Source organism: Brassica rapa, chromosome A04 (genome assembly GCF_000309985.2).
Source record: "Brassica rapa cultivar Chiifu-401-42 chromosome A04, CAAS_Brap_v3.01, whole genome shotgun sequence".
In the NCBI taxonomy this organism is placed as follows: Eukaryota; Viridiplantae; Streptophyta; class Magnoliopsida; order Brassicales; family Brassicaceae; genus Brassica; species Brassica rapa.
The window spans coordinates 4677769-4791916 of NC_024798.2; the positions used below are offsets into that span (position 1 = coordinate 4677769).

At 34.3% G+C, this 114148-nt stretch overlaps 8 protein-coding genes, 1 long non-coding RNA gene and 1 other non-coding gene across 14 annotated transcripts; 5 read left to right on the forward strand and 5 right to left on the reverse strand.

The window, feature by feature from the left end:
- The first annotated feature begins 20 nt into the window (after positions 1-20).
- On the forward strand, positions 21-10599 carry LOC103863459. Of its 2 annotated transcripts, none has more exons than XM_009141200.3 (2): positions 21-8410; positions 8516-9514. In XM_009141200.3, the coding sequence occupies exons 1-2, from the start codon at positions 8356-8358 to the stop codon at positions 9424-9426; spliced, it is 966 nt and encodes a 321-aa protein (XP_009139448.1). In that variant the 5' UTR covers positions 21-8355; the 3' UTR covers positions 9427-9514. The 2 variants fall into 2 exon arrangements, with proteins under 2 accessions (XP_009139448.1, XP_033145932.1); XM_033290041.1 differs by having other exon boundaries at positions 739-8410; positions 8746-10599.
- Positions 10600-18665: 8066 nt separating this feature from the next.
- Positions 18666-21734, forward strand: LOC103863461 (protein SMAX1-LIKE 3). Its single transcript, XM_009141202.3, has 3 exons — positions 18666-19777; positions 20103-20307; positions 20411-21734. Exons 1-3 carry the CDS (start codon positions 18666-18668, stop codon positions 21482-21484), a joined length of 2391 nt encoding a protein of 796 aa, XP_009139450.1. The 3' UTR covers positions 21485-21734.
- Positions 21735-42124: 20390 nt separating this feature from the next.
- On the reverse strand, positions 42125-45271 carry LOC103863462 (NDR1/HIN1-like protein 12). Its single transcript, XM_009141203.3, has 2 exons — positions 44506-45271; positions 42125-42486 (listed from the first exon to the last, which is right to left on the reverse strand). Exon 1 carries the CDS (start codon positions 45142-45144, stop codon positions 44518-44520), a length of 627 nt encoding a protein of 208 aa, XP_009139451.2. The 5' UTR covers positions 45145-45271; the 3' UTR covers positions 42125-42486; positions 44506-44517.
- Positions 45272-51032: 5761 nt separating this feature from the next.
- On the forward strand, positions 51033-52646 carry LOC103863527. The gene is made up of 2 exons (XM_033290362.1): positions 51033-51552; positions 51640-52646. The coding sequence occupies exons 1-2, from the start codon at positions 51033-51035 to the stop codon at positions 52644-52646; spliced, it is 1527 nt and encodes a 508-aa protein (XP_033146253.1).
- A 5812-nt stretch (positions 52647-58458) lies between these two features.
- LOC103849250 (kinesin-like protein KIN-12F) lies at positions 58459-64721 on the reverse strand. Its single transcript, XM_009126059.3, has 2 exons — positions 63612-64721; positions 58459-63512 (listed from the first exon to the last, which is right to left on the reverse strand). Exons 1-2 carry the CDS (start codon positions 64152-64154, stop codon positions 63258-63260), a joined length of 798 nt encoding a protein of 265 aa, XP_009124307.3. The 5' UTR covers positions 64155-64721; the 3' UTR covers positions 58459-63257.
- Positions 64722-66462: 1741 nt separating this feature from the next.
- LOC108870462 lies at positions 66463-67663 on the reverse strand. Its single transcript, XR_001957016.2, has 2 exons — positions 67023-67663; positions 66463-66952 (listed from the first exon to the last, which is right to left on the reverse strand). It is a non-coding gene; the product is annotated as an uncharacterized LOC108870462 (long non-coding RNA).
- Positions 67664-71275: 3612 nt separating this feature from the next.
- On the reverse strand, positions 71276-77453 carry LOC117133651 (protein WEAK CHLOROPLAST MOVEMENT UNDER BLUE LIGHT-like 2). Its single transcript, XM_033290363.1, has 4 exons — positions 77206-77453; positions 72400-72750; positions 71621-71921; positions 71276-71521 (listed from the first exon to the last, which is right to left on the reverse strand). Exons 1-4 carry the CDS (start codon positions 77451-77453, stop codon positions 71276-71278), a joined length of 1146 nt encoding a protein of 381 aa, XP_033146254.1.
- On the forward strand, positions 72063-72169 carry LOC117133861. Its single transcript, XR_004457902.1, has one exon. It is a non-coding gene; the product is annotated as a small nucleolar RNA R71 (small nucleolar RNA).
- A 10138-nt stretch (positions 77454-87591) lies between the features above and the next one.
- Positions 87592-97211, forward strand: LOC103863463 (E3 ubiquitin-protein ligase PUB22). The gene has a single exon (XM_033290315.1). It carries the CDS (start codon positions 90767-90769, stop codon positions 92039-92041), a length of 1275 nt encoding a protein of 424 aa, XP_033146206.1. The 5' UTR covers positions 87592-90766; the 3' UTR covers positions 92042-97211.
- A 5422-nt stretch (positions 97212-102633) lies between these two features.
- On the reverse strand, positions 102634-107697 carry LOC103863464 (lipase-like PAD4). Of its 4 annotated transcripts, XM_033289542.1 has the most exons (4): positions 107450-107468; positions 107180-107317; positions 106782-107104; positions 102634-104142 (listed from the first exon to the last, which is right to left on the reverse strand). In XM_033289542.1, the coding sequence occupies exons 3-4, from the start codon at positions 107100-107102 to the stop codon at positions 102832-102834; spliced, it is 1632 nt and encodes a 543-aa protein (XP_033145433.1). In that variant the 5' UTR covers positions 107103-107104; positions 107180-107317; positions 107450-107468; the 3' UTR covers positions 102634-102831. The 4 variants fall into 4 exon arrangements, with proteins under 4 accessions (XP_033145433.1, XP_009139456.1, XP_009139455.1 ...); XM_009141208.3 differs by having other exon boundaries at positions 106782-107088; positions 107180-107695; XM_009141207.3 differs by having other exon boundaries at positions 107180-107694.
- Between the last annotated feature and the right edge of the window lie 6451 nt (positions 107698-114148).

A 114148-nucleotide genomic window follows, 5' to 3' on the forward strand; every position in this document is an offset into this window, starting at 1 on the left:
CTCAGCCTTAATTTCACCTTGACTAGTGACAGTCCTCCCATCTGAACAACGAATCTCCCTGATAGAATTTTGAGCCTGTCGCGACCTGACAGCGTTATGAAATGTTATGTTATTTTGATCTCCAATCTCTAGCCAGTGGAGTTTAGCCTTTTGCTTCAGATGATCCTCTTCCAACTCCGCCACATGAAGCCATTTCTCATAAGCCTCTGCTTCTTCCTTTACAAACTCTTCACTTGGATTAGAAAGCGTTTGCTTCTGTTTTACACACAGAATCTCATGAGCCTCTTTTGCCCTTTTCGAGAGATCACCTAGCTTCTCCCTCCCTAAATTTCGTATAAGTGGTTTCAGACTCTTTAATTTCTTAGAGAACCTAAACATAGCTGAAGTAGAGTGATACAACCTCGGCGTCTCATCCCAAAACTCCTTCAACATTGGTAGAAAACTTGGCAAACTCCCAATAACATTAACATACTTGAATGGTCTTCTAATTTTCTCACCTTGAGGCAATAGCTGAATCTTGCAACGCATATGATCAGAACAGCCTCCTGCTTCAAACACTGAATAAGCACTAGAAAACCTTTGCAAAGCTGAGTCATTTATATACGCAGCCATGTGGTGAGCACAAAGCGAACTATTTTTAAAATTATAGTATTAAAAGTTTTAAAAATTATTTTTGGGGTTTTATATGTTATATATATATATATATGTTAATAGCTAACCAATTATAGTAAATATTTTTGTTTATAGTTCTATAATATAAAATTTTGTGTATAATAGTATTTATATTATCTCAGTTTTTAAAATATTTATTTCTTTTTATTAAAAAGTATATTTTATTTATTTTTCTACAATCACCACAACTATAAACGGTAGCTATCCGGTTTTTGATTTTAGAGGTTTAAAATGGTGTAAGATAGTTTACAACGTTTTTATGATTATTGTAAAATGCGAAAAAGGGTACTATCCGCTGCATTCCCGCTTAGCAACAAAACTAAGCAAACCTTAAATAGTTAGTGGCTCGACCAATTAATGCGCCCAACCCTCAAGTTATGGGCTCCATGAAAGCATATGTAAATTGGGCTTTAGTTTTTTTTTATCTCGTTTTGAATTCAACACCAAACAAGCCCAAACCTGGACACGCAGAAGAGGGAAGATATAGTATACACGCGAAACGGTCGAGAAAGGTTTCCTCCAAATCAATCGAATGATGTTATCTAGCACCACACCACATGTCCAACAATATTGCTTAGAGATCAGAAACGTTTGATTTTAACTAACTTTGTTTGTTTTTAACCTTTTGCCCCGTTTGTTGTCATATCAGAAAAGCTGGAGTGCTTCTTGTGATAAGACTTTCCAACACATTACACTTTTTTTTTTGGTAAAATGTTAAATTATTATTATATCAAATTTTCAATTATTTTACAAAAACACAAAAAAAAACAAGTAATAAAATGCATAAATATAAACTAAACAGAGCACCAAGTGAATAAGCAAATTCTATTACGACAGACTAAAACCGTCAAGGCGAACCGGAGTTAGCGTAGCGTTGATGGTCCAATGGAAAGTATGAGCGGACTGAGACCCCGGTTGCCGCGAGCTCCCAGAGAAAGGCGGCTCAAACCTTTATGCAACGGGTAAAACCTACAACTTTCGAAAAACCCAATCATCAATACCTTCACAAAGAAACACATCACGGAACATCGAACCCATTCAAAATCACCACACCGACAGCACGAAAAGGAGTCCTCTAACAGGCGGTGCCATCGTTCGAGGAGAAGAACTGGAGATTGCTGTTACCAACCCTCTAACCCCGGGACCATATACACCCATTTAACCCACCACATACGCAGAGTAATGGGACTTGCCGGACACACCTTCTCCAGAAGAAGCGACCTTCGAACTAGCAAGAGGCCCAAGTGCCAAACTAACTACAATCCACACTTAAAGGACTGGGCTGCTTACACAGAAGCTACACCACCACAAGATGATGATTTATTTTGGGAAAGAAGAGAGACATACACGTTGCCACAATCAAGAACCCGACTCTAGGAGACATAGACACCAAAGAGACGCGGATGCTGTCTCGTGACCCTTCACGCGCTGCCACTGAAACCTCCAAAACGCGGCCGACAACACCGAAAGAAGAAGCTTCCCACACGTACCCACGACTGAGAACCAGCCACATGATTTCACATGAGCAAGGCGGATCCGGATGGGACCAAGAAACTGAGGTTAAATCCAAGCCAAGAAGCAGATACCTCACCGCAATGATGATACAATGAAGAACCGCCGGACAATAACCTCATCTGGACTCTACGCGCCCGACAAACTTCTGGCCGGAACCCTAGCTTCGAAAAAAAAAGGCAGAACACTCCATCGATCTGAGCAAGCATTAGAGAGGATTGATGCCGGTTCAAGCCCTCTCTTCTCCACAGTCTTGGTACCGACAGATCTATTGAAAGATTTCCTGTGAGAGACGGCACCGACCACCCACAAGCCGACTCCGTTGACATTCCTTCACTCCGAACGTCGTCGTCACACCAGTGTTTCCACCACACAAGCCAAACCAGTGGATTTATCACGACTAGAAAAGTGATTTGAGGAGGCGTTTAAAACCAGAGCTTCAACAAGACGTAAACAAAGAAAAGAGAGAATAAGTTAGCTCCCGACGATGGTCAAAGGAACCACCGCCGCCGGAGGCAAGACGGATTAGGGTTTTGTTTCAGAGGATTTGGAAGAAAAGAGAGAGAAGAGAGAGGGATGCCGAGCACAAGCATCCATTACAAATGTTCACTGCATTATAGCATATGCTCGCTATTTCGTTGACATTATAGATTCACAAAAAAAGAAGACATTATAGATTGACATTTAAATCCTATGTGCTCTGCTAGCTTAAACTCTATAAAAATCTAAGGAACAAGTGATGAGGAATATATGCGGCCGCGGCACCGCCTTAGATTCTCAAGCAAGACTCAAAATATATTTGAACCAAAATGAACCTTACTTTTAGACTCAAGTTCTAGCGAGGCCAAAAATTCTTTTGTGAATAAAGAAAACATGTTGTGCATAAAGTTCATAATATTATATTAACAAGGCTGTCATGTCAAAATTAGGACAACTTTTCTCCATTCCTTCTTTAATCTTATAAAGTTTCTCTTTATTATTTCTTAAAGTTAGGCCGTCTTAAGGAGAATTATGCCTTAATTAAACTAATTCCTCATTGATCTTTCTCTCTCTTTGGTTGTTTTTCCCCACATGGTCACACCCAGGAGAATAAAGATGCTTATCTTGAATGCTTAGAAATCTTTATTAAAAATAACAAATTGGGAACCCCTTTTGAGTAGATAATCCCATTTATACTTGATTTGGTGATAAGACTGTTTATTTTTGAAACTGTTAAAAAGATTCTTGATGCTCTTCTAAAACCACTGGTAAAACCGTAAAAGTCATGCAAAACACGTATGACTTTTTAAATCATGCAAAATTCCAATTAGTTTCAATCTAACTTAAGACAAGCAATACCTTAGTTTTTCTATAAAAAATTGATGCAAAACGTTTTGTATTAAGGCTAATTTCTTCAAAAGTTGATGTAACATTAGCTCAAAGTTTTAGTCAAAAAACATTAACTCAAAGCTTTATCAAGCGGGATGGAGAGACTGGTCGAATTTAGGATGTATTTTTTCTCTCGAACATTGGTCCTTTAAAATCATCTAGGGTCTGGTCCTGGCTAAAGCATATTCACATTTTGACTATCCTGGTCATACACTTTCTTTAAAGGATTGGCTTACGCTAGCGACTTTTTGTGTGACTGAGGTTGAATGCTTTTGTTGGGGCAAACAAAATTAGTTTCATTGGGTGTGCCAGAAGAAACTATCTATTTTCCTTTTCTTTCTTTGGTTCAAAACACTTTTGCATTTAAATGATGTTCGTCTCAACTTTGTATGTCTTATGGGTCTTACTCATAATTTCCCTTTCTTCTCAACATCCCCACCTCCCCCCCTAATAAACACGGCCAGCATCATGGAAAATAGCTAAGTTGGTGAATTTGTATAGGTTTTGTTCTGCATAGTGTTCTAAAAATTGTTTTACACACTGCAAATCGGTCATAAACAAAACCATTTTCTAAACCACCGCCTAAGCATCTAACTAGGCATTAATCACGTATGAAGCTCTAATTGTCGGTTTATAATTTGTTTTTTTTTTTTTTAACTTTGGTGCAACAACTACATGCCGCCTGTTTCAGTTTAACGTAAAAGAAGCAAATTACTCAGTAAGTAATTTTTAAAATTTGATTCAAAACATTCTACGTTGTTTTTGTAAAAGGCCAAACTTATCAAAAGCTGGTGGCTACATTGGCTACCTAAATCTTTAGCATGTGGGCTAGAGCGACGGGTTGATTTCACATTCTGTTCTTCTCGTAAACGCAAGTGCTTTAGCATATGGGGTCTGATCCTTGTCAAAGCAAACACATTTGACTGTTGTGGTCATACACTTTCTCGAAAGGACTGGTTTATGCAAATAGATTTTTTGGGTGGTAGAGTTTGAAATCTTTTTGTTAGGGCAAACAAAGTTTTCTAATTTTTATTAAAGGAGAAAATAATTGATTGGGTGTGCCTGAAGCAACTATCTATATTCCTTTGCTCTCATCAGTCAGAAACACTTTTGCATTCAAATGATGTTGGTCTCCCTTTGGATCTCTTTTGGGTCTAAGCTAATAAACAAAACCCCATTTCCTTCCTTTTGTCTGTCTTAAATCTGGAAGAAACAGTTGATGAGTTTGTGTTTATTCTCACAACTTTTCTATTTTGGTCCCACAAGTCCTCTGTAACTAAGCATTTATCAACTTCTGCATAAATTTAAACGTCATTGAAACCCCGAAAATTTGAACAAAGGGGGTCTTTGGAAATGAAATGATGTATTCCCTTGGTAATGGTCTGTGCATATTAGGTAAGCAACGTTAAAATATATAGTCCTAGTAGCATTCATGATTTAATGAAAGAAATAGAAGCTCTCTTGTGAATGGTGACTTGAGCCTTAACGTTCAAATTAATTTCGTGTCCTCTTATATTACAGATACATATATATGTTGTGTAAGTTCTAGGTTGAATCAATAAAAGAAAGACTAAAACACTGCAAATAAAACTAAGTGAGACCTACTGTCCTTTTAATATTATTTTTATCAGTTTTGTGAATAAATAAATTATAAAATTTTAATCTTTATATTTATAATACCTCAAAACTCTGATTTTTTGTTTATTTGATAAAAGAGAAAACTCTATAAGCAAAATATTTTAGGGGCCTTCGCCCGTTATATTCTTCTGCTTGCTCAAGTAAAACCCTTAAGCATACTTATATTATTTTGTCACCTAAAAACAAAGAATCGTGTTTGATTTCTAAACGTTCACATACTTTTCCTTAATAATGATTGATGGATCATTGCTCTTTTTGTTTTATGGCAAAACATATTTGTGTTTTCCTCATTTTGAATTTATACACATATGCATGGTTAAGTGATACTTTAGCTTCTTTTATAGAAGCATTGGCCAGAGGAAGTGAGTGCAATGGTACTTGTTGCAGTGAATAGTGGCTTTCAGGTGAATGCTTACATAAAAACACGTAAAAAGCTGCAGAAAAGATGATTGGGGAATGTAAGGAAGATTTCTTGTTTCTTGTGAGGATATTGTATGAAAGTTATTCTTCAATTTTCCCTCATACGAAAAGATAAATTTATTTACTATTTCATTAGTCTTTCGGGACATACATATCTATAGTGGGAATATAGCTTATATGATTCTCTTACCAAAGTGTATAAATCTTATTGAAGATTCCAAGGCAAGTTGAATGGTGGTGCATTTTTCTCTTCTTTCTATGCAATGGCATGCTTCATGTGTGTGTGAGAGAGAGATGTTTTCATCAAAGTAGGAGTATAATAGATAGGTAAAGCTCCTTGTACCAATTACTGCAATAATCTCATGTTTGAATAATCCATACGCGGAATCATTTTTTTTTTTTTTTGGTAACAATGCTAAGACAATCATAGAGAATCATTTCTTTTTGTTCATTGATTTACATCATTCCTTAATCACTGTTTTTTTGGTTATAAATTCTTGAAAGATTGATAGGCATCTACAATTTTAGCTTTGTGTGCGTATACATATAGTGTTAATGTGCAATCAAGTTAAGATATTAATGCATGGCCTGGCATGTTTATTATTGGTACGAGAATCAAACTTTTCTTCTGTTATGTTGCAGTTATAAAATAATTGAATTCACAGTTCTGCTTTTATGAATAAATATATCTTGTTTTCTTGTTTTTTTTTCTTTCTTGTTCTCGAATACGTTATGTTCTTATATTTTGATTTGTGTTCCTGTTACTGATCTGAAACTTATTTCATTAGAACATGATTAATCCGTGTTCTTATGGTGAGGTTCTTAGCTTCGACTAAAAACCGTTTTTTAGCTTTTAATTAAGAAAAACCAAGAACCATCTATTAAATAAGAGATATAAGAGCTGACTCTTAGCCGAAAAGTGTAAAAACAAAAAAAACAAAAAAATATCAAATCATGAATTAATATCTCCAAATTAAGAGTTTGGATTAATCATGCTGTTATGCGCATGAAAATGATTGGTCGTGTTGGTAGCATATACAATCAAAGACTATCCCCACCAAGGTCCAGGAGACTAGCTTGTGCGCTTTCTTTTATTATTTTTCTTGTTTCAAAACACCTTCGTTTCCTCTTGCCTCTCGTTTTAAAAATGGAATATATGGTCCAAAAGCTACGCACTCTTACGAAAGGAACGAAAGTGAATGATACATATATATATCTGTGATGGGCCAGATGGTTTGGTTTGCTTTTTAATGTTTTGATAAATTAGGAGCTGATCTTAGGAGATTACGAAATCGCCTATAATATATTTGGATGTAACTACTAGAAAAAATATCATTTATGTATAAATTATATTTCCTATTTTATTATGTAAGAGTTTGATAGACAAGTAATGTATTTGTATAAATAAGTCTATTGGTTACATTAATAAAATGAGAAAAAATATTTTACGAGTTTTCTTCAAACTTATCATGGTATCAAATCCATAGATCTAATTACTACCGGACCGGTATTGTTATTATTTTTTCTTTAAAAAAATGGTTTTCATTACGTAATATTTTCTTCCAATGTGTAGTTCTTATTTACTACTTTCACTTCGTGACGAGTTTTGATTATTACAATTATGTTTTCTTTTCTTTGAATTTTTGTTTTTTGAAAAAGGCTTCTTTTTCTTTGATTTATTTTCTTATGGTTATTTTGCTACTATAGTTGGAGTTTCCGCCATGGGTTCGATTTCTCTTGGCCACCTATAGACGCTTTAATTGGCAAAAAAACCCGGATTTCTGTAGGTCTCTTGGTGATTAGTTCTTGGGCCTCAAAAGCCTTTGGAATCATACCAAGATTATCAAAGAAAAAAAATGGTTATTTTGCTTCTACAAAAAAAGACGTGGCCTCATACTACAAAGTCAGTGATTGATAATATTATTATGGATTATGAGCATGGACCATTGATGGATCCGTTCATGTTCACTTGTGTAATATTTTCTTATTCAATCTTCATGTGGCTATTTATCAATTACAACTTCGATGTAGTCACGAATGTGACGACTCCAGCGGGTATATACGGATCCAGTGGAGTGATGTTTTGATGATGTTGCTGTGGACTTTGAGCATGGATCAGAAATGTTCGTTCAGTTTACTTTGTAGCATGAGACGATGAAGATACACAACTACTACGGTATATTTTATTGCGATGACCATGGTGAGGTATAAACGATATTGATAACTTTGGCGAGGTATAAATACTACTGATAGCCTTATGATGAGGTATAAACACCATGAAAATGATTTGATGATTGTCCACTCTCATACGTGTTATCATATATAAGTTTGTGGGAGGGTATTAGGAGATCTTGGAGGATTACAAAATCGTTTATAATATATTTGGATGTAACTATTAGAAAATATCATTTATGTATACGAGATAGCCTATAATATATTTGGATGTAACCATTAAAAAAAAAATATCATTTATGTATAAGTTATATTCCTATTCTATTATGTAAAGAGTTGACAACTTATCTAACCAAATAATTTTAATTCTCTCTCGCGACAAGAATGACGATATAGGTTTCGATGGTTTTCCGACGATGGGATCCGGGTCTTTGCTTACGAGATTAGGTCGTCACGGGGATTCAGGAACACGCTTCTGATAGCCAGAAACGAGGATTTCAATCGGATCACTTGGGGATAATTTTGGGGTTCAATAAGGATATTTGGGTGAGGTTATGGAAAAGCAAGATTTCGATGGATTGGATTGGGTATCCGTTCGGTATCAATATGGAATCGTGGAACAATAAAGGTAGTCTTTTGGTTTCTGATCTTCTCCAATATCTTAGATCTGAAATGATTGGAGCTTTTTCTATCTTTTCATTAATTATTGTGGGGATATCACGACATTTTCAAGGATTTGGTGTGTGGGGGGCATGGATGTTATGGGATTTTTTGGATTGGAGATCAGAAAGTATCAATTTGCAGAGATATGGGTTTATGGGGAAAGATCTTTTGCAGGAAATCACGGCCAATAGGGGTCAATATAAGAGTTTACTTGAAGCACATATTTGCTCCATCACTCTTTCATCATTTGACTATAACAGCGATCAAAAGCTGATCCTTTTTTCTGTTATCATGACACAGAGTCAACTCTTGAATAACAATGAGGTACTGAAGAATGGCGAGGGTATGCGCAAGAAACTGAAGATCTCAGTGGCCCATTTCGACAACTCGGCCTTGATCAAGACATATTCCAAAACCCTGATTGGAAGGTGTATGAATCCAGCAGAGCAGCAGATGAAGGCACTGTTCACTAATCTCCCGAAGATATGGAAATTGGAGGAAAGAGTTACTGGTATGGATTTGGGATTTGGAAAATTTCAGTTTGATTTTAAGACTGAGGAGGAGCTCGAAGGGGTACTGAAGCAGAAACCGTTCCACTTTGACTATTGGATGCTAGCTTTGGCAAAATGGCAACCAAAACAATCTAAGGCTTTCCCATCAGAGATCATGTTCTGGGTCCGCGTCATTGGTCTACCGCTGGAGTTCAGAACGGTCCCTACTTTTGAAAGTATTGGTGGTGCTTTGGGAAGAACGGTGGCAGTGGACTTGGATCAGAATCGGGTTCAGGTAGTGATTGATGCTTTCAAGGAACTGTGTTTCGAAACAAGCATCGATTTTAAAGGTGGAGAGTTCTATGAAGAGGAGGAAGTGGCGGTTTCACTATGCTACGAGAAGCTGTTTGGCTATTGCAAACTCTGCGCTTGCCTATGCCATAAGGAGGAGGTTTGCCCAAAGGCTCCAAAAACGAGTCCGGAGCGATAAAGGGAAATCAGAGAAGGGAATGGAGGATGGTTTGATGAGGCGAAGCATGATGAGCGAGCTAGGAGCTACAAGGGTGTAGTTATTAACGGTAACATGGGACAACAGAATAAAGAAAGAGAAGAAAGGGAGTATTACGGGAAGGGCAAGGGGAAAATGGCTGACGTACAAGATTCCAAATGGGTTAAGGTGGCGGAGAAGGGACATAGGAGACCTTACAACAATCAAGGAAACTACAGGGGAGATGGTGAGGGCTCGAGGTACAAGCCTGGTCGAGACGACGCGAGAAATGATAACTCGGAATTGGGATTTGGAGTCCAAGAAACTCGGACTGGAATTTCCTCGGGGCAGTCTGGAACAGTCCAGGAGCAGAGGGGGCCACCTAAGGAAGATAGAGAGGAGGGGGAGATAAATAACAATGGTGAGGAAGATACGAGGTTGCCTTCCCGAGAATTTCAAATGGAGCTAGCTAAGACGCAAGCGGAGGGGACAGAGGTGATAGTGGGAACTACTGATGAGGAGAGGGGCTTGAACATGATCAATGGAATGGTTGAGAAGCGGGATTATACTGAAGAGGATCTAGAAATGGAGATAGAGGCAATTAATGCTACTCTTCTGGAGAATGGTGATGATATGGAGGAAGAAGAGGAGTTTCAGACACTCTCGGAGGAGGAAGCTGAGCAAGCTTCACGAGCTCAGGTACTGAGTGAGCACGCGCTGGAGGAAGAGAAGATGGTGAATGGGGAAGCTGATGGGGAGAAGGGCACGGGACCAGAAGTGGGAGCGACGAAGCAGGGAAACCGCAAGAGGCTTTACAAGCCTTCAATTAGTACTGCAGGGAGCACCAAGATGAGATTGGCAAGTGCACTGTTGTCTCCACGCAAAAGGGCTGCGGCAAAAATGGGGCCTCGTCAGGGAGATAGCAGCAAACCACCGGAGAGCAAGGGTCCTTCAAACCCGAAGCTGGTTAATCTTAAATTCTAAGTTTTATGGATCACGCCTTTTTTGTAACATTAAGCAAGAAGGATATGGTTTGTGGGCGGGTGTTTTTATTTATTCGAATAAGCTCTTTGAGTATTGGGATATTTTTTGGTTTTACGGTTATAAGGAAAGTCGTATTTGGGGTTTTTCTTTGGATTCTTGTTATGTTTTGGAATAAAAAAATTTTCTGGTGTTCATCGTGCTTCCGTCCTATCTTATGGCATTGTGAGAATGGCTACCTTATGGTGATGTGGAAATATGGAAATGTATGGATGTTGGTGTTGGTGATGACCCACTTGGATACTGTTGGTGTGGTCCTCAACATGTTGTGGTTCGCTGGAAACGGGTTGAGTGAGACAGAATTTGTATACTGTGTGTTGTTGGCTATGTATTTGGATGCAGGGTGGTGTTTTTCAAGTAAGTGGCAAGAAGGGGAGAGTTATGGTGCACAATGTAGGAGGTCCTTAACGACTTGGAGAAGAACTGGGAGAGTTATAACACGAAACTCAGTGGAGGTTCATGGTTATCCTTTGCTGGGTCCTGTACGGTGCTTAATGGAGTCAAACATAGGACCCAAAGAAGGGTCTGATCTACAACACGGATGGGATTTATTGAATGATCAGACGGTTTTAAATAGTAAAAAGTTTCCACCTTTGTTTTATTTTGCTATCATTTGGATGCAGTATGATTAGAGTTTGTGGAACCTTATGGGAACTAGAGTTGTAGAGATGCATGTAAACGTAATAAAACGATTGTATATGGTTCTTATTTCCTATAATTCTCCAGATTGCCTCTATAAGGAATGGTGGAACATGAATTTTTTTAATGGAATAACGGGGTTTATGGTTCTTTTTAGCTCGCTGATTATAATATTGTTTCTGTGCAAGGCACTACAAGATGGCTGGTCAAATTATTTACATGATGAAGTTATTCATTTTTCTCGTTATGTTTGTGGTTTTTGGAATTTTCAGTTATTTGGATATTACTTAAAGAGGGCTATCTTCTCGGACATATTGGTACTTCCGTTTTGGATTCTATTTTGGAGAATATTGAGAAAGGATATTTATAATGGTTCCTATCAGGATGATGGTCTTACGGGGAGTAAGATGGTGTTTCAGATGGTTACTTTAATGGGTGTCTTTAAACCTGATTTTTCATGCTCAAAAGAGCAACCAAATCATTTTAATATATGAAAATATTAAGTTGGAATTGCAGAGGACTCGGGAGTCATTGGACCATAAGTTATCTTCGAGAGATATGGCATCAACATCGACCAGACTTTCTATTCTTATCAGAAACGAAACAGGATTTTGATTTTGTACAAAGATTTCAATCTCACTTTGGGTATGATAGTCTGGTCACTGTGGATCCTTCTGGAAGGAGTTGGGGGTTGGCGGTATTTTATAATAATGAATATCAAGTTAAAATTCTATATTCTAGTAATAGAATGATTGATATCGAAGCGGTGGCCAACGGGAAACAAGTTTTCCTTACCTTTGTCTATGGGGAACCGGTTCAAAAATTAAGAGATGAAGTTTGGGAAAGATTGACCCGGTATGGTTTATCAAGATCGGAACCTTGGTTTATTATAGGAGATTTAAATGAAATCACTGGGAATCATGAAAAGGATGGGGGTGCCGTGAGATGTGCGACTTCTTTTATATCTTTCAATAATATGATACGGAATAGTGGATTATTAGAATTTCCGGCACGTGGAAATACTATGTCCTGGCAAGGACGGAGAGGTAAAGGTAAAGGAGCAGTAACGGTACGATGTCGATTGGATCGTGCTCTGGCAAATGAGGAATGGCATACACTCTTCCCATGTTCTTATACGCAATATTTGAGGTTGGTGGGTTCTGATCACCGTCCTGTAGTGGCTTTTCTCGATGATAAAATACAAAGAAGGAAGGGGGGACAATTCAGGTTCGATAAGCGGTGGATTGGTCAAGAGGGTCTTATGGAATCAATTATGTCAGGATGGACAGGAAACCAGAGAGGACAGGTTGAGGATTTTGTTACAAAAATTAGTAATTGCCGACATGAGATATCTTCATGGCGGAAAGACAATCCACCTTATGGGAAGGATAAAATTAAAGATCTTCAACAGGTGTTGGAAGAAGTACAAACGGATAATAATAGATCACAAGAAGATATTCTTGAGGTCTCTAGGAAACTTCAGGAGGCTTATAAAGATGAGGAGGAATATTGGCATCAGAAAAGTAGGAATATGTGGTATTCGTCAGGAGATCTTAATACAAAATTCTATCATGCTTTAACAAAACAACGTCGCGTTCGTAATAAAATAGTAGGACTTCATGATGAGGTGGGAAACTGGGTTGCAGACGAGAATGGGATTGAGAAAGTGGCGGTCGGTTATTTTGATGGACTGTTTAGGACTACTTCTCCAACGGAGTTTGATGGTTTTCTGGAAGAGGTCGTACCATCCATTTCTCCTCAAATGAATCAATTATTACTGAGAATAGCAACTGAGGAGGAGGTGCGACAAGCTCTATTTATGATGCACCCGGAGAAAGCACCAGGTCCGGATGGAATGACAGCTCTTTTCTTCCAGCATTCCTGGCATATTATCAAGAAGGATGTGGTCGAAATGGTGAACAATTTTTTGGTCTCAGGTGATCTAGATCCTCGGTTAAATATAACTAACATTTGTATGATACCGAAGACGGAAAGACCAACAAGGATGACGGAATTAAGGCCGATAAGTTTGTGTAATGTTGGTTACAAGATTATTTCGAAAGTCTTGTGTCAAAGACTGAAAATTTGTCTTCCACGACTCATATCGGAAACACAATCGGCTTTTGTGGCAGGGAGGTTAATTTCGGATAATATCCTCATTGCGCAGGAAATGTTCCATGGTCTGAGAGCTAATAAATCTTGTCAAAATAAATTTATGGCGATCAAAACGGATATGAGTAAAGCGTATGACCGGATAGAATGGAATTTTATTGAGGCTCTTCTTCACAAAATGGGTTTTGACCCTCATTGGATCAAATTAATGCGGGAGTGTATATCTTCGGTTCAATATAGGGTACTTCTTAATGGCCAGCCAAGAGGACTGATAATTCCTCAGCGTGGATTACGTCAAGGAGATCCTTTATCCCCTTACCTATTTATTATGTGTACTGAGGCTTTAATAGTGAATATAAAGAAGGCAGAGAGACTAAAACAATTAACGGGTATGAAGGTAGCAAGAGCTTGTCCGGCAATATCTCATCTGTTGTTTGTGGATGATAGTCTTTTCTTTTGTCAGGCAAAAAAAGAAGAATGTCAAACTATTCTCAGGATTCTAAAGGAATATGAGATTGTCTCAGGACAACAAATTAACTTTCAGAAATCTTCAATTCAATTTGGGCATAAGATTGAAGAATCTAGTCATCAAGAATTGAGGGATGTTTTAGGAATTCAAAATTTAGGAGGAATGGGATCTTATTTGGGATTGCCGGAAAGTCTGGGAGGATCTAAAGTACAAGTATTTGGTTTCGTACAAGACAGGTTAAATAACAGAGTTAATGGATGGACGTTTAGATTTTTTACTAGAGGGGGAAAAGAGGTGATTATAAAATCAGTGGTTACGGCTTTACCAAACCATGTGATGTCTGTTTATAGGTTACCAAAAGCTACGGTAAAAAAGCTGACGAGCGCAGTAGCTCAATTTTGGTGGAGCCGAGGTGGAAGTACAAGAGGTATGCACTGGAAATCATGGGATAAATTATGTGTTCCTAAAGATAATGGTGGATTAGGGTTTAAAGACCTCACAGACTTTAATACGGCGATGCTTGGAAAGCAATTGTGGCGGCTGATCGAGAAACCGAATACTCTTTTTTCTCGAGTCTTTAAAGGACGGTATTACAGGAATGCTTCACCTCTTGAACCGATTCGATCATACTCCCCGTCATATGGCTGGAGGAGTATTACTTCTGCTAGATCTTTGGTTTGTAAAGGACTAATTAAAAGGGTGGGAACATGGTCAACTATTTCTGTGTGGAACGACCCTTGGATCTCATCCACTCGCCCGAGACCAGCAAACAAAAACCCTCTTCACTGTTACCCGGATCTTACTGTGGATTCTCTCATTAATGTGGAATCCCGAACATGGAACTTATCGGTAATTAGGACTTTGGTGGACCCTGATGATGTCAAAATTATTGAAAGTATTCCTTTAAGTAGGAATCAGATATCAGATAGGAATGGTTGGCACTTCACTAACAACGGCAAATATACTGTACAATCTGGGTATCAAGTGGAAAGAGTCTATCCAGACAAGGAAAAACCACCGGAATTTTATGGACCAACAGTGGATATACTTAAAGCCTATTGCTGGAAAATAAAGTGTCCTCCAAAGATAAAGCATTTTTTATGGCAATTAATTTCAGGATGTATAGCGGTGATGAAAAATTTAAAGGCAAGAGGTATACATGGAGACACTTGTTGTGTACGGTGTGGAGATCAGGAAGAATCAATTAACCATGTTTTCTTTGAATGTCCCCCAGCACGACAAGTTTGGGCGCTATCAAAGATACCATCAAATCCGAATTTCTTTCCTACAAGTTCTTTTTATGCCAATATGGATCATCTCTTTTGGAGAGTTAATCCAAAAATGGAGGATCATCAGTTTGCGTGGATAATATGGTATATTTGGAAAAGTCGGAATAACAAAGTGTTTAGCAACATTGATGCTGATCCGAGGGACACTCTTAAATTAGCAGAATTGGAATCAACACTTTGGGCTGAGGCGCAGGTAACAAGGAATCAGAGTTTGGTACAGAAAATACAAACCATACCCACTCAAGTAACTGCAGGAAGATGGTGTTTTACAGATGGTTCATGGAAGGATAATGACCATTTTTCAGGGCAAGGCTGGTATAGTACTCTCCCGGGTTTTGATGGTTTGTTAGGGGCAAGGAATGTACGGGCATGTCTGTCTCCTCTCCATTCGGAGTTAGAGGCATTAATATGGGCAATGAAATGCATGAAGAATTTAAGACAGTTCCAGGTCACGTTTGCTACGGATTGTTCTCAATTGGTGAATATGGTTTCGGAACCTGAAGAATGGCCAACATTTGAAGGCTACCTGGAAGACATTAAACTTCTCAGAAGAAGTTTCCTCAACTCAGAAATCATTCATGTTTCTCGAACGGCGAACCTCAAGGCGGATAGCTTAGCACGCAGTGCTAGGAAACAACCGTCTTTCGTCATACATATGGATGCAGAGTTACCACTTTGGTTCACAGAGACATAAGTTTGTGAATGTTTGCTGTCAAAAAAAAAAAAAAAAAATTATGTAAAGAGTTTGACAAATAAGTTATGTATTTACATAAATAAGCCTATTGACTAAATTAAGCTGAGTTTCTAATAACCATATCCCTTATATATTAAAAGAGAAACATTTTTTATTGATGCATTCACACTATATTTGTCACGTAGTAGTCTCACATTGATTTAAATTTGAGTATGTATACTTGTTGACCTCACAGTCATTTAACAATTAATACGTTCACGTACTAATTGTTTTAACTATACTGTGGATAATTTAATGTGTTTGCACTAATTTTTTTAATCATGTTATTTTTAGTTCCTGCATTTTTAATCTTTGTATTAGTGAACTGAAATTTTCTTTGTACAACTACTAAAAAATATCATTTTGAAAGAAAAAAAATTACAAAATCATTAAGATTTGCATGAACTAAAATGCTGGAATGACAATATTTTAGAAATTGAAAGTTTTGTATCTTGTCGAACTTAGCCATGGTTGAGGCTTATGCACACGAAGACAATAAATAATTATGATTGGTTATGAATTAAAGAAACTGGGGTTAAAAACACCACACACAAAGTTGGATCCTTAGTTTAGACAAATATTTCTTTTCTTTACGGAGTTTTCATATTAGACAAAAAATTAGAAACATAATCAAATTGTTAAGAAAATATCAGAAATCAGAAAAGAAAATTCGTGAATCGATTGAAAAATAATATTAAGGTGCCGAGAGAAGATATCACATTATTTTTCACGCAACTATAACACTTTTCACTCGTTTTTATCGTGTTTTTATTATACGTACCAATAATTTTATAAGAAAATACATATTATTGGTTATAGACTACGTTAATTTTGCAACATGCCGAACAATATTGATATGACGCCCATCCATTTTATTGGTATTTTTAAAGTATGGTCCAATAATTATGTATTTTAAACAAGCCTAGAATATTTGTTTTACATTTATTTTATTTTGCTTTTATATTAGTAGAAAAAAGTAAGTCTGAGTAAAATATATGGATCTGAAGAACCAAACCGAACTAGATTTGAAAGTAATACTAAACACAAAATAAAACTGATTAATTACTCAGGTGGATCTAAAAGTTTAATATCTAGATAACCAGACCTAAATCTTACCAAAACTAAAATATTTTGGATACCAAAAATATCTAAATCACAATTATATACTTAAGTATGTTAATTATTTTAAATTTTATATCTATTAGATATTCAAAAATGAAAATATCTAAAAATTATCAACATAGTTACACGTAAATATAAAAAAAATAACAGAAAATGTTCAAAATACTAAAATTATTTACTTGATCCAAATATTTAAATATTTAGTCTTACATTATTCAAATTTCTATGTTTTATATTATTTTACTTACGGATTTTGAGGATTTAAGTATATTTAATTTTTTTGAGGATTTAAGTATATTTAATTTTATTTTTAAAAACTACATAACTAAAATGGGTACCCGAACTCGAATACGAATCAAACTCGCAATGATTCAAACCAAAATTTGTAATATCCGAATACAATTTAAAATTCTAATTCTAAAAATCAGAAATCCGAATAGATTAACTGAATTCGAACAGATATATGAATGTTCACCCCTAGAAAAAGATATAAAACAAATCTCTTAATACAATGTACAATAAATAATCCAATAATCTGCGCACAGCGCGGATTACTACCTAGTATAATATTATTCAACGACCAAGGTAATGACCCTTCTTTGTTATGTGTTTCTTGCCCTTAAGAACATAATTAATTTGGGGTTTTTAGGGTAGGGTTTTTAACGGAATATAAGAAACCGTCTCTTAACCTTTTTAGTTAAAAGTTAAGAGACGGTTTCTTATATTCCGTTAATAACTCCACCCTCACCGGTCATGTTCTGAGAGTTTGGATGGTAATAACATTTGTAAACTAAAGTACGATTTCAATATCATTACATATGTGTATTTTGGCTGAGAGAACATTTTTCTTTACAAATTTTTGATAGGTTGAAAATTACATAAACAGGTTACGACTTTCGTCATCAAGCGAGTGATTTGTGATTGTCTTTTGGAACAGAATTTGATACTTCATTTTTGTTACTTGTAAATGAGATAGTAACATCTATTATACACAGTCTTATTGATTACTGTTAACACCTAATCAACTATGTTAATTTGAGTGAAAATATTCTTTGGGAAAAATATTATATGCTTATTGAGACATAGTTGGCTAAAATATATACTATTTTTAAGACAAAAATCTGGTCATTGCTATGTTTTTTGTTGCTCCTATGTTGTTGATTACATGTGATATGATCCTAGTAGCTTCAAAGTGCCAAAAGGAGAGACTGATTATAACCCATATCTATAAAAGAAAAATTCTACAGATATTATTGAGGCTATAATTTATTCTTTAGTTATATATTATATAAGCAAAGGATGATTTGTAATTTTAGCTGCAGTACCCCATATATTCTTTAATTAGGTTCTTTTATCAATAAGTGATACACTTTGCAGAAAAGAAAGAGACCCACTTAGCTGCAGTATCCATTACATCTTTTTGGTGGAATTTGAGAAAGAAAAGAATATAAGGGCAAAGCTGAGTTACCTTTTCCTTTTGATATTGCTTTGTCATCACATGCATTCCACTTTGCACTACAAAATTCACTTTGGACCCTAAAAAATCCCCCAAAATTTTGCCTCGCTCACAAGAAAAGCATACACGTTTCCTCCTTCCTCATATATTTGAAGACCAAAACCCTTTTCTTTTCACCTCTCCCTTGATCTCTCCCTCTATTTCCTTACTCTGCTCTTAGCTTTAAGACTTAATCCCACCTTCCAAATAGGATCAATCCTTCTACTTTAAGTGCTTTTGTTATCTATGAAGCCAAGTCCCTTGAAGCCTTTACCGTATAACTCTCTCTTCTAAGTACTATTACTACCCCTCCCCTGTCTTCCTTTACGGTGTTTTGTCACCATGAGAGCCGGAAGCTGCACGGTGGAGCAAGCTCTCACGCCTGAGGCTGCAAACTTGGTGAAACAAGCCATGAGCTTGGCTAGAAGGAGAGGACATGCTCAAGTCACACCTCTCCATGTGGCTAGCACCATGCTCTCCGCTCCCACTGGTTTACTTAGAACAGCTTGTCTCCAATCCCACACGCATCCTCTTCAGTGCAGAGCACTAGAGCTCTGCTTTAACGTGGCACTAAACCGCCTCCCGACCTCCACGGGGAGTCCTATGTTAGGGGTTCAAACTTCCCCTTTCCCTTCTATCTCTAACGCTCTCGGTGCAGCTTTCAAACGCGCGCAGGCTCACCAGCGGCGTGGATCCATCGAAAGCCAGCAGCAACCGGTCCTAGCAGTCAATATTGAAGTGGAGCAGCTGATCATATCAATCCTAGATGATCCTAGCGTGAGTAGAGTTATGAGAGAAGCTGGTTTCTCGAGTCCTCAAGTGAAAAGCAAAGTCGAGCAAGCTGTCTCTTCAGAGACTTGCTCGAAAACAACCTCTTCGAGTAAACCTAAAGAAGGACAAGTCAGGAACGAGGATGTCATGAACGTTATAGAGAGTCTAGTCGACAAAAAGAGAAAGAACTTCGTGATCGTGGGAGAGTGTTTAGCAACTGTTGACAAAGTTGTGCGAACAGTGATGGAGAAAGTTGACAAAAAAGACGTGCCCGAAGCTTTAAAAGACGTGAAGTTTATAACTCTATCATTCTCCTCGTTTGGACAACCAACTAGATTCGATGTGGAGCATAAGCTAAAGGAGTTGGAGACACTCGTGAGAAGCTGTGTAGGAAAAGGAGTGATTCTTAATCTTGGAGACCTAAACTGGTTCGTAGAGTCTAGAACGAATAGTAACAACAACAACAACTACTGTGCGGTGGAGCATATGATAATGGAGATAGGGAAGTTGGCTCGTGGATTGGTCATGGGAGATCTTGGAAGGTTTTGGTTAATGGGTCTTGCGACTTCAGAGACTTACGTGAGATGCAAGTCTGGTCAACCCTCTCTTGAGTCCCTTTGGTGTCTCACTACTCTCACTATTCCAACAACTAGTAGCCTCCGCTTGAGTCTTGTCCCCGAGAGGTAAAAGTCTTAGTTGGATATGATCTAACTATTAGCAATGTTTTTTTTTTTTTTAGTTTTCTTGGATATTTTCTAACTATTTTGTCTCTTTTTCGAAAAAGACAATTTCACCTATAGTGTTTTTGCTTTATTTGGTGATCATCTAAAAGAACGGTGTAACAACGTGCATCCTCTTTATAACCTTTTTATATTTATTTTCACTTTTAAATGCTTTCTTGTGAGAAATACTAAAGAAAGACTTATGAATTACTTAATTTCAGTTTAAGTTAAAGATAAAATCAAGTTAAACACTCCTTAGCTAATCACCATTTTGTTTTCAAAGCAGTGAGGTTGAAGTGAAGAAGTTAGAGAACTCACCTTTCCAGCTGCATCCATTAGGGGAGCAGCTCAGTTTCTGTGAGGAATGTTCTCCCAAATTTGAAGCAGAAGCTAGGTTCTTGCAATGCAGCAATAGCAAAAGCAATGTAACCATTGCAGCTTTACCGGCGTGGCTTCAGCAGTACAAGAAGGAGAATCAAAGTAGTCACAATGTGAGTTGCATAACCAACAAAATCTAATTCACATCTCTCATTTCCAACTCATTTTTTTAATTTTATTTTAAGAGCGTCTATGTGTGATTCTTGGATTTGGCAGGATTCAGATTCTATCAAAGAACTTGTGGTCAAGTGGAACACAATCTGCGGTTCAATCCACAAGAGACCATCTCTAAAAACACTCACACTCTCTTCCCCTACTTCTTCCTTTTCTGGTTCCTTTCATCATCTTCAAACCAACGGTGATTGGCCCGTGATCGAGACAAACAAGTACCTTCATCATCACTCCGTGACCTCTGGTGCATCCGAACTAAGACTGTTCATTCCAGAACATGATAGCAAGCAAAGAACAGAACTCTTTTGTTCGAATCCTAATACGACAAGTAATTCAGCAGCTTCTTCGAGCGATGGAATGGAGGTGGAACACGTCTCTTCTAGGTTTAAAGAGATGAATGTTGAAAACCTAGCGACACTATGTGATGCCTTGCAGAGCAAGGTACCATGGCAGAAGGATATAATCTCAGAGATAGCCAAAACTGTCTTGAAATGTAGGTCGGGATCGAGTAGGATAAAGATAAACGGAATAGATGATACAAAAGAAGACACATGGATGTTCTTTCAAGGTCTTGATGTAGAGGCTAAAGAGAAGATCGCTAGAGAATTGGCTAAACTCGTGTTCGGTTCACAAGACAGCTTTGTCTCTATCTGTTTGAGCAGTTTCTCATCGAAAGATTTGAGGAACAAGAGGCCGAGAGATGAACAGAACTGGAGTTACATTGAGAGATTCTCTGAAGCTGTTTCCTTTGATCCAAGAAGAGTGTTCTTAGTGGAAGATATAGAGCAAGCTGATTATTTGTCTCTAATGGGTTTCAAGAGAGCCATCGAGAGAGGAAGAGTTTGTAACTCGAGTGGTGAAGAAGCTTCGCTTAGAGATGCAATTGTGATCTTGAGCTGTGAGAGATTCAGCTCAAGATCAAGAGCTTGTTCTCCTCCGGTTAATCAGAAGTCGTCGGACGGTTCAGATCAATCTGAGGACAAGAACGTTGCTACTTGCGTTGTACTCGATCTTAACCTCTCTCTTGATGATGGCGTTTGTGAAAAAGAGTCATCTGATGAGATTGGCTTGCTCGAAGCTGTAGATGGACGGTTTCATTTCAAATGTTCATCAACGTAGCACCATGCATGTGTGCATGTAATGTAACATGCCAGTTTATGAAAATGAACTTTTCGATGACATCATGCGCTATTCGTTTCCTTAGGAATTTCTCTCTCTCATTGGGGCAAAACTTTGGCCTTTGGGCTAAACGTGTAGACGTAGTTTTGAATACTTTTTGGCTTAGGAACTTTCTAGATGGATATGTTTGTTTATTTTCCATTTTATGTAAGTTTTCCCTATTTTAAAACAAATGTTTTTCCCCCTCTCACCATCAATATATTAGATGAATGTAAATTTCATGTAACGAATGAGGCAGCTAGGGTTTTGAAATTAGTTTCAAAACATTATTCTTCACCAGCAAAGTGGTATATGTACTTTAGCTTGACAAACAAAACAAGATCTAGCCTAGGAGAAGAGCATGTTTAGATACTACTATCATATATATATGTCGCTTAAAGTCTTATTCGTTCTTTTATTTCTATATGTTATAGATTTTGAATTGTGTGATTTAAGTTTCATATATTCGGCAGCTTCGTGCATGCAAGTTAATGCTTAGTTGCATACAAGTGTTCCTCTCTCAGAGCACCATCATTGGTTTAGTATTTAAGATAGGGTTCTAAATCAAATAAAACTAATCTATACTATTATTTGCGAAGTAAATTTTTGGAATAGAGCTCTCACGTTAAAAGTTAGAGTGGTTAATATCGTTTATATCTTTAATGAATAAAATGTATAATTAAATTAAAAAATAAAAATGAAATTTTAATTTATTTGATTAGATAATTGATTAAAGTTAATGAAGAATTATCCAAAATCTGAAAATATAATCATAAACAGAGATAATTTCTGTATATATTGTATTGTTATCTAAAAAAGTATTTTAATAAAAAGTTAAAAGCATGAATTATATATAAAAATTTAAAAACATGAATTATATAACTAAATATTAATCTATACTATCATTTGCGAAGTAAATTTTTGGAATCGAGCTCTCACGTTAAAAGTTAGAGTGGTTAATATCGTTTATACCCTTAATGAATAAAATGTATAATTAAATTAAAAATAAAAACGAATTTTAATTTATTTGATTAGATAATTGATTAAAATTAATAATAGTAAAAATTATCCAAAATCTGAAAATATAATCATAAACAAAGATAATTTATGTATATATTGTATTTTTATCTGAAAAAGTCTTTTTATAAAAAGTTAAAAACATGAAGTATATATAAAAAGTTAAAAACATGAATTATATATAAAAAGTTAAAAATATGAATTATATAAATAAATATTAATCAAATTGTAATAAATGCATTCACACTATAATAGCAATTTGAGAATAAGCACACTGACATGTCACGTGTAGAGAGCTTCTTAGACAAAATCTATATAAATGTGCTTACACTATCTAGTTTATGTTTTTTTAAAATATATAACTCACATGTAAAGTTACAATAAAACTCACACTATCCAGATTTTTCGATTCGAATCAAAACGGATATATAACGAATCGAAAGTCCAATTATACATGTATTATTTTTATTATTTATGGATAGGATGGGTAAAATATTTGTAAATTTTTGATTCGATTTGCTATGCGTTTTTATTCGAACCAAAATATCCGGATATCTGTTACCCTACGAAGAAAATCAAATACTAAAATGCAATATCTGTAAAAAATGAAAAAAATCACAAATACTAATATTTTTAGGAAAGGATATCTGATTTGATCTGCTGTATACATATATATATATATACATATATTTAAAGAATTATATATAAGTTATATATATATATATATTATAGTTTATATAATTTTTACAGTATTCTTATGTATTAAATTTATTATATTAGGTATTATAATTTAAAAAGTTAAATAATAATTTATTTTTTTGATGAAATATTATTATTTTATATTATTTTTAGATTTTTCATTTATTTTTAAATTTTTTTATTTTATTTACGGATTAAATCGGATATCCGAGACACCAAATATACGGGTGGCTACGGATCGAATCAACACTAATACCTCCAAATATCTGGATATTAGATCTGTGCCTACCCTATTTACGGATACAATTTGATTTTCTTTATATGAAAGAAAATGCACTAATATCTAGGCTTATTTTATTTTTAATTAATTTTATTTTAAGAATTTTATCTTTCATGTGTTATTTTGAATACAAACGTCATTTAATATTGATTAATAGTATCTTTATATATTTACCAACCACTTTTATATACTTTACATATACATACATGTGGACATTGACGTTAATACCTATATAGTTAAATATTCACCACAACTGAAGTATCTAATTCTCTTGGAAGTTTAAATATTTTTTTAATGCTTCTTTCACTATCGACCAAATTATAGTAAAATGATTAGTCTTAATAATTTTATTTTCCTTTTCTTTAACTATTATATGTTTAAAAACTATAATATGAAACCATTGGTTCGATATATCAGGACTATCTAAAATTTATACAATCTAAAACTAAACAAATAATTATAATTTTTGGTTATCACCGGAGAAAACCAAAACATCAATAATTTGAAGTGAACATACCAAAATAAATATTGATGTTGAATTATAGCTATATTTTAAGAGATTAAAAAAAAAATAACCTAAAACTGAACTGATATCCAAAATAAACAGATTTTTTTCCAGATTAAACAGATTTAATGTCTTTTTATTAAAAATTAATAAAACTAATAATCACATTCTGCGTAAGGTGTGAGTTATTACCTAGTTACTTAGATACTTAGTAAATATCTATGTTTGGAGGTGCTCTCATGTTCAATCGATTGCTTTTGGAAACTCTCGGATAATCCAAAGCTCGAATCTTTGATAATTACACATTTACACTAACAAAAAAAAAAGAAAGAGAAGAAGATAAGCTAAACTTAAGCTAGAAGAAAGAACGCTTAAGCTAGAAGAAAGAACATGCAAATATTCAACGCGACAGTATACTTAATCACTTGATACACAATTATACGTTTATCATAAAGCATGTTATTCTTATTCTTCTTTTACGAAAGTTTTGTCGTTAACTATGACAATTAAAATCAGTCGAGTTGTACGACAAGGTTGAAAATATGATAAACATTCCGGATTTGAAACCTACCATCTTAAATATTTCTATTTGTGTAGCCAGACGATATGGATATTTAATTTTATTTCGAGAATCATGTCTATCTGGCGCCGACGTACGGGCGAGAAACCCGTTGGACACCTCCGGATTGTAAAAAATAAAAACTATGACAATTAAAAAGAACAAAAAACTATGACAATTCTTTAACTTCATCCATTTCGAAATAAGTGATGCTACCATTCTATTTTCCTTTTAAAACACATTTGATATTTTATCTTTTACAATACAAATGGAGGGATTCACAAGTGGAATCAATTTTGCTTATTTGTCTTTACAATTAGTTGTTGTTGTTATGCACCTTTTCTTTTAATGTACACTCAACGAAAAAATCATCTATGGAACAGACGGAATATAAACTAGATAAACTATGATTAAGCCGTAATCTATCTAAACATAAAACATACAACACTAGTCATTGTTTCCTTTAGCATCCAAGACAGCTTGATTGATATTATAGATCTCCACAAACTTTATTGCCACTCTGTTTCATTTCATCTTTTATTTTTCTCGAGAAAAAAGGAAGAAGCCACCACCTTAATTAGAATCTCCTGCTTTTCTCTATTTCTCTTTTGCCTTTCCGAGTTTAGTTTTCTTTTAAATCTCAGAAGTTTTGGGTATTATTGTGCATCCCTTGGACCGGGGATTAGAATATACATGGAACGCTTTTGTGAATGAATCTTCTTTCACACTTGAAATAATAAGGTAAGCTTTTCCGCTTGGATGTGTTGCGTATGGTGGACAAAGAGCTCAAAAGTTGATCGATATATATGATGTATTATTTTTATAATAACATAAAATTAAACATTGCATATATATATACAATAATCAAATATGAGCATTTCATTATAAGTATATTAAATATGAACAGTTGTTTTCTTTATAAATATAATAATGGATCGATTTATTAAGATTGAGATACTAAAGGCCATAATATATGTGAATGAATATCGGTTTGTAGGCCGTTTTTGTCCACCTACATATTATTCCTTGTTACCAAAGGTAAAGGTCTCTTTAGTTTGTTATATATATATTGCTCTAATATTTGGTATACAGTTCGATTAAATCCATGGTTCTTAAATTTGCCCTCTTAAATTTCAACCTTCCAATATATACACACATGAGTTAAAAATAAATTAAAGTAATAAGTGTTGATTCGTAGACATGCACTACCATCTGAACTTCTTTAGAAAAAAAAACAATTCAAAGTAATAATACCAACTATGATGCAGCAAAGCTTTTCTATTTACTTATCCCACTTCATCTATGGTCCAAAGAAGAACCGATACACAACAAATTGTCGGTAAATGTCTAATAGATAACATTTATAATTATATGAATTGCATCACTTGAAGGAAACACCAATGTGTACACACAAAGATATCCACATTATTATAACGGCACTTTTGATATTTGATATGTATGCGTATAATATGTCCATAAATTCATGCATGGAATCTAAAGTTTATCCTCAAAAGCAGGAAGGAATATAAAGTTAAGCATGATTTTTGAAAAGTATATGATTAATTTATTTACAAGAATTGCAGAAAGTGGGTGAGCCTTTTAAAGCAGAAAAAAGAGAGTAAAAAGCTAAATTCTATCTCTCTGCTTTTGGAGTTTTTTTTTTTTAAGCTTTTGAGAGTCTTGTGATGGGCATTTAGTCACTAGAGACCTTAACTTTGTTCTCAACTTAATTCCCTTTCATCTTTAAAAAGTAATGAGAACACTTATACCAAAAAAAAGTAATGAGAACACACTAACCTTTTCTCCTCGTGATGGTTTTTTATCAGCTAAATAAGAAGAACAGAGCGACAAGTCATTTATTAGAATGTAAGCAACACATGAATCCAACACATTCATTCTGTGGCGCATCCTTGAGGACCAACAAGTCAGTTATTATTAGAATGTAACCAACACATGAATCCAACACATTCATTCTGTGGTGCATTCTTTGAGCCCAACAACAAAATACGTATATCCTTGGGCTATATATGTATTTCCGTTCAACGGGTATATATGTATTTTTGTTCAACGGACTATATATGTATATGAAATAAAAAAACTGATGTAATCGTAACCCGTTAGTGTATTGCTAAAATGGGCCTTTCAACATGATGTTAGTTTGATAATCATTTCGGCTTTTCCATATTAAAATGACCCAAAGCCTTACTGTTGAGGAAACACAGGACATAGCCACTGAACGTGATGTTCTTCTCACTTATAATTCACGAGTCAAGCATCACTTTTCTTTTTTGACAAAGATCAAGCATCACAGCTTAACATGGTACGAAAAAGAAAGAAAGATCAAGCATCATTTTCTGAAGGTCGTTATTAGTTTATTTAAAGTAGAAGAGAAAACTGGGACAAATCCCTTGGCAATGAATGTTTAGTATATACAAATTGTTGCGCGGAAACACTCAGATTCGAGATGAATCAGAGTCTCAATCGATCTCACTAATGCTCAATCTCACGATCACTCACGAGAAAACGAAGCTCAAGATCGAACACGTAAAGAAAACACAAAGAAGATAGACACATACAGATTTGTTCACCCAAGGTATCTCTCCGATATGGAGAACTAATCCCTGGAGCCAGACTCAGTCTAGCAAATCCACTCGAACATAAGCAATCGTCTTCTACAACTCTGATCAATCACGTCTTCTTCTCTCTCAGCTCTCTATCTAATTCTGTTACTCTCTCAGCTCATATCCTCTTATATATATCGAAGACTTACAAAGCCTAACCGAAGACTAAGTATTAAACCGGCTCAACACATAACTGTATTTAACCAACAACTTAATCTACCCAGTAACAAACTTATAACTAACCCAAGAAGACTAAAGCTTAGATCACATATCAACATACTCCTCCTTGAGCTAAGCTTCACCTGACACTTCAACCATTTTATGCAACGATCAAGACTTTTACCTCTGTTCCCTTCAGTGGATTCACCTTCTAGACTTACACCATCTGGCACGGTCCAAGCTTCCTCAAGCTTGAGTTACTTTGAGCAAGCTTAACGCTGCGTTAAACTTACTCACTGGAACCACCTTCGTCAAAATATCAGACGGGTTCCTACTTGTATGAATCTTCAACACTTCAACTTCTCCTTCATCGATGACTTCTCGAATGAAATCATGTCTCACTCCCATGTGTTTGGTATGCTCGTGGAACACAACGTTCTTGGATAAGCAGATGGCATTCTGCGAATCACACCACACCTGAACTGGTCCATGAACAACCTCAAAATCCTCAAGGAAACCTTTTAGCCAGATCGCGTCCTTCACTGCTTCAGTCAGCGAGATACTCCGCTTCCGTTTTAGACAATGCCACTACTGGTTGTAGGCATGATCTCCAACTGACCACATTCCCTCCTATGGTGAACACATAACCCGTCAATGACTTCCTTCTATCTCTGTCCCCTGCATAATCTGAGTCACATTAGCCTTGAATTTTGAACTCCTTCTCTTGAGTATAGACCAACTGAAACTCAGCAGACCCCTTCATATACCGGAGAAGCCACTTTACAGCTTCCCAATGAATCTCCCCTGGTCTGCTCATAAACCGGCTCATAAGCCCTACTGCATATGCAAGGTCAGGTCTTGATCCTACCAAAGCATACATGAGGCTTCCTACCGCTGATAGATATGGTATAATATCAGTATCAATATCCTCCTCCTTCTATTTTACAGCTGATAGCTTAAAATGTGCTCCCATGGGGATTAGAGAACTCTTAGCTTCCTCCATTCTGAAGTTCGAAACCAACTTCTTGATATACACTGATTGAGACAATCTTAACACGCCTTTACTCCTGTCTCTGTAGATATCCATTCTCAATATCCGTCGAGGTGGTCCTAGATCTTTCATTTCAAAACTTGAATCCAACTGCTCCTTAAGCTTCTTGATATCTCTCATATCCATAGCTGCTAGGAGCATATCATCTACATAAAGTAGAAGATACACCAGACTTCCATCAGAACCTTCTGCAGTGTATACGCAAGCATCACGCTGACTTCTTTTGTACCCGTTGAGAGTCATGAACTCATCAAATCGTTTGTTCCATTGGCGAGGGGACTGTTTGAGTCCGGATAAGGACTTCTTTAGCAAACACACATGGTCAGGCTTCGATTTTTCTTCATAGCCTTCTGGCTGCTCCATGTAGAGGTTCTCTTCCAAGTTCCCATGCAAAAACGCAGGCTTCACGTCCATTTGCTCTAGCTCCAGATCTAAGTTAACTACTAGTGACAGCAGTGTACGAATGGACACATGCTTGACTACTGGAGCAAACACTTCGTGGTAGTCAATGCCTTCTTTTTGAGTGAAGCCCCGAGCCACCAAACGTGCTTTATGCCTCTTAGGATCTTCTTCAGTCATTCCTGGCTTGAGCTTGTAAAGCCATTTACAACTGATCACTTTCCTGTCTTTGGGTCTCTTTACCAGCACCCATGTACCATTCTTGATCAGTGAGTCCATCTCATCATCAGATGCCAAATCCCACTTCTCCCAGTCTTCACTCGCCTTTGCTTCAGCATAATATGTCGGCTCTTCTATGTTCATGAGTTCGAACATAGACAATATAATGCAAGGACTATGAGCAATCGTAATCATTAAACTTGACTGGTGGGACTACTGTTCTTCTTCGTATGTCTCTGGCCAATTGATCGTTGGTCAGACTAGTCCTTGCATTTTCTACATCAGCTTCCTCGAGATCCTCTGGCTCGCCTTCATCGGCTGAACTTGTAGTAGCTCATCCTTTCTCTGAGCTACCTAAACCTTCGTTAACAGGCATCTTTACAAACGGTCTTTCTGCTTTCTCTTTAGCAGTTTCCTTTGACTCTTCCTCAATTCCCTTAGGTATGTCGTTGAACATCATGTCTTCACAAAACTTCACGTTTCTGCTAACTACACATTTTTCTCCATCAAGCAGCCAAATCTTGTATCCCTTTGTGCCAGGAAGATAGCCTATAAAGACTCCCTTGACTGATCTTGGCTTTAGCTTCCTCATGTGTTTGTACCCTGGTTTCTTTCCGAGCCAAATCTCTTCTGGGACCTTCAACCCTATCGCAGATGCTGGAGATCTGTTGATAGTGTACACTGAGAATGCTGTTGCCTCTGACCAAAAGTCTTCACTAAGGCCTGACTCATTTAGTAGGCATTGTGCCTTCTCCATTATTGTACGGTTCATCTTCTTAGCTACGCCGTTTTGTTGAGGCGTATAGGCACAAGTCTTGTGCCTAGTTATGACATTCTTCCTGCAAAACTCATTAAACACATGGTTGCAAAACTCTAGGCTGTTATCAGTCCTAAGGCATTTAACTTTTCTATCAACCTGATTCTCTACAAGCATTTTCCATTCACTAAAGCTAGCAAACGTTTCATCCTTAGTCCTAAGAAACCATATCCAGACCTTCCTAGAATGATCATCTACTATAGACAGAAAATATCTATTACTAGACAATGATGGATGAACATTATGAGAATCCCAGAGATCTGCATGAACATATTCTAAAACATTTTTAGTGTCATGCTTACCAGTACCAAAACTTCCTCTTTTGGCCTTTCCCATTACGCAGTGCTCACAGAAGAACTCTGCCACAACATCTTTCTTGGTTAGTATCCCATTGCCTAAAAGATGTTTAAGGTTCTTGTAGCTCATGTGTCCCAAGCGGCTGTGCCAGATTGGCACCTTTAGTTTGAGTCCCTCTGCATTGCAGGCCTCTGGACTGACTGTTTCACCATCCAAAATGTAGAGTCCGTTTATCAGACTGCCCTGCAACGCGATCTTGGAGTTCTTCGTGAAGATGATCTTGCTGCCATCTCCTTTATGTTTAAATCCCAACTTGTCAAAGGTTCCTGTAGAGATGAGGTTTCTCCGGAGGGATGGTACATATCTGACGTTTTGCATCATCCATACTCCTTGCCATCCTCAACTCCTTTTCCTTGTGGTGTAAGTGGATTGCTTACACTCTTACTGTCTCGCATCCCAAACTTGTCTACAAGTTTGTTTGCATACTTTTCTTGTGAAAAAATATGCTTCCATCGTCTTGAATTACATCCATTCCAAGAAAGTAGTTCAACAATCCAAGATCCACCATCTCGAATTTTTTCTTCATGTTCTCCTTGAATGTTTTGATGCTCTGAGTGTTGCTTCCTGTGATGATTATATCATCCACATATAGACTCACGATCAACACATCTCCTCCTTGCTTCATGATGTATAAAGCCGCATCATTCATACTCCTCTCAAAACCGTTTTGAAGAAAATATGAATCTATTCTTCTATACCATGCTCTTGGAGCTTGCTTTAAACCATATAAAGCTTTGTGTAGCCTTAACACCTTGTGTTCTTTCCCGTGTGTCACATACCCAGGCGGTTGTGTGACATACACTTCTTCCTTGAGGTCACCATTGAGAAAGGCTGACTTCACATCCATCTGATACAATCGCCACTTCATCTGAGCCGCATAGGCAAGTTTGGCTCGTATTGTATCATGTCTTGAGACAGGGTCAAAAATCTCAAGGTTGACTACTCTTGAGAGAACCCTCTTGCAACTAGCCGCGCCTTGTGCTTGATGTGATTGCCGTTTGCATCGTTCTTGATCTTGTAGATCCATTTCACACTTATCACATTCTTCTTCTTTGGCTTGTCCACTAGTTCTCATGTCTTGTTTTTCTCGATCATGAATATTTCCTCATTCATTGCTTCTCTCCATTTCTTGGTACCACACACTTCATCATAAGTGTACGGTTCTTTATGTGCATGAAGACAAGCTTCTATCGCTTGAGCCGCTTCATCAAGCTCTACTCTCAGTGCCCTTTCCATGATATCAACCATGGACCTGAACTTCCTTGGTGCCTTATAAGCTTCTTCATCTCCACTACTAGTATCATGATCATCATTTTGAATGAAAACAGGACTGAAAATACCTCTGGATTGTTCCTCAGGGCTGGATGTACCTTCGGTTTGTTCCTCAGGGCTGGATGTAACTTCGGTTTGTTTCTCAGGCGAGTGAGAGTCTTCACTATGGCGATATATTAGTTGTGAAAGATTAGATGCACAAGGTAGATAGCTAATTTAGCTATATACTTGAGAATCCAGAATTTTTTATCATTTTTTTATAGAAGTCAATTAAAACAGAGAAAATATATGCTTGAAAAGAGGTAGAAAACTAAAAGAAAACCAGAAAACGCAGTCACTCTCGAGTAACAACAAGAAACTATATTTTGGCAGTACTAGAAAGAAAATATAGTGTATCTGAAATGATCAAGATAACACTCTGTGATATGAAACCAACTGTAATATGCTCTGTTTCACGATAAAAAGTGGAGAAATAGATTCTGGGGTATGTCCATGTACTTAATATATACTATGTATTTCTTGTACTTAATATAGAGAAACTATTGAACTTTATATAAAAAACATATAATTAATGTCACATTTTTGCCACATATTATTATTATTATTATTCTTTTGAAAATTAACGATGATTCAAAACTGTTGAATGTTTGTTGCAAAATTCGCAATATATTTGTTTTTGTTGCAAAATGTTGCAATTTAGTAATGAAACCATGCAACATCTATTATAGTTGTGATTTTGCAATAAATTTGTAATGAAACTGCAACAAATATTTATTATCGCAAAAATATTGCAATAATTATAGCAAATTATTAACGAAAATGGATGTTGCAGTTTTTATGTTGCAATATGACTATTTTCTTGTAGTGAGACAACTCCAATGTCTTCCTCACTTCTTCTTGCCTTTTCCAATCCCACTTCTTGCTTTCTTCAATCTTGACATCTTTTGATACTTCAATCTTCTCATTCTCCAAGATGAGAACTTTATAGCCTTTGGATTGGTTGCTATATCCAACAAAGACTCCACGCTTTGCCTTGATATCTAGCTTCCTCTTCTTTTGATCTGGGACATGTATATAAATTATGCTACCAAACATTTTCATGTGTGACACATATGGCTTGTGTCCACACCACTTTTTTATAGGAGTGATATCTTCTTCTATTGCCTTTGATGGCAGACAGTTTTGAAGATATGAGGCAATGTATACCACTTATGCCCATAACTTGAGCGGTAAGTCTTGCTCTGCCAACATCGATCTAGCCATCTCCACCAAGGTCCTATTCATGCGCTCCGATGCACCATTTTGTTGTGGTGAATAGGGCAAGGTGACTTGCTTATTGATTCCTTCTTCTTCACAGAACAGGTTGAATTCACGTGAAGTGAACTCACCACCTCCATCTGATCTCAGCTTCTTGATGGTACAATCCGATTGCTTCTCCACCATTGCTTTGAACTTCTTGAACAATGAGAATGTCTCTGACTTTTGCTTCATGAAGTATACCCAACACATGTGAGTATGATCATCCAAGAATAGCAAAAAGTATCGGCTTCCATCAATAAACTGATGCTGCATCGGCCCACATACATCCGTATGTACAATCTCAAGCTTTTCTCTTGTCTTAGTTTGAGATTCCTTTGGGAAGCTTTTGTGTGATTGTTTTCCAAGTGTACACGCCTCACATGCTTTCTTCTTGACTTTAAACTTTGGTAATCCCTTTACCAAGTCTTTATGTTACATTTGTTGCAACCTTTTGTCGCCTACATGACCAAATATCTTGTGCCATGTCTCCATGTTTCCTTCCTCACTAGCGCTCATGGCTTCTTCTACCTGAGCCGAACTCATCCTGATTCGATAGTTTTTGTGAGTCATTGGGATATCCATTATCCTCCTTCCTTTTGCATCCTCTATGATGCATCTCTTCTCTTGGAATCTCACCCGGTATCCGCTTGAAACAATTTGTGGAACACTCAACAAATTCTTTGCCAAACCTGGAACGAATAACACATTTCTGATGGTCCTCTTGCCACCTTTAGTCATGACGGTAATATCTCCTTTACCGGCTGTCATGACTGTGCATCCATTTCCAATCTTTATTGGAACCTTGATACTCCTATCAAGCTTTAAGAAGTAACTATCCTCCTTTGTCATATGATTAGTTGCTCCACTGTCTACTAACCAAACATCTTCCATCACTGTTGTTGCTGCTTCGCTTGCACTGAACAACATGTGATCTTCATTCAAGTATTCTTCGAGACTTAGATGTGCCTTCTCTTTCTTCTTTGAGTAGCACTTATTTGCAAATTGGCCTAACTTGCCACGATTGTAATGCTCCTTGTTACTTCTGTGATCCGTCTTTGGATCATCCTTCTTATGTTTCCTCAGACACTCGCTCTCATTGTGGTTGTTCTACTTGCAGAAACCGCACCACTTCTTGCCTCCTCGGCGCTTTGAGTTATCTTGTGTAACACCATAATTTATGTGTTTAACACGAGCATCGAATGCTCCTTCACTGGTGCTTTCTTCTCTTGCAGCCAGCCTTGCTTCATGAGCCTTCAAGATCCCGTTCAACTCTGCCATCTTTGTTGAAGTCAAATCGCTTGTTTTCTCCAATACACTGACTATGCTATCGAACTTGGCTGGGAGAGAGATGAGTATCTTCTTTATGAATTGAACATTTGTCTTCTGTTCACCATGATAACTTAATTGATTTGCTAATTCAACTATCTTATCCGTAAGACCTTAATGTCTTCATTCTCATACATCTTCAGATTCTCGTACTCCCTTTGCAATGTTTGAAGTTTAATCAAACGAACTTGAAGAGAGCCTTCATACTCTTCCTTCAATGCATCCCACGCCTCTTTGGATGTTGATGCTGCTGCAATCCGTGAGAAGATATGAACCGATACAACAGTTTGCAAAATTTGCAAAGCCAATGTATCGTTCATCATCGCTTCTTCTCTAAGCGATCTTGCCCTTGCTGTTTCAGGGGTTTCATCCACTTGTGCTGGTGGGGCTCCTACGGCTTCTTCAACCACAAACCATAACTTTCTGGTCTTGAGAATGGTTGTCATCTTAATGCTCCATAATTCGTACTTCTCTCCATCAAATATGGGGATTACTTGATTCTTCATCGTTTCGTGTGGTTCCAAAATCGTATGCAAAAATCTTCTAGCCTCCTTTTCTCCACGCCAAGTGTTTTTCTTACTAGTACTTTGTTCTTCGTCCTCTCAACCTTAAAGCTCTGATTCCATGTTAATCTTTTACCAACCGCTTGTGTTACGCAACGATCACAGTGTGTTACACACGAGTTCAAGAGAAAGAATAAGATAGACGTTTCAGGCTTATAAACTTTTCTGAAAATACTTTTGTATTATTATACTTTTGTATTATTGAGATTCGGTGATATTGTTTACAACAAATGATTGATCTTTATATAGAGTACGAATCATGACAAGTATAACTCTTTATACTAAAGGACACAACATGAACAGTTACAACTTTTTGTATAATAACATAAATAACTAACTTATGTAAATGTATTAAGGAGAGATTAGATTATAGTTTAACGACTTTCCCTTGATCTGCATATCCTGATTCTCGTGCTTCCCCTGCAAATCAGGTTGGTTCATAATGAGGCACAAAGTGCAATTATTCTCAGTTGAAAAAAAAGCATAAGTGAAATTATTCGAAATTACAGTGCCATGTTGACTTTTGCATTCTCCCCTGCCAGAGTTTTTTTTTTATAATTGATATAAATGTTTGGCAATGTGGTTTTGAACTTTCTATTGGATTATTACTGTGTTTACATTTGGTGATATTGTGAATAGTATGAAACATATTTAACTTGATGCTGTGTTTTTTAGATATTATTAAAAGTTGATCGAGAATATATTTTATTATTTAAAAATGAAAAACGTGGTTGCTGACATTAAAATTAAGAGGTTGTAGAAAGAGTTATATGATGTGTTTCGTTCACAATTTTTTATATGTTTAAAATTGTAGCATTGGTTGCGTCTTTTGTTGATGTTGTCTGGCGTCTGGGTGGTATGCTATTGTTGCTTTTGTCGCATGTAGAATAAAAACGTAACTGCTGAATTTTCTAATGGGTTCTTTCTTTCTCAAAAAAAAAACAAATTCTTCGATTTGTTTCCAACATGGATCTCCGAGATTTATGTTTTGCTGCTATTCTATTTTGTCGATTTATGTTTCTTTAACATCTATCTCACCTTTATACAACATGATTAAGCCATAAAGCTAAATGACATCTACATATAATTCTTTTGTTGATGTTTGTAGATGATTGATTTATCTGATGTCGTGATTTTCTAGATGAAAATATTTTTGAATGGTTTTAACATAGTGAATTTCCACGTTGCCGGCGGATAAACACGATAGAACACGATTGTAAGGGATGCTAGCGGATTGCCTTTCCATGGTTTGATGTTTATATGCTTCTATATTAGTTGTCTTGAGCAGCTTGTGCAAGATTCGGTGATGATCGCATGACGGATATGATATTTCTTTTCATTTCTTGAGACAGATCCTTGATGATTGAGAGGGGTTAATTTTCATTCATTTTTAATGTTATGTTGTCAATGATATTGTGGGAGTGTTATCCGGTTTAATTTTACATGATAGTTTGACGGCGAATTACCGACCACAAACTCGGAGACGAATCTGTTCTCTAACTCTCCAGATCTCAAGGTTATAGAAAGAGTTATTACAGTAATACAGTTATTACAGTTAATAAAGACAGAGCAAGGAACCCGACCTTGAAACATCAGTGAAGATTCCATTCCAGCAAAAAGGAGGAGGTTGTCATTCTTGGTTGATGATTTGCTAAGATTTTAATGATTGAAAGGAAGAAAGTAATGAATTTCACAAATCCAACACCCTTATCTATGAGTCTAGATTCGTAGAATAAGGAGGTAGTTTAAATGAGATGTAGTGGGAGACGGTGGCGGAGCCAGAAACTTTTTGTATTGGGATCAAAAAGAAAAAAATCAAAACATAATGTTTAAATGACCAAAAAACTATAAATGTATTACACAAAAAAAAACAATAGAAATAAAATAAGATTAAAACTAATATAAATCAAAAGTTTTAAAAATAAAAAATGAAAATATATTAGTTGTATAATTAAATTTTGCCTTTAATGTTTTGTAATTATTTATTTAAAAGTAGTTGGGTCAGCTGACCCCCCCCCCCCCCCCCCCCCTCCCCCCCTACCCCTTAGCTGCCTCCGCTTCTGGTGGGAGAAGTTCTTCATCGACTTTAATGAGAAGTCTAATAAGCCTGATTGAATGCGAATGATAGCAGTTAGGCCACCGGGGCTTCAGAGGCGGTTAAATGAACATTCATGTCACCACTGCGGCTCCGTTTATCGAGATCCCGTAGATGTACATAATTATGGGCATGTCCATGATTTATTTTATGGTCCAAATTAAAGCATGTTACTAAAGAAATAAAAAGAGCCCATCTACTCAGATATAACAAAACACAACGAAAATAGAATTTTAGAAACTGCCACATGGCGCAATTTAGAACAAGGGAAAGGTGATGCGCTGAAAAGAGACAAAATGCAACTTTATTGCAATATACATTATCATGTGGGTGAATGCATACTGACCATTTTTCTTATTTATTTGTAAGTTATCGTTCAGGATATAATTTATTATTGGTGTTTCATATATATTTTATTTTAAATTTAACTAACTTATTAGACATGTCTTTTAAACTCTTTATTTTATCTTCTATCATATAAACATTGTTTTTAAAATAGATTTATTCAAAAGCACTTTTATGAGATCATTTTAATTTTATGTATACCCTATATAGAACCTATAACTTTTATAGGTGAAGCGGATTATAGATTTTCAAGAAATCATCATGTAGTATTTTTTACTACATCATGTAGTTTGATTTATTGTTAATGACTTTTTGAATGAAATTGTTAATGACTTTTATCTATAAGAAAATTTTGTATACTACGTCGTGTTAGGTTTTCTTCATAATAACATATTTGATTATATTCTAGGAAGTTTTCGACTGAAACTGAATTAATAAATTTTTTGTCAAAACATAAAATAAAAGTGTTGATTAAAATTTCAATTTTAGATAAATAAATAATTTTTATTTTATTTTTAATTGAAAAAAGGCAGTTTGAAATTCATAGCTAGCCATATTTTTAACAATATTTTTATTACAGAAGTGGATTATTTTTACCAATGATTCTTTTATTAATCTTTTTTAAATGTCAAAGTTTCTTCAAGAAACTATTTTTTTAATGAATTTTCTTTTCTTAATAATATATCATCTTAATCCAGCACCTCAAGTCTGAGTAATAAAATAGTTTTTTGATGTAAAAAATAAATTAAATTTTCTTAATTTAACTTAATTTATTTTAGGTTATTTTTGAAACAACCAAAATAATTACAATTTTTGTAAAAAATAATAGTTATTAATATAAAGATAGTACGCGAGATACTTTCTAAAGCTTTCATGCAGGCCCGGCCCAATACATTTTAATGCCTAAAGCAAAAATATATTTGGTGCCCCTAGTTGATCAAACCCAGCACCTGTGACCACATACAATGATACGTAACCACTAAACTATAAACAAACTTTAACATTGTAGCGTCCCTAAAATATTAATCTAACTTGACGCCCAAAGCACCAGCTTCCCCAACTTTATGCCAGGGCCGGTACTGCTTTCATGTAGTCAAATTATTTTTCTTGTGTCGATGGTGTGGAATTAATTTATCACAAATCTACTATAAACTTTATCTATGTGTGTTTTCTTGTTTCTTAGGTTATTTTCTTGCTTAAAAAATTTAGATACGAACATGGATTTTGAACATTGCTTTATAATTTTAACTAACAAAGCAAACTCTCCACATGATCTATTTTCTTTTATACAATTTTATTTTGGAAATATTGACATTTTAAAAATATTAAATATTTATAATAGTTTGACATGTTTTGATTGGCGGGTTTAAATTTTATGTAGACATTCTCAATGGCTTATAGGCTCAAATTTTAATGTATGTGTACATTTTTAGTATTATGTACCTTAAACCTTTAAATTAGATATGTTTTAATTTCTTATAGTTCTGATTCTTTTAAAGTTTGTATTCTTCATAAAATATTAGTTCTTTTCGAAATATTAGTGTATATATATATCAACGTAATTCCTTTTTAAGGAATATTCTGTTTTCACTTTAACTTAATTTATCTTAGGTTATTTTCTGAAATAATCAAATAATTTATTCACAAAATTCAATAATAAAAATAATAAGAATAATACTAACAATAATAATAATACAATGGCGGCAGTCTTGCGTGAAGTGCCAAGAATCAATCGTCTCTCGTCGTTTATATGGATGCAGAGTTATTAGTTTGGTTTGCAGAATTTTAGTTGAGTTCGTGCATGTTGATGACAAAAAGAAACTATTATATGAAGATTTTCACTATTAGGTAGCTTCAAATTTTTAAATCTTATGTGAATTAAATTATTATAGTTCAAAATAATCAATTTTGTATTATTTTTATAATAGTTTGATATTTTATCTTAATTTTATAAAATAATATATATCAAGTTTATTAATTTTAAGTGATTTAAAATTAGTTTAATTTATTTTACATGGAATTTAAAATTATATATATCTTTTAAAAAAATTTTATTATTTGTTTAGAAAGTATTTAGTAATTTATATTATTAAGTTGATTTATTTCTGATCATTGTTTTTGCTATTTTATCTTATTTTGCATTAATTTATATTTTATTTTAGGAAAAACAATTTTGGAAGTTTTGAAATTTTGAAAATAATGATTTGTCATATTTATCTTTAATATTAAATTTCCAAAACAATATTATATGTATAAAGTTAATTCTTTTTCAGTGAGCTACATAATATTAATACTTTTGGACATAACTTTTATCTCTTCAATGTTAAATGATCAAAAAATTTATTAGTGAGCTACATAATATTAATACTTTTGGACATAATTTTTCAGTGAGCTACATAGTATTATTTTTTTTATATGGAATCTTAACATTTTAAATTTTTCTAAAAAATCATAATTTTATTAAAAATATTTATTAATGTTATGTTAATTTTCAAAAATATTATATATATATATATATGTATATATATTTATTTTAATTTTAAAATATTTTTATTTTACCTTATTTTGTATGAATTTCTATTTTATTTTGGAAACAAAACATTTTTGGAAGTTTTAACTTCTGAAAATAATGATTTGTCATTTTGATTTGTAATTTTAAATATTATGTAGTATACAATACATGTGTAATTTAGGTAAAGTTCTCAAGTGTAATGCATTATCAAGTTAATAGAATATTAAAAACTCCGTAACCGGTCAAGAACAAGTCTGGATCTGCCAGAGCCAGAGTTCGAGGCAGCACTAAGTAGTATAACTTGAGGATATGGTTGAGACAAATGAATCTTTACTTGGTTTATCTTAGTAGAACACACCCTTATGGACAGCATATGTGTGTAAAAATTCTTCGTGATTGATAAGTTTCATCATATCAAAAAGGCTGATTCGGGATCGAGCGATGATCTATTTCGTGTTTTTAACGAGAATATACATACAAGTGATGTATTGATGAAGTTTCGACCTTTTGTTGGTGAATTCTTGAAAGGAGTTCTGAAGTAGAAACATCGACGGTGATTTATAATATATTTCGAGGATCAAATCATTACAGGTAGAGATATCAGCGGTGATTTATAGTCACTAGAACTTGTTTTGGCCAAACCACGTGGAGTGCTATCTGGGACTATGAACATAGATTGATGAACCGAAACCACCATAACTTGACAATGATTTCTAAGTATAATTATTTTCAATGAAACAGTTACAAGGATAGGTCCAAGGAAAACTCTTAAATTCTTGAAGAATATGTCTTTGAAAGTAGATACTGAAAGTTGCGTAGCTAGAGGGAAAGAGAGAAGAAATATGTACAGAAGACCACTAAATTTAAAGGTCTGGTTTATTGTTATGTATGGGCTAACATAAGTTTTTTTTTCAGATCCAGTTTTATTAATTTTTTTGGACTGTAGTTCTTATCTTTACTAGGTATTACTCCATCTTCTTTAGGTCCAGAATAAATGTTTTAAAATATTTTTTTCTCTAAAAGATATAGATTTTATTTCTTTTTCATTTTTAATATACGTAAACACACACACATAAAGATAACAGAGCCCTAACGAAGTGATATCGAGGGTATGCAGGACCGGCTTACACCATTGAGCAAGGGGGCGTGGGCTCGGGGGCCCAAAATATTTTCCCATAAATAATGCTAAAAGGGGGCCGATTGTTTTTAAAAATAGATATAAGGGCTTAAAATTTTTAAATTTACTTATAAATATATGCAAAAAAAATATTAAAATTATTTTGCCCAAGACCCATAGATTCATGAGAAATTAGGAGCTCTACCAACACACTTACACGATATTGGCCATATACCAAAGACATGAAAAATGAAAAATGTTCATGATGTCTTTTTACCCTGCTACCCCTATTTCATAAACCTCTCACATTAACTAAAAGAAGTAGAGCAAATCTTCCCGTAAGATACACAAAGATTTATTCTCTACTGAATCTCTTTCTCATGTCAAATCATTCTCTCTCTTAACTCTTCTAATTGGTACAAACTTTTTTCAAAATTCAAAATCAATAGTTTTCTTTCTCTTTCATCTTTCCTTTGTAGGAATATTTTTCTTTCTCACATAGAAATTATTTGTTCTTGAAAATTGATGAAGTTTTTTTTTCTGTTGCAATTCTCTTTTGGATGTTACTGATAGACATAGAAACAAAACATCATAGAACAGTATCTGTTGATGACAACCACAGCCTCGTACCAAGACTAGCTCGACAAAAGAGAGCCTTCTTGAAGACATCTCGCTTACTGACCAATTTTTGGATCATCATCAAAAACTATCAAGTGAGACCAAGTTCTGATAAAAGTTGAATTAAATTTTGCTTTTGTCTCTGAGAAGTTAGTGGATCTCAGGCTTTCTTACTATGCAACTTCGATCCAGGGACTACGACTTTGAGTCTTTTATATCTCAGGAAGAAGAAGATGAAATAAACTTTTGGTAATGATGATGATGATAATTTGGCTGAGAAGGTGTTGGAGTTGGATCCAGGGAACACAACTTTGAGAACATATATTTAGCCGTGTAAATAATATTATATCAATTAGTCTTGTACATTAGAATATGTATGATATTTAGTACACATAACTCAATTATATTAGCTGGCTATCATATTTTTTTCCAGTCTAAATGTTTTTGTTTACGGCTTCGAAACTTCTTTACCATCCAACCATTAATATTAACCGACCAATTTTTAGAGTAGACTTCATTTAAAAATGTTAACTATTCAACCGATATTCACAAACATATTTTTTTGTATACCTTTCCAGTCTAAATGTATTTGTTTACGGCTTCGGAACTTCTTTACCATCCAACCTTTAATATTAATCGGCCAACTTTTATAATAGACTTCATTTAAAAATGTTAACCATACAACCGATGTTCACAAACATATTTGTTTTGTATACATTTTCAGTCTAAATTTTTTGTTTACGGCTTCGAAACTTCTTTACCATCCAACCATTAATATTAACCGGCCAACTTTTATAGTAGACTTCATTTAAAAAATGTTAACCATTCAACCGATATTCACAAACATATTTGTTTTTTATACATTTCCATACTTGTCCCGGAAAAGCTTCAATCTCATTTCTCGACTATGTTTCATAAGCTTTTCCAGTCTACATGTTTCTCGACTGCGTCTTCTGTAAACGAAGAAACCGGGCAATTGCGTCTATAAGCCCACAGATTTTAGAAAGATATAAGAGATATAATATTGAGTATTTCCGTAATACAATCTTTTGTATGTATAGGAGGCAAATCTTTTCTTGGATTTGTTTTAGGATGCACAGTATGCGTCAGAGATTTTGTAGAGAAAGTGAAGCCTGCAGAAAACAATAGCTAATCAGACACCAATGTAAAATTACAAAATCGTAACCAAATCTTTAAACAACAGTACCAAATTAAACTAAATCTCTCCTGTCAGACACAATCCTAGTAAACCTAAACTCCAGAAGTTGAGTGGCCAAATTAGAGGGTTAGTTTCATCTTTGTTACTGACTTAAGCGTGTCAAGTTTCCTCTCTTTCCTATTCTCCTAATTTCGCTATCTTTCTATGTTTTACACCTAAATTGCTCTAGATTCATTGAGCCGGCCCGGAGGATATGTACTAAACTATCCAATAGTTTTCAACTTTTCACCTAAAATACCCACGTCAAAGTGTCACATACGACAAATGCGTAAACGTAAACCAATTTAATTGGTTGACTAGTTACTTTTATGCCTCACGAAGCCATTTCGATTATTTGACATTCAGGCCTCCAAACAAGTTCCCATAAAAAAAGTATAAGAGCATCATTATCCAGAGTTTCTTATGGCAGAGTTTTTAGGAGAAAATAAGAAAACGTTTCATAATTTTTAATTAAAAAGTTAAAAAACTGTTTTTTAAAATACTACTGGTTAATGATGCTCTAATACTTTATCATATCCCTTATATATTAATTGAGAAATATTAAGACATTGTTTTGTAGTCATGTGTCACCATGAGAATGAAATTCAGAATTCTTAGAAAAATAGGTTGGTCCACCTTAACTTATATTATATGTTTTATTAAACTAACTATTCTCGCTCTTTCCTTAAATAAAAGCGGAATTACCTAATATGATTAAAGTATATATGACAATCAATAATTATGAATAATAAATCTTTGATAATAATTTTTGTATCTTAGCTCTTTTATGTTTAATTCTATATTATTAAAATATATTAAACAACAACACTAATTATATAATAAAAAATATTTTTTTCCTATATGTTATATTTTGAATTTTAAAATGACTATAAATTACTAAAAACGTTAAATGTCTCACACTAAAATTTCGTGGTCAATGGTTTAACTTTTTCTGATAATAACAAAATACAAATGATCATAAATCGTATGAATATGAAGTCTCATTTACTAGACATTCATATTATATATTAATATTTAAAGATGATAATTTCAAAATTTGTATTGAAACCTTAATATTTTAATTTTGAAATTTGCACTAATAAAATGCACATTAGAAATTTTGTGTGATATCATATAAGTATGAATTCTCAATAATAAATATTTATATTAAAATATATTATATATCTATGTCTATGTCATTGAAATTTAGTTATATACCATATAAAATAAATAAAATGATTATTTTGATTTATTTACCCAAAAATATCGTAAATAAACAAGATGTATTGTTTTTGATTTATGTCTTTACTCTAATTTAATTATATACATAATACGTAAATGAATACAAATAAATAATAGATAAAAATTAGTTTTATATATAACATTCATCATGCGCAATTGCGCGGGTGCTAAGCTAGTAAAACTATTAAGAGCATATATTCGGACCGTGCAATTTATATTAATTTCATAATTTATATTTCATTCGAATCATTACTCTCCCTGGCAATAATATATCCTCTTTAGATCACCTTTCAGAAGTTGAAGAAACTAAAGTTTAGATATATACTATATTTTTTGTTAAAATGTTTGATATTGTTGCTAAAGATATTTTTCATCTCAATAGCGAATCCTACTGAGTTACTGTCTTCGATGCGGTCACAAGATTATTGATGAATATGAAGCAGTAAAATTATTAGGAAAATACAAAGTAAACACAAAGAACTAGACCCAATCTGCCAATAATTTCAACGTTCGTGTTTGTAATTGTTCTATAGTAATCAACAATAAGCTTATTATCCTGCTGGTGGAAGAAGTTTGGTAATATTTGTTTTTGTAAAGAGAAACAGATTTGATTATATATAATAATAATAATAATAATAATAATAATAATAATAATAATAATAATAATAATAATAATAATAATAATAATAAAAGAAGATAGAAGCAACTTAACGGCGTCAAAGTTCTAAACGTTCACACTGCATTTAGTAACCAACGTATACTTAACGGCGTTGTCACCGACAATAACACCAGCAGCTTTGTTCCCAAGATTGATGAGAGCCGGACACCGAACATGGATATGATATTTTCCGGTGATCAACGTCCCTACTTTCCACCTCACGCGCCCATCGGCGCGTATCATCAACTGAACGAGTCCATGACCTTGCTCGTCTCCCAAAGCGACGGAGTTGTACGGTGCGATCGGAACAGCGGTCCCGTAAACAAACGGAGACCAGACGTTGTCTTCTTTGTGGCCTTGATACGTCGGAGGGATTGCTGTCCTGAGAGTTATCTGCTGGTTACGGTACGTAGCGTAGACGTGGAGACGGTCGTAGTAGATACCGATCTTGGAGTTAGGGTTACGAGATGCGAATGTGATCTGAAAGTTTGTGGTGAGGAGGTTTGGTTGCGAGAGGTTGAAGGCGAAGACGGTGGCTTCTTGCAGGATGAATCTTGGCTTAGTTGGCCTTAGTATGACCCATACTAGAAAGATGGTGATTAGAACTATTATGATGAAGGCTATAACGGCGGCGCAGATTCGCCGGACGGCTGCTTCTTTGCCACCACCGTGGTTGCCGCAATCTTTTGACATCTTTTATTTATGGTTTTGCCACTGGGATGCTTCTTTCTCTCTCTATTTATGAATGTTACTTCCTTTTCGTGTTTGGTGGTGACTAGTGATGATGGGAGGAAAAAGAATATGTGTGAGAAAGATCGTTGTGTATATTTATATTATTATTTTTTTGAACAATGTATATTTATATTATAATTGTGTGTAAATGTCCTCCTATCATCCTATGTACTAATAATGCGTGTTGGGTTTAGTCTCTAGACTGTAGATTTATTTATGAGAAAGAACCTTTTGTATATTTATTTTTACATTTAAGTTCTTACCAAATCTTTTTCAATAAATTATTTCACTATCTTTTGTAGCAATAGTACCGTTGTGGTCATTTGACTAAGTGTGAAGCAAGGTAAGAAATGGTTATAAGGCCAAAAGAATAGCAAGCTCTTTAACAAAAGAAGAAATACAAAATAAATGTGTGGAGATAATATATTTTTTTAGGACATGATTTTTGACATTTTGTGGAGTTTTATCTGGTGGATCAATTTTATTTTAATTTGTTGCGATGATGAAAGTTTCCCTCATGATTGATTCGGTTAAAATACAATGCGTCTATTTTGATGTTCATTGTTTTGATATTATTATTTAGTCGAAACAAGAACATGGCACATGTGCATATATTCTTATACTGCAATTATAATTTTGTACAAGAAAATTCATTTCAAAAATAAAGTTAATTTCGTGATATACAAGTGTCATTTTATGGTTGGGGTTTGGTAGAATCGGTTTTCAAACATAATAAATGTTCCCTTTATCTTATTGGGGTTTGGGTTTGGTAGAATCGGTTTTCAAACAAAATAAATGTTCCCTCTATCTTATTGTATGGTTTATCATGTTGGACGTAAAATTGGAGGTCGGCAATCGGCATAGACGGCTTATGTTCTCGGGTGGAGTATCATACTGGATGTTGTGGAAAAAATTGCAAGAACAAAAAGTCAAGTCTGTGGTAATCATATTAAAATAAAAGTAATACTTAAATAATTATTATAACTGCGCAAGGCGCAAAATAGCCTCCTAGTATAAATATATACAAACACGTACATCTTATATATTAAAACAGAAGTCATGACTTCTTTTCATGTGTGATTTTTTTACTTTGAACCATTCCTAGAAAATATCATATTTTACATAAGTTCATTATTATCTTTTAATATCTTTATCTTTTTATTTGAAATACAAATGAATATATTTAAAATGTTCTAGCAAAATCTTTTTAAAATCTTCTTAGAATCTTTTTAAATTTACTTTAAAAAATTAGTTAGTTTTAATTTAAATTATCATAAAATATAATTAAAAATTAAAATTGAATAGTTTTGGTTTATAAACGAAAATTTAAATAAAATGAAATTAATTAATTTCACAAATACATTTACTAATAACTTTTAAAGATTTTGTTAGAAATAAATATTTATTTTTATTTTAATTTTTTCAAATTTGTTTTCTAATAAAATAAATATCATGATTTTTTGATGAGTGATATTTTTATTTGGACCATCATTTAAATTTTATATTAAATGTATATCACTAATGCTAATATACATAATATTTTTAACTACTTTAATCATAATATCTTTTATATCTTTTAATTTTAAAAAAATTAAAATTAAAATTCTAACAAATCTCTTGAAAAGATTATGATAAGATCTTAATTGTCATAAATTTAATATAAATATTTTCAACTAATTTTGTAATTAGTAATGAAATGTTACTAAAAGAATAAAATTATATCCTACTTTATCAATTTTATAATAATATCTATCATTTTAAAATAAAAATGTTATATTGAACAAAATATGATAAAATTATTTTAAATTGATAAGTTAACATATTTTATTTTCATAAATATAAAATATTTATGCTAAAAATATAATATGTTGGTAGAACAGGTTAATATTAGTAAACTATATAATACATGTATAAAAATTTAACTTATCTTAAAAAATTTAATATACAGTCATTTATAATATAAAATTAATAAACATTAAAAAATTACTAAAAAAATCAAGCGAATTGAATTACGGATCATGATTATAATAAATTAAATATAAAATTGTTTTCATATATATTGTTTCATGCACTAAAAAATTTAGTTTAGTAATCAAACGCAAATTCAATAAGACAAATATATAATAAGCACCATATATATGTGATGATTTTAATTTACAGCATGAAAACTATAAAACTATTATATTTCGCATAATTATACAAACATTTAAATATGTGAGTAACATTAAAAATATATAATAACTATGAAAAAAAAAATCTATATATATAAATGTGAAAATATATATCCGCACGGTTGTGCGGATGGAAATCTAGTGCATCATTACAGGAGCATAGTAAATATTTCAGTTTAAACGTCTATGATTCTCTTTAGTTATCTCAAATTCATTAACCTTTAAGAGGAATAAACACATTAAAATATTAAACGTTGCCCACCTACTCCTATACCCCACATAAGCAGTCTACCGAGTGGAAACATCATAGCGTAACAAAGGTAGAGCCGCATTCATTGTGGTCGTCTACTATATAGAGAGTCTGTCTATCCATGGAAAATATCATATATATAGAACCGTTCATCGATCTAAGTGTTTTGGAGAAAATTTCATCGTGAAATTTTTATCCATGAAACTGTTCATCAATATTGCATATATTATTCATAGTTGATTATTATATGTGATAGAGTTAGAGATTTTGTGATGATATAACGTGTTATTCAGTGTTAAAAAACACTATTATAATGTGTTATTCGCAAAACAGAGTGAATGCAAGGTTAAATTTATATTTTCTTCTTCACAAGAATTAAAAGATGATTGAAATGCATATATATTTTAATTAATTGTATATTTAATTAAATGATATTTGAAACTAATAAATTAATTATAAAATCATTATATTTTACAATTAATACTAGATTTAAAATAATTATAAGCTATTTTGAAATTCTAAAATGCAAAAAAAAAATTTAACAAAAAAATATCTAAATGACAATATTTATTAAACAGAAGGATTATAATTAAATAATTAATTTATCCTAAAATAAGCACAATTCCAAACATTCGATACATTGGCAAGTAATTTTATAAAGCTTCAATTATGCGGACAGAAGTCACATAACTAATTATTTGATAGATTTCTTAGATTAATTATAATGTATCGACCGAGCAGAAATTTACATGATTGTATCCATAATAATGCTTTGTTGTGTTGCGTCTGCGTCGGATGTTGACTATTGACTCGAAAACGAAACACGTCTCCGCCTTTTCTTTCGTTATACAGAGTAGTTAGGACCCACGCGGTCAAGTTTACAGGCTACAACTTATATCCCCACAGCTCTACTAGAAACTTCGAATCTTTCTAAAGTCACATTTGATCATAATGCAAAGTGTCTTTTCCTTCGTTACATTTTCATTTTGTTAGGTTTATTGCAAAAAGACAAACCACCAACCCTATTATTTCTATTTAAAATCACGCATTACCAACGAATCTAAATCAATCATGCGCATATAATAGATAAATAATTTCAAAGTATCTTTACATAGTAGTCGCCTCTTGTGTGAGTAAGTGCAATGTAGATAATCGCATTTGGTTGTAATGATCTTAAGTAAATAAAGGCATATGATACTATATTAGCTTGGATGTCCGATTCTCGGTTTAGTAATATTTTAACTTTAATTAGTTTTCAAATAGACAGTTCATAGGTTGAGGTTTGATGGAAGTTTAACTCCTTCGTAACTAAAATCTCTATATGAGCGAGCATAATGCCTAATTCAACAGAGCAAAAACTAAGACTATAAAAAATAATACAGCTGATATTTTTTTACGAGATTGATGATTTATTTACCAATATTTGTTATTTTATTCAACACGAACCTCTTTTATTTTTTGAGCGAGCTGGGCATAATTTCGACCAACTTCTGGCTGATTCCTCGACGTACTTCTTCATGCTCGGTTCGGTTGTTTGATAAAACCTTCCTTAACTCCAAATGTGCATATATCGGTTTTGTGACCAAACCTCTTACACGAATCACATTTGATAGATAGGCAACCAGGGATAAGAGACTTCGATCTGTACTTCCCTGCCATTTGAAAAGCCCGTAATAATCATGTGAGGTAGCGGAGCAGTACGATCAACTTTGACAAACAATTTTGCAACTTCAAAATTCACTTTGCGCTCAGTTTCAGGTGCTAGGGACTCAGGTTTCCTAGTGGCCGTTGCTATACGACTCAAGCTTTGCTGATTGAACAACAGATACGGAACGTTGCGTAACTCCACCGGCACGATAGCGCTTGTGAGTGGAGGTTCGTCTGGTGAGTAGTCAGGAGACCAGGGCGCAACAAACATAGGCAGGCCATCTATATTCCAACAAGTCTTAGACAGAAGAACCTCGCGAGTGTTAGGATTCGTGACTCGGAGAAGATACATTCCTTGTCCAATGTTATGGACAAAGATACGAGGGCCAACTCTTGCCCACACAGCATTAACAACACCAATAATCTTTCCCATGGAAGGGTAATCTCCATGGAAACGAGCATAGATGAAATCTTTAAACTCCAATTTAGCAGCTTCGATGTTCTCGTCAGGAATGAGCACAAAAGGCGCTCCAGAGACATGATCCGACGGCGTTCCAAGTTTCTGAAGTTGAGCAGAGCTCTTAAGCAGAGCGGCATAATTCTTCTCGGGAGAGACGACCGGTTCTGAAGAGTTGGGGCCTTGCGCAGACCCAGATCCATCAGTGGAGCTTAGGTACCTCCGATAAAGGGGGAGGAGGAGGAAACATAGTAGAAGTAGAAGGAGAGGCCTCCCTCGACGGTAACAGAGAACCCGCATAACCACAGCTGCAGAGAAGAGCGGATCTGGAAATCATGGAATCAGCAATCGTAGAGGAAGTAGTCGAAGGGATCCAAGATCCAATTGCAGCTACGCCTAGATCGGCGAGAGAGATCGACTTGTTCCTCTTCTTTGCCATACCACCACGCAGTCGGAGCGGACGAGATAAACGAAAGTTCTTATAAGACAGGGCGAGCAACGGACGAGGCTTCTTCTTTTTTGCGAGCATCACAACATGAAGAAGTCCCGCACGGTAACAGAAGGGGGGAGACAGAAAGTTCTCGCCGGAGAGCGTGATGCCCACCGACGGCGGAGTTAGGGCTGAGAAACTTTATCTCCTAAAATATCGCACTTTTAGAGAGAGAAAGAGCCGTTATTCAAATAGAGTTAGTTTTTCTTTTTCCTTTTTTTCTCTTCAACAGTTGTTCCAGTATTACATGCTACAAATGGAGAGGTGGTTGTTAACACTGGAGAAGATAATGGTGGAGCAATGGAGGGTACAGCTGACAGGTCTTTTCTTGATGATCCAATACTTCCTTCGCCGGGCTCTCTTCAGGGTGGTGAGGGCGGTGACGTGATCGTCTTAGAAGAAGGTGAAATATGTCCGTAAAAACAGGCTGAGACAGCTGATCCCGTTGTTGTCTATAACCGGTATGAGAGTCTGGCGGCCTTAGAGCTAACGTCAGAGGGGAGCGACCAAAAGGATAGTTCAGAGTTAGAGACTCCATCAGCTCAGATCCCCTCCACCGACGATTTGGTTCTTATTTCTTCAGATCACTCTGCTGCGGCTTCGGTTGAGATGGATGCACAGACGTTGGTCGCTGATACTCAGACGTTGGTCGGTGATCGAGCTGTAGAGCTAGGAGTTAAAAATCATCCCCCGAAGGATCGAGACAAACCTTTTTTCCTGGTTAAAAACATGAACAGTGGCCCCAAGGTCACAACACACCACTAAAATCAGTAGTTATGTGTTTTTTTTTTTGCGTGGAATATTCGTGGACTGAATAGTGATAGACGCCACACCATGACCAAAGATTGGATTAATATCCATAGACCACTTTTTGGAGCTTTTTTGGAGACTCCTATTTTGGAGAGTAATAAAGAGAGAATTTTGAGAACTGTTCCGAGGGGATGGAACTATTATGGGAATTTTGAAGAAAACGATTATGGTCGTATTGTTATTGTTTGGGACCCGAGGGTTACTTTGGATGTCTACACTGCAACAGCTCAATCAGTCACTTGTGGAGTCACCATTTTGTCGGAAAATATCACTTTAACTGTCACCTTCGTCTACGGGTTCAACTTGGTCGAGGAGCGTACAAGTCTCTGGGTGAGTTTGGCTGAGTTACAGGCTTCTACTCCAGTATCAGATCATCCCTGGTGTGTCTTAGGAGATTTTAACCAGATGCTGCGGTCCTCTCATCATTCAAATCATCTATCTGCACGCACCGACGATTCTGGTATGGATGAAGCAAATCTTGGTCTACAAGATGCTCAATTGTTCGAAGCTCAAGCTAAAGGACTCTCCTTTACTTGGAGGAACTGTCAGGATGACAATCCTATATCCACATAGATTGATCACGCCTTCATCAACCAGCATTGGTCATCGTCCTTTCCTGACTCCTTTGCAGATTTTCTTGACCCCTCCCAGTCTGATCATGCTCTGTGTCTGTTCCGGATGCCGGCTCATACGCGCCAGGTTGTTAAACCATTTAAATTCTTTCATCATGTTATAGATCATCCAGAATATGCAGAAACGGTAGGTGAAGCTTGGAACTGTGGGCTGATACCGGGAACTGTTCAGTTTAAGTTGGTTCGATCGCTAAAGATGTTAAAGAAACCGCTGCGCAGACTCAACAAACGACACTTTAGTGGTATTTTCCAACGGGTCAAGGCTCAGAAGGAAATTGTCGATGACCTGCAAAAGCGTTTGCTTACCTCGCCGGACGTGTCTACTGCTCGTGCTGAGCACTTGGAACGTGACAAGCTGAACTGTTTACTTAAAGCGGAGGAGAAATATTATAGACAGAGATCAAGGGTGAGATGTGCTGATGTTGGAGACCGTTACACGCCATTTTATCATAGAGTAGTCGCTCATCATGCCTCGAAGAACCACATTCATTTCCTGAAAGACAGCAACGACAACTTGCTGTATGCGGTGGAGGATATTAAAGCGCATGCTGCTGATTATTTCCAAGGCATTCTTGGCTCTATGGATCTTCCTTTCTCTTCAACCACTACCGAGGAACTAAGGAACCTGCTCCCCTTTCGCTGTTCCGATCTACAGCAAAGCTACTTGAGCCGTCCTGTTACTGCTGCTGAGATAAAGGCAATTCTATTTTCCATGCCGTTAAACAAGAGTCTCGGGCCAGATGGGTACTCTGTAGAGTTTATATGTGCATCATGGCACACTGTGGGAGAGGATTTAACAAAATCTGTCAGTGAGTTTTTTAGGAATGGTCGGCTCCTCAAAGACATGAACACGGCGGCTATAGCGTTAATCCCTAAGAAGACTCAAGCTTGTTCATTAGGTAACTACAGACCCATTAGTTGCTGCAACATCGTCTATAAGCTTATCTCCAAAATCATTGCGAACCATCTCAAGCCTATTCTCTCGCAGTGTGTGAGTCCAAACTAAGCGGCATTTTTAAAAGGTCGGAGCTTAGGCGAAAAATTTCTATTAGCAACCGAGCTGATTAAGGATTACAACAAATCAACCTGTCTCAAGAGTGCCATGCTGAAAATAGACATTCGAAAAGCTTTTGACACAGTTTGTTGGGACTTTGTTATCAAGGTGTTGGAAGCTCAGCAATTTCCTCCCATGTTCATCACTTGGATTACTGAGTGCATCTCTTCGCCAAGATTCTCTATTGCCATCAATCGTGAGCTAGCGGGATTCTTCGAGGGTAAAAAGGGACTCCGGCAAGGAGACTCAATCTCTCTCTATTTGTTCATAATACTGATGGAAGTGCTATCTCTTTTACTGAATAAAGCTGAAGCCGATGGTGATTTTAGGCTGCACCCGTTGTGTACCTCTCCTAAACTCACCCATTTGTTATTTGCTGATGACCTTTTGGTCTTCTCTGATGGCTCTCGAGTCTCAACCTCGGGTATAAAGGCTGTTATGCGTAAGTTCAAAGACTGGTCAGGTCTTGATACAAATGAAGCAAAATTAGAGATCTTTTATGGAGGTTACTCAGATATTCAAGTCTCTGTCTTGAGCGACCTGTCGGGTTTCAGGTGTGGTGAGTTCCCAGCTAGATATCTAGGACTGCCGTTAAGCCCAAAAAGAATCTCCGCAGCTACCCTGCAACCCTTTGTTGACCGGATTACAGCAAAGCTTCACTCTTGGCCAGTCAAAGTTTTGTCATTCGCTGGGAAAGTCCAGATGATTTCTTCAGTCATTTACAGAATGGTAAATTTATGGAGCTCTGTTTTCGTCCTTCCAAAATGGTTCTATGCCAAGGTGGATTCTCTCTTTTCGGGTTTCCTATGGAAGAATAGCACTTCATCAGCGTCTGGAGCAAGAGTTGCTTGGTCAGATATCTGTAAGCCTAAGGCTGAAGGGGGTCTGAGTATTAGGAAGCTTGAGGAGTTCAAAATGGTCTTCAGGCTGAAGAGGGTTTGGCTCTTTTTCTCGGCTTCAGGATCACTATGGGTTCCTTGGTTACAAAGTAACAGGTTTGGAGGCAGGAGTATATGGCTTGTGAATGATTCGCAGCGGTTTTCCAAGTCGGTTAGAAGCATGCTCGGGCTGAGGCAGGAGCTTCAGAGCTATCTTCGTTGCAACATTGGCAATGGACACACTGCTCTGTTTTGGTACGACTATTGGACCGAACTTGGTCCTCTCTACCGTCTCTTCGGAAGCTCAGGGCCTAGGATTCTCAGGATTCCTCTTAATGCCACTGTCTCACAAGTGGTCTCCAATGGCCACTGGAACTTGCCTCCTGCACGATCAGAATACACGGAGACATTGCAAGTTATACTTTCAACAATGGATGTTTCTTATTATGCGAGAGGTGGTGATAAATACTTGTGGAGAATTCGCTCGGGAGGGTTTGGACCTTCTTTCTCATCGAGTGTTACTTGGGGGAGACTCAGAATTCTTAACCCCCTTGTTCCTTGGCATTCAGTGGTTTTGTTCAAAGAGGAAGTACCTCGGTGTTTTTTCATTACCTGGACTGTCTTTCTTAACAGACTTCCAACTCGGGACAGATTGATTTCTTGGGGATTATCGCTTCGACCAGGTTGTGTTCTATGTTCTGCTGCTGATGAATCTCACTCCCATCTTTTCTTTCAGTGTTCGTTTGCTGCTGCCGTTTGGAATCATTGTTGTGGCAGGTACTTGGCCTCGCCGCCAACCTCTGGTGCAGCAGTGGTGGATTATTGCCGGCAACTTCAAGGTCCAAACGCTGCTCTTGCCGTAGCTGTGTTGAAGCTGTTGAATCAAGTGATTATCTACAACCTGTGTCATTAAAGGAATGCTCGCATCTTCAAAGACAAGACGATGATTCAGGAGGCTTTCTTCAAGGTGGTGGGTCGCTCGATGCGGGACAGATTGTTATCTGTTTGTTCGGTGTCTGCTTCCTCTCCTTCCCTTTTGGAGTTGTACTTTTGGTTTATCTCCCCTTATAGTTAATGAGGCTCTCTTGTTCTCTCTTTTTCACTCTCTCCTTTTGCTCTCCTCCCCTTTGTTCCCCCTGTCTCTTTTTGTAATAAGTTGTGTCTTCTCACAACATTGTAAAACTCAGAAAATGGTTATAAATCTTAACATTTAGACAAAAAAAAAAAACACGAACCTCTTTTGGTTCTGCTAATAGTTTTTGTTTTCATGATGATATCTAAAATGATGAAAATTAACTGATAATATTAAGTTTCAGAACACAATAGAAAAATAAATGTGTAAGGAAAAAAAAAACAAAATAGAAAAATAAAGTATGATGAACTTTTTTTTCTAGTTGAAAATAAAGTATGAACTTAAGTGGAACTTTAGAGTTCTAGTTTCATATTATTTATTTATGGCATGCTTTTGAGAAAATATATAACTTCTTTAAGTTTGAGAAAAAAATTTGAAAAAAAAATTTGAAAAAAAAGAAATTAGGCTGTATAACCATCAAACAAATTATAATTCATTCTATGTCTAAATACCCTAATACACCAATATACCATGCATCTTTTATATAATAATACTATTATGTCCTCTTACACAACCGGTAAAACCTATAAACAAAAAAAACTAAATTAATAATTCTTACTTAACACACATACTTCGTGGCCTTTGGAGAATCGCATACCTTGTACAACTTGAGTTGTTTCTTCTCCATTTTTGATCTGTTCTGTAACCACCAAAACCATTTCTGGAGTAGCTTTGCCTAGGAGATGGCCATCTGCAACGGCTCGCTTGGCTACTGACGGGAAGCTTTGCGCATCTGAAATCTATGGAGTCGCCGACAACGTAAACGGCACCGCCGCGAGGTTCGTCAACTTTTCCTTCAATCGCCTTAATCTTTTCGGTTTACGAGGCGGTTACATGTACTATTCCCACGGATGTTGCCAGTTACGCATATCTTTCTCGCTGTGAATGTCCTTGAATTTATCGGAGAAGATGAACAGTTTTTGTAACATTGTGATCTATTCTATTTTATGCGTATGGAATAGAAATGTAAAACAATATGTATTATGAATGTTTTATTCATGTTATGTAATGTGAAATAGTCTGTTACTATACTTATTTATCATGTATCGTTTCATTTGATGATTAATAAAGAAGGTGTTATTTTTTTCACCAATATGTATTGTACTATATATTTTGTTCCATTCTATTTGGGTTTAGGATTTATACATGGGTTTAGGGTTTAGTGATTAAGATTTGGGGTTTAGTATTTGGAAGGTAGGGGTTGAGGTTTGGGTTTAGTGATAGCAGTTTAGGGTTTAGTATTCAAAAGTTAGATATGGAATTAGCATTTATGAGTTGTGTGTTGGGTTAGAGCCTATACTATTCAAAAATTAGGTTTGGATTTAGTTTAATACTACACAATATTATATACTATTTTCAGATTTTGATAATTGGATTTAGTGATGATAATTATGGTTTATATTTGGGTTTAGTATTTTAAAGTTTGTTTTGGGTTTAGTATTTAAGAGTTGTAATATGTATTATGAATGTGCTATTCATGTTATGTAATACAAAATAGTATGTAACTATACCTTTTTATCATGTATCTTTCCATTTGATGATTAATAAATAATGTATTATTTTGTTCACCAGCATGTACTATACTATGTATTTTGTTCTATTTTATTTGGGTTTAAGGTTTATACTTGGATTTAGAGTTTAGTGATTAGAATTTACGATTTAGTATGTAGAAAGTGAAGTTGAAGTTTGGGTTTAGTGACCCTATCATGTATTGTTCCATTTGATGATTAATAAAAAGTGTTTTATTTTGTTCACCAATATGTACTATACTATGTACTTTGTTTTATTCTATTTGGGTTTAAGCTCTATACTTGGGTTTAGGGTTTAGTGATCAGGATTTAAGGTTTAGTATTTAGAAGGTGCGGGTTGATCATTTGGGTTTAGTGATAGCAGTTTAGGGTTTAGTATTCAAAAATTGGGTCTAAGTTTAGCATTTAGAAGTTGTGTGATGAGTTAGGGACTTAGAGTCATATACTATTTCAGTGATATTAAACACATTATGTATTGGGTTTAGGGTTTGTATTTAGATTTAGGATCTAGTGTTTAGGGTTTAGTATTTAGAGGCTTGAAGTAGATGGGGTTGGGATAAAATTTATTATTTAGCGGTTGGGATAGAGTTGATCTCTTATATTATTTTGTTATACGAAATAGAATACTTCTTTTTAATAAGTAATGAAATATATCATTTATTGCAAAAGTGTTCTAATTTTATTTACGCTTTACTGTGCATGGTTAATATGTGCATGGTTAATTGCACTATCATAAATTGCACGTTTTAGAGGTCTAGGTTTAGAATAAAGTTTAGTTGCACTATCATAAATTGCATGCTATAATAAATAAGTATGTGGTAAATAAATGTTTGGTGTGATTTCCACTACGTGATGAAATTATAATAATTCTGTTTCATTTTTAGCCATAACTATAATTGATGATGTCTTCCACACTGTTTTTCTTTCACCGGATACCTATCAAAAGAGAGAGTATAACCGACCCAATCATAGGCAAAATGTTACTAAGTTAATAATGTCAAAATCAATATTATTATCTTAATTTCTATTGCAAACTTGGTTATTTGGCAAATTCACCCAAAAAAATTGACATACTGGAAAACTACTAGCACTACAAACAATCTTCTAAAATAATAATAATACGTTTCTTTGTTCGAGATATATATTCTGAAATCTCTTTGATATATTCTTACTCCACCACGCATTCATCGAAGATCGATTGGTTGATTTAGAGGAATTTTAAGTTTTCTCTTTTCTTGAACTTTACTCGACCCAAAACTGGAAACTGGGCATATTATATTTTACCTTAAGGTTGAGAAACAAGGTGTGAGTTCTCTACTGCATTTTGACACTACAAAACAAGGAGAAGATTCCAACATGATGTTTCATGTCCAACAAACGTGGTCCGTGTTCAGTCCGAGTTCACTAGGAGTCCCAATGGCAAAGAACACTCGTGTTCTTAATTCTCTTGTATGGTCAGCTCCATTCAATATTTTCCATTAATCTCGGCTATATCGAACCAAAATTTTCTACTTCTGAGCTCGACGGATTTTTATTGATTCAACCTACACAATTAACTGATTAAGAGTCGTCAAGATGAAAATAGAGCGATTCACATTCGAAATATCCACAAGCTCCAAGGACAACGGCTATTTTTTTTCTTTTCGGCAAGAGCATCTCCAACCCAAAAGCACATTTTAAGGAGAGCAAAATTTCAAAATAAGGATTTAATTGTTGGTTACTCCAACCATGAATCTTCAAAAAAAATCGTTAAAAAATTATTTATCTATCTTATTAAAATAGAAATACTTTAAGTTTTTGTTTGGCAACATAGATACCAGCTAAAAAATATATAATGTTGTTTGGAAATATGGATATCAATATATTAAAGAAAAAAAAAGTAATGAGTTTATGTTATTAAGAAAAATTAGAAATTCATTATATTATGAAAACTATATATATGAGCCAACTTTAAAATATACGAAAATTGCTGGTCCTATCTAATTACCTAAAAATATCTTTGTCTAAAATAATCATAAAAAAAATTTATATACATATTCAAACCAAAATATTAATTTAAAATTAAGTTATATCAAAAAATGATTCAAAAATATACATATATTCAAAAGCTGATTTTACTAAAATGTTTTTTATAACCATTATAAAAATGTTTTAAATATATTTTAGAAAAAATGTTTTAAATATATTTTAAAAAAATACAATACAAAGCAATTTCACACACCAACATAAATTATGATTTTTATATTTCATATTAAGTTTTAAAAATATAATATATATATAATGGTACATATAAAATACTATTAATTATATGATTACTTATATGATGGTAGTTAAAAACACGATTAATTATATGATGATACATATATGATATTTAATAGTGGCATGAAAAAATAAATAACAACATATTTTTTCAATATTATATCTTCTATCTATCTTATTAAAGTAGAAATACTTTTAGCTTTTGTTTGGCAATATAGATAGCAGTTAAAAAAAATATAGTGTTGTTTGGAAATATGAATAACAATATATTAAAGAAAAAAGTAATGGGCTTATATTATAAAAAAATTTGGAAATTCATTATATAATGAAAACTATATGTATGAGCCAGCTTTAAAATATACGAAAATGGATGGTCCAATCTAATCACCTAAAAACATCTTTCTCTAAAATAATCATAATACAAAATTTAAATTTTATCTTATTAAAATAGAAGTATCTTTGGGAATTTTTGGAAACAAAAATAACATAATTAAAAAGAAATATAATGTTGTTTGAAAATATGAATAGCAGTATATTAAAATAATAATAATAATGAGCTTATGCTATTAAAAAAAATTGAAGTTCATTATATTTTTATAAATTATCTGTTTGGACCAGATTTAAAATATACGAAAAATGACTCAATCTAATTTTTTTTGTGCAACTCGTCCAATCTAATTAACTAAAAACATATTTTGTCTAAATAAATCATTAAACAAAATTGAAAACCAAAATTGATTCAAAAATATACATGTATTCAAAATTTGATTTTTACTAATATATTTCCCATTAACCATTATAAAAGTGTTTTCAATATATATAAGAAATACAATACAAAGGAACTAATAGATTGAGTAAACCTTCTTTCTAATTTTTTTTATGGACCACTGAAATAGAATTAGATATACAATATTTAGGTTAAAATATCAAATAAAAAATGAAACAAAAAAATTAATATATGAATATATTAGTATTCCTTTATTCGTATTACAAATACAATAATAGTCAAACAATAATATATAACAGGACTATAATTTTTAAAATACAAAAATTACCAATTAGTTATGAATTTAAAATGTTCTTACAAATTAAAGTAAAGATCCTTGCAGATGCACGGATCAAGATCTAGTTTGCATTATAGTCCTTGACATTAACAAAAGTTACTAATATTTATAAAAAAATAACAATAAGGACCAAAAATAAAATAAAAGATAGTTTTGAGGTTGTGAATATGAAACCTCAAAATTTGAGGATGGATTGGAGATGCTTTAAAAAACTAAAGTTTATTGCTTCACTTTCCTTTATGATTTGGTTCTAGAATTTATTTCGAATTTCCTTGTTAACCAATACCAAGAGTCCGGGAAATCGGCCTATTCCTACATCAACAGAGGCCAACGGTCCGGATCAATACATGAATATACAAGCTGTGCGAATTCATACACAAACACTCAGTTAATTCAAATTTCATACACGAATTGAAAAAATATGGCTTTTACATACATTAACTCATCCAGATATCAGCCAATGTGCCAACATCGACTTATTGTTTTCATTTTTTTATGATATTTCATTTATTTTGTACTATTGAATATTTATGTGTTTAAAAAAAACCTCATGTATAAATATTTTTTCTTCACAAATTGCATATGATTTCTAATATATAATGCATAACTAATGTGTAAATGTGTATGTGTTTTTAAAATAACCTATTGTATAAATATTTTTATGTTTTAGAAAAAACATAAGGTATAAATATCTTTTCACAAATTTTCTTATTTCAATTGAATGAAACTTAGAAATGTGGAAATAAATCAGATTTAACGTGATTTGATCCGACCTGTATGCCCATATATATGAATATCATTGATAATGATGAACTAAATTATTATATTATCAGCATAACTTTTATCTAAAAATGCATATATATTTTTCACAATTTTTATATAATTTCTAATATATATACATATTGTTGGGGAGATGTCTTCGTGTATAAAAATGCTAAGGATTTTATAGAAATACTCTAATGTAAAATATGAATATTGTATATTGTATATTTTTTATTATGTTGGACACATATCTTGTAATTTATTAATAAATATATAATGAAAACGAAATATTCATTAGTTTTATTCTAAAACACAGAAATATTCTTTGGTATAAATAGAACATCATACTGAGTTAAAACAATTAGTTGGGTTTGGCACAGTGGCTGAGATCTGGATGAATCAATGCTACAACCCAAGTTCAATTCCCCCCCTTCAAATGTTTAAACTAATTTAAACTAATTGTTTATTATTTTAAACGGATTTTTGAAGGACATTTAACCGAACGTTAACTGCTAGTTCAGATTCTGCTTTCATTGACTAACGCAAAATTCGTCAATGTATGTAAAAGCCGGATTTTATCAATTCATGTATGAAATAATTGAGTGTTTGTGTTTGTATTCGCACAACTCATATGTTCATGCACTGAACCGTTGGAATCTGTTGATGTAGGAATAGGCTGATTTTCCCATGAGTCCTATATCTTGCCTTTCACTAGTAGTCTTGTATGATCTTAATCATCTACTTCCCTTTTCCCGACGATGCTCTGCATATTATTAACATATTACTTCATAACGTAGGGAACCTCTTTAGTAAATAGCTAAACTCCCAATTTAGTTTGATTTTATACTTTTGTTAGGACTTAATATGCCTTGTAAAAACAAGTTTCGAATTTAATGGGCCTATAAGACCCAAATTCTATATCACTAGAAGAGGTTATATATTTTTAAATTCATATATGTTTATCAATATTAACGATCATTTATAATTTAAAGACGTTTTGGTATCATAAGTCGCAACATTATGAAAAACAACAAAATGCAACGTTACGGCCATGACATAGTCAAAAAATAATTTTGATTGAATGCATGTGGATCTAACAATTAGAACAACCAATAAATATGAGGTCAAACATTTCTATATTCCAATCCCATGTGGTAGCCTGACCAATTTTTACGGGGTTTTTAGCTGTATACTTCATTTTCATTCTGGTGCCATATCAAATAACTCATCTCTAGCCAATCATATATATTTACCTTTTCTATACGTATAAACTTACATATTCCACCGTGGCAAAATCCATCTTATAGGCGTAAGACTTGAATTTTCTATCAACTTGTATCAGTATCAGACTACTTCAATGTCTACCATCCAACGTACCAAAAATATAAAGAATAACATCAAAAGAGCAAGTCCATATCTCCATTTTTTAACTTGACATACCAATAACCACATTATTAGTTTCAATATCTAGTATGAAAATTATAATACATTTTTATTGTATATGATAATACTTAATTGACTTAATGTTGTGATATATTGTCTGCACTGTTTTGTTTTACTACCATTGGCCCATTTCATGGTTACACTTGGTTGACCAAAAATCTAGTTATCTTCCATTTTCTGAAAGAAGGACAAGTCATCGATCTTTACAAATCAAAACGTTTTATTTTCTGACACAAAGAACAAAGTCGTTTTTAGTAACTACTTTTAAAACGGCCGCTTGTTTCTTTATGTATTGGTCATTTTTGACCGGTTTGAGGGAATCAATCTATACTATTAAAGCAAAATCCCTACTAGGATTTTGTCCTTAGTTTTTCAAATTATTTACATTTCAATGCCACTGTCATTTTTTATTATTTTTAATAAATTTCTGCAACAATAAATACAACCAATCAGATTTATTTTATGATTAATCAAATATTTTAAAGATACTTTAGTATCCACTATATATGGAAAATAACAATACTAACTATATTTTGAAATACAATATCTAGAAAGTTACGATTAAATATGATGCATGTGTTTTCCTAAAACTGAATACCCTATTTTTACTGGTCTCACCAAACGCTTTATTGACAAACCATAACACACAAAAAAAAAATTACCCAATGGCTGTTAATATGTTGGTCGATTACTCACGTCAGCTATTCCATAATCTCAAATTGATACCTGTTTTTATATGATTAAGGATTGCGTATTAGATTTAGGGATTTTAAAAAAAAATATAATAATTTTTTTAATAACAAATAAATTATGTAAAAGTTACTACATAATAAAATTTATATTATTAAACTCTTAAAAACTAATTTCTATGAGTATAAATATGCAACTTCTTATATTATGTATTTAGGCCTAACACATATGAATGTACAAACAACACAATTTGTAAATAAGATTAGATTATGTTATATAAAAATTATTTAATCTTATAACTAACAAATATTTATAAAAAAAATTAAAAGGAACAAATCCCGCGCTTTTAAAGCGCGGGTCAAAATCTAGTTAAATAATTAAAACTAGTGGTATTCCGGCGCGTAGCGCCGGGTTCGTATGTTTTATTCTTACATTAATTTACAATTTATTTTATGGTCTTAGTAAATAGAATATATTCAAAAACATAAAAATAAAATATGTTCAAAAAGAATGATATTTTTTCGACCCATTTGATTGTGGGTAGCGACTATATAGGATATTACTTTATTTTGAAGTTGTCTAGTTCAAAGTGAGCATAAGTGATTGTGACTAATCGATTTAATAAAAGTAGAATAAAAAGCTGATAATCGTAACAAAGTTAATTTAGTTGAAATTTAAGCATAAGATAAAATCGATATTTTATTTAGATTACATTTTTAAAATGTTAAGTACTATGAACGGTATTTGAAATTTTATATTATTTTCCTTTTATATGTTTGTTTACCTTTTATTTTATATATTGTTATTTAAACCGTTGATTTATATGATATAGCCTTATTCCTTTTATATGTTTGTTCTTCATTCTCCTTGACCAAACCGGTTCTGTCTTCTGATAAATGTTCCTCATTCCCCGTGAACCATGGCTGTAATGCAGACCCTGGCAATTTGCTTTCCGCAAGATATTGCTTCATTGTACTCATTTCTGTCTGGTGCTTGCCCTTTAACTTCTCCATCTGCATCTTTAACTTTGCATTCTCTTCTTCAAGTAAGCTGAAACGTTCCTGCAATTATATGTTTTTTGAATCCAAAACAAACCAAACATTAAAATTCAATAGTGAGAGCCAACCCACAAGCAAAAGATTGATGAAAGTAAGAGTTACCTCAGAGGATTGTACATATTGCTCAGCTTCTCTGAGTCTGATCAGTAACTCTCCAGCAGCTTGAACAGCTTCAGCGGTATCTCTCAGCTGAATCTTAAGTCCTTTGTTCTCCTTCTTCAAGAACTCTCTTTCTTTCTCCTTCTCAGCTCTAATAGCAGTAAGCTCAGCTGAAAAGGATTTGGCAAAACTCTTCCCATGACGACCTTTCACTGCAGCTTTAGCCGCTGCTTTCTTCACATCAACTATTCCCGCCAACGTCACGTTATGCCTCTTAACTAACTCATCATACTTCTCCTGGAGCTCAGTGTACTGCTCAATGAAGTCATTGTATGATGTTAGGTGTCCAAGCATGGCTCTACCAAGAGCGTCGTTTAGCTCCTCCGAAGCCGTTTTCTCTTTTCTGAGTTCTATCTCCAGATCCGCTGCGTGTCTACGGTGGTTATCAATATCCATTCGTAGATCATCTGTTAAAGATATCCACTCACTCTCCATTTCTGTCCACCTTTCATGTTCCTCCTCTAGACCATCACTGTTGTTTGGCATTGATAACCGAATAGTAATAGATTAGCTGGACAAACTTAACTTAGTTTATAGAAAGTGATTTTGAAAAGAAAAAGAAAACTTCAATGCAATTTTCATGTGAACGCGTCTTCGTAGTGCTTTTCATCTATTAGGTCTCTGAGAATTAGTGGTAGACTCTATTTCTATATTCTTCTTATTAGCATGATACTCCATTTATACTTATAATAAAAACTATAAATTAGTATTCCGTTTTGAGTTCTAAGTTGTATCAACTCAGAATACAATACAATTCTATAAAATGATAAAATAACAAAATACAAAATTCTATGTAAATATATACTTGAAAACTTTTTACAAATTCTATTTAATTTACCAATTCTATTTAATTTACAAATTCTATAATAACTTTTTATACCAATACATTAGATCAGAATTTTTGATACTAATCTAGAAATAGTTAATAACTAGGTGTCTTGCCCGCATATGCGGGCTTAATCGTTTAACAAATATTTATTAGTTTATTTTTTATTAATTCAAAAACCATCATAATAACTTATTATTTATGTTTTCAAAAAAATTAAATCAAACATATATATATATATATGACAAAAATCTAATTAAATATATATGTTTAATTAAAATTTATTAAAGATAACATTGACTTTAACCACTGAATTTATTATAATTGTTTTATAGTTTATTTTTAAATTTTATAATTGAAAAATATGTTTTAAGATAACAACACAATATATAAGACTTATCTTATTTTTAAAAAAGTTAATATTATTAATAAAAATTCGTTTTTGGTTATATAATTAATTATATATAAAATTCATTAAGGGTATTATAGATATTAACCGCTCTAACTTTTAACGTGAGAGCTCGATTCCAAAAATTTACTTCGCAAATAATAGTATAATTAATTAAAATTTATTAAAGATAACATTGACTTTAACCACTGAATTTATTATAATTGTTTTATAGTTTATTTTTAAATTTTATAATTGAAAAATATGTTTTAAGATAACAACACAATATATAAGAATTATCTTATTTTCCAAAAAGTTAATATTATTAATTAAAATTCGTTTTTGATTATATAATTAATTATTTAGAAAATTCATTAAGGGTATTATAGATATTAACCGCTCTAACTTTTAACGTGAAAGCTCGATTCCAAAAATTTACTTCGCAAATAATAGTATAGATTATATAGAAATAAAATATTATAGTTACTGTATTACTAAGTTTATATATTTTTAAAGATTATTTTGGATTACAAAAGTTAAGAAACCAAAAACACCATTTACGAAACTTGAAATACGATGCCTAAAAGTTGATATTTACCATTTAGACTAACCCACGTTTACATCTAAAACTGATACTTTTTTGGGATTTTTTTCTTCTAAAATCTGATTTCGTTAAGGACAACGAAGAGAAGGGAAAAATAAAAAGAAGATGGAATCGCGAATAACCATGAGCTCTTTCAACAGATACACAAATTCCAAATCCTACTCGGGCGCCTCCGAATCCGTCCCCCTAATTCCCATTTCCTCTCTCAATCCCTAGATGACCTCTTTTTCAAATCCGACGACAGAGACAACGATGAAGACAGAGATTTTCAGACCAACCTCGAAGAGACGAAGCCAGGCGGTGTAGATAAGGAGAAGAAGGAAGAGAAAGAGCAGGAGGTGGATATTTTGGGTCTGAGAGGCTGATTGATGGTAGTTGTGCTGATTGTGTCAGGGTTTCACAAGAACATCAACATCGGTTCCTCAAGGTTGGTTTCTTATTGAATTTTGATAATTCTATGTTATATCTCTTCATGTGGACTCTGTTGAATGTCTAATCAAAGTTAAGCGAGAAATATAACAATGGTTGATATGTTTGGGATGATTGTTTGCTGTTAGTTTGGTTATGAGATAGATAAAAGCTCTTTTAGCTACCTGCCGTTAATGCTGTTTTTAAAATCAAATACGTTCGAGGGGTCATGGTCAAATACAATTGGAACCTGATAGAGTTTGATCATTTCCAAGAGTGCACATGCTGTTTCGTGAATGTAGTTACAGGGTAGGCCAATCTTTGGTTGTTGTCATTGCATTTGTGACAATTATGGTTATGTTCTTTCAAACGCTGTGGTCATCAAGTGATGTACTTATTCTCCGATTAACTGCTGCTTCACCACAAAATTTAGTTCACAATGTGAATAGTGAGACTTGGTCTGATGCTTTCGTATACAGATCATTATTGTTTTGAGGTGGCATGTGTTGCCAAGAAAGCATAATTGACGATTTGTAAATTCTTGACTACTATGTCCAACAAACTTAGATGTCAAATTGTCGATGTTGTATAGATGTTCATATTAATGGATGTCCAGATATATTACACTCATAATGCACGTTCTAGGACTATAAACATTACACTTTCGGTGGAGTAATATACTTACTGTCTAGTCTAATTTTCCATATGCAGACCACTTTTCAAATGTATCTGTCAGTTTATACTCATGTTTCACTTTAGGTTCCAACTGTACCCTGATTGTTTTGTGTTTGACATCTCAAAATATTGAATTTCACTGCCTTTATACATGGTTCATGTGAATTGGCAGGGCCTAAGTTCCTGGGAGCAGCTTGGCAGCGCCCGCAACTGAATATTTTTGAACGCGGGTTGCTCATCGAAGTGTATGGAGATCGGGGAGTTGGAGAGTTATGGTTTGTTCATGTAACGCCAACCCAATTATCCCAGTTATCGAGTAGATTGAACCTTCCTTAGTAGGTGTCTAAAAGTGTTCAATGGGTGGGGCGTTGACCAAGCTTTACCTGTTGGAAAAGAGAAACGTAAAATCAAGAGCTTGGCAGGAGCAATTTATCATATGTTCTCCGGAGTTACCTGTTCATCGAGGATGATCATGTCCATTCCCTGGAGCTCTCCTCCTTTCGTCACATTAGGCGCCTCCCAGAACCTAAGCAGTAACACCTCCACAGTCTTAGTAGAACGACAAACTTTCAAATCGAAGAGCAATAGGTGAGAGGCTCCATCGATGGAATCTGGGTTTTTAAGAGAAAGCTATTGATTCGGTGCGAGTGATGAGTTTCATCCTAGACTGCAATGTTATTTATAGAAGGACTCCTCCGTTACTATAGAGGAGTGAGAGGGCTATTGAATGTGAGGGAGTGGAGGAAGTGGGGAGATGACGTAAATGCGATCATTATTGGGCGATTGAATGATAGCCTAAGGCCGTCGGTGTTGTATAAACCAATGATCGCAGCGGCTCCTTTTAGGTCAATAAATTGCAAAGGACGGCCCAATGATATGTCGATATAGCACTTTAGGATCGAATCCACAGAGACCAATGGTTACACTTTATTTTTATGGGATCAATATCAAACTAAAACAATATGGGGGTTTTAAGATTTGAGAGTTTCGTGAGAAACAAGTAACAAAATTAATTAAAGAATTCAGATAATTAAAAATGCTAGCCTAGGGTGGTTTGATCGGGTGTTAAGTAAGTGTGAGCCAAACAATTATTCAAATTTAATTATGAGCAAGTCTAGAACTCGGATCACTCAAGTAGAACAGCCCACTGTCGTGGTACTGCTCCCTATGCTGATCGATCTTGATACCTAAACTCTCGTTTGGATCAAGATGCGACAGCAAGCAATAGAGGTCAAGTCCGATATGTTCACAAAACACCCTAACATCTACTTTCGCTGGTTAGGGATGCAATACTCATTCAAGTTATGTCTAGCAACCTATAACACTTTTGATGAATAGATTAAACCTAGAATCAGGCACTAAGTGGTTAACTTGATGCAAGCCTTAAGAACAACAATGAATGAAGACAATCGATTTATAACTTATTTATGTCAAGCTCACGGATCTAACACCCTAACACCCTAGACTAAGCAAGCTTACTACTCAGCCATGGAGCAAGAAAACACAGAGACAGAGATATAAAGCAACATGAAATATGACTGAAATAAAGTAATAGGGTTCAGAGGGTTCTTCTCTAAATCGAGAGAGATGGCCTTCTCCCTTTACAAAGTAGCAAAATCTCAAGTCTCCAACTCTAAGGTCTGGTTTCTTGTGTCTAAAACAGCGTAGAATGATAAAGAGAAGCAGAAAATATGATATATCAAAGCCACATGCGGCTGGGAGAGAAAATAAGGATAATTAGGGCAAATCCCATAATGATTGTAGTTTCCTTAAAAATCTCTGCCGCGGGAACAGTCACTCGGGTTGCTCCGCTTGGTTGTTCCGCTTGGTCGGAGCAGTCGTCAGACTGTTCTGCGTGAAAAACTCCAAATTGTACTATTTTCCTCCAGATGGTCCATCTGCCATCCAATGCAACTCCAGACCTGTAATGACTCGAAAAGGACTAGGAAGACTCGATAAAGACTTGAAAACCAATTGAAAAGCATATATACAAGATGTATAAAACACCATATATCAATTCCCCCAGACTTAGATCCTTGTTTGTCCTCAAACAATGTCAAGTATCAAGAACAGGGAGAAAGGTTTGAAAGTGTGGGAACTCTCATATTCTCAACAACCATACTTTAACCACGAATCTCTGAACCATACAAGCAGTAAAACTAGGACAACACACCCTTACCGGAACCCCACTGACTGCTGTTCAAAAATCGGCTCCATACTCTTCATCTCAAACCTGAAAAAGCAACACTATCGAGACAGAACTCCTTACATTCATTTAAGAGTAGCGTGAGCTTCTCATCACAAGCATCGTTCAGGGTAGACGGCCTAGGTGTGGAACAGGTTATTTAATGGTGGAGTTAAGAGTGTTTAGGGGCTACCATTTCATTGAAGAGGATGCAGGATATCACACAAAATGGCAAGAGAGGATATATCCATTGATGTCCACAGCCTCTACTCGTTTTTGCTTTATCTGGTTCAGGCAACTGATTGTTTTGTGTTCCACTTCCCTTTTGGTACCCACTCCTTTGCTCGATCTTCCCAGTGGCTCATGTTTCTTTGATTTCATCCCCTTCTCCATCACCTTATTTTGGTTCTTTTTCCTTTTTTTTTTTTTTACAAGACTGATATGGTGATGTGACGAAGAAGGAGGTCATACATGATGGTTCTGAGTGCCACTGGTGGTTCTGATTTCGCAACCATTCTGGTTCTCCACCCCTGCTCTTGCGCAGTTCATTGGTTATGGAGCGGTTTCTCCCTTAATCCGCTTGTTCTCCTTTCTGACAGAATTTCTGCAGCAGTAACAAGTAGGAGGCTGCGTTGATCCTTTCTTCTCCGACCGTTTTGCACATATCTGCACATATGACACTGAAAAACAAATGCATGAAGGTGGAATAAATGCTAAGGTGTAGGGTGGGAACTAGCTAAAGATGAGCTAGCCACTCAGGATCAGCAAGATGGATAAAAAGGATAAGAAGTCCTAAGTGTGTTCTCGTTTCCCTGATCTAATGCCCATAACAAGAAGAATTTCAGTTAAGATTAGGTTCAAGTAAGGTGGAGTTAAGTCTACCCAGTGTAACCTGATCGGCTGAGAACTTCAGAAGAATCAAGTGAGATATGTCAGGGTGTTCCAGGTCCACATGTGTATCTTTCGCTACGGCTAAGGTCACTGAATAAGATAATTAAAGCACGAGGTGGTCAGTGATCAACACAGAATAATGTCCTAATTCCCACAAAGTTTTGACTGACTCAATAAAAACTGACTCAAATTGACCCAAAAGAAAAACAAAAGAAAGAAACGAGTTAGTAAACGACGAAAACCCTCCCCCAGACTTACTTCACAACGTCCCTGGTGTGAAAATAAATCAGAGAGAAGGAGAAAACAAGAATAAATTTTTTTTTTTGGGTCGAAATACTTACGTGAGTGGAGTAGGCGCTCCATGAAAATTCTGGGTGTTCTATCGTCAGATGATCGCCTGGAACAACCGCTCTTTTCAGGGGGTAGGTTGTTCCGTTTCTGCAACCCAGAATTTATGAAGTATCTCGAATTTTCTGCTTTTTGACCTGAAACTCAATAAACTAAAACGAAAAATAAGTAAACAAAAACAAAACCAAGTTATATTTACTTTTACCAGTGGGTTGCCTCCCACCAAGCGCTTGGTTTAAGTCTCTAGCTTGACTTGGTGACTAAGATCAGTCGGGTTGAGCAGGAGGGCCTGTTCCAAAAGAAGCTCCACAATCAGACATGTTCAGCTTCAAAACCCTGCTCAATAACCCTTTCACAGCAGCTTCTCCTTTCTCCTTCAGCTCATGTGTGAGAATGACTCTGACTTTAGAGAACGGTTTAGAGGTACCCTTGCACTTTACCTCATACTCAATGGAGTTCTCATCACACTTGAGAGGTATCAAAGTCATTGTAGGATTTCCCTTGTCCCTTTTCTTTTGGACTTTCTGTTTTACCCTTGAATTCCCTCTGAATTTAGTAGGATCAGTGCATGGATCTTCATCAGATAACAGCCTGCTCTCACCCTTATCACCATGCTCCTTCTCTGGAACAACCTTCAGCTTTTCTACATCAAACACTGAGATGCGAGAGGCGTGTGATGAGGAAGATCTGGTGGGTACAGCCTTGTAGAAAACTTTCTTGTTGATGTTGGAGAAGCAGACTCTCTTGTTGGACATATCGATGGTTGCTCCAACAGTAGCCATAAATGTTCTTCCAAATATCAAAGGCATCTCATGATCCTTGTTCATCTCAACAACTTGAAACTCAGCAGGAACAATGCATTCCCCTACTTGGACATGAAGGCTGCGGATGGTTCCATATGGGACTGCTCTGGTAGAGTTTGCAAAGGTCAGGGTCAGCTGAGAACGCTCAACATCAGCAATACCCAAATCGTCTACAATAGCCTTTGAGACGAGATTCATACAAGAACCAGAGTCACAAAGAGCGTCCTTGAAGGTTGTTCCTGTGATGGAACATGGGAAAATAAATTTTCCAGGATCATCAACCTTAGGCAATACCTTTAGTGTTGGTGTAGACAGTGCTTTGGTATAGAGGACCTTGATCTCCTCTTGAATCTCTCTACAGTTTTTAAAGAACTTGAGCAATGGACGAATCTGCAGAGCATCTTCGAATGCAAGTTCTTTAGGAAGCCTTCTCACCATCTTATTAAAACCTATCAGCTGCTCTTCACTAATGGGATTCATCAGATGTCTAGGTGGAATTGGATAGGGAACCTTAGGAACATAACTCGCACTGGTGGAGTTTCAGCAGGTACGCTAGGACCAGTCACTCCAGAGCTAGCAGACTGCTCTGTGTTCTCTTCTGCGCCTAGAACAGTCTCAGCAAACGGCTGCTCTATTGCATTACAGTGCTCAGTCCTAGGATTTCTATCAGTTCTTCCAGGTAGCGTCTCTTGTTGCCTCTTGATACTCTCAACTGTTTGAGCAAACTGAACATCGATCTTTCTTATATGGATCGCAAGATTGTCATACTTGTTGTTCAGCTCAGTGAACATGTTGCCCATCCTGGTGTCCATTTCCGTGGTTACCTGATTCAACACCTTGGCCTGAACCTGCTGACCCTGCAACAGCTGCTGCATCATCATACCCATACCCTTCAGCTCATCCGGTTGACTGTTCTCAGTAGCTGGAACAGCTTGCCGATTGTTCTGCGGTTGTCGCTGGTTCTGGTTCTGAATCTGCCCGGCCGTAGCTTGCTCCATGTTGAAGACGTGCCCTTGGTTGTTTTTCAGTAGCTGATCAACCTTGACAGTCAGCTCACCTATTTTCTGGGTATCAGAACTGTTCTCTTTCTTGGAGCAATCACTCTCCTCTTTCTTATTAGCTGAGCTAGAAGCCATGTTCTCGATTAGCTTAAACGCTCCAGCAGTGGTTTGAGTCATGAAGTCTCCATTGCTTGCAGAGTTTAGAGCACCTTGGTATTTCCAGTCCACTCCATCATAGAAAATATCCAGGAGATAATCATCATAAAATCCATGGTGAGGACATTCTCTACGATAGTCATTGAAGCGCTCCCATGCGTCGCAGAAAGGCTCATCAGTGAGCTGTCTGAAGGAGGTGATCTTGTTCCTCAATGCAGCTGTTTTCGCCTTAGAGTAGAAATGGCTGAGGAACGCTGATCGGACCTGTTCCCATGAAGTGAGAGAGCCGGTAGGGAGAGAGTTCAACCACCGTGCAGCTTTTCCATCAAGAGAGAATGGGAATAACATGCACCTGATGTAATCTGGTGGAACACCATTCGCGCGAGTGAAACTGCAGACTTTTTCGAAGCTCTCAATATGCTCCATTGGAATTTCTGTAGAGAGACCAGAGAACACCTTTCTCTGTACTAGACTTTTTCGAGCGCGTAGTAAGGATGTTGCAAGGAAGGTTTTTCTGCCCGATTGGAACAGTTTTTGCATGTTGTTCCTGCCGCGCGAGAGCAGTCTGTTCAACAGCATCCTGCTGAGCTTGGATGGTCTGCTGCATTTGAAGCATCTGTTGTTGCATCTGTTGCAACTGAGCAGTGAGTTGCTCTTGATTGGCGTGATCACCCATAGTGGTGTCGGTTTGCCTTGGCTGTTGACGAATTGTTCTTTCTAACCTTGCTAGCTCCTGGTTGGTAAGTGTAACCGATTCTCCTTGTGCGTTTCTCCGAGTAAGTCTACTGATCATGCACCTGGAACATTAGTTACAACAAAAAGGATAGAGCAAGTTAGAGGTCTTAGAATAAATAAATAGCCGAAAAATAAAGGTAAAAAGATGGTCCCCGGCAACGGCGCCAAATTGATATTACGTGTATACACACACCAATTAACCTAATGTGCACACTACCACAATCGAATGGTATGTCGATGTAGCACTTTAGGATCGAATTCACAGAGACCAACGTTTACACTTTATTTTTATGGGATCAATATCAAGCTAAAACAATATGGGGGTTTTAAGATTTGAGGGTTTCGTGAGAAACAAGTAACAAGATCAATTAAAAAATTCAGATAATTAAAAATGCTAGCCTAGGGTGGTTTGATCGGGTGTTAAGCAAGTGTGAGCCACACAATTATTCAAGTTTAATTAAGAGCAAGTCTAGAACTCGGATCATTCAAGTAGAACAGCCCACTGTCGTGGTACTGCTCCCTATGCTGATCGATCTTGATACCTAAACTCTCGTTTGGATCAAGATGCGACAGCAAGCAATAGAGGTCAAGTCCGATATGTTCACAAAACACCCTAACATCTACTTTCGCTGGTTAGGGATGCAATGCTCATTCAAGTTATGTCTAGCAACCTATAACACTTTTGATGAATAAATTAAACCTAGAATCAGACACTAAGTGGTTAACTTGATGCAAGCCTTAAGAACAACAATGAATGAAGACAATCGATTTATAACTTATTTATGTCAAGCTCACGGATCTAACACCCTAACACCCTAGACTAAGCAAGCTGGCTACTCAGCCATGGAGCAAGAAAACACAGAGACAGAGATATAAAGCAACATGAAATATGACTGAAATAAAGTAATAGGGTTCAGAGGGTTCTTCTCTAAATCGAGAGAGATGGCATTCTCCCTTTACAAAGTAGCAAAATCTCAAGTCTCCAACTCTAAGGTCTGGTTTCTTGTGTCTAAAACAGCATAGAATGATAAAGAGAAGCAGAAAATATGATATATCAAAAGCCACAGGCGGCTGGGAGAGAAAATAAGGATAATTAGGGCAAATCCCGTAATGATTGTAGTTTCCTTAAAAATCTCTGCCGCGGGAACAGTCACTCGGGTTGCTCCGCTTGGTTGTTCTGCTTGGTCGGAGCAGTCGTCAGACTGTTCTGCGTGAAAAACTCCAAATTGTACTCTTTTCCTCCAGCTGGTCCATCTGCCATCCAATGCAACTCGAGACCTGTAATGACTCGAAAAGGACTAGAAAGACTCGATAAAGACTTGAAAACCAATTGGAAAGCATATATACAAGATGTATAAAACACCATATATCACAGTGGCAGACCCAAATATTTATTTTACCGGTGTCACATATATATAACTTTCTAAAAAAATGAAAAATATAGTTGTCAATGGAGACTCGAACACTGGTTTATGAGGTGTCAAAAGATATAGAATAACCATTTCTTCTACGGATTCTTTTATAAATCCTATGTAAATTTATTAATTTGAGTATTTTAGGGGTGTCAATTGAGCCCATTTAAACCTTGGTAGGTCCGCCACTGGTTGCAAATGGTGGTAAATCAAGTTTATGTTCTCCCTTTAGTTAAAAAATGGTGGCAAATTAGAGAAATGCGAAGGAGAATAATGATCGAAAAAGATGGTAATCATAAAAAGAAAACATTGAGCAAAGATTAAATTGGTGAAAATACAACAAGGACTTGTAGCCTGGTGGTAATTAACTTGAAGGCAAAAGTCCAATACGGTAAAGCCACCAGAATTAAATTCTGACCACTGGAGAATTAACATTTCGGCGTCGCCAGGAATAGAGGACTGATATGTGGCAACACGGGATTAGTCTGGACCACTTATGTGAAGCCAAAATACCGCTGTATAATTCAAAAAATAAATTTGGTGAAAATAAAAAGTATTCACAAGAAAATATTATTATTTTGATATGAAGAAGATGGTAACTGAATTTTTAAGAACAAATATTTTGATTCTGGTCACTCAACTGACAAAATTTACAATCTTAATATAAATCTGAGTTCTACAAAATTATGTGATTAGTAAATTATTTCGAAGAGGTGTATAACATTATTATATGATTAAAAACATAGTGTTTTATTTTTTTTAAATCTTATGAATACTTTTATCTCAGATTCTAAGTTTCTAAGAGCAACCTTATTGAGAGGTTTTAGTTTTGGAGTTCTAAAAGTACATATATATATATATATTATACATGTGTATGTAATTACGGAGTTCTAAACTTTACAGGAAACGTAATCCAAAATATCTAAAATATCTGATTATATATATGTACGTAATTGCGGAGTTCTAAATTTTACGTGAAACATAATCCAAAATATCTAATATATATATATATATATATATATATATATATATATGTATTTTTAGAACTCCAAAACTGAATCCTCTTATTAGAGATGCTCACATTGGAAATATATATTGGAAATATATATGTACTTATCGATTAGGTCACACTGGAAATTTTTGTAAAACATTTCGGCGGGGTAACTGATTGAACGGAACATCTATTAAAAATTAATAAGAATAAACATCCTTCTCTAGACTTGCATCAAGAAGCACACTAATTAATTAAATCAAATATTATTGTTGCGTTTTGTTTTGTCAACATAAGTATACGTATATAAACTATATATTAAATTATCTAATTGGCTGTAATATGTGATCACCCACTCAAAGAATGGAAATGAGCTATACATAACTCAAATAATCCTCAAGATTGAAGTCAATCTCAGTTACAAAAGAATAAAATATTGAAGTCGATCATCTACTTAAATAAATTATCGCTCTGTAGTTGACTCCTTGATTAGTCGCATAGTTACAACTTGCTCATAATTCTGGGTCGTGCTCATTAGTTGCCTAACTCAGTCATATTTATTCGAGGCAAGTTTGACTACACTCGAGATTTGATCCAAAAACCCGATCAAATATCACAAAGATTTTGGAAGAAGACAACAGGCTTACAAAGAAGGTAGGTTCATCCCAAGCTACAATGAAGTGTGTGCCGAGGTGACATGGTCAAACCGAAAAATAAAAAAGATCGAGACAACAAATGCAAACTTAAGAACACCTAAGACTCGTCGAAGATAATATCACTGTTATAATTCACCCCGAGCACCTATAAAAGGAGATCCCAATTTTTCATATTGAACCTATAGTCTATATACATTTGTACTTTTTTAGTCTCTGGTATCTATAGGGTCATTACAATTGTATCAGCTCGTAATATCAATAATACATACATTTTCCACAAAAAATCATCAGTATAAATACTACTAGGGTCGGTCCGCGCTACGCGCGGATTGTATATTTCAATTTGTTATATATATTTTTATATCATGTTTTGCTTGTTACTTTACTTATATGTTATTTAATGTTTATAATATATTTCTTACGACTATATTATATTTTATTACAATTATAATAGGTAAAGCTAATATAGATACTCATTGTTTTAAATAAAACTAAATTATATTTATTATTCAAAAAATTTCATAAGAAAGAAAATAAAAAACTTTTTAAATATTGTATAATTTAAATACACTAAAACTTCTATGAATTTTTCTTTTGTAACACCTAAATGAAAAATATTACTATTTACTATATAATTTGTTAAACTATAAACAGAAAACAATACTCCCTCCGTTCCTAAAAAAATCATGTTATAGTTTTTTCACACTTATTAAGAAAACATTTAAAATTTTATTTTCAAATACATTGTTTTTCTTAATTAACTATTCCCAATAACTTTTAACCAATGAGATTTTATTAAACATAATTGTATTTTTTTTAAAAGCTACAATTTTTCATTAATTAATGTATTGAAAATGTAAAAAAATATCTTTTTAAAACAAATTTTTTTTTCTAAAAATGAATCTTTAAGGAACAGAAGGAGTATATTGCAATCTAACTATAGTTAAAATATAATTCTAGATTAAGGCTCAGTGTAAAAAGATAATTAATATATTTTTAATAGATATGCCCAACTTATTTAATTTTTATTATTAAATATTGTTTTGTTTTTACAATTACTATCTTTTCAAAATACCAATCAGGTTATTACAATGTTATTAAAAATAAAATTTATATACTTTCTAGCTTAATCTTATGTTTTTATTTTTTCGTTTACAATATTAAGTACTAATGTATCTGTTTAAGGGTTTAAGTGAATTTTGAATATATCTTCAGTCCAACATGATGATCCAAAACATTATTTCATATTTTTTATTTTCAGTAAAAACATTCTACAATCTTGTATTAATATCATAAATTAAAACTATTTTTTACAACATCTATTTTTATTACTATGCAACCGAAGACTAAATGATCTTCATGAAGAAGATTAGAGATATATTGGGGTACACAGTAATGAAATTTAAAAGAATTGTCTAAAGGCCTAGTAGTCGCTAATCAATCTTCTACTTTGTTTGCCTCCTTAGTCCATCGGAATGAAACTGCTTCAAACTTAGTCGACCACCATTTGATCTCCCTCGTCCAATTATACACTCCAAAGTGTAGCATTTGTTGTTTAATACGCCAGTTGCGTTTTTACTGTCTCCCTCCATTTTCTTCACTCTCAGCTTCGCAACATTAGCGTCTTGTTTCGCTTGTTCTTTCTCTGCCAATGCTACTTCTAGTTTTAGCTCTTCAATGACACTGCATGTCATATCAAGCTCCATCACGACCCTGCTGATGTGCTTCTTATAGCGCATGTTTCTTGTACTCATACTCTATATATCCTATTGTATCTTCTGAAGCTCTTGATCCACCGTTTGATGTCCCTGTAAATAATTATATTAACTCAAGACTTAAGTATGATGAACATAAAGAACCAAGAGCGTATGGCACAGTGTTCTTTTTTTTTTTTTGTGAGTAGAGGGCTCAGCCATGTGGGTGAACGCCATGGATGGAGTTCCATCATGAACAAAAATTGCAAAAAGTACCAGATTTCTTTTACCTCTATTTTTGGATTTTAGGTGCCTTTTAAGCTCTCCAAACTTAGAAACTGCAGGAGTATCGATCAAAACAAAACTCTTGAAAGAATCTGGGAAGCATTGCAATTTATGCTGTTTTGGCTTGTTCATAAGTCTTCCCATTGTCCAATGTCTCTAGAGATGAGAGCTCTTTGATGTGTTTCTCAACCAAATATGTGAATCTCAGCATTATCCTTCACCTTTCCTGAAAATCAAACCAAGATAAGTCCATATCACATTAAATTTCATAACTTTCAAGACTCAAAAACAATATACAATATTATATATAAGCGGTCATCTCAGGCTAAGGTCCTTCATCAATAGCCTTCCTTGCAGCTTTCACCGCCCGGTTGATAACTTCAACATCGCCTTGAGCTATGTTCGCAATGACTTCCTCTGTGCATTGATCAAGAGTCAAAAACCAAACATTAGTGCTCATGGAACTTGAATCTCAAGAGTTAAACTTTTCCCTTGTTATTCCTCTGTTTCTGAACTACCAGCGAAAACTGGATCGCTGCTGTCAAAAGATCACTAAATCACAGACAAAAAGACAATTCAAAAGCTCTAATGGAATAGAGTGTACATGGCTTTTGGCACCGGAGATGTCGATCCATATCATTGTCGTCTACGCACCGAATCAAAATCCACGAATTAATCTAAAATACTCAAAATCAGAAGCACATGAAATTCAAAACTCACCTTGAGCACCATCGAGATAATGTGCTGATGTTTGTGTCGTAGAGAGAAAGTCAGGAACCTCTGAGATTTAGTTTAGGCCCACATAAGCGACAGGACTTGTGCTTCTTACAACAAATCAGTGACGCCGTAACAGCAAAGCCCACCCGGAAAGTACTAATAGGCAGTCAATGGTCGCGGAATCACCTGCTCGTCGAAGGTCAACATGTCTAACCTGTGAGCTCAACGCTTTTCACCACATTTGCGCCTTTCCAAAGCCGGGCTTCAACAATTGTAGCACAACCACCGGATTTTAAGTCGGCGAGCAGGAAAGTGGAGCTTGCCATTGATAGGGATTGTAAAGATTGAGAATGAGAAATTGATGAATTTCACTGAATCATACGTTCTTATTTATAGGTTCAGATTCGTTACCTTTGATGGTCTTCTTGAATGCGAGTTAGAGGATTCGTGGTTTAATGGAGTCAATGAGAACGTAAATACCGCAAATTAAATGAAAGCTTAGACCGTTCTGGTAAGAGGTTTGTTCTGAAGTTTGATCGTCACGGTGGCTGCGTCGTTTCGATGAAGACGATGAAAGAAACTAAAAGACGCTGACCTAAATGAAACGGTGCACTTTGAAGAACAGAGACACGTGTCGCTTCCAGAGTGCATGAATTGATGAGGTGTCATCCAACGTGGACCCTCTGGGAGGGAATCAAAGTGTACTTTATATATAAAGATTCACCAGTTACTTATTCGACACATTAACATAAACTTTTACCCTAATTTCTGAGTAGATTTTAAGATCCAATAATTGGTGCTGGAAGGAGAGAGAATTCAACAAAACAACCCTCTAAAGATTTTGATGTGAAACGCACATTGCAATGATTAGAGAAAACACATATGGCATTGCAGGAACAGTCAACAAACGCAATCAATAACATTCCCTAAGACAGAGCGCAATAATTCAATCCGGATGGCACCATGATCACCCTACATGTCGGAGCACAACAGCTCGGTCTAGACAAAAATCCACTCTCTACGTCTCAGTCGACGAGCTTCCAATAACACTTAGCAGTCGATCTGAATGGATTATTATCCCATGTACTTGATAATTTACAGCATGTTCTGTCTATTTTAGTTCAATGTGTATGTCAGCATGATGCCACGGGGCAGCAAGCTCTGCTAAGTCTGGATGAAATTACCAAGACCCAAACGGATCATCAAGTACGTAACAACAACTTGCAGAAGCCGGAAAACCGGACTGACATAAACGATAACATAAAAGGGATGTTAAGGAAATATACGAAAGTATAAGGCGAATACAAGAGTGATAAGAAATCGTATTCGCAAAGAGACATGGAGTCGAGATATGATCTCTTTCCTTGACTCAAAATATTCGCTCCGTTAGTGAGACGGAACTGTACGAATATAGAGTCCCAGGAAAAAACCATGGCAGGCGAATCACGCCTCACTTGTGATCGCCCTATCGAACTATAAATTCTACGAAACACTCTCGCAATATAGACTTACGCAGAGGGATTTTGACGATATTGAAAGAGGAGACAAGGAGAGGTTTTTCGAAACTGTTGCGAACGTTTTTACCGAAAATCTCGCAAAGATCTCGGAGTGGAACGTTGAGCAGCTTTCTCCGCAAGTTTCTCTCTTGTTGACTCGTTCTAATCCATTTCGAACAGATAAACTTCGTGTCGTTTTTAAACGAACTACATGTCGTTTATAGACAATTGTGATGCTGTTGTTGAGCTTAACTTGGTCCAAAAAGAATATTCTTATCGGGCCGGAGGCCCTCCACCAAGCCCGAGCCGGCCGGACGGCGGCAGCGCGCGCGTGGGGAGCTCTCTCTTCCTCTGAGCTGTTTAACCAACACCAAGTGCTTGACAATATATCAACATCTCTATGAACCTTCTCCTGGCCGATGTGGGACAAATCCCATAACCATTATTCATTTAATTGACATATCTTTGGGCTTAAAACATAAGAAGCCTAATGTCATTGTATTCACATTATTTAATAAAGGCCAATGCCTTTTATTGATCTAACAATCCCCCATATGAATATAAATGATTCTTCTAAACATATGCAGACTAAATGCAGACTCGATAGACTCTAAAAAAAACTATACATATTCTAATCCTGACTAGACTAGACAGACTTATCGAGAGTGTTTGCAAGAAAATTCATTGTGTTTGAGTTGGTGGCATTTTTAAGCCTTGAACCACTCATAGTTAATATCTGTCGGGTTTACTTTACCGGAAGGTGAACATGATGTCTTGAACCAACCGGTGTTTTATGTAGACCGAGACAACATGCATAACGCAGCTTCATTTTCTCGTAGAACTTAGTTCTCTATGTTCATTGTGGCCTTGATTTATTCCTGGTTTTCATGAGTGAACTTAGAGAATATAGTCTTGCATTCATTCTCCTAGAAACGGCCCCATTTCACACTCATTAGGTGATTGACCATGAAAAGTATTGAGTAATACTCCGCTTAAGAAGCTATGGAATCATTAAAAGCTTATGCTTATCCTTCTCACATTTGTTAGCACTTTTATCATCTTAAGAGCTGGGAAGAGACTACTTGTCTTAAGTGCTTTGGTTAGATTTTGTTTGATTTTGTTTTCCCTTTGAACCTACGTCTTGGGATCTCCAGTCATGATAGGTAGGGTTGCAATCAAGCATCCTCATTCGTTATAGGCTTTAAACCAACTCCTTTTGATGATTTAGCATCAATATCTCGTGACAAGCCCTTAGTAAATGTATCCGCTAGGTTGTCAGCCGATTTGATGTAATATATTGTGATTACACCAGTTGAGATAAGTTGTCTAATGGTTTTATGTCGTCTTCTGATGTGATGAGATTTACCATTGTAGATATTATTCTTTGCCCGAGCTATAGCTGATTGACTATCACAATGTATGCATATAGCTGGCACAGGTTTCTCCCACATAGGAATATCTTCTAAAAAATTTCTAAGCCATTCAGCTTCTTCTGCTGCTTTGTCTAAGGCTATGAACTCAGATTCCATGGTTGATCTGGCTAACACTGTTTGTTTGGTAGATTTCCATGATATTGCTGCTCCTCCTAGTGTAAAGACATATCCACTTGTGGATTTTGAGTTTTTAGAATCTGATATCCAGTTAGCATCACTATATCCCTCTAAAACTGCTGGTTCTTTACCATAGTGAAGCCCAAAATCTTTGGTGTAGTGCAAGTAATTAAGTACCCTCGTTATAGCTTTCCAGTGTGTATGACCTGGATTACTTGTATATCGACTAAGTACGTTTATTGCATGCGCCAGATCTGGTCTAGTACAATTGGTCAAGTACACGAGACTTCCGATCACACGTGCATACTCGTTTTGTGAAAACGCTTCACATGAATTCTTTGTCAAGTGCATTTGGGGATCTAACGGAGTTTTTGCCGTACTATTAGAGTAATTTTTAAATCTCTCTAATATTGTTTGAGCATAATGAGATTGAGTTAAGATAATTCCGTTTGAGTTTCTTGTGACTTTAACCCCGAGAATTACATCTACTAATCCCAAGTCTTTCATCTCAAATGTCCCTTTGAGCATGTTCTTTGTTTGATTGATAATGTCTTTATTACTTCCAATAATGAGCATATCATCTACATATAGACATAGCAAAACATACGCAGTTTTGGTAGTTTTGTAGTATATGCATTTGTCACATTCATTTATTTTGAAACCATTTGACATCATTGTATTGTCAAATTTTTCGTGCCATTGTTTAGGAGCTTGTTTAAGTCCATAAAGTGACTTTACAAGTCGACATACTTTGTCTTCCTGTCCGGGAATGACAAAACATTCAGGTTGTTTCATGTAAATTTTCTCTCCTAAATCACCATTTAGAAAAACAGTTTTTACATCCATTTGATGGATTTCTAAGTCTCTTAAGGCTGCGATAGCTATCATCAGTCTTATTGATGTTATTCTCATTGCTGGAGAATATGTATCAAAATAGTCAAGGCCTTCCTTTTGTCGGAATCCTTGAACTACAAGTCTAGACTTGTATTTTCCACCAGGTTTCGTGTCATTATCCATTTATTCTCCAATGCTTTGCAGCCAGGTGGTAAATCCGTTATGTAATAAGTATAATTTTGCATGATCGAATCAAATTAACTCTTGACAGCATTCCAAAATGGAGCTTCGGGTGAAGCCATGGCTTCTGCCAAAGTTTTTGGAGCATTTTCTACTAAAAATGCCATTAGGAAATCTTCTCCAAAAAATTTTTCTTTTCGAGCTCTTTTGCTCCTTCGAGGTTCATCTTTTTCTCCATTTTCTGAAATATCATTTATAGAAATCTCGATGTTTGTCACAGTTTCTGAGCTTTTGTCATTGTCTATTTCTTCTCGAGTTCGTTTTGAACCTTGTTTTTCCTTATATGGAAAAATATTTTTGAAGAAAGATGCATTTTTTATTTCATGACTGTATTTTCATGAATGTCTAATATTTCAGATTTATGTACCAGAAATCGATAAGCATTACTGTTATGTTCATATCCGATGAAGATGCAATCCACTGTTTTAGGTCCGATAGTGACCTTTTTTGGTGGTGGTACCGCAACTTTTACCAGGCATCCCCAGACTTTGAGGTATTTATACGATGGTAAATTACCTTTCCATAATTCATATGGAGTTTTGCCCGTTACTATGTGTGGAATTTTGTTGAGGATATAATTAGTGGTAAGCAACGCTTCCCCCCACATGTTCTAGGGTAACCCAGATTCCTGTAACATAGTGTTCATCATCTCATTTAGAGTTCGATTTTTGCGTTCAGCAACTCTATTAGATTCTGGTGAGTAAGGAGCTGTAGTTTGATGGATTATTCCATGTTCTTTACAGAATTCATTGAACGGACCATCATACTCGCCTCCTCTGTCGCTTCTAACTACTTTAATAGTTGTTTTAAGTTGATTTTCGACCTCGAGTTTAAATTCTTTAAATTTTTCTAAGGTTTCATCTTTGCTATGTAATAAATAAACATAACAATTGACAGTAGAGAATCAGGTTGATACGAAGGTCAAATATCTTAGAACTGATAACGGTCTAGAGTTTTGCAATCTTGCGTTTGATGAGTTTTGCAGGAAGAACGGTATCACCAGACACATGACATGTGCATACACTCCCCAACAAAACGGCGTAGCAGAGAGGATGAATCGCACAATCATGGAGAAGGTGCGGTGTTTTCTGAGTGAGTCCGGTTTAGGAGAAGAGTTCTGGTCTGAAGCTGCTGCTTTCTCAGTCTACACGATAAACAGATCCCCATCATCAGCGGTTGGTTTCAAAGTCCCTGAAGAAATCTGGTTAGGCAAGAAGCCTGGGTATAAACACATGAAGAAGTTTGGATTTGTGGCATATGTGCATAAGGACCAAGGGAAGTTGAAGCCCAGAGCAGAGACGGGAGTTCTAATTGGTTACCCTCCTGGTACCAAAGGCTACAAGATTTGGCTACTGGATGGAGAGAGATCTACAATCAGTAGAAACGTGAAGTTCTGTGAGGATGTAATGTTTAAAGACATTAAGAAGGTAGCTGACGTGGTGAGTCATTCAGATAAGCCACCCCGAGAGGAAGCTGATAAGGAGCCTGTGGTGATCCCTGTAATAGAAAAGGTTGAGAAGAGATCGATCAGTGCAGTTCAAGGAGGAGCTGTTCAAGACGTGCTTGATGAGAGCAGCTCAAGTGACTCTGATCCTGAGACATCAGGACAAGAAGAAACTAGATCGAGGCTTGCCAATTATCAATTGGTTAAGGACAGGCCTCGCAGAACGATCATACCTCCAGCGAGGTTTGATGACTATGACTGTTCAGAAGTTGTGTTTGCCCTTTCAATGTTTGAGATCATGAACGTGGAAGAGCCAGAGGATTATGCTGAAGCTCGAGCAAGTAAAGATTGGTTAAAATGGAGTAAAGCATCAGATGAGGAAATGGATTCTCTGAAGAAGAACGGCACCTGGATATTAGTCAAGAGGCCAAAAGACAGGAAGGTCATTAGCTGCAAATGGCTGTACAAAATAAAGCCAGGAGTTCCAGGACAAGCTCCAGAGAGGCATAAGTCGAGGCTAGTGGCTCGTGGCTTCTCGCAAAAGGAAGGCATAGATTATCACGAGGTGTTTGCACCGGTTGTGAAACATGTTTCTATTCGAACATTGTTGTCACTGGTTGTAAACATGGATCTAAAATTAGAGCAAATGGACGTCAAAACGGCTTTCCTACATGGAAACCTAGAAGAAGACTTGTACATGGAGCAACCAGAGGCTTACGAGGACAAGTCTAAGCCGGATCACGTGTGCCTCCTGAAGAAATCATTGTACGGTCTCAAGCAATCACCGCGGCAATGGAACAAGCGTTTGACGAGTTCATGACACTCCAAGGCTACACCAGAAGTGAGAGAGATGCTTGTGTCTACACTAAGAAGACCTCAAGAGCAGATCTTGTATACCTCCTACTATATGTAGACGATATGCTTTTGGCGGCTAAAGACCTCAAAGACGCTAAAATGCTTAAGGAACAACTGGAGTCAAGTTTTGAAATGAAAGATTTGGACCAGCAAGACGGATCTTAGGCATGGACATCTTCAGAGATAGGGAAAAGGGTCTGCTGAGGTTATCACAGACAGACTACATCAAGAAGGTCGTTACAAATTTTAGAATGGAGGGAGCTAACCCCACAGCTACTCCCATAGGTGCTCACTTCAAGCTATCAGCTGCGAAGGAGCCTGAAGAAGCCATTGATACAGATATTGTCCCTTATGCCTCCGCAGTAGGAAGTATCATGTATGCAATGGTGGGGTTGAGACCTGACTTAGCCTATGCCATTGGGTTGGTAAGTAGATTTATGAGCCGGCCTGGTGAGATTCATTGGGAAGCAGTGAAGTGGCTGTTACGGTATATGAAGGGCTCAGCAGAGGTTCAGTTAGTCTACTCACAGGAGAAAGAATTTAAGACTCAGGGCTATTGCGACTCGGACTACACAGGAGATAGGGATGGGAGCAGATCATTATCTGGTTACGTATTCACCATTGGAGGAAAAGTTGTGAGCTGGAGGTCAAGCCTACAACCCGTGGTAGCGTTATCTACAACAGAAGCAGAGTATATCTCACTCACAGAGGCAGTCAAGGAATCTATCTGGCTTCGAGGACTACTAGAGGATATTGGGATTAGTCATGGAACGGTACAAGTTTGGTGTGACTCTCAGAGTGCTATCTGTTTGTCAAAGAATGCGGTCTTCCACGAACGTACAAAGCACATGGCTGCTATGTACAACTTCATTCGAGACATCATTGATAAGAAGGAAATTGAAGTGGTGAAGATACATACGAGTAGGAACCCAGCTGATATTCTGACGAAAGTGGTTCCAGTGAGTAAGTTTAATGCTGCGTTAAGCTTACTCAAGATCGCTCGGGCCTAAAGAGCTTGAGCCATGCCAGATGGTATAAGTCTAGAAGGTGAATCCACGGGAAGAGAACAAAGTCGACGTTTGTTCAAGGAGGAGTGTTTCAAGTCTGGAGTTTAGCTCAAAGAGGAGTATGTTGGTATGTGATCTAAACTCATACTTATTGAGCGCTGTAACTTAGGTAGCTTAATCTGTTACTTAGGTTAGTTAGGAGTCGGTTAGACCGGTTAGAGGTTGTTCAGCTGGTTTAACACTTACTCTCCGGTTAAGCTTGTAACCCCTTGGTTCATATAAAAGGGGATTAGATAGAGAGAGATAAGTTAGACTCGAGAAGTGTAACAGAATCAGATAGAGAGAGATACGGTGGAGACTCCTTGTTCATCACCATCTCCGATTTGAGAGAGGTGTCCTTCGGTTCTAGTGGATTTGCTAGACTGAGTCTACCTCCAGGAATTAGTTGTCCACATCGGAGAGACACCCTGGGTTATCAATCTTGCGTCTCTCTATTGCTTTCTTGTTCCTTTTAGATCATCGTGATCTTGAGTGATTGTGAGGTTAGAGAGTGCGATTTGATTCCGTGTTTGCAAAAGGATTGATTCACCTGGAATCGATTCGGCGAGTTCTCAACACTCCTTATTCTATGATAGTCATCAGATCAATGTAGTTGTATCAACTTGTAATATCAATAATACATACATTCTCCGCACAAAATCAACAGTGGACGGAAAAGAAGAAATGATTCACTGCACTAATATCACTAACTAATACTGATCTAATAGAATAGAAATCCTAATATAATAGAAAAAACTGTCTTTTCTGTATACTTATGTTTCTAGTTTAGTTGTTAATGCGGATTTTAAATATTGATTGGTTCATCTAGATATCTCTTCAACACAACATAGGTCGCTGAAAGGATCTATATATTCATCAGTTACTTAAGCAACACGTTAACATAAACTCTTACCTTAATTATAAGTGGATTTTGAGATCCATCAATATTTCCTAATAATATCTCAAACAATACAACGTAAATAGTTCCCTTCTGTTGAATTTTTAAGCGTATCTTTTTATTGTTCAGATTTTCAAATTATAAAATACTAATTTCTATGACTAATTCAAATCTGGAAATAAACAAAAACATAAGCACATTAATAAAAGAGTGACCATATTAAAAAGAAGAGATATGGCTTAAATCAGCGACAAACCAAAGGCTCATGGACACCCCCAAAAGCCAGGTGACAAGAGGTAATCTTAGGGCCTGACTGGTTCAAACGCAGCGGTTGCGGTTGCGGTTGCGGGAGTTTGTGGATGCGGGCGGTTGCGGTTTCTAGCGGTTTTAAGAGATTTGTACGACTGGTACTGCGGTTAAAAATTGGTGCGTTTGCGGGTGACTTATGACTGGTTAACTACCAAATGCGGTAACAGTCAAATAATAAATTAACAATATTTACATTTAATATAATTATAAAAATATCAAAAATCATAAAATTATAATAAATATAAAATTTATATTTAGAAAGTTATAATTTTAATTTTTGAAAATTTATTGAAATTGTTTTTATTATAAAATTTTATAATATTAATTAAAATAAAATAGATATATTTTAATATTTTCATAATTTCAATTTTAAATTTTTTATTAAATATTTTTTCTTTGTATATATATTGTTTTAAAAAAAAAGAAAAAAATTTTACCCTCCCGCAACCGCCCGCAACCGCAAACGCTAGCTGGAGCCAGCTTTTGAATTTATGAGATTCGGAGCGGTTTGAAGCGGTTTAAGGCGATTTGAGTGATTGTTGCAAACCGCCGACAACCGCTACCGACCGCAAAAGCTGCGTTTGCGGGTGGTAGCGGGAAAACCAATCGCCACCTTAGAAGTAAGAAAACTTAGTTACAACTTCCATTCCAATACTTCTTGGTGTTATTAACAACTTGTCTTTTTATAATTATTCTTATTCTGTTGAAAAGATGGATAACTGAAATTTCTTTGCTTATGTTTAGATTGAAAAGTTTAGGATTTGTATTTTCGGGGTTGAAGTTTATTAATTATTGACTTAGGAAACCCAAAGTGGTATCTAGCAAGTTGATTTCTCACCGTAACAATACTTGCCACTCTTGGTACTATCTTTTGTGAGAAACATGTTATATGCCTTCGCTTTCATGTGGGGAAAAAAAGATCATGTACATCCCTAAAAATAATTATGTTAAATCCGTGGTGGCTAGAGAAACTTGAATTTGAGTAGACGTTCATAAATTTTTCTGTTTAACTAAGTTTCAAAAAGTAGTATTTGCACTGCATAATAATATACTAGATAAAAACATGCACCCTATGCAGAATAACAAAATTTATAAAATGTTTATGTTACGAATTTTGTTTTTATAATATGTAACAAAGTTTATCAAACCAATTACTTAAGAGGAAATTTAGTCATAATAACTAGTGAAAACATAGAACAAAGTCATAATTAATTTACCAGGTCTTGTGCCAAAACTATGAACTCAAAACAAAACATTTTAGTTATATAATTTCAATCCAGCACTAAATATATTTTATTCCATTTTGAACTAATATAGATTATTGTTGTGACTGCGTATTGATTATCCATACAAAAAATCATGAAGACTTATAATTTGTGCATCACTCAAATTTTAAATAAGATATATCTATCACACTAATTTAAGAGCTACAATAAATGTATATATTAATGTTTGACAATATATGTTATTTATATAACAATAAATTTAAGTTTAAATATTTCAAAGAAGATATCTTTATACATGTTGTATCATAAGTCATAACTTAAAACATTTGTGTCATTAATGTTTCTTTCTATAAGGTGTACTTTTGTTGACATTTAATTTAGATATGTTATTTTTACTATGAATAAAATGAATAAATTGTGATAGTGTATATATTTTTTTAAATACTTCTAAAGATTATATATACACAAATTTATATTTCTAAAAAAAATATTTATGCTTTTTTTTTCTTTTCTCCCTCGCATCAGTATATTTACGCAATTTGTGAATGAATTTAAAAAAAAAAATTCAAATGTATTGTAGTTTTCAAAATTAATAAAATTGAGTTACAAAATTTTCATATTATCTAAGCTCATGTTACACTAAACCTATTAGTTATAATAATATATGTTTGTCTCGGTTACATTACATAAAGTAAATATTATTAAAATGGATTAACCTCATATAGTACAAATTTTATGAGTTTTTAATATTTAAAAAAAAACTAAAAAATTTATTTAGTTTTATTTATCTTTGTCGAAATACAAATAGACCATATGTTTAATATTGTATTGGTACTATATGTTAAATAAGACCACTGTTAATATTGGTATCTACATAAACATATTAAATTGATGTTTTGTAAGCTTTTTTGGTAAACGATACCTTGTAAGTAGGCCTTTTCAATCCGGATTTCGGTCCTGTTTTGGTATGTTTTTTTTTAGTTTTTTTTTGGTATTTCGGTGTATAAAAGTTAGCTACCATATTGAATCTATATCTAATTTGGTTTGGTTCGGTTTATATACCATTGATTTTTGTTTTATATGGTTTTATACCAAAAAACCATATAACTATATTTATCTTTGATAATAAACTAGTTTATATGATTAGAAATCAGATTTATCAAAACATAAATATATTCTTTACTCAAGATTTTAAATATAAAATTTTCTGTTTTATTTACCTTTCAAAATAAAAATAAGAAAAACATTAATATCATACTATTAATATATAAATATATTTTAGCACAAATATTTACCAATAAAATAAAATTTTATTTAATTTGATGAAAATAAGAAAAAAAACTTTTTAACTTAAACAAAATAAAAAAATTAATAAAATCATTTTATAGTTAGGAATATAATATTGATAAAAAGTTATGCATATATTATTAATTTTATTATAAAATATATATATAAATATACTAGTATATTTTATTAATCAGTTTATTCGGTTTATTTGGTTGGATCGGTTTATATACCGAATCATATCCATATGCTGCGGTTTTTTTAAAATAACATTCATTCCGTCTATTCTATTATGTACTATCAAATCCAAATTACTTTATTTATTTCGGTTTGATTTGGTTTTAATTGGTTAAGGAGTATGGGTCTAAATATATCATCAAAGTTGCAGCCTGAAACAAAGTACAAATCCAACAAAGGATCGTTAATGGCACTTTTGATTTTGTCGGCACCAAAAGAAAACAATAATCAAATTGTTGTTGACAAAAACCCAATATCTCTAACTTTCGGTTACAACAGTAATATTATAGTTTTGAAATATGGCTGCGAAGTTTTATATGTACAATAAAAAGAAAAGATAAAGTCAAATAGGGGATGTCCAAAAGAGATGCGAGGAATCAGCAACTAATGGCATGTGAGTTAAAACGAAACACAAAGCAGACAAACTATTTGTGCTCAACACCGTCACGACTCACGACCAATCTCCCCAATGACTTCGTAACTATTTACACTTCATTGCCTTAATCGCATCTCTTTTGACAAGTCATCACTCTTCACCTTTTCTTTTATATAAAAGCATTTATTATTTAGTTTTTTGTTGCACCACCCCAAAATTATTAAAAAGTCAAATCTATATACGTTCCTCGTTGTTGTCTGATAAGTCATAACAATAAATAATAAATAGAGACAGCTATCTAAAAAGAGTTTACAAATATTTGTATTTTCCGTGTTTTGACTTTGTAATAATTCTTAATATTTCTCCTACCCTTCATATTTAAACCCAACCCTCCTTGTCTCTTCTTCCTAAACCAATTCTCATCTCTTAAATCTCAACTACTGCATTTTAAAGCAAAAGTTTCATTTCTTGAGATTCGATTTTATTTCATCAAGCTTTACTATTTTTCATATTTTCTGGCTAGTCAAAATGGATCAAGAAATAGAGATTCCTTCTTTCTTTCTATGTCCGATCTCTCTAGATATCATGAAGGATCCGGTGATAGTTTCAACCGGAATAACCTACGACAGAGATAGCATCGAGAAATGGCTCTTCACTGGTAAGAAAAACTCATGTCCGGTCACCAAACAAGTCATAACCGAGACCGATCTCACACCAAACCACACTCTTCGTCGTCTGATCCAATCTTGGTGTAGTCTCAACGCATCACACGGCATCGAGACAATACCAACCCCAAAACCTCCAATCTCTAAATCCGAGATCGAAAGACTCATCAAAGATTCTTCATCTTCACATAAAAACCAAGTTAAATACCTCAAAAGACTTCGCCAAATAGTAACAGAGAATAATACGAACACGAGATGCTTAGAAGCCGCAGAAGTTCCAGAGTTCTTGGCAAATATCATCAGCAACTTAGTAGGTACTTCATCGAGTCTCAATGATATCTCAAACATATTGGAGAATAGGTTTGATTCTTCAAGAAGCTTAATGGATGAAGCTTTAAGTTTACTCTATCATCTTGACGCATCGGAGACAGCCCGCAAGAGTCTTTTAAACAACAAGAAGGTAACAAATATTGTGAAGACGTTGACTAAGATTATGCAACGTGGGATCTACGAGTCAAGAACCTATGCAACTTTGCTTCTCAAGAAGATTCTTGAAGTTGCGGATCCGATGCAAATCATATTGTTGGAACGTGACCTTTTTAATGAGGTGGTTCAGATCTTGCATGACCAGATCTCTCACAAGGCAACGAAGTCAGCAATGCAAATCTTGATGATTATATGTCCATGGGGAAGGAATAGACATAAAGCTGTGGAAGCTGGAGCGGTCTCCATGATAATCGAGCTTCTTCTGGATGAAAGTTTCTCATCAGAGAGAAGGAATGTAGAGATGACGATGGTGGTTCTTGATATGTTATGTCAGTGTGCAGAAGGAAGAGCTGACTTCTTGAATCATGGTGCGGCTATTGCGGTCGTGTCTAAGAAGATATTGAGGGTCTCTCAGATAACTAGCGAAAGGGCGGTTAGGGTTTTGCTTTCTGTTGGGAGGTTTTGTGCGACACCATGTTTGTTACAAGAGATGTTGCAACTGGGAGTTGTAGCGAAGCTGTGTCTGGTGCTTCAAGTGAGTTGCGGAAACAAGACTAAAGGAAAGGCAAAGGAGTTACTTCAGCTTCACGCTAGGGTTTGGAGGGAATCACCTTGTGTCCCAAGAAATTTATATGCTTCGTATCCTGCTTGAACAGCATATTTATTAACTCTCATCCGATACATTCAATTCTATGAGAGTTATTCTTCGGATAAGTTCATTAAGAAAAGAAGAAAATTAGACTGGTTTTATTTTTGCTCAAATTCAGTTTTTTCTTCTGCTTTTGTTATATCTTTCAAAGGTTCATCATCATCATGTAGATAACAATTGGAAATTTTCATGAAATTATGAGATACTGCAAAGACATAAATGGAATCACAAGTTACATGGCTATTGTTTCCCACTTGCTTGTTCATTACTGTTAAACTGTTTATTTGTATGCTTCTATATTGCTCATTTCCCTAGACCGTCTCTATCAATTTATAATTTTTATCGGGTAGATAACCTAGAAGATTACATCATAGTTAACTTAGAGATATGGATGCATCATGCATTCATGCTATCATGTGTAACGTGTCTGAGCATTTATGTCCGTGGAAGTAACATTGCGAACGTTTATGTCCGTATGTCCAACATCTTTAAGTCTCTAACCCCACTGTTGATTATTTTGTATGGTTTCATTACATATCGACTTCGAAGACATGTATCATGCTTTCATCTGACGACTAATTTCGATTCAATTTTATAAGCTTTGTTATCTGATTTTGTATCTTTAATTTGTTTTCACTTGTCATGATATACCGAAGTCAATATATTTTCAGGTCATTCATTTCAAAAAAAAATATTTATTCATTTCAAAATTATTTTCAAAAACTCAACATAATATATATGTACAATTTAACGATCTTTTGACATATTAATATCGGTAGATGAAAGGAAAAGAGATCTGAAAATGTAAATACAAAAACTTATAAAGATATATCTTGATAAAAAACTTAGCATTCAAATTAAAAAACTTAGCATTCAAACTTATAAAGATATATATATATATATATATATATATATATATATATATATATATATATATATATATATATATATATATATATGAATCCTAAGCACGTAAACGCAATTTTATATAACACGAATCTCTGTAACTACATACCTCGGTTCTAGCAATCAGGGAACATGGTCTTGGTGGGAACATGAGTACAGTGTCGTTTGTTGCTCAAAAAAAAAAAAAAAAAAAAAGAGTACAGTGTCGTTTATTGTGAGAAATAAATTTATTTTTGGTGCTACTAGTTCAATATATATAAATAAATAAAAAGTATAGGTGATTTAATTTGAAACAATTACACTCAAAGACAGTTTTAAGTTTTTTATCACACTATTAGACAGTTCTTACTACTAGAGCAGTTTTTTCTAACCAAACCTAATTTATATCTATACACTAACTAAAAGTCCTAACTAAATATTATTATTTTATTTTATTAGCCAAAAGAAAACTATTAGGAAACTATGGTCACAATCACTTTTTTATCTCTCTCTCTCTCTCATAGTTTTATTCTTGTTTTCTTTTGTCGTGAACCATTTGGTTTTAATTTCCACTAAAGAAATGCAAAGTGCTATTTCAAAGATAGATCTGGAGATTTTCACTCACTTTTAGTTTCTGGTGCTAACCGTTCTGAATCTACCGTCGAAGCTCTGTCGCCATCTTCTTCATCATCTTCACCTCTGCATCTCTTCCGCTTCAATCAAGCTCTTCTATAAATATCAGCCATCGTCTAAACTATCATAGGAGAGAGAAAGCTTAAGCAACAATGGTAAATCCCTTAAAAAAACAATGGTAAATCTCTCTGGCGTGAAGTGATTGTGTCACGATCTCGAACGCGAGTAACCTTAAGCACAGTAGCTTCTTTGCCTGAGCCGCTACACTCGTCTGTCGAGCTCCAATCACAGAGAGAAAGCTCAAGCAACAATGGTCAAATCTCACATATTTGCACATTTAGTCCTTGGGTATTTAGGTTTAATTTGATTTTGTCCCAAACTCTTTGATTTCAAATATATCCTATCTAATTGACCCCTATACTTCAAAATATGCATTCTAGCCCCTATTTTGATGGAGAACTTTGGGTTTTTCATTTCTAGTCCCTCATATTTTGCATCCTTTCATTTTTGACCCCAAAATTTCCAAATTTACATTTTTAATCCTCTAATGAACAAACAAATGATATATACACACCTATATTAAACCTAAAATTATCTAAATAGACTCCAAAAATATACTCACTAAAATCATCAGGTATCATAACTTGTGAAATGTATAAATGAGTTTGTGTACTTGTGTTTTTTTTTGTGATACATATGTACACGTGCACAATATAATATATGTGTACACATGAACTTCCAAATTTTAATTTTCATGTGATATGCATACTGAACATACAAATTCAACAGATGCATCCAATAATGAACTAAAACAAATTACTCAAATAATTTTTCTAGCAACTATACTAAAAAATATTTGAATTACCAAATATCATAAATTGAGCAATGTACAAAATGTACCAGTGTACATGTGATTTTTCATAAAACTTTGTACATGGGGACAGTGAAATATATGTGTACACGTGACAATATTTGACTTGGCTTATACTCTATATATTCTTTAACCAAAACCTAGAAAGAGAAAAAAATTCTATAAGTCAAAGAATAGAAACACAATCTTTGATGGAAAAATTACTTTTTAAAAAGAAAATATAATTTTTAGATTTTTCTTGTTCTATAAAGATAAAATTTCTAAATATTCATGGAATTCTTAATATGAATGAATATTCTAGAAAATTCTTCGTTCAGGAACAAATATAGCATTTTTTAGTTTTGCTTAAGATAATTTTTTTTACACACAAATTTTGATTTTAATGGTTAAGATGCAAAATTAGATTTATGGTTTTGGCCAAAAATACAATATATGGTTTTACAAGTTTATTTTTACAGTGTGTACATGTGAATTATTGCACAAGTTGAATTGTGTACATATGAATTGAAGTACACGTGGATAGTAAATTTGGTGTACATATCTATATACAAACACCATTACAATAATGTACACAAAAATAATTCATACTTCAATAATGTACATATGAATTGAAGTAACGTGGATAGTAAATTTTGTGTACAAAGTGTTGTGTACATATATCTACATACAAACATCATTACAATAATGTACACAAAAATGATTCATACTTCAATAATGTACATTTGAATTGAAGTACACGTAGATAGCAAATTTTGTGTACATAGTATTGTATACATATATCTACATACAAACATCATTACAATAATGTACGCAAAAATAATTCATACTTCAATAATGTACATATGAATTGAAGTACACGTGATAGTAAATTTTGTGTACATAGTGTCGTGTACATATGTCTACATACTTTAAGGGCGAAACGAGCAAAAAACAAAAACTTAACAATTGTTGCTCTCTAGTTTTCACTCTGCTACGAGATAAAAATGAACACTAGAAATTTGGAAATAAAATTAAAAGTCGTTTGGCAACTTCGAAAGTCTAAAAAATAAAGATTAAAACACGAAGGACCAAACATGAAAATATCAGAATCTTGGCCATTGTTGCTCTCGAGCTCAAACTCTACGACGGAGAGGATGAGCCACAAGGACTCCAGACGGAAATTAAGGTGGATCTAGGGGCTGTAGCGTTTTGCGGTGATTCTTCGACGATGAATGAGGCAAGAGTGATGCGTAAGTGATTTGCCGTTACGGTAGGAGCTAGCCGTTAAGGTAGAGCTGAGCATGGTGGAGTGATGCGGAGGCGATGCTTCAACGACGAGTCGGCGGTGAGCAGCAAGTTACATACCAAACAACACGTTGAGGGGTTAGAATTCACAATTTAAAAGTCTGGATCGCAACTAGAATTATGTGGCCACAAAAAAAAAGTAAGGACTTGAAAATACCAAAGAAAAAGAAATTATGAGGCACGTGGTCTTTTGCTCAGATAATTATCTAATTCAATTTACTTTCTGCCTCGGGTCCACCACACAATCCTTTTAAAACAAAATTCAAAATCCAACCACACATAAATATCTGTAACCGAAAAAGAAGCGCTTAGTTAAGTTTTTTAAGGGCAAGTTAAGTCTTTTACACCAAAAACTACCTCAGTATAACAAAGTGACTTATCTTGTAATAAAAAGACAGAAACTGCCTCTGGATGTAAATCACTCATTTAATTTGGACCAAACATGGAGTATGCGAGGTTCAACTTGCAACGTAAGATCAAACTAATATATCTCATCGACAATCTAGCCGATACTAAAGTGCGAGTTTACGTCTTGTCCTGAAAAATTACCACAAGCTACCACTTAGCTTATTCGTAAAGTCTGATCCTTTTGTGATTTCTATGAAAAAATTGTAAACTTCGAGAAAATTAATTGAATTTATTAAATTATTATTGGTTAAAAGTTATTGAAAATTAAAAATTACAGAAAACGATATATTTATTATGATAGTTTAATGTGTTTTTTTAATATGTATGAAAATCTAAAAAAAATATATCTTTATGGAATGTATTGAGTACTTCATTAGGATATTCAAAGTTTAGAATTCCTAACATTTTTTTTGTCTTTGTAGTTTCATCCACCCATGGTACAGAGTGTATTCAGAATATAAATGTAGTTATCTGTTTAATACAAGTAAATTTGAGAGCATATGCAAAACATGTAAATAAGATAGTCACAGAAGTTGACGTACGCATAAAAAGAACTGCATATTATAAGATTTTATAGAAGTGTTCGTATAACACATGTGACAAGTAACGATCGTGGTTCATTTACATAGTCTTGTTAAGGATTGTTCACGCGAGTCCAAATTAAAGATCAAATCGTATCATGGCGACATCTTATTTGATGCCTCTTTTTAAATGTTCTTAACGATTCAAGCATCAAAACGTTACAACGGTTCATAATTAATTATCCGGTTATAAAGAAAATTCAAGAAAAATAAACAGGAGCAGCTAAGTGTTGACCGCCATTCTTACTTTATATGTGACTTTCATATATTATAAACCTGTATAAAATTTTAAAAATACTTGTATTCAGTTGTATATAATAAATGCCATAAATCAAAAGTCAGATCTTAGGAGCATCCATGTCGCAATCTAAAACGAGTGGAAAAAAAAACACGAAGTTGTCTCTCTTTTCCTTTTGAACTTGCGTTCCTTCTAGTAATAAGTTGTGGTCTACCACAACTATGTAATTCAGAAAATGGTATGAATTTAACATTTCAACCAAAAAAAAAAAAACACGAAGCTGGTCCTCTCCGTCGACCACCTGTATGGAGAGGATATCCAACAATTGATCAAAAGTTAAAAGGTATTCTGCAAAGAAAAAACTCAAATGTAATTATTGTTTTTATTTTGCAAATTTATCTACAATCTCGAAAACCACAAATAAATCTACTAAATATGTGTCAACTCGCAATATAAACATCGGCCATATATATGTGTATTTGATTGTGTATAATTTTAAAGTATATACATAAGTTTACAGGTTAACTCATATCTAGTGAATAAATTTTTAGATTTTCGAAATTAGGGATAAATTTGCAAAAAAAAAAAAAACACATTGAAGTTTTCTTGCCAAAAAACCTAAAAGTTAAACTTAGAAATAGTGATCAGTGCACTATAATAAAATAAACAAGCGTGACATAGACGTACCTGTGTATATAATTATACATAGCAACAGATGCATATAAATGGAAACGTAATGATTAAAAAAAAAATTAATTTTGTGAATTCCATGTAATGTGGAAATCATGCATATGGACGTTAAGTCGACAATGAGACTTGGATAATTGGATTTCATGTATGTGGTTTAATGTTTGACTCAGTTCGTTATTGTTTTAAAGCGTCACTTAGCTATAGGTTTGAATGGCAATATGCAAAACAACTGAAGTATTGTCCAAACATAACAAAAACAAATAAAAATATTGGAATATGTCAGGATTTTTGTTACGGTTAACTGTAATGCGGTACATTATTATTTGTAAATATTTTAACTCTTTGAATTGTTTTGGAATCGAAGTATAGTAAAACATCTGTAAATTAATACTCGATAAATTAATAATTTCTATAAATTAATAAATTTCACCGGTCCCAATTTGAACTACTTTAAAATTTGACATAAATCGATAAAATAATAAGATAATTTTTATAGAAACTTTTATGTAAATATATGGTCCCATAAATTATAAATTAATAATTTACATATATATACATATTTTATATAAGTAAGAACCTATTATTATATTGTTTTTATTCAAAATGAAATTATTTTTATATTTTCTTTACCCTTAATATGTTTTTGATGATATTGAGTAATATTATATTTAAAACCACATTTAAAATGTACGCAAAAATATATTATATACACCAATAATATAATAAAATTAATATAAATGTCAAATTTAAAAAAAAAACAATTAATGTCTATGTAATAAAATCAAATATTTTTCTTATCTTAGCATAATTATATTTTAAAATAAATAATATAATTAAAGAATTTTTTTAAACTAATATCTCTAGAAATTAATAAAATTTCAGAGTCCCAACATTATTAATTTATAGAGGTTCTACTGTATGACATTTTTACCATAATTCAATTCCCTTTAGGAATATAGTAGAACCTCTATAAATTAATACTCGATAAATTAATAATCTCTATAAATTAATAAATTTTGGGCGGTCCCAACTTGGACCGGATTAAAATTTGACACAAATCGATAAAATAATAAGATAATATTTTTAAGAAAACAAATCTACGTAATTACATGGTCCTATGAAAATTATAAATTAATAATTTATATGTATACATATTTTATATAAGTAAAAACCTATTATTATATTTTTTTTATAATCACAATAGAATTATCTTTATATTTTTGATGAAATTTAGTAATATTATATCTAAAGCACATTTAAGTTCTATGCAATATATCTTATATACACCAAATAATATAATAAAATTAATATAAATGTCAAACTTAAAAAAAATAACAATATGTCTATACACTAAAATCAAATATTTTTCTTATCTTAGAATAAATATATCTTAAAATAAAATAATTAAAATAAAACTTAAATATTGGTAAGATTATGATACAATTGTAGTGTTTCAAAAAAATGATTATGATACAATTGTAATAAAATCAAACACTTATGATGATAATGATTAAACAAACTGATAAATCCTTATTTGTAAAAGTTCAAAAAAGAAACACTTATGATGATAATGATTAAACAAACTGATAAATCCTTATTTGTAAAAGTTCAAAAAAGAATACTTATTTGTAATATTGAACAAATGATAAAATACTTATTTGTAAAAATTCAAAATACTTATTTGTAAAATAATATGAAAAATCTATATATTTCTTATTTGGTATAATTTAATTTTAACGATATTAAAATAGATAAATATTTTAATATGAATATCTATTAAATGAGACTTCTTATTCACATAGTTTTATGATTTGTATCTTGTTTATTTTTCTGTCAGCTGATTTGTGTCTTGTTATAAAAAAAAATTAAACACTGATCACAAAATTTTCAATGTGAGTCTCTTAACAGTTTTAGTAATTTATAGTACTTTTTAAAAAATTCAAAATTTTATATATACAGAAAACTACAAATTTTAATGATATGGTTAAATTAATTATTAAATTAATTTTATTAATATAAAATTAAACAAAAATGAAAGAAGATATAAAAATTGTTATTAAATCTTACTCCATCCGTTCTGAAAGGTAAAATGTTTAGATAAAAAAATTGTCTTTTAATATGTAAGATGTTTTCATATTTGTAGGTAACTTTAACTTTATCAAAATCTGTGTAACCAATCAAATTTAATAGTTTTATTTTGTAATTGGTTGAATAGTTTTAATTTATAGTTTTAATAATATTTTTTAGATAAAAAATAATTTTCTTAATAATCGTGTTTTTCCTAGAACATCTTATATTTAAGAACGGAGTGAGTATTATTCAGAACCATTAACTGTCATATATATATATATATATATACCATATTATGTAATTTCATAGATTTTATTTAAGTAATTAAATTAACGAAAAATATATTTTAAACATTAATAGTTAATTTATGGTTAGTTTATTGAGAAATATAATATATGTATTGATGGACCAACATATTTTTCTAATGACTATAATAATCATTCTAACTAGATGTTTTCGTGCACCATGTGCAAAAATAAAATTTTTAAAGTTAAATATATTTTAAAATAAAATTTTCTTAATTTTGGATTTTATTATTTACTTATATAATATTTACTTTAAAATTTTAATTTCATTATATGTAAAATAAGATAAAAATAAATAATCTTGGAAGTATCTTTTATCTTTTTCTTATGGTTAAAGTATAGTAAATAAAATTCTATAAAATTAAGATAAACATTTGTTGGGTATATAATTATGAACAAATAAAACTAAACAAAACTTCAAAAAATGTGTAGATATTAAAAAGAAACTAATGATATTGTGACTAGAAAACTATAATTCTTTTTAAAAAACTGCATAAAATGCTGAAGAATTGTTTTAGTAGTAAAATTTATATAATTATAATAAATAAAATTAAATAATATTTTGAGAATTGTAAAATATTCTATTAGTTATTGCTACATTAATGATGATCTATGAATTATTATCATATTCTAAAAAAACTTACTAAAATTCTGAAAATTTGTTTTAGTAGTAAAAGTTATATAATTAATTATAATAAATAAAATTAAATTATATTTTGAGAATTGTAAAATATTCTATTAGTTATTGCTACATTAATGATGATCTATGAATTATTATCATATTTTAAAAAAACTTACTAAAAATATAAATCAACATTAAACTTAAATGATCATGATGTCACAATTAATGTCAAGCTATGTCTTCTTTTTTTATTTTAAAATCAATGTGGTGATGACACATGAAAAATAACTTCTCAAATAATGTTGAGGAGATAAGAACACATGATGTAACTCAAATGTTATAATGCTTCTCTAATAAGACATATTAGATTTTGATCCGCTTTTTCACAACGCAAAATATTTTATGATGAAAAATTCCATTAACAACATTAAAAATGTTATTAATTTACAATAATTTTGTGTACTATTTTTTTTGTGTTTAAATAGGCGTTTTAAACCTGACCCGGATATGCGATCGAATCAGTAAACCGGTGATCCAATATGTAATATGATTGGGGTTTTAAGAAATCTCGATTATTTTAAAACCGGTTAAAATAAGCAAAAACTGCTAAATCCCAAAGCAAACCGGTTGAACCGATGAGTGACCGATGTGTAATCCAATTTGATTTAAATTAAGTTGTTAATTTTTAAAATTTAAAAGTCAATTTCAATTCCATAAAAATTGTTTCACAAATCTTAAGCTTAATAATCACGATATATAGTCTTACCATATAATGGGCTAGATGTTAGGGTTTTGTTATTAATAGTAAATGTGTTAGGCTTAAGTATATGATAAGTATATGATATAATCACGATATTGTATAGTTATTTTTAAGTATTCTACCCAAAAGCAAATTGGGTCCAACTTTGTGATTTTATTTTAATAGTATTGATGTGATGCATTTTTTTTTTGTCAACAACAAACAGACTCATATAGACTCTGCGAATCAATCCGGAAGTTCTGCATCCATATGAACGATGAAAGACGATTGTTTTCTGGCACATCGTGCTAGACTATCCGCCTTTTGATTTTCCGTCCGGGGTACATGAATGATCTCTGAGCTAGTAAAATGTGATGCATATTTTATATAAATATATTATTTTCAATATTTCAGTGAAAAAAAATTTAATTATAAAATTATGTGGTTTAATTTTTGATAGCCTAGTACAGGGTTTGGGCATGATATTTGCATCTGAAAAATGATACCGAACAGACCTGAAAATCAGAATACCGAACCCGAGTGGATCCGGTCTAAATATTCGACGGGTCTATTTGTATATCAATTTGACTTGAATTCATTTTAAAAATGTTGTGATAGAAATCAAGGAGAGGTGGTGAAACAAGAAAATACAAAGTTTTGTAGAACAAATACCCTCTCTATTTGTATGTCAATTTGACTTTAATTTATTTTATTATTAACCCACTGAAAAGGGTTTGGAAAAGAAAATCTGAATGGGAAAAAGTTTTTCTTAGATGTGTGTTTATGGCAACCTCCAAGAATCTTATGTGCGTCTTATCTTTTTCTATGTACTTTTTTTATAAAGTCCTCCTGAAAATGAGCTTAAATGCATTAAGATTATTATACCATTTCGGTTTTAAAGTCAAATAGTATATATTCCACCGTTTCAAAATGTTACATATTTTAGAAATTTCACCACATATTAAAAAAATATTTAAAATTTTGATATATTTTTGAGATTAATTATTGAGAAATTCCCTAGGATATCACTTTTTAATTTATTTTCACAAAATAGTCATCAATAAAGAAATATGTATTTTTACCCTAAAGTTAATTAATTTAAACTTGGGGTTTAGAGTTAAGGGACGGAGTTTTGGGGATATGCTTTTAAATTAAAAAAAATATTAAAAATAAAAAATAAAAAGAAACTATTTTAGTCATTTTCTTTCTTAAATTTTATTATTGTGACAAAAACTTAAAAATTGCTATTTGAGAGAACGCCCTTAATTATTTTTCATAACTTTTAAGAAAAATTCAGTAAACACATTTTTTTAAAATTACAATTTACCATTATTATTTAATAAAAAGTGCTTTGATAAAGATATTTTAGGAATAGCAGCATACATCAGAAAGTCTTACATAAACATGCCGTAGATAAACATTGTTCTCGAGCATATATATCGTTAATCAGATTTGCTATTAATTCTACTAAAACTCCATTGCGTCATCAGCAACCATATTACCGTTTTTGATCTTGAACTCACTTAGCCTCTCCACCCACACACTGTAACTCGAATTCCTTGCCAAAACATCAACTGAAACTTCCTTCATTTTCACCAATGTATTAGCATAGCTCTCAAACCCAACAATTCTTTTCCATAACAAATATCGTCTTTGTTCATCGATACTCTCACTTTTCATATCATCCAAACACTCTTTTGCTTCCTCCAGCTTAGCCCAAAAGCAAGTATCCTGCGTAGTGCTAGCATTTCGAGTTCTCGCACCCTTCTCTTTATGAGGCTCTCCTTTCTCTTTCCACCACTTATCAATCTCTACGTACCTCTTGTGTCTATTCCCATTCTCCATGTAGTGACCTTTAGTCCTTGAATAGTCGTATTTGTAGAAGTATGCAATGTCCAGTGGTTCGGCTAAGAGTTGGTAAAACTGGGATGCATATACCCATTTCTTTCCGAGATGAAAATCAAAAGGTAACTCTTTCTTCTCCACCATTCTTATCACACCATCCCAAAACTTAGCGAGCTTTGCCCGACTCATGTTCACCTTCATCTCTCTTTTAGACATTACCTTGAAGTTATCATAGTAACCGAGCTGCTTTGGTGATCCGTCGCAGCTGTCTTTGAACCATTGAATTTCTAGTCTCGATGGCAAGACATTACCAAGCTCAATAGCTAACTCACTCGATCTCACAATCGGTGCACGAGTAATTTCTGTAGCTGCTTCTATGCATTCTTTCGCTGATACACCACTTGGGTTATCACGAGAGAATCCTAGAGATTCTACGGCTAATGCCACACCAGCTTGGTAGCTATTGTCTGAGAGACTACCACCAGAAAAGCTTCTAGATACGAGAAACTGGTGAGAGAGTGTAGACACGTAATGTTCGTACCTTGGACGTTCCTCAATGTTTGGTGTTCCTGTCGAGTTGAGTATAAAAAACATCCTACGAACTGAATCAGCATTGTCTAAGCAGACACCTCCATTGTCGGAACAGAAGAGAAAGGTCCCAAAGGGCCATAAATCATCATTTCTTCGGGGAGCGAGGTCGTGGATGGAGACCACGTTGCAGAAGTTGTGGGCTAAACGTGAACGGGAGATGGAGGAAGAGAGAGACTGGTTTCCGAGCAAAGGAGAGCCGAAGGTGATGCAGAGGAGGCGGAATGACGGCTTCGAAGGTTGTGAGAGAAGCCAAAGTGCGGTGAGTGCGGCCACTGAGCCACCAGTTGAATGTCCGGTTATTACCACCTGTTTTCTTTCTTCCATTTTCAATCCTTGTGTGATCTGTTACATTTATAAATTTGATCAGTGGTAGACATAGATAACCTTCTGATTCAATGAACAGTTTTCTCTACTAATGTAAACCGGTTTAGAGACTAAATGGTTTGACTAGTGGTGCTCAATACAGCCCGAACCAGAAAAAACACTGTTGATAAAACAAATTAATGAAAGAGACCTGATTTCATAATTTTCAGCTAAAAGGTTACTTGATCTCTCTCACTTTAGTATGCATTGGCTAGGTTTGAAGTCGTGCTTGTAGTTTCTCTTAATATCTTTCACATATTACTAGGTTTACAAGGTTTTAGTTTAGTGTCAACGATATTAATTACTTTGCTTCTATAGGGGAGTCACAGACATGGAGTAGCCGGTAAGGCTGGGTAAATTATCCATAAAATTTGATCCGATTCGTTGTTCGTTTCGTTCGATCCGAAAAGTCCGATATCACAAATAGCAAAATGTGATATCCGTAAAAAAAGGAAGTAAATCACAAATATTATTTTTTGAAAAGCCGGATATCTGATCCGTATATTTATAGATATGTAATGTAATTGTATATACAAACTATTATACATATTTTACGATATATTTGGTTTTTTTATTTTAAGTTATTTTTTCAAATTTATGTTTTGGTTATTCCATATTTAAATTATTTTTTATATTAAGTCAAATGTTAACATATGAGTTTTCTTATTGTTTGTTAGTACTCCCTCTATTTTTATATATAAGTAGTTTTCAAGATTTTTGTGTGTTTCACAATGTAAGTTGTATTCAAATTTTAATGCAAAAAGTAACATGATATAAAATAATATTTAAATAAAAAATTAAAAGCAAAATTAGAAGTGTAATTTGTTATTGGTTCTTTTTCTCTTTTGTTAAATGCTAAGTCTGTAATGTGTTTTTCTAAATATTTGTGCTTTTAGCCAAAATTACTTATATATAGAAACAGAGGGAGTATGATCTTAATATTTTTGTTATAAATTGATATTTAAAAGCTTTTATTTAGTTTTAATGTTATATATTATCATTTTTTTTAAAAAAATCAATATAATTGGCGGATCGAATAATCCGCGAATATTAAAAAAACTCCAAAAGTCTAAATATCCGAAATATTTCGGATCGAAGCTAGTCACAAATGAAGATATTCTTCTGGGACGGAACGGATCATGAATACTACAAATTTTTCAGATATCCGCTCCGTAGTAGCCGCTGCTTATCCTGTCTTCTTTTGATGCATTTTCTTAGTTGTTTTATTTCAAAATTTAACTCTACGTTTAATTTATTGCTAGTTTGAATTTCGGAATATTTGGTTTTCTTGCTTATTTGGAGTGTTTGGATATTTATTTGGAGTGTGTCTTACTTTGGTTTTATGAATGGAATGGAACCTATGTTTTATATTGGTTTCACTTTGTTGTTTTTTTGTGTTGAAATGTTAACTTTATATAATAACAAAAAAAAAGATTGTACAAACTTTTGATCTTAGCCAAGGGACCAAAAGAGATTGAAAAGTTCAGAATGAATTTCGAGAACAAGAATCCTCTCCTTTTTTTGCTATAAATAAAAACAGAGATGTAAGTACTTACAAAGATGTATTTAGTTTATTTTTTGGATTTTCAATATTTTAGATAAATACACATAATAGATATAATTGAAATCGATTTTCTTGGTTTAAAATTCTTTTTTTGAATCTGAACTTGGAGAGTACCAAGCAGATCAGAACTAAAATCCAATAATATTTGAACAATACAAAAATGCCTAGTACCAAAATTATCCAATCCGAATCCAAGTCAAAATATCGAAATATCTAGGCCAATAAAGCATGGGCATACAAGTTGTATGATACAACACATGCACCACAGGCTTACCATCTTTCTAACTTTTCTTCTAGACTGTAACTTATATATCATGTATCCAGAAAGTAATTAGCCAAACAAATAAATATCAACAAAGTTCGTTTATGGCCAGTTCTTGTGTTGGGTACTCATCAATTGTAAAATCATAATTGTTTTCATTCAAGATCTTCAAATCCTATATATCAAAAGAAAATACAGAGACAAAAAAAACGAGTTTGTGATATAAAAGAGAAAACGAAGCTGTGAAATACACATTTCATGGAAAAGTTTTTACTGTCGCATTCATAGCCAATAATTATGTGTGTGCAATTGGGCGGACGTGACGTCCAAACCCAAAATTCAATTTACTTGCTTGTTAGATCCAAGGTCACGACAATATCATACTATATGGTGGAAATTATTATATGTACGAATCTTTGAGGGTTTTCTTCTAACATAATATTATTTAATATATTTACATATTGTATAATGCCTATAGCGTTCTAGGGGTTGGTGGGTAATATTCTGAAAATACACTTTTTTCTATTTGGTAGAAAGACTGAGATAACAAAGATGAATATTTTGGTCATTTTTATACCAATTTGACACCAAAATTAGAATTCGATGGAACTTAACTTACCCCTTTTAAAATTTGTCATAGCAGCATTAATTGAATTTGCATTTTTGTCGCATTAAATCGAACTTCAATTTGTTTGGACAATAATAGATACGTAAAATACTAATACTCCTGACTATTCAATGATAATTTCATACAAATAATAGCAGAAGAGAGGTAAAAAAGAGAAAACAGACCTGCGACTGAATATGGAGAGCCGAGGAAACAAAAAGGTCACGTATTGCACCGTTGACCATAGGAGGCGGCTCATTGGATGGTAGTGATGTGGAGAAGGCCGAGAAATATCCATCTCCCGCAACTTCCAGAACCACTAGATTGTCCGGTTGAGTTATCTCCACCGCCGGTAGAGCAACGTACATGATTCCAGCGATGCGATGTATCTGAATACTCCTTGTGCGATCTGCAACTTCGCATAAACTCCATGAATCATACCATAATGGAGTCGCTGTCATGAACGAAGCCTGTAACTCACTCGTCTCGAATCTGCACTCTTCCATGACTGGAGTAGAGTTACTCGCGTGTTGTGTAGTTAAAATTGACTATTTAACGGAAAAAATTGAAGGAAATTTCTCACATAGTTTCGAGCTTTTTATTTTTCTTGAGCCAAGTTTCCAGCTTCTTTCCTATGTATTTGCTTGATCATTGCCTTTCGCTGAGTAGTCGCTTCTCTTGGTCTCCTCTCTTTATCAACATGATACTTCTTCTGTTTTTCCTTTTTTAAATCATTGAATAAATAAATGAAGTGTCCATTTCATATGTTTCTTTAATCATTGTGAGCACTGTTTAGGACAAAATATAGTAGAAGAGGCCAATCAAGGGCAATACATTTGATAATCCCACTAACCTGAATGGTTTTGACTCAAGCATATATTGCAAACTCTAGCAACTTTTGATATGCAATGAATTTAGATCAAATCAGCCTAAATATGTATATGATAAATCTGTCTATATACACATGTGACTGAGATATTGAAGTTTTTCTTGCCATAGATTGAAAAAGGAGAATTGATAAGTTTCTGCTTAGGAAGTTATTAACTAAATCTGGCCCATAAAAGGGCTTGCACGCTGAACAATGACCGTTCTAAAGCAATAAATTAAGTTGATTACACTAAGGATACTTTTTGATATTCTCTTACACCTAGAGACATATCTTACATGTGACACACTTTGGACAATTTTACCTTTAATGAAAATGACAATTGTGGACACTAAGGTGATGTGTGGACGGGTGATGCGTGGATGGATGATTTGTGGACGGAATATACGTGGAAGATTGATGTGTGGATGAATGATGACTAATGTGTGGACACACGATGTTAATGTATTTATACTAGATAACGTGGACAAACTCTCTGTTTTGATTCCACAAAACTGTAGGAGAATACGTGGACATGGACTCATGTTACTAAAGTTATACTACAAAACGTGGACACAAACTGCTATCAAAACTCTCACCAAAAGAAAAAAAAAAAATTTATCCATACATAACTTCTCTATTTTGATATAAGTTGTGGACTAAATCAAAGCCAACAAATATGTTTTTGATACAATTTCATGTTACTGCCAAAAACTGTAACGGAAACCAATAATATATGGATAGAAAACAAAAGTTGTGGAAAAAGTTTTGTGTCCACATCCACAAACAAAGTTTAATCAAATTTGTCATCTTCCTCCAACAGAGAGAGAGAGAGAGAGAGAGAGAGAGAGAGCGCTTGAGCACCAGGACTTTTGAATTAACCCAGGAAGAACGACTCGAGTTGGTGGAATCAATTGTTGAGTTAAGCTTCTCCTCTCCAATAAACACAACACATCCTCTCCAACGACCTGACTCGTTCCTCACTCACCACAACCAGACGCAATTTCAAACCCAAAATCCATCCTGTTTCTCCTCAATTCATCCTCGCTATCTCTACGGGTTCACTCCCGAATAAATCTCGTCGTATCACAACACAAAAGACTAAAAAACTCTAATACTGAGTCGACTCGAACAAGACTCATCTCGAGTCGCCAGAATCACCACGAAACCAGATTCTCCATTGAAGATATCGACATATCCTATTTCAATTTCATTCTAGATTTGTACCCTCGAGGGTCAGAGAAATTAAGATGCTTTTTCAATGGGGAGATATGGTTTTGTGGAGAATAGAGTCCACCATTGTAGTACACATGAGATGTGTGAGGATCTGGGAAAATTAGAAAATATTCTCCACAAACTGACCTTGTATGTCGGGATTTTTCCAATCTACGGGATCTCCGTTTCGTTATGCCTGCAGAACTGGGAAAAATCTCGTCAAGAACAGAGGGTTCAAATTTGTCGCCTCACGAAACTGATTTCGCCAACCCTCGACTGTTGTTCTTTCAATTTTTTTCGATCTCTTTCTTCTTCCCTAAATCTCCATTACAGAAAGCTTTCTTCTTGTCAGAAGCTCTTATGGGATATTGTCTCATTTTTCTTCGATCGTTAGGTGATATGCAAATAAAATGGAAAAAATGTTTTCGAGAAAAGCGTGAGAATGATGAAGACAGAGCGAAGAGGAGAGAAGAAGGTTTTATTTAGGTTGATGCTATTGACAATGGATTGTTTCGGTTGATGTTAATAGGGTTATGTTCTTGGATTCAGTTTAGATACCGAGAGAAGAATAGGATGTTTACATAGAGAAAATAATGTTTGAGTTGAAAGAAGGGTAAGATGGACAAAGAACACTCATAATGTGTCTGTCAAGTGGAATGTGGCTTAGGATAAAATTGCAAAGTGATAAAGAGTCTCAGAGAGTACAAACTTCAATATATTTATACCTCAGAACAATCAAGTTCAGTTCTAGTTAAGTTGCGGTGAGAGACATTTTCTACGTAACTTCTTTGTGCTTTTGTTATAATAGCTTAGTCGTGGTCCCAAGTCTCCTTTCCTTTATCATCATATTTTTTTGTTAAATTCAGTGTTTTACAAAGATTAAAAATCAAAGCTCCTTCACTGTTTTCTATCATTGTTTGGGCTCGAAATCGGTGAAGAACATTACAAAATGCAAATCATAGCTTTTTTTAGAGAACATGCACATCTATGTTAAGTACGGTGTTAGGACAAATAAATTTTTGTTCTTTTCTGTTAGTCATTCAATGTATATTTACAGAGGAGACCATAACTTGAAAAGTCATGGGTTAAAAACACTATTTGTTTTTGGGGGTTAAAAAAAAATTCCCATGGCTTTTCAAGTTATGGTCTCCCTCTGAAAATATCGATATTCTATAGTTAATCTGCTATATCAAAGAATTGCCATCTAAAACAATCTTCAGGTTATATATTTTCCTCAAGATGAATCAACATGATTCTTTTTTATGTATATATAACTTTACCTTAAGGCTCTCTATGAACTCTATTCTTGGTCATTATTATTATCAGTTTGGAACTGAAAAGAAAATATCAAGAAAGCAGTATTTCCAATGAGTAGAAAACATAAATCATGTAATATAACAAACTATTTCGGTTTTGGTTGAAATTAAACCCCACATTCATCAAAAGCCTGAAACTATGCAATGCCAACGTTTCAGTAACTCAATTTACACCTCTGAGTTCATCAGCTCTTCCAATGCAATCATTCCACGATAAGAAGCGCAAAAGAGTTGTCTGACACAATACAAGACATAACAAATATTGGACCAATTAAACCAATTGGATTTAATTAAAAAATGTAAATAGCAAATGATTGGGTTTGAGTGTCTAAGAGCATCTGCATCTGAGTTCATACAGTTTTCGAAAAAAAATATATTAAAATAAACAAAAGCAATGAACCTGTCTCTTGGGAGTTCACTGCACTGAACCCGGATCATCACTGCAGCGCGGGCTCCACGACACGTAGTGGCCCGCGATTGATCCGATTAATTAATTTTTTTAAAAAAAAAAAAAAAAATCAAACAGAAAAAAAAATAATAAAAAAATACTTTGTGAATCCCTTCCATGGGGTTCACTAATGCAGATGCTCTAAGAGCAGATACTGATGGCTCGATAAACCAAGTAAGTTTTTTTAATTATTTTATTATTTTTCTTTCAGCTTTAAAAAAAAAGTAGCCAATCGCGGGCTCCCATCTGGCGATGGGGCCTGCGCACAGTAACATGTCTGTCAGTAAAACGATCTTTAGCTAGATATTGCAAGAGACAAAGTTGACACAGATTATTAAATTGTTTGAGCCCCACAAATTATTATAATAATTTAATTTTAAGAATTTTTAATAGACCACTTATTTGTGGTTAATGAAATGAACAAAGTCCCACATCCGGGAGGAAGAGAAGAGTCGAGCAGTATATATATGCACACACACGAGGTAACGAGACAGAAGTACAATGTGTTAAATGGCTCAGAGGTAACGAGAGCTCACCTCGCGCGTTCTGCCGCTACCGGCTCGGCTCGAGGGTCTTGGCCTCCGGTCCAATATGATTGTTTATGGACCAACTTAATCTCAACGTTTTGTCATTCATTTCGAGAAAAAACAGCATGCAATTTTATTTAAAACGACAAGTAGTTTGTCTAGAAAATAAAAACCTCGTGCATTTTATCCTTTCGAAAGTTTTAAACGAGATAAAAGAGAGTCTTGGGAAATAAGTTTCGCAACTTAACTTCCCTCGATCTCCACGAGATTATCGTCCACGTGCAGCAGCAGTTGCGGGAAGTGGGTCTTCTCCGTCTCTTTAAATATCGTCTCTCCTCTTCATTCATTTCTTAACTTTTTCACATCGAAACCAACAGCAAAAATTATCTTAGCGTAAGTCTTAAATACGAGAGTGTTTCGTAGAGTTTATAGTTTGATAGGGTGATCACGAGTGAAACGTGATTCGTCTGCCATAGTTGTATCCTGGGACTCGGTATTCGTACACTTTCGTCTCACTAACGGAGCGAATATTTAAAGTTAAGAAAATATATTATATCTCGACTCCATGTTCATTTGCGAAAACGATTTCTTATCGTTCTTGTATTCGCTCTTTACAATCGTTTATTTCCTTAACATATCGATTTTATTATATCGTTTATTTCAGCTCGGTTATCGGCTTTCTACAATCTTAACTCTAAATTCGCTTTCTATCTAAAGCGTTAGATTGGATTGAAAAACGGTCTTATGAAATGGTTTAACAAGGATTTGTTAACGGATTTTGAAACGATGTTTGCGATTTGCTCTGTAGCACTTCCACGAAACATTTCTTACATATCTCATAACGGTTTGCGTTTTGCTCTGTAGCACTACCGCGAAAATGTTTGTTGATGTACGTTTCTTACTTATCTCATAACGATGTTTGCGATTTGCTATATATATCCGCGAAACGTTTTTTAGTTCTTCTGTAAACGGGCTTGCAATTTGCTTATAGCATCTTCCGTGAAACGTTTAAGATACATTATTAATCAAAACGTTCTATACATGAATCGTTTCAATAACCATTTTCTTAAGCGAGTTTCTGGAACATTCTAAGTCTATACAAACGGTTTCTGCGAACACTTTTAAGCGAGTTTGCAAACCGTTTTATCAAGACTTATATCGATATGATTTGGTTCAAACACCAAAAATGAACATCGATTTTAGACTATTATTTTCTTTAAAATAATATATTATTTGTTGAATGGAGTACTAATCCGTTTTCATGTTTTCTCTACAGAAAAACAATGACAAACGATAACAACACCCCCATTGACACTACGAATGTCATTCAGACTCCACTCAACGTTGCAGCAATTGATGCCACTTGTGTGACAACCGCTGGAACCAACACAGCGTCAATCCCTGCAGCGATAACAACAACTACCCTTCCAGTGGGTAATGGTGTTGATGAAACCATGCACCGTAGCCTATTCGGTGCTGGTCTTTATCAGACTGGTTAAGTCTCAGGAAACACAAGTGGTCCGGTGGCAGTTCAAACTCCTTTGTCTGTCCCTAGCATGTTCACCCAAGGATTGATGCCAGACAAGTTTGATGGCAAAGGCTTCAAAACATGGCAGAAGAAGATGTTGTTCTTCCTAACAACGTTGAAGCTGGACAAATTCATCGAGGAGGATAAGCCCCTTGTCCCTTACGGGATTGATGATGTGCACACTCTTGCAAGTGTTGACATATGGGTGCATTATGACTTTGTATGCAAAAGCTACATCTTGGGTTCGCCTCATTGATCCATTTTACCAAGTCTACAGTGAGATTTCCATTGCGAAAGAGCTGTGGAGATCCCTGGACAAGAAGTACAGAGGTGAAGACGTTGGCTGCCAGAAGTATATGGTTTCCAAATCTCACGACTTCAAAATGGTGGATTCAAAACCCATCATGGATCAGGTGGAAGCGTTTCAGCTCATTTGCCATGAAATCGCTGCTGAAGAAATGTCCATCTGCAAGACATTCACAACTGTCTCCCTCCAAGCTATGCAGATTTTAAGAACTACTTAAAGCACAAGAAGAAGAAGATGGGCCTTGAAGAGCTCATCATAAGGCTTCAGATGGAATCCAGAAACCGAACTGCTGACAAGGTCACTGCTAAGGAGCATAGTGTCAACATGGCTGAGCACAAAGGCAAAAAAAAGGCACACGCCCATTCTCCTACCAAGCCTTCCAAAACTGTTGCAGGCCTAAAGACTTCTGGAAAAAACTTCAAGAACAAAGGAATTGAAATCAATGCGAATGTGGAGAAGTTCAAGGGGAAGTGTCACTACTGCCACAAAATGGGACATAAGACTATTGAGTGTCGCAACAAGATCAAAGATGAGAAGCATCAAACGAATCTCACTGAGGAGGATCTCGTTGCAATGGTGACTGAGGTCAACATGGTTGAAGGTAGCAACCCGAAGGAATGGTGATATGACACAAGAGCAACTACCCACATTTGCACTGATAGGGCGATGTTCAACACTTATCAAAAAAACAAGACTCAGGAGAAGCTGTTCATGGGAAACACTGCAGTGTCCAAGATTGAAGGCCGCAGCAATGTGGTTTTGAAGATGACATCTGGACGCGAAGTCACTCTGACGAATGTGAAGCATGTGCCTGACATGAGGAAGAACTTGGTCTCGAGAACCTTGTTCAGCAAAAATGGATTCGCCACAAGTCTTGGGCGAACAAGCTCGTGATTAAGAAGAATGGGATGTATTTGGGAAAGGGGTATGTTAAGGAAGGACTTCTCAAGATGAATGTAATGACAGTCCCTCCGAAAGTTGTAGCTCCAATTGTTTCAATGAATAAGAAGCCAATTGCTTATTTGGTAGAGTTTTGTAATATATGGCATGAAAGATTAGGTCATGTAAACTACAAATCTATACAAAGATTAATGAATATAAATATAATCCCTAAATGCAAAACAAGTAAACAAAATGTGAAGTATGCGTACATGCTAAGCTCACAAAAATGCTATCACCTCGTGTTAAAAGAACTAACAAATCTCTAGATTTAATTCACACCGATTTATGTGATTTAAAATACATACAAACTAGAGGTGAAAAAAACTACTTGGTGACCTTCATAGATGACTGCACAAAATATTGTTATGTATATTTGTTACATAGCAAGGATCAAACCTTAGAAA

Bases quoted from the DNA above. Each gene is read 5' to 3' on its own strand.
- LOC103863459 (XM_009141200.3), top strand. From the start codon at position 8,356: ATGGATTGGATTGGGTATCCGTTCGGTATCAATATGGAATCGTGGAAC. The intron at 8,411-8,515 runs GTAGTCTTTTGG...GACATTTTCAAG, and splicing joins GGAATCGTGGAACAATAAAG to GATTTGGTGTGTGGGGGGCA.
- LOC103863461 (XM_009141202.3), top strand. From the start codon at position 18,666: ATGAGAGCCGGAAGCTGCACGGTGGAGCAAGCTCTCACGCCTGAGGCT. The intron at 19,778-20,102 runs GTAAAAGTCTTA...TTTTCAAAGCAG, and splicing joins TTGAGTCTTGTCCCCGAGAG to TGAGGTTGAAGTGAAGAAGT. The intron at 20,308-20,410 runs GTGAGTTGCATA...TGGATTTGGCAG, and splicing joins AGAATCAAAGTAGTCACAAT to GATTCAGATTCTATCAAAGA.
- LOC103863462 (XM_009141203.3), bottom strand. From the start codon at position 45,144: ATGTCAAAAGATTGCGGCAACCACGGTGGTGGCAAAGAAGCAGCCGTC.
- LOC103863527 (XM_033290362.1), top strand. From the start codon at position 51,033: ATGACCAAAGATTGGATTAATATCCATAGACCACTTTTTGGAGCTTTT. The intron at 51,553-51,639 runs GTCAGGATGACA...ACTCCTTTGCAG, and splicing joins CTCCTTTACTTGGAGGAACT to ATTTTCTTGACCCCTCCCAG.
- LOC103849250 (XM_009126059.3), bottom strand. From the start codon at position 64,154: ATGCCAAACAACAGTGATGGTCTAGAGGAGGAACATGAAAGGTGGACA. The intron at 63,513-63,611 runs GTAACTCTTACT...ATATAATTGCAG, and splicing joins AATATGTACAATCCTCTGAG to GAACGTTTCAGCTTACTTGA.
- LOC117133651 (XM_033290363.1), bottom strand. From the start codon at position 77,453: ATGGAGCTTGATATGACATGCAGTGTCATTGAAGAGCTAAAACTAGAA. The intron at 72,751-77,205 runs GCAAACAAAGTA...CTAATGTTCCAG, and splicing joins CATTCCGATGGACTAAGGAG to GTGCATGATCAGTAGACTTA. The intron at 71,522-71,620 runs GTAACCACGGAA...ATCGATGTTCAG, and splicing joins AGGCCAAGGTGTTGAATCAG to TTTGCTCAAACAGTTGAGAG.
- LOC103863463 (XM_033290315.1), top strand. From the start codon at position 90,767: ATGGATCAAGAAATAGAGATTCCTTCTTTCTTTCTATGTCCGATCTCT.
- LOC103863464 (XM_009141206.3), bottom strand. From the start codon at position 107,102: ATGGAAGAGTGCAGATTCGAGACGAGTGAGTTACAGGCTTCGTTCATG. The intron at 104,143-106,781 runs GTCTGTTTTCTC...TAAATGTAACAG, and splicing joins CTCTCCATATTCAGTCGCAG to ATCACACAAGGATTGAAAAT.